This window comes from Euprymna scolopes, chromosome 13 (assembly GCF_053919585.1).
Source record: "Euprymna scolopes isolate OS-2025 chromosome 13, ASM5391958v1, whole genome shotgun sequence".
Lineage (NCBI taxonomy): Eukaryota > Metazoa > Mollusca > Cephalopoda > Sepiida > Sepiolidae > Euprymna > Euprymna scolopes.
This window is the reverse complement of record NC_136494.1, coordinates 145978454-146122632: the sequence shown is the minus strand read 5'-3', so window position 1 is coordinate 146122632 and position 144179 is coordinate 145978454.

The window sequence follows — 144179 nt, the reverse complement described above, 5'->3', positions numbered from 1 at the left end:
ACCATACGTATATATTTTATAAATTACTATATGTATATATATATATATATATATATAACTATTTTATTTATTCACATAAATTTACTATACGAAAGTATAGATTTATGCGTAAACTTTAAGTATTTACTTCAAAAGTGCTCAATACGTAGGTAGAGCTAGTTAGTAATTTATAAAATATATATGGCGATTAAGCTACACTGAATATTCTGCGTTTCATCCAACTATAGGATTCGTCAGGCTTATGCGCAAATTCTGTCGTTGCTTCTTGTTTTTATACATGTTGAGGATTACTAGTTGGCCAATCAGCTTTCTAGTATCCACCGCGCCCCTTCCTACCAGCCAATGGGCATGCATTTTATCAAACAAAGGATCTGTTTTAGAGCTAGGTTAGTGGTTTTAGGTGGCCGTTCTGCTTCTTTTTTTTTTTTTTATATACATATAAATATACCTATGCGTACACAATAATGCACATATATATACATATATATATATATATATATATATATATACATATATGCGTGTGATCGTTTATGTATATTCATGTTTATTTAATTTATTTATTTGTTTGTTTTCTATTGTTATTGTTAGTTTTAAAGCTATTTTGTATCGCTATCCTAGAGTAAGTTTTATTTTGTGAACACAGTTGTTTGCTATTTCCCGCCTACAGTTTAATAGATTTTGAGGTTCTTTAAAGTACAGGATAGAAAATTTTTCATGGAGGCATAATTTACATGGGTCGTCTAAATGTCTGCATGTGGTAGCTTGTCTTATTATTTTCCATTCGACTACCGGCGAATGTCCGCTTTCTTTGAGTTCCCAGTATTTATTCGCTAGTGTTGTTTTTATACTGTGTTTTTTATTTTTGAATGTGCTTTTGTAGTCATAGTATCGGGTTTTGAAATCTAAGGAAGTCATGCCTATGTAATATTTTTTGTTATTCGGGTTTTCTTTTGCAAATATTGTTGCTTGATAGACTACGCTTTTTGTTAGACATTTGTTTTGGACTGGGCAAAGTGTGCGGTGTCTACAATTGCATTTATCTTGTTCGTTATTAGTATTTTTATTTATGGTATGGTTGTACTTGTCCGGGGTTGGTTTGTTATTATTATTATTATTATTATTATTATTATTGTTATTGTTATTATTATTATTATTATTATTATTATTATTATTATTATTATTATTATTATTATTATTTCTGCTAGTGTTGTTTTTATTTCTGTCCTGGTGTCTACTTTTTTTTATTGTTTATTTTGTTGTCGTTTACATTGTTTTCATTTAGTATTTTGTTATTATGTGCCTTAATTATCATCTCTAAATTTTCGCAACAACTGTAAGATAACTTCAAGGTATTTTTATTGAAGATTTTGTGTAAGGGGTTGGTTGCGGGAAAGTGTTTTTCAATAAGATCTAGAAATTTCTTGCCAAGTTTTGTTTTTAACATTTGATTGTATGGGGCCGTATACCAAATTATAGTTCTTTTTCTTCTGTTTTTAATTTTATTATAGTTGTTGGTGTTTTGTTGTTTATATTTGATATCTATATTTTGTATCCACTGTTTTTTAGGGGTGTTTCGTAAATATTGGATGACCTGTTAAATGCATTTTCATCGCTTGAGTTATTACTGAGTCTACTTACGATCGAGTTAGGAATATGTTTTATAATTGATGGTGGGTGGTTGGACTTAGGGTTTACGTAAATACCATAAATAAAAATACTAATAACGAACAAGATAAATGCAATTGTAGACACCGCACACTTTGCCCAGTCCAAAACAAATGTCTAACAAAAAGCGTAGTCTATCAAGCAACAATATTTGCAAAAGAAAACCCGAATAACAAAAAATAGTACATAGGCATGACTTCCTTAGATTTCAAAACCTGATACTATGACCACAAAAGCACATTCAAAAATAAAAAACACAGTATAAAAACAACACTAGCGAATAAATACTGGGAACTCAAAGAAAGCGGACATTCGCCGGTAGTCGAATGGAAAATAATAAGACAAGCTACCACATGCAGACATTTAGACGACCCATGTAAATTATGCCTCCATGAAAAATTTTCTATCCTGTACTTTAAAGAACCTCAAAATCTATTAAACTGTAGGCGGGAAACAGCAAACAACTGTGTTCACAAAATAAAACTTACTCTAGGATAGCGATACAAAATAGCTTTAAAACTAACAATAACAATAGAAAACAAACAAATAAATAAATTAAATAAACATGAATATACATAAACGATCACACGCATATATGTATATATATATATATATATATATATATATATATATATATATATATATATATGTATATATATGTGCATTATTGTGTACACATAGGTATATTTATATGTATATAAAAAAATAAAAAAATAAAAAAAGAAGCAGAACGGCCACCTAAAACCACTAACCTAGCTCTAAAACAGATCCTTTGTTTGATAAAATGCATGCCCATTGGCTGGTAGGAAGGGGCGCGGTGGATACTAGAAAGCTGATTGGCCAACTAGTAATCCTCAACATGTATAAAAACAAGAAGCAACGACAGAATTTGCGCATAAGCCTGACGAATCCTATAGTTGGATGAAACGCAGAATATTCAGTGTAGCTTAATCGCCATATAAATTTTATAAATTACTATATATATATATATATATATATATATATATATATATATATATATGTGTGTGATGGACTCTCCTGTCGATTCCGACATATGTCCTTCAACCACAATAACTAAGTTGCTCAGAAATCCACACAGAAGACTTGTTTATAGTGGTGGAGGCTTTGTGTAGAACCATCCACACTTTTTCGTACTACTGCTAACCTTTGTTGGTGCAGACGACTTTCACGGAACAGAATACACAGTAAACCACAGGTTTTTACATCAGAGTTTCTTTCTCCTAGATGTATGTCTTAACAAAGACTGGGTGTGCATCTCCCCCAGTGAATTAATACGCTCCCTGATACCAACCTGGAAATTTCTACAACTCCGTCCATATATTCATTTAGCTCCTAATAATTCATAACAGACCAAACCTTGTGTTTCTTTTCCTGCAGAACAGCCATGAGAGGGATTAGACCAATGGGGTGGGGGGCGAGTTTGTCCTCCGGATATGGCAGTGGCCAATCCATGTTTAAAGTTCTCAAGCATATTCCTCTCGAGTGTATGCTGAGGTTGGTTATTCCGCAACTCTAATTTTCAATATAATTGAAGGTTGGTTACCAGCCATTTCCAGGATGCAGTCCACTTGTGAGTGTTCATTTTTTTTTAAATTCTAGTTTCACTCCAAACAAGGCACAGTGCCACTTTGATGTAGTGATATACTACCAGGGACATAGTTTGCAAGGATACTATGTAGGGAGTTGAGCAGCGAGATGGCTGTTCACATTACACTTGAACATTTGCATGTCAGTACAGTTGGGAAAGCAGGAACCCGGAAGAGAGTTCTAAAGTCTAGCAGTTCTGAGGAAGAAACTATTAGAGTAGAAGGCTTTCTTACATCTAGGGATCTCAACTGTATAGGGGTGGGATTTTGCTGCTTGTCAGATATATCGGGGGTATTTACGTAGAAGGAGTTCAAGGGCTTGTAGTTCGTCAGAGCATTCACCATTAAAATACTTATACAGGCAGAGGGATGCAACATTTCGTTGATAGGACAGAAGTTGAAGCTTTGATGACAATTCAGGATCTGTCAGGTTGGTGACTCTCTTTTGAACCCTGTCCAGGAGCAAGAGACTAGTAGCAGATGTACCAGTCCAAATGTGACAACACTACTCCATACATGGGCGAATGGTGACCTTGTAGAGATACACGGTCTTTTCAGGCATAAGTAACTTTTTAGCACGGTAGTTACAGCTCATATTCTCTGTGAATGTTAAGCCGAGGAGTTGAAAAGAAGTACTTTCAGGTAATGTATCTTTAGTCATAGCTATTGGTGGTTGAGAAGGTTTGTTTTAATTATTGAAAGAAACAAGCTTAGTCTTGGCAGCATTGAATGTGACCATCCATTTTTGTCTCCATTCTACTACAAATTGAAGGTTTTCCTCTAGTGTTTTTGTAATTTCCTTAGATATGTGTTCATTTGTTGGTCAATTTTTACGACCTGTCCCAGCGTAATATAAACACCCCAACAACCCTATATTAAGAATGGCTTTCGGAATAAATACCTCCTAACCTCCCCATGTTAAGAACGGCTTTTGAGGTTGGGGGTGTCTATTCCGAACGCCGTTCTTAACATGGGGAGGTTGGGGTGTTTATAATATACTTGGGCACGTCATAAAAATTGACCCATTTATTTTCCCCTCGTGCCTGTTATAGAGCATGATTTCATCAGCAAATATACCCATCTCAGAAAACAATTTTATCAGGAGGTCATTTATGAATATTAGGAATAATAAAGGTCCAAGCATAGACCCCTGAGGTACTTCCACATTTATATCATATTGTTTTTTTTTTTTTGTTTTTTTTTACACAGATGTCACCACTTATCAAGGCCCGGAAGCCACTCAGAGATAAGGGTTATTGCAAGTACATTACGTTAGTGTGGAGATTTGATGAAGTGTTTACTTAAGGGAGTGGTTCATTAGGAATTTGTTAACGTTGGATTTGAACACATCCAAGTTGTAGTCAGGTGGGAAGCAGGCAGACGGAACAGAGTTCCACAGGTGCGCAGTTCTAAAAAAGAAGCTTTGTTCATGGAATCCACGTTTTGATTTAGGCACAGATAAAGAGTGGGGGAAATTTTTCACAGTGGATTCGGCTAGATGAGTGTTTTTCGTAAAAGATTGGCGAGGGGGGACCAGAGATTGGAGTTCAGACGAGCACCTACCATGGAAATAGCGATAAAACAAGGATAGGCTCGCAACGTCTCTTCTGTGAAGAAAAGGGCATCCCCCACTAAGCCACGAAGTCTATTTTGTACTCTGTCAAGGCAGGATAGGCTGTTTTTAGCAGCTCCTGCCCATATATGGCAGCAGTATTCCATCCTTGGACGTACTTGGCTTTTATATAGATAGAGAATTGCATCAGTAGTGAGATATCTTCTAGAGCGGTAGAAGGATCCCACCATCTTTCCAGCGACCTTAGCAACAGACTTGATGTACGTGTTCCATTTCTATCAGGAGTAAAGGTCAAACCCAGAAGCTTGTCAAAACACGGGGCCTCTCCCAGACGAGAGCTATCCATCACAATTGATGCCAGATGGGGATCAGAGCGTTGATGATGTACGGATAGGAGTTTGGTTTTAGATGCAGTAAAGGTAACCAGCCACGTCTTCCCACACTGAACCATGCGCCTGAGATCAGAGGAGAGAGAATCAGAGAGAACTTTACAGCCTTTGATGTGTTTGAGAATCAGAGAGTCATTTACAGCCTTTGACGTGTTGTTTAGATGTACGACCGTCATATTGTTTAGATGTACGACCGTCGAGGACAACCTAGATTCTTCTCTTATTTAGAAAGATTTAATTATGTTAAGTATTTGTCCAGTGATACCGTATGATCTTATTTTCCTTAGAAGATCATCGCCCTATTCTGTTAAAAGCCTTAGATATATCTAGGGCTACCACTCTACCCTCACTTGCTTTGTCCAGTGTATGGTATATACGTTCAAAGATTAGAGTTAGGATATCTGCTGTAGAACTGGGCTTGTCTAAATCCATATTGTTGATTGGTCAGAAATTTAGCAGGTTTAAGGTGATGCACTAGAGCTTGATTAATTATAAACTCAAAAATTTTGGCAAAAAGCGGGAGGAGGCTAATGGAGCAATAATTTAATTGTCAGTTCTTTTGCCAGAATTCTTGTAAACTGGTACCACAGAAGCAGTTTTCCAGCAGTCGGAAAAGCAAGATTTGTTAAGGCATTTGTTGTATAGTTTGGAGAGGACTGGAGCAACCTCAGCGTAGCATTTTTTAAAAATAGAACAGCCGGGATGAGGTAGGGTCGACATGCTTTTGAGATGTCCAGGTTTTTTATGATATCATGCACTTGAGAAAGGATGATTTTCAGATTGTCTAGTCTGGCGTCTGTCTGCAAAGGAAATTCAGGGGGGGGGGGGTTGCTCATTCCAATGTGGAGTTTGAGGCAAACTGACTAGCAAGCATTTTAGCCTTCTTGATTGCCGTGCAAACCTCATGATTGTGTAATAGTGGGGAAATTGTTGATTGCCTATTATTTACTTCACTGTTGTAGATTTTCCAGAAATCACAAGTTCTTAATTTCTGTGCTTTGATGCGTTTTCTGGTGGTTTCGGTTTATTCTCTCTTAGCTGTCGCTATTTCTTTCTAACAATTACTTCTAGCTTCTATAAACTTTTATCCGTTTGTACTGGACTTATGTCAGTTAAATCTGCGGTATGCATGCTGCCTTTGAGCAATGGCGGCTGCACAAGTAGAATCATTAGGGAGAGTGGGGTTTGCTATAGAATTTCTGCATGGGAATATGTGCTTCAATTGCCATTTTTAACCATTCAGGCACTCTTCAGCTGGAAGAGAAAAGATGTTTCCCCATGGGGCATCTCTGATGAAATCCCTGATGGCTTCCCATTCAGCCTTTTTATAATACCTTGCCGTTTTGAGCAATAGCTCTTCAGTTTTGGGTCGAGAATTAAGGGAGATTTCTACCATTATCACAGTGTGATCAGTATTCTCGAAGAGGTTATGGGCATTCGTTACACAATCATCAGGAACTGTGGTCAGAAATAGATCTAGAAGGGAGGCACGTTGATCTTGCTGATCTAAGAAACTTGTCGGAAACATAACGGTCTGTGATAGGAAATGACATATAGAGACGCTATGAGTTATGCTACCAGCTGTGTCTGTGTAAGTAGAGAATCCAAGCCAATTACTGTGGTGAACATTGAAGTCACCAAATACATGTATTTGTGCGCTAGTATAGAGGGAGAATGCTGTATCCATGCTATCAGAGACTTGGTTGATTAGGGTACAGTTCTGGGTTGAGGGAGAGCGGTAGAGGAAATATAAGCAGCTAATGTTATTTTGCATGTTAAGTCTAAAGCACATAAAGGTCTGGTCTTCTGATTCTAGTTTTATTTCTCTAGTCAAGGGTAGGATGTTTCGAATATAGACTACATATGTCTGTCCTTACGGCAAAGCAGGAGATAACCAGGCATTTTAAAGTGGTTATATATAATCTGTGATGAAATCAAGCTCGGTAATGGTGATGGCAGCTAAAGTTGGTTTGCTGAATTGTGAAAACATTACCGCACCGGCACTAATCATAGTTTTTAAAGGGTCAAAAATGGGTCAAAAATAAAAAAATCGTTATATATTTTGTACATTCGTCTTTTGAAATCACGACTCTATAATAATATATACAAAATCTGGATAAATTAAAATATCATATTTAAGTGTATTTTATGCCCGGGCAAAGCCGGGCGACCCCTCCCCGCTAGTCTAATATATAAAACTCACTATGTCTGTCTGTCTGTCTATCTCCATATTTTCAAACTCTATCTCTCCAAAACTAAAAATCACAGAGCCATCCTAGGTGCCTCAAATGATTGGATTTTTTATGGACCCTTCTTTTATGGGTCTTTAACTGGTTAAAATAATTCTTAAGAGGTAAAAAATTAGTCAAAATTGAATACGTTGTAATACATTTTGTACATTCACCTTAGTTTATTTTTAATTTTTAATCAGTTCATATGTCTGTCACGTTGGTACGGTGGCATCGTCACCAGCTTTGAATGCTAGTTTTGCTTTCAGTTTCGATTCTAGCTGATGGCACCCAAATACTTTTTTTTTTTTTACTTTTGAAATCACGACTCTATACAGGGTGACCCTCCCCCCCCCAAAAAAAAACGGGCCCCAACTCTAATTAGGCCCCGTTTCTTAGTGTTTTGTCTGAATGAAATGAAACTTTGGTCATAACTAGTTTATTATATTCAAAACATCACATCAAAACACTAGGGGCTTTGGCATTTTTTTCTCCGTTCTACAGCATATCTTCTAGATGGCCTCCATTTAGCTTTTGTTTTTTTGTTTTTTTGGTCACCCTGTATATGAAATCTGGACAAATTAACATATATTTAGGCATATTTTATGACCGACCAAAGCCAATACTAGCGGGGGGGGGTACTCCCTCCCCCCCGCTAGTATATAGTAAATGTTTTGAAAATATATATGGCAAGTAAGCTACACAAAATTAATGGTGTTTCATCCTTGCGAGGATTAGGCAGGCTATTGCATGGAATTGATGTTAGCGCATGTTTTTATATATTCATGCGTTATTTTTCCTCTTTTCCTTCCCATCTTGCCCGTTTGCTTTTACTCTCCTCTTTGTCGTCTGCTCATTCTCTCACTACTCACCTCCTTCTCCTCATTTTCTTTTCCTTCCTCCTCCCTTCCATTTTCTCCTTCTATTCTTTCTTTTTCTTCTCCCTCCTCTTCTGTTATATTCTTATCTTCTTTTCTCCACTTCCTACACCTTCATTAAATGTCCTGACAACCCCTGATTCAATCTCTGTTTATAGGCATCATCAACACGGATAATGCTTAAAGCTGAAAAGGTTAAAAACAACAATAAAATCTCTCTCTCTCTCTCTCTCTCTCTCTCTCACACACACACACACACACACACACACACACACACACACACACACACACACACACACACACACACACACACAAGAACTAGTTTTCGGTGTCTTTAGCAAAAAAGCAAGAATGTTATCTTTCTCGTCTATTTTTCCCAGCCCAGTCCCCTTTCTTACGGACCGCAAAAAAGAACTCAATAAAAATAAAATAATGAAGGTCGTAAAATTGAGGACAATACTGCTGTCTGCTAGCTTCCTTCTTCAAAGAGAGAGAGAGAAAGAGAGAGAAAGAGAGAGAGAGAGAGAGAGAGAGAGAGAGAGAAAAGATGTCACCATTCTATTTTTAGAAACAAGATGTCTAACTGATATACCAGTTTGAGTAGATATGATGGAATCTTGAATGCAATGTTTTGAGGTAAACCGGAAAAGGGAAAGAAATGTAAGGAAAGAAGCAAAACTGGTTCTTTACGGTTTATTTATAGGTGGCCTTCTTTTATCTTCGGTAATTCGTTTTGCTAAGAGTTAAACCCGATTTTCACCATAAAATTCATTTCCTACTTTCCTATATATTAGATTGGTGCAAAAATAATGTCGTCTTCTGACATGAAGTTAAACATCAAAAAACGACATTATTTTTTGCACCAACCTAATATATATATATATATATATATATATATATATATATATATATATATATATATATATATATATACAACTCATCAGAGCGGCTGCATTCAGCCACTCTGATGAGTCGTAGAAGACGTAACATATGTCAGTGGATAATTATATTTTAAACAGTATATATGCTGCTCCCCATTTGGAGGTACATCCAATAACCCCCCCCCACACACACACGTGAGATCATACTTGCCCTCTTCTCTCAACCCCCCTATCCCTACTCACTTCCTTCACCACATTTCGTTCCAAAACTCCTACTGCTCACATTCACAAAGTATATACCCCGCTTTCCCCAAAAACGGAAACCACACCCGAATATCATATAAAGAACGAATGTAATCTTTACTCTCTTTTCAATATCGTTCTTTTTTTTTAGTCTGATGATGTAGTCTCCTAAAATTAGGATTCCACTAAAACATGTATGCACATATGTAACCAATAATGTTTGTTTAATAAACAGACTAAGTTTTTAGATGAGATAACCTATCGGTACCGTCGGTTTCAATCCTGATAATAGAAAACCGTTTTAGGTACCAATATCAAGCTCTTTTCAGCCAATCTATTACATCTATCTATAATCAGAATTCCGATGACATAAATCTACAAATATTACGCTCTTATTTTTTTATTTTTTTTTCTTCCTTATAATAGAACACCGATGGAATTCGTTTTTCCTAAAATATAACTAAATATATATATATATATATATATATATATATATATATATATATATATATATATAATATAAAGCTGAACGTGTGTGTGTGTGTGTGTGTGTGTGTGTGTGTGTGTGTGTGTGTGGTCACTAATAGGCTCCTATGCGGTTGACTATTATAGAAAACTGATCACATATAATGATAGAAGATGTATCGAGACACAGGAATTGGTATGTTTGATCTGGCAGAACGGTGGTTCATTAAAATTGTGGGGTCTGCATTCGCGCCTGGCCTCCAAAGTATGGAAATAAAAAATTTAAAAATAAAAAAAACAACATTTATAAGGGTTTTTGATATAGATGTACATAAGAATCCTTCGATAAGTATGTTTCAACTTAAATAGGGATAATATAATAAAATTGTGGGGTCTGAGTTCGCACCTGGCCTCCATAGAATGGAAATAGGCACAAACTTTAATAAAGACTTTTCATATCTATCTGCGTAAGTATACTTTGATAATTATGTTTCAGTTTGAAGAAATATGGTATAATAAAATTATTGGGTGTTCGTTCGCGCCTGACCTCCATACAATGGAAATATGTTACAAAGTTTAACAAGATTTTTTAATATAGATCCACAGAATATTGTGATAAGTGTTTCAGTGTGAACAGGTATGGTATAATAAATTATGGGGTTTATCTATTTTATTTTTACTTTCATATTATTTTGCTTTGGTTTTGATACCCCCAAATTCGAAGCTATCTCTTTACAACCCTTCCTTTTTCATAACCTATCATACTTTCATAAATCAGAGTCCATTTTCTGTAGGCTGTTTTGAACCCGGTCAACGACGGGTACTTTTGCTAGTGTATATATATATATATATATATATATATATATATATATATATATATATAGAGAGAGAGAGAGAGAGAGAGAGAGAGAGAGAGACATTTGATTCAAAATAGGAAAATGCGTTTATTTTGAGGAAAATAGCAAGCAAACCACAAACCGCAAATTGACAACAACAAATTCCAATAAAAAATTTTAACAGTAATATTATGTAAGAAACAAAATCAAATAAAAAATATAAATTATGAACTGAAATAAATATAATTGATATTAACATTTGCATATAATAAAAAAATATAAATTCACAACTTGTCTTGCGGAGGCTCCATGTTTTGATAAGCTTCTGGATCTGGCCTTTACTCCTGATCTGAAATGGAACACGTACATCTGTCACCAAGGTCGATGGAAAAATGGTGGGATCCTTCTACCGCTTCAGTAGATATCTCACTGCTGATGCAATTGTCTACCTGTATAATAGTCAGGTACGTCCACAAATCAAATACTGTTACCACATCAGAGCCGGAGCTGCTTGAAGCAACTCATCTTGCCTTGACAGAGTTCAAAATAGACTTTGTAACCTAGTGGGGAATACTCTTTTCTCTTTCTTGCAACCTCTTTCCCACAGAAGAGAGGTTGCAAGCCTGTCTCTGCTTTATCATTATTTTCATGGCAAGTGCTCGTCTGTGCTCCAATCTATGGTCCTCCCTTGCCAAACTTCCACAAAAAACACTTGTCTAGCTGAAACCACTATCAATAATTTCCCTCACTCTTTATCTGTGCCTAAACCTAAATGTAGATTCCATGAACAAAGCTTCTTTCTTAGAACTGCACCCCTGTGTAACTCTCTTCTGTTTCCCTGCTTTACAGCTGACTACAATATGGTCGTCTTCAAGTCTAACATAAACAAGTTATTGATGAGCTGTCCCCTTCAGTAATCCAACTTATCAAATTTCCATTACTAACAATTACTACAATATTGTCCCATTGACGACTGTACACTCATTAATCCTTATCCTCGAGTGGCCTCGGAACCTTGATAAATAGTGATTACTTTGTAAAAAATAAAAACATAAAAATAATCCTATAAAGTTGAGTTTTTATTCTGCTATCATTTTTATTAAGTAAAATTATTTAATTGGCTGAAAGTGAAGGAAAAAAAGTTCAAGAAACAAAAAAAATGTTAGTAAGGCCTTCTCAAACTTTCTAGATGGTAGACGGCCTAATGTTTTCCGGCTTCATGAGAGCCAAAAATAGGCAGGTCGATCTCTAAATGGAACTGAATTCTAGCTGGGGGGTGGAGAAGGTAGAGGAAAAAGTAGGATGGTGGATTTGGGGAGTATGTGACGTAACTCCAAGATTGAAGCAATTAGTGGAGGGCCAAGAGCGAAAAGAAAGACTGGGGTGTAGGCATCTTGGAGGTTTCCTATCAGGAGAGCTGGTGAGCATTCACTCGACTAGCTAAGAAACTAAAATAAACTGGGTTCAACAGGACTTGGAACCGTGCGCACCATGCTAAGGCAAGGAACATGTACTCAAACTTGGCACCTTTACGTGCACACAAGCTTGCTACTCTGATCTATCCTTCTGTCAAAGGCCACAGGATGTAACTTTTCCTATCACATCTGATCTTAACCTTCAGTTGGTGTTTGAAGAACATAATCAGACCCTGATCAGCAAAAGATTCAACCACACACTTTTCCTTCTGTTGTGGCGTTTACACCATGATTCTTGCTATGACCAGGATCGCAAGAAACACCATCCATCTCTCCCTGTCCAATAGCGAGCGGCCCAGCATTATGGATGATGTCGGATGCATTAAGCGAAGATTCTCAGGATTGATATGAGCCATCACCTCATTGACATACTTCCAGTATCGCCGGAGTTTGCGGCAATTGAAGAAAGTGTATTCCAATATTTCCCCTGCTGCGGTCCCGCAATGAGAACACTCGAGCAAGTCAACTAGTCCAGCACTGCGTTGTATGGCATTGAGGAGTAATGCATTTTGGGCCAATCGTCAGGTCAAGGAAAACTCAGTGTAGTTGAGACGACTCGAATCTGGTACCTAGCTTCAACTGGAGCAGATCTACTCCTTTGACAACCCTAAACGCTCAATGAGCAGGTCAGTGGCAGCCCCTCACCACACTAATTCCTTATATAGTTCTTTTCTTGAAGCCCATGAAAAGTCACTGGGCCTTGGGAGTTTCCTGAACATGGCTCTACACTCTCTGATGAACTACATGTTGCCCTTTGACCTATGATGAGCCTCGACTAAGTGATTGAGGATGAGGTCGGGAAAAGCACTATCATTCGCGGGATTCCACGCCAACTTTTCTGTCAAGGTTCAACTCAAGAAATTCAGCTTCTCACCATCTCGATGACACCTCAATTTGGGCAGTCCAAAACTCCCCTCACATGGACATGGAACACAGACCTCTCTATAAACCCATGATTGGCGGAGGAGTTTGGTAGAGTCTGCAAAAGTCAACTCTTTCAACTTTGACTTCTTTGCAGCCAAATTTTCACTCAAAAACTGATTAAAAAAAAAGAAGAAGCTTGCTGCGTATCTGAATACTCTTTGTGTAAAATTTCAAATGTTTAGACCCAAAATTGGCTGAATAGTTTGCTAGAGACCGCAAAGGTCAAATAGTTTGAAATTTGACCCCTTGGCATCCAAATTTTCGGCCAAAAATCGATTAAAAAGCTTGCCCTATGTCTGAATACACTTTACGTAAAATTTCAAATGTTTAGACCAAAAACTGGCTGAGTAATTTGGTAGACCACAGAAGTCAAAATTTTTTTAATTTTGACCCCAATTTTGACCCCTTAACATTTATTGTTTAGGCTCAATCAAATTAAAAAGTTTGATCCTTGTCCATGTAACCTACATCTAAAATTTCAAGTGTTCAGACCAAAAATTGGCAGAAGAGTTTGGTAGAGTTTTCAAAGGTAAAATCGTTGAACTTTGACCTCTTGACAGCCAAATTTCTGACCGAAAACCGATTAAAGATTTTCTCAAATTTCAATACCCCGTATGTCAAATCTCGAGTTTGTAGACTGACTGAATATTGTAGTTTGGTAGGGAAATGTACACACACAGACACACACATACAGACACACACATGCACAGACAGACAGACAATTTCACTTTTATAGATTTATATATTTTATTTACGAAATAGATGTATATATTTTATTTATTTAAATGTATAATCAAAGTTGCTGGGTATGTTTTACTCAAATCGCTGTTTCTTTTCAGATATAATCAGTAAAACGGTAATTCCAATTCATTAAAAGTTGTCCCTGAACGACAATGTAATTGGACACATTATCTGGCTACCACAGTTCCAAGATCACAATATTATTAAACATTTAGAAAAAAAAAACGAGGTGTCAATATATCCTCTACCACCATCACCACTACAAGAGCTAGAGACTGGGGTTGTTTAAGCAAAGGTTTTGTAAAAGACTGAAAACAATCTGAGTGAGATCTACATATCTGTTTGTGATATTGCCACACTCATCAAGAATATGGATGTCAGCAAAGCAACTGATCCTGATAATATTCCAGTTATAGTACTCAAAAATTGTAAACGGGACTAGCACTCATTCTTGCAAATCGGCTCAATCGATGTATAAAGGAGAAATACTTCTCAACACCTTGGAAATCTTATTAGTTTGCTCAACATTTAAAATAGTAGAGATCGGCCTTTTACATCTCAGTACAGACCAATTAGTCTTCTGTGTATCATGAGTAAGTTGCTTGAATCCGTGTTAAATAGAAAAATGCCAACCACCTCAGCAAAAAGCAATATACTCATTGACAATCAATATGGTTTCCATCCAGCGAGATCTACAGCTGATGTATTGACTGTAATTTCACATAGGATCAGTGAATCTATAGACAAGGGTTTTCTTTCAAGGGCAATAGTTCTTGACATATCAAAAACATTTGATAGGATTTTACATAAAAATCTATTTCACAAGATATCGAATATCTGGAAATGTCTTCCCAACCATCGAATTTTTTCTTTCTGATAAGTTTATACAAGTAGTCATCGATGGACAAAAGTCTGAAGCTGAAAGTATCAATGCTGGCGTGCTTCAGGGATTCATGCTGGGCCCAACTTTCAGCATTATCTTCATCAATGATCTCCCAAATCACATTCTAAGTTCATTCATCGACATATATGCAGATGATACTATGATCTATGGCAACACTTCAAAGGCCAATAATGACAAAGATCTCCCTGAGTCTCTCTCTTCAGACCTTGAGCATGTGGTGCGATGTGGTAAAAAGAGGCTGGTTAATTTTAATTTTAATCCCAAACCAAACGTTTATCTTTTCACCGTAAACGCTTTGATACCCACTTGACTCCAATTGATATGAATGGCTCTCATCTAAAAGAGGCTCCCTGTTTTGACAAACTTCTGAATCTGACCTTTACTCTTCATCTGGAATGGAATACTTACATCAAATCTGTTGGCAAGGTTTCCAGAAAAATAGTTGCATCATTTTACCACTCCAGAATGTATCTAACTCTCGACACAATCCTTTACCTGCATAAGAATCAGACACGTCGTAAAATGGAGTTCTGTTGCCATATGTCTTGAAAAACTTCAAAACCAGTTTTGAAACCTAGAAGGTGATGCCCTTTTTTCTTCTCTGAAACCTCTTTCTTACAAAAGAAGCGTTGCAAGCCTTTCTCTGCTTATTTTCATGGTAAGTGCTCGCCTGAGCTTCATTGTATGGTCCTCCCTTGCCAAACTTTCACAAAAAAAACACTCGTTTAACTACAACAACTATCAACAGTTTCTTCCTATCTGTGTCTAAATCCAAACACAAATTCGATTAATAAAGCTTCTTTCCTAGAATTGCTCGCCTGTGAAACACTGTTCTGCTGGCCTGCTTTCTAGCTGACTACAATATGGTTGTCTTCAAGTCCAATATAAATAAGTTCTTGTTGAGACGCCCTTCTAGATATTCCATTTCTACCCCGTTTCCAACACTAACTAATTATCTCACTAAATAATTGTCTCAGTGACTATTATGAACTCATTAACCCTTATCCTTGAGTGGCCTTCGAGCCTTGGTAAGTAGTGAATCCCATGTTAAAAAAAAATTATGAATCATTTTTGCCAATGTTTTTATCTTCTTTTTCATTCATGTAAACTTGTTTTTTATTTTTCTATTTTACTCTGTTTCACCCCAAACAAGGCTGTTTGCTACATGGACGGTTGGGCCTTAGATTTGGGACCATATCTAGTGGGGTTAATGTGAGGGGATAAGAGAGATGGTTGTTCACATTACATTTAAACTTCTATATGTCCGTATAGTAAGGGAAGCAGGAAACAGGAAGGGAATTCCAAATTCAAGCCATTCAAGGGAAGAAACTATTAGGCTTAACAGCATGTCGGGACCTCAATAGTGAATGAGTGGAATTTTATTGCTTGTCAAGATAGTCAGGAGTACGTACGTCGAAAGGGCACAAGTGCTATGAGTTGATCAGAGCATATTCCATTAAAATACTTGTAAAACAGGCATTAGGACATGACATTGCAGCGACGAGATAGAGGTTGGAGCTTGACCGACAGTGAAGGACCTGTTAGATTTGAGACTGTTTTTTGGACTTCATCTAAGAGTGAGCGATTAGTTGAAGATGTACCAGTTCAGATGTGGCAACAATACTCCATGCGTGGGCGAATTGTGGCTTTGTAAAGATAAAGGATGCTCTCTGATGGGATGACCTAGCACGGTTAAGGGAGCCCACCTTCTTTGCAGCAGCCTTGGCAATGTCCTCAATGTATGTGTTCCAATACATCTTTCTTCTTCAGTGTGCTTAGTGTCAAGCAGAATTTCCATGAACAGAGTTTTTTCCCAAAAACTTTTCATCTGTGAAACACATACCATGGGATTGCTCCCTTGCAGTCGACAACATACCCACTTTCAACTTCAATTAAAATCCAGATTTTGTCATAAACCTCAGAATTAAATGTTGTTCCTTCCATCAATCATTTTCAATCCTTTCATATTCTTCTTCATCATTAAACCAAACATCCATCTCATTAAACTTTATTCTCGAATGGCTTTTGATAATTGATGGTTCATTAGTAAAATAAATAAAACATTACTTTATCATAAATAATTGCAATTCAGTTAATGAGAAAAATTAATTTTTTAACGTTGAAAAAGATTTATATTCATATCAATTTCATTAAACTATTTTAATAAAATGTTTTTTGTTGTTTTTTGCGTTCTTTATTTTTATTGTGTAATATGGCCTGTTTTTATCTTTTCGAAAACTGAACTTTCTTTAATAAGCTCAATTAACTCTTATTCTGTTTTTATATGGAAGAGATGAATAGAACAAAAGATGATTATCGAAAAATTGGGAGATGCCTATTGACTTTAGTCTTGAAAATACTAAGACTATATGTAGGAGGAAAACAGTCAGCAAAAAGAGAGTTTCACAAACCTGCAGTTATTAGAAAGAAGCTACTGTAATTGGAAGCTGTATTATCACGAGATATAAAAATAGTAGATTGGTGAAGACTACTAGATCAACGAATAAACAAGCTGGAACGAAGGAAGCAGGGAATAGATCAGATAAATCCGAAGAACACCTGTCATGACAGAATTTATAGAAGCAACTGAGATTAGCAACATTACGTCTGTGAAAAAGAGAGTGAAGAGAAGAAGAAAGGGTAGGGCCAATCAAATTGCAGATACATTTTTGAATTTTGTGAAGAATTCTTAAATGGGACAGAGAAACACCAGCTCAAATATGACAACAGTACTTTACTTGTAGAGATAGAAAATAGCTTCAGAAGTGAGAAAGCGTTTGAAGCGATAGAGAGAATGTCTTTTCTTTATGCCTTCATTCAATAAAAATGTATAGCTAAATAATGTTGTGTGGGAAAAAAAGTTAAATTTTGAAAATTAGAATTTACAACATTTATTTTTCGAATAAGGAATCCAAAATAGAGATAACAATTTTTTATTCCATGAAGTTTCAAAGAACGCCTTTGTCCTCAGAAGAAAAACAATAAGCAAAATAATTGTTCATAGATATTATTTTGAAAATGTATAGCTAAACAATGTTGTGTGTATATATATATATATATATATATATATATATATATATATATATATATAATAATGTAACTTAGAAAAATACGGTAATAAAAAATAATATATATATATATATATATATATATATACGTTTTATTTTTTATTACTGTATTTTTCTGTTAAGTTACATTATTATATATATATATATATATATATATATATACACACAACATTGTTTAGCTATACATTTTCAAAGTTACATTATTGTTTTAGCTACCCTGCCGTTTTTTGGCCGTCTGTAGCTTCCTCAGACTTTTACAGAAATTATGATGGGATGAAAGAGTGAATGATGTCAGGGGAGGGGCGCGAGAAGAGCGGGGGGGGGGGAAGAGGAAGGGAACAAGGGGGAATGGTGGGGGTGCTTGGTATGTCGGTAATGTTTTAGTTTTGGAGTTTAAGGACCTTAGGTGGTTGTGGGGGAGGGTCTGGGAAGTTCATTTCTGGTGTGGCTGAGGGCATAGGGATACATGGAGGGGGGAGGGTGATATGTTGGGGTAGGAGGAGGGGGGGTTACTTTAAAATTCGAGTCTTAATGTTTAAGTTTTTAGCGTCTCGTTGGTGAGATGATTTTTTGATAAGTATGTCTTGACCTGTTGGGTGTTTGCTTAGGTTGGAGGCGGGGGGGGAGCTATGATTCGGTTTATTTATTTGGTTTTTATTTGTTGTTAAATGTATTACCGACATACCAAGCACCCCCACCTTTCCCCCTTGTTCCCTTCCTCTCCCCCCCCCAGCTCTTGTCGCGCCCCTCCCCTGACATCATTCACTCTTTCATCCCATCATAACGAACATTTCTGTAAAAGTCTGAGGAAGCTACAGACAGCCAAAAAACGGCCGGGTAGCTGAAACAATAATGTAACTTAACAGAAAAATACGGTAATAAAAAATAAAACGCATATTTGCTCTACAACAGTATTGAGCACTTTCTTCAGGTTTTTATTAATTACCATTTCTACTATATATATATATATATATATATATATATATATATATATATATATATATATATATATATATATATATTAAAAGAGAGATAAAGAGAGATGGGGAGAGATTATCTGCGTACATACAGACTTGTCCACAGACATTTTCATGCACTTACATGGTCTCGTCTTTTTTCTTGATAGGTATCTCCCCATTGCACGTGCCCCCAGTCTTGAATTTCGTGGCTAACATTTTATCTGCCTAAGGTTTTCTTTATCGCACTCCACTTCCTACAGAGTTGAACAATAAATTTGTCGCCCTAAAGAAAACAACACTACAACTTTATTTTAAAACTTTTACTGAAAAAATTAATTCAGGTAACTTGATTATGTAGTAGAGCTGACATCTATTCAATGTAAACGCCTTCAACCTCCATCACCACCTCAATACTGTTCAGAACTGGGAGCATGTCTGTCTATAAGTGCTGGTGGGAGCTCGGCAAATATTTGATGGATGGCAGTGATCAGGCTGAAGGGAGTCATGTTGGTGATGTTCTCAACGTATGACCAAACAAAGTAGTCCAGTGGGTTCAGGTCAGTAGAAGAGGGGCCAATGAGAGAAGGGTACAAAGTCGTAGCACTCCTAAAGCCAAGCCAAGCCTCTTTGGACCGAGTCCTTCTGCCACACCCAGAGTTTGCTAGCGCCCACCTGATTGCACCAGGGGATCACCACACTCTTCAGCACATCCAGGTACACTTTAGTGTTGACTTTCAAGCCGACTTCGAAGATGTGAGGTGGCATGATGTGGCCCTCACTTGAAACCACACCATAACCATGGGTCATTCGATGTGTTGAGCTGTGCCCTCAAACATTGAACCATCTGGATTTGCATTTTGAGAATGCTTTTGGAGGGCGACAATTTTATCGTTCCACCCCGTATTTGTTCTTTTTGAAACGTTCCATTGTTGATGGCATATCTAGCAGACTTGACAATGCATTGTGTTTCATCCGTTGTTTTTTTCATAATGTCAATACTTATCATTTCATCACTGATGCTTAATTTTTCGCCAGAATAAAACGTTTCATCTAAGTGATCAACTACTAGTGCAGTGTCACTCCTAAAAATGATACATTAAAATGAATTCCTTTGAAGATGTTTTGAGTTTGGGAGAAAGGAGATAATTTGATATAGCTAAATCAGAATTATAATGTTGGTGAGGAAACTCTTCTCATCAAAATTCTTAAAGGACATCTTCCACAACCCTCGAAGAATGCAGAATGCACTGGCAAATTATTGTGATGAAATAGGATCCCACCATGAAATTTCCATTTGCATTTGTTACTCAAAGCATCTTTTAGTCTCCTTAAAAGTTTAATTTCTGGTGATAATTTTCACCAGAAATTACTCTTTGTCTGCTTCAATTTTGTTTAATAATTTTAAGGTTAGATCACTTTGAAGATATTGTTGATCAGATCACAACATTTTTTTAACTAATTATGCTAAAAACTTGCTCAATCCCAAATTATGAAATGAAAAATTAAATTTGCTGATCCATAGGAAGTGGCTGTCTGATTGACAGTTATTAAATTTTGAACAGTCTCGATGTTTCATCATTGTTGAGGTTCCTGGTCTTTACAAGCATCGTCTTCAAAGTCGTCTTTTCCTTTTTTGCATCGCTGAATGCACGTGTGGCTTTCAGTCTTTTTTTTCTATAAACATTTTTCAAAGCTTCAATGATCTGTGTTCCTTTCCAATCAAGTTTTTTTACCAGAAATTTGGTATTCGACCTTACCTCAAAATATCTGTTTCCGATGGTCAAAAAATTGACTTCTTTTACATGGTCTGATCGCAGGTAACTAAACACCAACTGGAGTGTTCTGACATTGTTTTAACTTGTTTAAACTTGATAATTTTACTGCTATTAAAAAATTCTGCAATTTTTTTGATCCACTCTCGTATATGAGGGAGTTTGAAACGTGTAACGTTTAGTATATGATAAGCATGGTAACAAGCCAGAAGAAATAAGAATACAAACACATCGTTACAATAGAACTGATATTTCATTCATTTCAAATGACTTTAATCATATGATGTATATACTTAAGGTCGTTAGAGGTTTGCATAAAACTGATTGCAGATAACGAAAACCAAGGTAAGCACCCAGTGTAGTGTCCTGACATTGTCTTAACTTGATACTTTTACTGCTATGCAAAAATTCTTCAAATTTTTATAATCAGTCCTTGTACAAATTAAATTTCTTAGCCAGTTTCAAACTGTAGTCGACCAAACCATTTAATCTTTCGAGTAGAAAATAAGAACAAGCCAAACAACTGTTTTGTATTAAAATAATAATGTAAAAAAATTTACAACTTTCAGAAAAGCATGCAAGGGATATTTCAAGACATTTATACTGAACTGAACAACAATAATCCAACCGGAAAAATTAAAATTGACATACGAGGTGCCTGCAATAAGTATCCAGACTTTTTTCTTGCGGGCACTATTATTGGTAGGACACATGAAATTCTAGTATCCTTTGAGGTAATCTTCTTCAGCTGCGATGCACTTGTTGTATCGTTCTAATAACTTCTGGAAGGCTCCATGGAAGTCCTCTTGTGTGAGCATGTCAATGACATTCGTCACAGCATCTTTCATCTCCTCAATTGTCTCATAACGACAGCCCCTAAAGTGTCCTTTGAGCTTAGGGAATAACCAAAAATCACAGGGAGCCAAGTCTTGACTATAGAGAAGTTGAGGAACTGTCTTGATGCCCATCTTGATCAAATATTCTGTGACAAGGATGGAGTTGTGGACTGCACCCTTGGAACAAACTTTGCGCAAATCTTATGTATCTTCAGTTCCTCGTGAATAATTGTGTGTACAGTTCCCACACTAACATCAAACTGTGCACTTATTGTCTCTATAGACACACAGCGGTCATTATCCATGAAATTCTTTATTTGGCCAATCAACTCTGGTGTTCTGACTTCCCTACTCCTCCCACTCCTCCCATCATCCCTCACAGACTCCCTGCCTTCCTTGAATCTCTTATGCCACTCAAAAACTGATGTTCGATTCATGCAAAGTGGTCCCAAAGCAGTTTGAAGCATTCCATACGTTTCTGTGGCATTTTTTTTTCCAAGTTTAAAACAGAATTTTATTGCTTATCGTTTTTCTAAAATGTCTTCACGTCCAGATTGCATTTTTGAAATTCACCAGCTGTGACAATCAGGCTTTAGTAGGGTGTATTCCAATTCCTGCTGTAGCTGTTTATTTGAACCTGAAATCATAAAAATTGATCAGCCATACATAAGATGTATAGCAATAACATACTGAATTTGCAAGAGTCTATGACAATTTTAAATACTTGTATAAAAAAGTCTGGAAACTTATTGAATATATTTGATGATGTTTTTTTGTCTAATTTTTATATGAATCTGTCTTTGGCTTCCATTCAGGCCTGAAACTGTCAACAAACTTGGATTTAGAGGTCTCTATTCTTTCTGGACATCACATGAACAATGCTGGCCTTTACTAAAACAATGGTCGTCGGTGAGGATGTTGATTGGCTACAGCAACTATGACTGAAAGTCTTTTCATTTCTTCGATTAACATCTTACTCTGAATGGGCTATCTGAAATTTAAAAAAAATAATAGGTAATTTTTTACTTACTTTCCACCTTAACAAACATCTTTAAAATGACGATGTTTATGGGTTTCGGGTGTGTTGAAAACGAATATCTCATTTAAATTTACCGCAAACAAGCAGTTTTTCGGATATTAAGCAATGTAATTCTTTATGTTAACACTGTCAAAAATAATATGCGCACACTTGTGTGTAAAAAGATGGCCACCATATGTTGCTAGATAGGCATTAAGTATTTACAGGAGGAGCAACGTGAAGGTTGCCAACATCTTAAGTGAAAGTATTTGTATGGAACGAACTGGATTCGAAATGACACAGGTTTTCAGTTCGTGTTGTAGCCACTTAAACATTGTCAACTCTCCCCTCCACTTCTGTATGTAGGAACAACTAACTTATCTATAATATATATCTCCCCTGTCTGTTTAAATGTATGTATGTATGTATGTATGTATGTATGTATATATGTATGTATGTCTAAAACTTTTGATAGAGGTGATAGAGTTTCACAAGATCGGTATCGTTTTGAAGCTCAACCCTTCAGATGACAAATATCGAAAAATTGGCAAAAAACATTCATTCCTTCACCCTCAACTGGGCAGTTTTCTACAAGGAGGTTCGGTTATTGTGCGTCACCATTTTTGCAAGTCATTGTATCGGTTGGAATGACTTTACTAATTTCAATGTTCCGAATTTCCAGTAGCGTCATGGAGTAGGGGTAGACGTCAGGTTTTCTTTCACTTTCTTTTCCATCTTCACGTCACGGGTTCGAGCCTGCCTGCCTACTACCACTTTTTTTTGGTTTTTTTTTTTTTGCTGCTCAACACACACCTCCAAACACCCGGGCAACACTGGGAACCCAGGTAGTTTTAGATAAAAGAGATTCTCGAAGAAAAGAAACTACTACAAAGAAAGCTACTTAAAATGGAAGGTGACAAAACAATTGCTACATAATAGCACAGTAAAGTGACTGCTTTAACTAAGATTAGTTTATTTATAAGATATATATTACTACCGCTTTGCTGGAGAGAGTAATGAGCAAGATACCACAGGGAAGTGTCATTGGCCCAATGTTATTCATCATCTACATAAACGACTTACCCAAACTCTGCCAAAATGAAATGAAGCTGTTTGCAGATGACACAAAGTGGTTCACACGTAGTAACATTCCAGGAGCCACAGACAGACTACAGGCTGACCTAGATAACTTGCAGAACTGGTCACAGGACTGGTTGCTCCGTTTTCACCCACAGAAATGCAGCGTCCTGAAACTAGGGAGCAGGAGATCAGAGGCTAAATACACATCGAAAGATAACTCGCTTGGAGTGATAACACTGGAAGAGCATTTTTTTTTTTTTTTACACGGTGGACACCACTTATCAAGGCCCGGAAGCCACTCAGCGATAAAGGTTAAAGCATGATTATGAGAAAGACCTAGGCGTCTACATCGACAACAAACTGAGTTCCAAGGAACATGTAGCTAAATCCATCACAAAAGCAAATAAAGTTGTTGGGATCATTCGCCACACTTTTGACTTCCTCACGAATACAGTCTTTGTGCAACTCTACAAGAGCCTTATGCGTTCTATCTTGGAGTATGGCCACTCTGTCTGGCAGCCACACCATAAGACCTTATGCAGTGATCTGAAAGACGTACAGCACCGAGCAACCAAGCTGCTGGCATCACTGAAGGACAAGCCATATTCTGAAAGATTGAGAACCCTGAGACTGCCAACTCTTGAGCATCGGAGAAATCGTAGTGACATGATCAATCTCTACAAGTACATCCATGGGATCTATGATACAAGAAAACCATCTTTTCAGATCGCCAAAAACAGCACAACCAGGGGGAACAGCCTCAAAATCGTAAAATCCACTGTAGGCTAGATGTTCGCAAAGGGACCTTCTCACAGAGGGTTGTCAACACATGGAATGATCTCCCAGATGCAGTTGTACAAGCAAAAACAGTAAACGCATTCAAAAGCAGACTTGACAGCCATTGGAGATTGCTGCCGAGTTTATATTGTCCATCCTCCTAAATGGAAGTGCAAATTCCTGGGTTTCTGAAAAAAAAAAAAAAAAAAAAAACTACTTGATCAAATTAAGCGATTTTTTTATGAGAATTTTATTCCATAACAGGTACGTACAATATAGTTTGTTTTTTTGTTTTTTTTTCAATATCTTCGTTGTTTTTAATATCTTTGTCTATTTTTTAATGTCTTTGGTAAACTGCACCAACACTGTCGATGCAGGACACAGTTGAAATCCTGAACGTTTTAAAGAATAATATTATCTGTTGCATAAAGTCAACTTAATATTTTCATCAAGGATATTTTCATTCCTAACAACAAATTTACTGATGATAAAATAAATTTTATTAGCAATTTGTGTGTTTTCTGTTCTAAAAAAGGTTTAAAAAAATATAATAACGTCGAATGTTAGTTTAGTTCCCCTGTGATTCCTTTAACCTCCTGACATGTGTGAGAGAACTGACAACTGCTTTGATTATGTTTAGAATAACTTTATTCTTGTACATACACAGCTGTGAAAACTGCAATACAAATAAATAAAAACAATTGACAAAAATGCCATACAAAATGTACAAAATGATACATTTTAAAGAGAAATAAAATGAAAACAAATAAAATACAAAGAAAAGGAGATGGACATGACAGCGACATCAGACACATGCGATACAAAAAGAAAAAAGGTTTATCAAGACCACGTGGAATGAGAAATGTAACTGCCGAACGTATCAGAAATAGTGAATATATTCTTTTTAAAAACAAGGCTACATAAGTAAAGATTTTGGATTCTTACCTCGTTGGCACTTTTAGGGGCTAAAGAAAAAAGTTGAACTGACCGAACGACGGACAGACAGTGAAGCGAAGCGAAACGACCTGCTGATCTCTCTAGGGTCTAATTTCAGAAAGGCCTGGCATCCGATATCATTTCGCCTGGGGCATTGACCGAATTACGACCCGGAAATAGGAATACCTATCTTATTTTACTTTCTAAGCTATATATAATAACACAAATGAATAAGTATTTATTTTATTTAAATATATTTGTACCTACTATGCCTCCCCACGGAACAGAGTTAGACACCAGGGTCGTTTTTTAACGTAGAAAAAGGTACAAAAATAAAAATTGTCTCAGTCGTGAAGGACTGATCCTCCACCGAAAGAGAACAAGAAATGGAAGTGCAGCATCTGAAGAACAGATGGTATTTATTTGCTCCCCCACCGAGCAAATTAGGCACAAGGCCGATTTTTAATGTGAGGAGTGAAGGGAGGGGGAAGGGAAAATGGGGACCAGCTCCCGAGAGGTGGGAAATGGGAGCTGGTTAAAGGTCAGGCATGTGGGGTTGCCCCCACATCTGGTCTTCGCTAGTCATAGCTACTCATAGCTTGCAGCATCTGAAGAACAGATGGTATTTATTTGCTCCCCCACCGAGCAAATTAGGCACAAGGCCGATTTTTAATGTGAGGAGTGAAGGGAGGGGGAAGGTAAAAAGGGGACCAGCTCCCGAGAGGTGGGAAATGGGAGCTGGTTAAAGGTCAGGCATGTGGGGTTGCCCCCCACATCTGGTCTTTGCTAGTCATAGCTTGCAGCATCTGAAGAACAGATACTACACTTTGATCTTGTTTATATATTTTATTGAGAAAGAAAAATTGAACTTAAAAAACGTACAAAAAATTCAATTCAACAAAATTAGGCACAAGGCCCTACAAGAAATTGGGAGGGGGAGGGTACAGGGTCTTTTTGACTATGTAACAGATGAGACTTTGAAGTCTTACTCTTGACTGGCAACATTTACCAAAATACCTCAATCACTCTGTGGATCCTAATCTAACTAATAACCCCAGCGTTCAATGTAAAATTTAACTATGTACAATTTGTATATTCATTTCTGTATGTTGTGTGTGCATTTTTTTTTTTTCTTTGTGTGTGTGTGTGTGTATGTGTGAGAAAATAAAGTTCGATTTCATTAGAAAGAGTTCTTGAATTAATTGGCATAAAATGTTCGTGGAGTGGGAAAAAACTAATGAAAATGTTCCTTTCAAAAATAAGGAAAAAAAACTACTAATGTGTTGTTAGTAAGACCCCCCTGTACTATTCTATGTGGCTAGATCCCCCACTGTTTTCCGGGGAACCGAAAACAAGCAGAGCATCCCTAATGGGGTTTGGGGAAGTCGCCTTAATGGAGGTGGGAGAAAATAAAGCAACGGATGGAGGGGGTAGGAAGGTGACCTCTGAGTAGGGGGATGACCGGGGGCATCAGAAAATAAAGATGAGGAGCAGGGGGGTTGGGCAGACTCAGAGGTTCTCTAATACCAAAAAATAAAATCAGGAACAGGATCTCATTTGTACCACCAGTCAAGAGTTACTTTACTGAACTTATAATGCTAACCTAGGCGGGATGGGTTCCGTAGGACCCAGCACCGCCCATGCCATGCCTAAGGAGGGAACACGTATTGAAACTTGGCTCCTCGACGGATGCACAAACTAGTGCTGTGCACCCACCTCTTGTCAAATTCCACTCTAGGCAACCTCTTCCAATCGCATCTGATCTTTACTTTAAGCAAATGTTTAAAGTAAACGATCAGATCCCGATCAGGAACAGATGTCCCTTCGTGGACCAACTTGAGGCGCGTGATCCAAATGGTCATGCGCGCTACTGCTAGGATCGCCAGGAAAACCAAACTTTCCTCCCTGGGGAACGGCGGCTCCATGTTGTACACAAAAGTTCCTACGTCGAGATCGAACAGACACTCGGCATCGATGCGAGCTGTTACCCCCTCGACGTACCTTAATAGGGGCTGTATCCGGCTGCAACTAAAAAACGCGTGCTCAATTGTTTCGGGCTCGCGTTCGTCACAGCACGGACAGAAGCAGCTGGTATGTTCTTTATACCGGAAAAGTACGTCGAAGAGGGGCAGCGCATTTCGGACCAGTCGCCAAGTCAGGGAGAATTCCGAGTTATTCAGAATCTCCCGTCCCGGCGCCCAACACCATTGAGAACGGACAACCTCCATCGACCATCCCATCCGCCTACAAAGTGGATCCTTCGCGGTCCCCTCCACTAAATCCCGATACAGTTTCTTCCTTGGCTGATCGAGGACATTGGTCCCCGGCAAAGCTCTAAGAGCGGTTCGGCATTCGGAGAAGAACTTGGACTCCCCCTTCGGTCTACGACGACCTTCTACCGAAGGGTTGGGTTTGAGATTGGGAAACGAGTTCTCAACCACAGGGACCCAAGGAGCGTCTCCTTCAAGCGAACGACCCAGGAAAGCCAATCTCTCGGCGTTTCTATGACACAAGAGATTGGGCTGACCCAGGCCTCCCTCGCTCGGATTTTGAACACAGACCTCTCTGCAGACATAATGCTTACCCTCGTTCCACAAAAGTGAATCGAGGTGCCCTTGTAAGCGGGTTAGTCGTTCTGCAGGGAGAGGAAGTACAGACAAACGGTAAAGGATGAGCGGAAAGACGTATGTAGCACACGCCTCCGCCCGACCCTTCAAGGACAATTTCCTTCCAATCCAAGTCTTTACTGACGGTTTGACCTTAGACTGTACTTCCGACCAATTCTTTTCCAGCTGAAGTCCCGGTCCAAACCAGACACCGAGAATGCGGACCGGTCCATCGGTCCAGCTGAAAATACCTGGAAGCGAGTTTACCCCGGTCCAGGCCCCCAACCGCAGGCCAACAGACTTGCTACGGTTGAAGATGGCCCCTGTTACTTCTTCGTATCGAGCGAGCGCCTCGACCACCGCTTGAACGTCCGTGAGGCAAGACACGAACACGGTGACGTCATTGGCGAACGCGGAAACCCTGGCTCGTGTGCCTCCAGGGAGAGCTATTCCGCGCAGGACTGGTGTAGCCGCCTCGTCCCTTAACTTGCGAAGGAGGGGTTCCAACGCCAGGACATACAACAGAGGCGACAGCTGACAACCCTGTCGCACCGACCGAGAGACAGCGAATGACTCCGACAGCTTACCGTTGATCTGCACCGCTACCGTCGGCCTGTCATACAGAACAAAGATCCACTTGCGGAAGTCCGGATTAAATCCGACGGCCTCTAGCACAGATCCTAGGAACCGATGGTCGACCCTATCGAATGCCTTGGACTGATCCAAACTGATCAGCGCGGCTTCGGCGTCGTCTTCTGTCCCCTCTATGATCGAGCGTATCAAGTGCAAATTGTCTTGAATCGATCTCCCCTTCACAGCATAAGTCTGGTCCGGTTCGATCAAGTCAGTGATGACAACCTGCAAGCGATTCGCAAGAATCTTTGCCAAAATCTTTAACTCTGTGTTTAGCAGAGTCAAGGGCCTAAAATCATCAAAGTTTTCCCTCCCACCATGCCGTTGACCTTTCCTCAGCAATGTGATCACACCCTTGGTCACCTGTCCAGGGATGGAACCCTGGGCAAACCAATGGTTGAACATATCCTTCAGAATAGGGACCAACATGGGCGACAGCCTCAAGTAAAACTCGTAGGGTAAACCATCAAGCCCCGGGGATTTGTTATAGCCGACCTGCTTTAACGCAGTAATGACCTCATGTTCAGTAATAAGACCATCACAGCTAGCCGCCTGAGCCGCCGTGAGGCGGGGCGAGTCAGCCAAATAGCTGCCAAACTCATCAACCCTGAGTCCGGGTAGTTGGGTGAAGCGCACCGATAGATGCTCCCGAAACCCCTCGCAGATCTCCCGAGTCGATACTAAGGGGTGTCCTTCCAGGTTATGTACTTTACGAATGTACCCATCCGAACCGCGCCTTAAAGCAGCCTTATGCTCAACAGCGTCAACATTCACAGCCTCGTTAGAAACTTTGTTTAACCTAGCCCTAACTACTTGACCTTCATACCGCTCGCTAGCCAAGCAGTTGAGATCTTGTTTAGCTAGTGCTAACTCTAGGGGGTCCCCCCCCTCCACCGCCCGGGTCAGCTTATCCTCTAAACGCTTCTTTGCCTTAGCTTTATCTATCGCGAGGCGTTGGCTATACTGGACAGAGAAGCGCCTAATTTTGGCCTTGAGACTAACCCACCACTTACTCCCTGTAACCGCCCCCACTAAAGCCCGCTGAATTAGCTCAGTGACCTTCAACCGGTAGTCCTCCAGCTCCAACAAGGTGCTGTTGAACTTCCAGTATCCGGCCAGTTTAGGTCTAGCACTTAAGCTCAAACGGGCCATAACAAGTTTATGGTCCGAGTGTCCTAGCAAGTGGAACGTGGGGCAAGATAGGAAGTCTACATCGCCTCTTCTAACTAACATCCGATCCAAGTAAGTGCTTGGATGGGAAGGCACTACAGGATGCCACGTCCACATCTCCCGCCCCGGATGATCCAGACGAAATCTGTCGACGAGATCGCACGAGGCCATCAGGTCAGACAGACTGCTGTCACACCACGCCGACCCGCTAGTCCCCCCGACCTTATCTATTTTGGGATCAAGGATTGCATTCCAATCCCCCATTAAAACTAACCGTTCCGGATCCACTAAGAAGCCCTCCAACCGTCGAAAAAAGGTTGCCCTCTCTACAGCAGCATTGGGAGCATAAACAGCAACAATCCGAAAAACACTACAATTAACAGCAACATCAACAACAAGCGCCCGCCCGTCCTCGCCTGCGTGAACAACATTCACCGACGCTGACAGGGTGCGACTCACTAGCAAGGAGATTCCACGACTATAGGTATTGCCATATGCTGAGTAGACATCGTAATCGTTTACCAGCACCTGACAATCCCCGTCACAAACAAAGTGGGTCTCCTGGATAGCGGCAATATCTACCTTGAGGGACACCAAGTCTCTCACAACGCGCGAGGCCTTGCTTCGACACCTGATGCCCCTCACATTCAATGTAGCCAAGTTCAAAGACATGATCACTTACCTCAAGCACTGTCACAGACGGGTCTGAAATCCTGGGCAGTGAGGACATGGCAGGCCTGGCCAAGGCTGCCGGTAAGTAAATCCGATGAAGGTGATCCATCCTTGGCCATGCCCCCCACGTCCAGGGGGAAGGTTAGTTTGAGTGCCCTGTATAGCGATGGGTGTACATACATGGGGATTCTACCCTCACATTTAAAGAAAATGTTGGTCAGTGAAGGATGGTCCCTATCCACCAGCTGCTGGCCTGGGATCGCATTCTTCGCTGCCTTAATCATTGCCCACATTCCTCCAGTCCTAGCGTCCTTGTTGACCCTAACGAAAGTGGTCAACAAGGGAGCATCCTTGAATTTAGTGGGGTCTGTTACTAGGTCTCCACCGACCTTTTCAAAGTTTTTAAGTTTATTGTACCGGACCTTCTGTTGTCCTTTAAGGTCCGGAGCCGGTTGGAGAGGGTCCGTTTCACAAATCCTGCTTCCTGGCAGGAAGGGGAGCTTTTTGGTCCGTTCAGTGCGGACTTTGGGAGTGGGGGAGGGGACCTCTTTTGGTTGATGTGGAGGCTGAGCGCTTGGGGAGGGGGTAGCCTGCTCGTTTTCTTCTTTTTGGCTCCTGTCACGGGATGAGGGGCGGGAAGAGTTTCTTGGGGCCTTTATAGGAGAGGGGGAAGGTTGTTCGGGTTGCTGGGGTGTTGGGATCACAGGGGGCTCATCCTGTGTTGTTGTTGCGAGGGAGTCCTTCTCAGTCTCAGTGGGGGTAGGAGGGGTTGCGCGTGTCTTGCGGCTTTTCCTCCTCCTGGCCCTCCTGATCTCTGTTGCGCTCAGGGCCATAGAGACTGTTGTTGTCTCTTCCTCTGCCTCTGACGCGGCCTCCTCCTCAGATTCTGGTAGTTTCCTCTTGTTTGAGGAGGAGGGTGTTTGTGTGTCCATTTTCTCCGTCTCGCTCTTCGGTTGTTCTTGGTCTTGGGTGACTGTCTGAAAGGATGGCTGTTTGTTGATCTTGCCTTTCTTTACGACCGTCACCCAGCCTGTCGGTGCCTCTGGAGGATTTGCGGCCGGCGCGGGAGCAGCGGCTTGATTTGTTGTCACGCTTGTTCCCGCCGCTTTTGTGGGCTTCTTCCCTCCATTCCTCTTTGGACAGTCCTTCGCCATATGCCCTTGTTGTGTGCACAGCCAGCAATGAGGCCTCCTCCCTTCCACTATAAGGGAGAGTGTCCACTCTCCGAACTTGAGTGTGGCTGGGATGGCGTAGAATCCAGCCTTGTCCAGGACCATCTGTACTTTGTAGTCCCCGGTCATGATGTTTCTTAATCCGCGGACCGGGGTGACTTCCTCTACGTCTCCATACTGGCTTAGGATAGCCCCCAGTTGTTTGGCCTCCATATAGCAGGGGACGTTTAGAGCAGAAACATTTGCTCTCCTCTTGTTCATATAGATGGGTTGGAGCTTTATGTTCCTGCTCTGATGGCAGGTCCTGGACAGCCTGACTGCGTCTTCGGAGGTGGGGAGCAGAACATCCCACTGTGCGTAACTCCTTCTACAGATGTAGTTGGCGGGAATGTTCTGCTCCAGCAACACGTTCATCATGGTGTCCTTGTTGACGCCCGTCAGACCCCTTGTCTTGGTGTCTGAAGTTATCAGCGAGAGCACTCTTTTCTCCAGAACTTCCACTTGACCCGGGAGGGGTTGGATGTTGTTCCCCTGGGTATACTCCTTGTAAGTGGAGTCGAAGAGTGCTCTGTAGTCTTCGGGCGTCAACTTCCCTTGCTGCTCTTTGGGGCCCCATGCTGGTCCTCCATCCTGGTGGGTGTCAGCTGGACTCGGGTTGGGGGGGCGTAGCTGGTGTTGTGGGGCTCTCCATTGTAATGGGCATTTTTGGTTTCGGAACGGGGCCGTTACCAGGCAAAGTAGGCCATTGTGTCTTTGGCGTTGTTTTGTCCTGGCTTGGTTTGCTCTCCGGGCCGCTCCCCTTTCTTATTTTCTTCCTTTGCTGGGTGGCTGTCCCCTTGGGGGATGGAGGTGTCTCCCCTTCTGGTGCCGTGTTCCCAGCTGGAGCCTTGGTGGGTACTGTCAAGGGTGTCTCTCCTTCCAACTTGCTTTTGTTACCACTGGCCGGAGAGTCACCCCTTTTCCGTATTTGGTCCTCTTGGGGAGTGTTGGGGGGCCAATCACTGTCTTCCCCGCCGAATAGTGAGCAGATGGAGGCTATTACATCTTCATCCAGCGCCTCGGTTTGGTCCGCGGTGCTGTTTTCCTCCTTTTCTGTTGGGGAGTCGCCCTTTGGGGGAGCGGGGGATGGGTTCCCCGGTCTTCCTCCCTTGGTTCTGCCGTCCTGGGGTGCAGCTGGTTGGCTGGGTTCTGCACTTTCCCCAGCTAGTGACTTAACGGCAGCTTTTTCCGCTGGGTTGCCCTTGTGGGGAGCGGTTGCAGGTGCTTTTCGGGGGGTCGCCGCGGGCTGCGGCCCTACCCTCCCGCTTTCTTCCAAGGTCGCCGCGCGCCGGGGCCCTACCTTGTTTCCTAGCGCCGTCTCGCCGGGAGATGCATCAGCTCCCTCACATAGGGAGTCGTTCGCAGTTGAGATGCTGCGCATTTGGGGTGACGTACCCCTCCTGCCTGGCATCGTAGCGGTTTCACTGGCCGCTGGCGCGGACCAAAGTGTAGTGGGGGAAAAGAAAACCCAGGGGAATGGAGGGGGAGGAGGGGGAGGAGCGGACTTTGAAGAAATTAGAGTTTTTGACGGTGCTAGCGGGTCAGAGTGCCGCGTCGCAATTAAGAGAGAGAGGGGATAGGCATCCCTGCCCACAGAGGAGAGCAGAAACGAAGCACCCGCCCTACCCCACGTCACCCTACCCACTAACTTACCCCAACGGAAGCGAGAAAGAGAACCCTGTCTGCTCGATCCACTAGGAGAGCAGCGAAGATAGACAAAGTTTGGGCCTGGCAGGTCAGAGTGCTGCTCAGGCAATTAAGTGTGGAGAAATTAGACCATCCCCTGTCTCTAGAGGGAAGAGACCGAAACGAAGAAAAAACGCATGCAAAAACCAACAAAAGCAGGTCTCAACTACCAGCTAGTGGTGTTGGTCCCGAGATTCCAGTCTCCCTAAAAAAGGGGATCGGTTTCCGGGTCCAAGCTCCCACAAATGTGGAGTCGGTCCTTTAGGTCCTGACTCCCCAAAGGAGGGGGTCGGTCCTTGCTAACGAAAGTTAGTATGAAAACACCTTAACCTAGCCCGAAAGCCCGGTGGTGGGTCAAGTTTAGTAACTGAGAGAACAGATACTACACTTTGATCTTGTTTATATATTTTATTGAGAAAGAAAAAATTGAACATAAAAAACGTACAAAAAATTCAATTCAACAAAATTAGGCACAAGGCCCTACAAGAAATTGGGAGGGGGAGGGTACAGGGTCTTTTTGACTATGTAACAGATGAGACTTTGAAGTCTTACTCTTGACTGGCAACATTTACCAAAATACCTCAATCACTCTGTGGATCCTAATCTAACTAATAACCCCAGCGTTCAATGTAAAATTTAACTATGTACAATTTGTATATTCATTTCTGTATGTTGTGTGTGCATTTTTTTTTTTTTTTTTTTTTTTTTTTGTGTGTGTGTGTGTATGTGTGAGAAAATAAAGTTCGATTTCATTAGAAAGAGTTCTTGAATCAATTGGCATAAAATGTTCGTGGAGTGGGAAAAAACTAATGAAAATGTTCATTTCAAAAAAAAGGAAAAAACTACTTATGTGTTGTTAGTAAGACCCCCCTGTACTATTCTATGTGGCTAGATCCCCCACTGTTTTCCGGGGAACCGAAAACAAGCAGAGCATCCCTAATGGGGTTTGGGGAAGTCGCCTTAATGGAGGTGGGAGAAAATAAAGCAATGGATGGAGGGGGTAGGAAGGTGACCTCTGAGTAGGGGGATGACCGGGGGCATCAGAAAATAAAGATGAGGAGCAGGGGGGTTGGGCAGACTCAGAGGTTCTCTAATACCAAAAGATAAAATCAGGAACAGGATCTCATTTGTACCACCAGTCAAGAGTTACTTTACTGAACTTATAATGCTAACCTAGGCGGGATGGGGTCCGTAGGACCCAGCACCGCCCATGCCATGCCTAAGGAGGGAACACGTATTGAAACTTGGCTCCTCGACGGATGCACAAACTAGTGCTGTGCACCCACCTCTTGTCAAATTCCACTCTAGGCAACCTCTTCCAATCGCATCTGATCTTTACTTTAAGCAAATGTTTAAAGTAAACGATCAGATCCCGATCAGGAACAGATGTCCCTTCGTGGACCAACTTAAGGCGCGCGATCCAAATGGTCATGCGCGCTACTGCTAGGATCGCCAGGAAAACCAAACTTTCCTCCCTGGGGAACGGCGGCTCCATGTTGTACACAAAAGTTCCTACGTCGAGATCGAGCAGACACTCGGCATCGATGCGAGCTGTTACCCCCTCAACGTACCTTAATAGGGGCTGTATCCGGCTGCAACTAAAAAACGCGTGCTCGATTGTTTCGGGCTCGCGTTCGTCACAGCACGGACAGAAGCGGCTGGTATGTTCTTTATACCGGAAAAGTACGTCGAAGAGGGGCAGCGCATTTCGGACCAGTCGCCAAGTCAGGGAGAATTCCGAGTTATTCAGAATCTCCCGTCCCGGCGCCCAACACCATTGAGAACGGACAACCTCCATCGACCATCCCATCCGCCTACAAAGTGGATCCTTCGCGGTCCCCTCCACTAAATCCCGATACAGTTTCTTCCTTGGCTGATCGAGGACATTGGTCCCCGGCAAAGCTCTAAGAGCGGTTCGGCATTTGGAGAAGAACTTGGACTCCCCCTTCGGTCTACGACGACCTTCTACCGAAGGGTTGGGTTTGAGGTTGGGAAACGAGTTCTCAACCACAGGGACCCAAGGAGCGTCTCCTTCAAGCGAACGACCCAGGAAAGCCAATTTCTCGGCGTTTCTATGACACAAGAGACTGGGCTGACCCAGACCTCCCTCGCTCGGATTTTGAACACAGACCTCTCTGCAGACATAATGCTTACCCTCGTTCCACAAAAGTGAATCGAGGCGCCCTTGTAAGCGGGTTAGTCGTTCTGCAGGGAGAGGAAGTACAGACAAACGGTAAAGGATGAGCGGAAAGACGTATGTAGCACACGCCTCCGCCCGACCCTTCAAGGACAATTTCCTTCCAATGCAAGTCTTTACTGACGATTTGACCTTAGACTGTACTTCCGACCAATTCTTTTCCAGCTGAAGTCCCGGTCCAAACCAGACACCGAGAATGCGGACCGGTCCATCGGTCCAGCTGAAAATACCTGGAAGCGAGTTTACCCCGGTCCAGGCCCCCAACCGCAGGCCAACAGACTTGCTACGGTTGAAGATGGCCCCTGTTACTTCTTCGTATCGAGCGAGCGCCTCGACCACCGCTTGAACGTCCGTGAGGCAAGACACGAACACGGTGACGTCATCGGCGAATGCGGAAACCCTGGCTCGTGTGCCTCCAGGGAGAGCTATTCCACGCAGGACTGGTGTAGCCGCCTCGTCCCTTAACTTGCGAAGGAGGGGTTCCAACGCCAGGACATACAACAGAGGCGACAGCGGACAACCCTGTCGCACCGACCGAGAGACAGCGAATGACTCCGACAGCTTACCGTTGATCTGCACCGCTACCGTCGGCCTGTCATACAGAACAAAGATCCACTTGCGGAAGTCCGGATTAAATCCGGCGGCCTCTAGCACAGATCCTAGGAACCGATGGTCGACCCTATCGAATGCCTTGGACTGATCCAAACTGATCAGCGCGGCTTCGGCGTCGTCTTCTGTCCCCTCTATGATCGAGCGTATCAAGTGCAAATTGTCTTGAATCGATCTCCCCTTCACAGCATAAGTCTGGTCCGGTTCGATCAAGTCAGTGATGACAACCTGCAAGCGATTCGCAAGAATCTTTGCCAAAATCTTTAACTCTGTGTTTAGCAGAGTCAAGGGCCTAAAATCATCAAAGTTTTCCCTCCCACCATGCCGTTGACCTTTCCTCAGCAATGTGATCACACCCTTGGTCACCTGTCCAGGGATGGAACCCTGGGCAAACCAATGGTTGAACATATCCTTCAGAATAGGGACCAACATGGGCGACAGCCTCAAGTAAAACTCGTAGGGTAAACCATCAAGCCCCGGGGATTTGTTATAGCCGACCTGCTTCAACGCAGTAATGACCTCATGTTCAGTAATAAGACTATCACAGCTAGCCGCCCGAGCCGCCGTGAGGCGGGGCGAGTCAGCCAAATAGCTGCCAAACTCATCAACCCTGAGTCCGGGTAGTTGGGTGAAGCGCACCGATAGATGCTCCCGAAACCCCTCGCAGATCTCCCGAGTCGATACTAAGGGGTGTCCTTCCAGGTTATGTACTTTACGAATGTACCCATCCGAACCGCGCCTTAAAGCAGCCTTACGCTCAACAGCGTCAACATTCACAGCCTCGTTAGAAACTTTGTTTAACCTAGCCCTAACTACTTGACCTTCATACCGCTCGCTAGCCAAGCGGTTGAGATCTTGTTTAGCTAGTGCTAACTCTAGGGGGTCCCCCCCCTCCACCGCCCGGGTCAGCTTATCCTCTAAACGCTTCTTTGCCTTAGCTTTATCTATCGCGAGGCGTTGGCTATACTGGACAGAGAAGCGCCTAATTTTGGCCTTGAGACTAACCCACCACTTACTCCCTGTAACCGCCCCCACTAAAGCCCGCTGAATTAGCTCAGTGACCTTCAACCGGTAGTCCTCCAGCTGCAACAAGGTGCTGTTGAACTTCCAGTATCCGGCCAGTTTAGGTCTAGCACTTAAGCTCAAACGGGCCATAACAAGTTTATGGTCCGAGTGTCCTAGCTAGTGGAACGTGGGGCAAGATAGGAAGTCTACATCGCCTCTTCTAACTAACATCCGATCCAAGTAAGTGCTTGGATGGGAAGGCACTACAGGATGCCACGTCCACATCTCCCGCCCCGGATGATCCAGACGAAATCTGTCGACGAGATCGCACGAGGCCATCAGGTCAGACAGACTGCTGTCACACCACGCCGACCCGCTAGTCCCCCCGACCTTATCTATTTTGGGATCAAGGATTGCATTCCAATCCCCCATTAAAACTAACCGTTCCGGATCCACTAAGAAGCCCTCCAACCGTCGAAAAAAGGTTGCCCTCTCTACAGCAGCATTGGGAGCATAAACAGCAACAATCCGAAAAACACTACAATTAACAGCAACATCAACAACAAGCGCCCGCCCGTCCTCGCCTGCGTGAACAACATTCACCGACGCTGACAGGGTGCGACTCACTAGCAAGGAGATTCCACGACTATAGGTATTGACATATGCTGAGTAGACATCGTAATCGTTTACCAACACCTGACAATCCCCGTCACAAACAAAGTGGGTCTCCTGGATAGCGGCAATATCTACCTTGAGGGACACCAAGTCTCTCACAACGCGCGAGGCCTTGCTTCGACACCTGATGCCCCTCACATTCAATGTAGCCAAGTTCAAAGACATGATCACTTACCTCAAGCACTGTCACAGACGGGTCTGAAATCCTGGGCAGTGAGGACATGGCAGGCCTGGCCAAGGCTGCCGGTAAGTAAATCCGATGAAGGTGATCCATCCTTGGCCACGCCCCCCACGTCCAGGGGGAAGGTTAGTTTGAGTGCCCTGTATAGCGATGGGTGTACATACATGGGGATTCTACCCTCACATTTAAAGAAAATGTTGATCAGCGAAGGATGGTCCCTATCCACCAGCTGCTGGCCTGGGATCGCATTCTTCGCTGCCTTAATCATTGCCCACATTCCTCCAGTCCTAGCGTCCTTGTCGACCCTAACGAAAGTGGTCAACAAGGGAGCGTCCTTGAATTTAGTGGGGTCTGTTACTAGGTCTCCACCGACTTTTTCAAAGTTTTTGAGTTTATTGTACCGGACCTTCTGTTGTCCTTTAAGGTCCGGAGCCGGTTGGAGAGGGTCTGTTTCACAAATCCTGCTTCCTGGCAGGAAGGGGAGCTTTTTGGTCCGTTCAGTGCGGACTTTGGGAGTGGGGGAGGGGACCTCTTTTGGTTGATGGGGAGGCTGAGCGCTTGGGGAGGGGGTAGCCTGCTCGTTTTCTTCTTTTTGGCTCCTGTCACGGGATGAGGGGCGGGAAGAGTTTCTTGGGGCCTTTATAGGAGAGGGGGAAGGTTGTTCGGGTTGCTGGGGTGTTGGGATCACAGGGGGCTCATCCTGTGTTGTTGTTGCGAGGGAGTCCTTCTCAGTCTCAGTGGGGGTAGGAGGGTTTGCGCGTGTCTTGCGGCTTTTCCTCCTCCTGGCCCTCCTGATCTCTGTTGCGCTCAGGGCCATAGAGACTGTTGTTGTCTCTTCCTCTGCCTCTGACGCGGCCTCCTCCTCAGATTCTGGTAGTTTCCTCTTGTTTGAGGAGGAGGGTGTCTGTGTGTCCATTTTCTCCGTCTCGCTCTTCGGTTGTTCTTGGTCTTGGGTGACTGTCTGAAAGGATGGCTGTTTGTTGATCTTGCCTTTCTTTACGACCGTCACCCAGCCTGTCGGTGCCTCTGGAGGATTTGCGGCCGGCGCGGGAGCAGCGGCTTGATTTGTTGTCACGCTTGTTCCCGCCGCTTTTGTGAGCTTCTTCCCTCCATTCCTCTTTGGACAGTCCTTCGCCATATGCCCTTGTTGTGTGCACAGCCAGCAATGAGGCCTCCTCCCTTCCACTATAAGGGAGAGTGTCCACTCTCCGAACTTGAGTGTGGCTGGGATGGCGTAGAATCCAGCCTTGTCCAGGACCATCTGTACTTTGTAGTCCCCGGTCATGATGTTTCTTAATCCGCGGACCGGGGTGACTTCCTCTACGTCCCCATACTGGCTTAGGATAGCCCCCAGTTGTTTGGCCTCCATATAGCAGGGGACGTTTAGAGCAGAAACATTTGCTCTCCTCTTGTTCATATAGATGGGTTGGAGCTTTATGTTCCTGCTCTGATGGCAGGTCCTGGACAGCCTGACTGCGTCTTCGGAGGTGGGGAGCAGAACATCCCACTGTGCGTAACTCCTTCTACAGATGTAGTTGGCGGGAATGTTCTGCTCCAGCAACACGTTCATCATGGTGTCCTTGTTGACGCCCGTCAGACCCCTTGTCTTGGTGTCTGAAGTTATCAGCGAGAGCACTCTTTTCTCCAGAACTTCCACTTGACCCGGGAGGGGTTGGATGTTGTTCCCCTGGGTATACTCCTTGTAAGTGGAGTCGAAGAGTGCTCTGTAGTCTTCGGGCGTCAACTTCCCTTGCTGCTCTTTGGGGCCCCATGCCGGTCCTCCATACTGGTGGGTGTCAGCTGGACTCGGGTTGGGGGGCGTAGCTGATGTTGTGGGGCTCTCCCCTGTTATGGGCCTTTTTGGTTTCGGAACTGGCCCGTTACCAGGCAAAGTAGGCCATTGTGTTTTTGGCGTTGTTTTGTCCTGGCTTGGTTTGCTCTCCGGGCCGCTCCCCTTTCTTATTTTCTTCCTTTGCTGGGTGGCTGTCCCCTTGGGGGATGGAGGTGTCTCCCCTTCTGGTGCCGTGTTCCCAGCTGGAGCCTTGGTGGGTACTGTCAAGGGTGTCTCTCCTTCCAGCTTGCTTTTGTTACCACTGGCCGGAGAGTCACCCCTTTTCCGTATTTGGTCCTCTTGGGGAGTGTTGGGGGGCCAATCACTGTCTTCCCCGCCGAATAGTGAGCAGATGGAGGCTATTACGTCTTCATCCAGCGCCTCGGTTTGGTCCGCGGTGCTGTTCTCCTCCTTTTCTGTTGGGGAGTCGCCCTTTGGGGGAGCGGGGGATGGGTTCCCCGGTCTTCCTCCCTTGGTTCTGCCGTCCTGGGGTGCAGCTGGTTGGCTGGGTTCTGCACTTTCCCCAGCTATTGACTTAGCGGCAGCTTTTTCCGCTGGGTTGCCCTCGTGGGGAGCGGTTGCAGGTGCTTTTCGGGGGGTCGCCGCGGGCTGCGGCCCTACCCTCCCGCTTTCTTCCAAGGTCGCCGCGCGCCGGGGCCCTACCTTGTTTCCTGGCGCCGTCTCGCCGGGAGATGCATCAGCTCCCTCACATAGGGAGTCGTTCGCAGTTGAGATGCTGCGCATTTGGGGTGACGTACCCCTCCTGCCTGGCATCGTGGCGGTTGCACTGGCCGCTGGCGCGGACCAAAGTGTAGTGGGGGAAAAGAAAACCCAGGGGAATGGAGGGGGAGGAGGGGGAGGAGCGGACTTTGAAGAAATTAGAGTTTTTGGGTGCTAGCAGGTCAGAGTGCCGCGTCGCAATTAAGAGAGAGAGGGGATAGGCATCCCTGCCCACAGAGGGGAGCAGAAACGAAGCACCCGCCCTACCCCACGTCACCCTACCCACTAACTTACCCCAACGGAAGCGAGAAAGAGAACCCTGTCTGCTCGATCCACTGGGAGAGCAGCGAAGATAGACAAAGTTTGGGCCTGGCAGGTCAGAGTGCTGCTCAGGCAATTAAGTGTGGAGAAATTAGACCATCCCCTGTCTCTAGAGGGAAGAGACCGGAACGAAGAAAAAACGCATGCAAAAAAAAACAACAAAAGCAGGTCTCAACTACCAGCTAGTGGTGCTGGTCCCGAGATTCCAGTCTCCCAAAAAAGGCGATCGGTTTCCGGGTCCAAGCTCCCACAAATGTGGAGTCGGTCCTTTAGGTCCTGACTCCCCAAAGGAGGGGGTCGGTCCTTGCTAACGAAAGTTAGTATGAAAACACCTTAACCTAGCCCGAAAGCCCGGTGGTGGGTCAAGTTTAGTAACTGAGAGAACAGATACTACACTTTGATCTTGTTTATATATTTTATTGAGAAAGAAAAAATTGAACATAAAAAAAAAAAAAAACGTACAAAAAATTCAATTCAACAAAATTAGGCACAAGGCCCTACAAGAAATTGGGAGGGGGGGGTACAGGGTCTTTTTGACTATGTAACAGATGAGACTTTTATGCAACAAAATTAATAGAAATGTCATTTATTAAGAATCTGTTATGCAATGTGTATGCCAGATAATTAAATTCAACGCAATTTGATATTTTTTTATATCTTAAGTTCAAATATATGTAGTTATGGTCGCAATTGGGTTGCAGGTCATATTGAATTACCGTATGAACATTAAGCTGTCTAATGATATATTGTAATTATCTTGAATTCATAATTTATCAACATTTTCTTAACTAATTATTTTTATAATTAGATTTTATCATATTTTATGTTTACTATTTTCATTACCTTTAAAACCTTTGTATCCCAATGTCTTACGTGACGTAATATTAAAATAAGATCCTGACCTGCTATTTCATAAGAAAATAAAATGTTATATCGAGTGAAAATGTATTTTCTCTAATTTTTATCTCGTTACTTTATGAGATAAAAACTATTAAAACATCGACAAGACAATATATGATTTCATTCATCCACTCTTATATTTTAAATCTTTTCCCTTTCGAACTGTTTAATGACAGTCATTTCTTGCCAAATCAGATAAATCAACAGTTCGAAATGAATGTTTCTGAATACTTGACTGTTTTATTTTAAACTTAAATTCAAGCTATTATCACGACGGAAGCAGTAAAGGTCATACATATAAATTCGACAGTAAGTTCTTTGATATGACAGGGGCCCGTTAGAAACAAATATTTCTGTTTAGAGCACAGTTGAACAATCATACTTTACTTGTGTGTGTGTGTGTGTGTGTGTGTGTGTGTGTGTGTGTGTGTGTGTGTGTGTGTGTGTGTGTGTGTACATTTTCCTACCAAACTACTCCGTCAATTTTCAGTCTACAGACTCGAGATTTGATATAAGGGATATTGAGATTTGGGAAAATCTTTTTAATCGGTTTTCAGCCAGAAATTTGGCTGTCAAGAGGTTCAACGATTTGATCTTTAAAACCTCTACTAAACTCCTCCACCAATTTTGGGTTTAAACATTTGAAATTTAGATCTAAGTTACTTGGACATGAATCAAGTTTTTTAATTTGATTTGAACCCAAAACAATAAATGTACAGGGGTTAAGATTGGGGTCAAAGTTTAAAAACATTTGATCTCTGCGGTCTCTACCAAATTACTCATCCAATTTTTGGTCTAAACATTTGAAATTTTACATAAAGTGTATTCAGACATAGGGAAAGCTTTTTAATCGGTTTTTGGCTGAAATTTTGGCTGCCAAAGGGTCAAAGTTCTAAAGATTTGATATTTGTGGTCTCTAGCAAACTATTCAACCAATTTTGGGTTTGAACATTTGAAATTTTACAGAAAGGGTATTAGACATGCAGCAAGCTTTCTCATCAGTTTTTGGGTGAAAATTTGACTGCCAAGAGGTCAAAGTTAAAAGAGTTGCCTTTTGTAGACTCTACCAAACTCCTCCACCAATTTTGGGTCTAAACACTTGAAATTTTGAATAAAGGTTACCTGGACATAAGTCAAATTTTTATTATTATATATATATATATATATATATATATATATATATATATATATATATATATATATATATATATATATAGTAATGTGATTAATAATTTAAAAATCAAATTATAATTAAATTAAAAAATCCGTTTCATAAGAAGGAACAACAACAAAATTAATTATTTGTACGATCGTTTCGGAAAACAGTGTTTTTATTGTGGTAGACATCAAGTTAGGGACAATAATTATTACATATAGTTTTTTAATAAACAAGTTTTCATCGTCAGCAAATATTGTGAAGGGTTTTTATTAAATGTAAAATACACCATAAATAAACCTAGCATTAAAGTAAGGCAGATGTATCTTTTAATTTTTCGCCTTTTGAAATCAGGAACTATGGTTAAAGTATTCATATAGATGTTTGCTAAAGCTTTTCAACTGACTGTGGCATATATACTAAGCCGAGATCTTGAGGTTCCACAGGAGGTCTGTCATAGTTTCTTTTGAGACCCCAGTCAAGCCTTTCTATTTTATATCTGTGGTAACTAATGAATATTTGCTTTGTCAGCTCTTCTACAGCTCCTGAAGGTGATTTAATATCATTTCCCTCCGTTAAGTCTTTGTAAGTAGAGTCAAAGAGTTGTCGATATTGTTGAGGCTCGAGTTATGACTGGGGTCCCCATGTTGCTTTTGGGGATGTCCCGTTGATGGGACTTGTCACTAATGGCATGGCAGAGATTGCTGGCACTGCAAGCATCTTTTGTCCAGGCGGAATAGTTCCAGAATCTGGCACAGATGCGGTAAGCGTTGACCATTCTCCAAGTGCCATATCAGGTGTATTAGGTGGCGATGATACTTTGATAGCGCCCCTGTTGGCGACCCCCTTCTTTTTGATTGGATATCTGGACGTTCTTGTCATTGTTGTAAGTTTCTTGATGGACTCTCGCCGCTTCTACTACTCATGCAGCTGCTCCTGTTGCTGATACTGCTGCTGATACAGAGAAAAATCCGTCGTCCAAATCCATTATTCTCTTGATTGTTGTTTCCTGATTGCAGGGGTCTTCTAGTGATATCTGATCAGGGTCAGTAGCTGCCTGTTTTGGCAAGCCCATAGACCTGGCTGGCCTTACTACTGTTCCCGGGAGCATGTTTCTCCCGTAGCCAGGTGGGTTGACAGTTGAAGCTCATCGGCCAGTCAGTGTACGGATCCACCGACCCTGATCACCCTTCTCAGCTAGAGGTGACACATTGGAGTCGATGATGTCAAATGAATCAGGGGAGTTTTTTTTTTGTTTTTTGTTTTTTTTACACAGTGATCACCACTTATCAAGGCCCGGAAGCCACTCAGGGATAAGGGTTATTGCAATTACATTACGTTAGTGTGGAGATTTGATGAAGTGTTTACTTAAGGGGGCGGTTCATTAAGAATTTGTTAACGTTGGACTTGAAGACATCCAAGTTGTAGTCTGGTGGGAAGCAGGCAGACGGAACAGAGTTCCACAGGCATGCAGTTCTAAGAAAGAAGCTTTGTTCATGGAATCCACGTTTTGATTTAGGCACAGATATAGAGTGGGGGAAATTTTTAACAGTGGATTCAGCTAGACGGGTGTTTTTCATGAAAGATTGGCGAGGGGGGACCAGAGATTGGAGTTCAGACGAGCATCTGCCATGGAAATAACGATAAAACAAGGATAGGCTCGCAACGTTTCTTCTGTGGGAGAGAGGTTGCAGGGTAGAGAAAAGGGCATCCCCACTAAGCCACGAAGTCTATTTTGTACTCTGTCAAGGCAGGATAGGCTGTTTTTAGCAGCTCCTGCCCAGATATGGCAGCAGTATTCCATCCTTGGACGTACTTGGCTTTTATATAGATAGAGAATTGCATCAGTAGTGAGATATCTTCTGGAGCGGTAGAAGGATCCCACCATCTTTCCAGCGACCTTGGCAACAGACTTGATGTACGTGTTCCATTTCAGATCAGGAGTAAAGGTCAAACCCAGAAGCTTGTCAAAACACGGGGCCTCTCCCAGACAAGAGCCATCCATCCCAATTGATGCCAGATGGGGATCAGAGCGTTGATAATGTAAGGATAGGAGTTTGGTTTTAGATGCGTTAAAGGTAACCAGCCACGTCTTCCCCCACTGAACCACGCGCTCGAGATCAGAGGAGAGAGAATCAGAGAGAACTTTGTCATTTACAGCCTTTGATGTGTTGCCGTAGATGGTCGTGTCATCAGCATAGATGTTAACAAATGATTTAAGTATGTGTTTAGGGAGGTCATTGATGTAGATCAGGAAGAGAGTTGGGCCCAGGATTGACCCCTGAGGGACTCCAGCATTTATATTGCAGGCCTCCGATTTTTGTCCATCGACCACTACTCTTATGAGCCTATTGGAGAGAAATGATTTAATGATTGAGAAAACATTTCCAGTTATACCGTAGCTGGAAATCTTGTGAAGTAGACCCTTATGCCATACCTTGTCGAAGGCCTTTGATATGTTAAGAGCAGTTGCCCTAGAAAGGAAGCCTTTGTCAAGAGATTCACTAATCCTGTGAGATATAACCATCAGCACATCGTTAGCCACACAAGGTGACTAGCTGCTGTCTATTTACAGTGCAGGGGACAGCACCCAAAGGACTGGCATCCAGCAGGCTTCACAAGTCGTACCTGCCATGACGTTTCCCTTTCTTTTGGACACTACTATTGGGAGTTGTACCCTGGACCGAACTTGGTGCACAAGCGGGTATAGTGATTCCTAAGGGTGGTGTTTATTGTGGCCTGGTAGACCAACACAAAATCTATGTTAACAAACTTGTTTTCTATAGGTTTTCGGGTGTTCTGAAAACGAATATTGCATTGAAGTTTTCCATAAATAAGTATTTTTCCGGGTGTTAAGCAAAAATATGCGTGCTTGCGCATACAATAATGACCACCACTTATAACATAAAGAATTACATTGCTTAATACTCAGAAAAATACTTATTTGCGGAAATTTAAATGCTATATTCGTTTTCAGCACACCTGAAAACCTCTAGAAAACAAGTTTTTAGGGTAGGTCTTGTGTTGGTTTACCAGGCCACAATTATCAAATAAATACCACCCCTAAAAAAAAGTAACAGACGCCCCTCCCCCCGAAAAAGGCGGCTGTAAAGTGGGTGTTCATTTTACATTGAATTAATATAAAAAAGTGATCCTCAACTTTTGAAATTATTATTTCTTCAAATCTTGGAAACTACTCGTTTCTGGAATTTTAAATGTCATTTTCGTTTTCAGCTTCCTCGAAAACCTATGGTAGTGGTAATTTTAAAGGAATTTTTTTAGGGTGGAAAGATACTGCAATTCAATCAAATTCATTTGTTTTCCTAGTTTTGCATATGAATTACAAAATATTTGATATTTCCCAAAAACCTATGGCCTTGATGGAGGGGGAGACTAAACTTTTCTGCTATGGTTTCAAATTATCTGAAATAACAGCAAGGGGAGACTTGATTCCAAATATTTTTCATATGTTATATCTCCCCTGTTTAGTTTTCATACATAAAGTAAATTTCACCGTGTGTAAGGATTATTTGATACTGGAGATATTCATAATCGTACCCTGTTTCCAGAAGAGGGGAGATATAATATATGAGAAATATTTGGAATCAAGTCTACCCTTGTTATTTTAGATCATATATATATATATATATATATATATATATATATATATATATATATATATATATATTAGAGTCTTAAAGTCGGTCAGTCGTAAGTTGGATAGGTCTTAATTCATAAGCCGACAACGATATGTATATTAAAATAGACCCCTAGCTTCGGTCCTTAATTACACCATGAGTTGCCCTTTAGTATAGAACACCCTGGTTAGGTGGCTCTATTTAAGTGTCTATTTACTTGTCGCTCAGCAAGAACAAAGATATAAGATCGGTTTTTAATGTGGGATTTAATCAGCTTCCCAAAATGTGATGGAACAAGAGATAAAATTGTTCCAGTGGCGAAGGACTCCTCTCACCCAGAAGATACAACTTTCATCCTACCCTGAAAGCCGTGTAGTATGTGTGGAATGAAAACTATAATTGAATAAAAGATTTCATTTTGATTGTCTGGAAAATAAATAAATTCAAATATTTTCGTTTTATACAGCAATCATTACAGCATTTTCGTCAAGTAAGTAAGTCGACCATAGTCAATGACGACCCAAAGATTACTTACTGAGATATAAGGGAGAATGACGCTCCTTTCTCTAGACTAGTCCACTTACCCTTGCTTCTCACATTATAATGCTAAGTATTTAGCTAAGAGAAATCAAGTATAATTTTTTTTAAAACTTTGGTATGACTCAACGAAAGATTGAACCCTGGTCTCCTGACTCATTAGCAAACACTCGAATGATTCTGTTAAGTTTAAAATATAACAGTTGCTGTTTTCAGAAATTGTTTGTTTGTCTTGGTTTATGCGACGAACAATTGTTATAATTTAGTATGCGTAACAATAGAGTAGACAGCTCATAGAATCATAAACGCCATGACTGAAAGAAAGAAGGAATGCATAAATGAAGAAAAAAAGGGGGGAGGGGGAAGGAAGGGGGAAAGAATGGAAGAAGAGAAGCAAGTATAAAACGTGATCATATATTAACAAGAAATAATAGAACTAGAAAAAATGTGACTCATTTGGTCACCCACTGAGCTCGGAAAATAAGCCAGTTGAATATAAAAAATAAATAAAAATGACAGTATTTCAAATTAGTCTTTTTTGCTCACTCGCTCATACCCCCCCTCTCTCTCTCTCTCTCTCTCTCTCTCTCTCTCTCTCTCTCTCTTCATTTCCGATAAGGATTAAATAGTATTAATATTTATGGTGATATTTCCTATTGTTTATAATGGATTATTCCAATCTTCTGTATTATAGTCAATTTTATTATTGTTGACTGTTAATAAACAAAGAGAGGGAAAGGGAGGATAGATACTAAAAGTTAGGGTGGATCAAACATCGTTGATTGAGAGAGGGTAAGTGTAATAGATAGACGCTTAGTAAGAGATAGGAACCTTGGGAATAAATTGAAAATTACGGCTTTTTAAAAACATGCCCACTAAAATAAGGGATATTTTTACAAGTATTTTGTATGATTAAAATATATAGGGGAAAAAAGCCTTGGGGAAAATAAATATTGTCAGTCGACGGCAATACCATTCTATTCAATTAATTTAAGGGGCAGACAATAGCGTACGTCATTCAATCAAACTTCATGAAAACCCGATTAAAAAACAAGAAAAAGAAAAGACATTCACGCAACAGCTTTTAAAAATAAATATAGGCGGACGTTATCGAGAGTGCCCCCCCTCTAAATTCCAGAATTTTCACTTGAAAAGTTAAAAAAAAATTGTTTTTTTTTTTTCAATGTCATTTATTCTTTAACTAAATTATCTTTCCGAAAATGTAAATATTTTCTTACGGTAAATTAATAGAAATAAGAAAGGGGGAGGGGGTGAATGAATAGAACAAAAATGGAAGTAAAAAGACGCCCGGTCAACATCAAGTGGATACATTAGTAACCAATATAATACGCGGTCAAAGTGTAAAATCATGAATGGCTTAATTGAAAAGGAGGAGGGGAGAACGGAAGAAATAAAGAATGGATGGAAAGAAAGGACAAAAGGAAGGAAGGGGTGCGTATAATTTAAATAAACAGTGCATTCACTAGAAAAAAAAAATGCCATGAACATTTTGTTTTCTGCTTGTCCAGGAAGAAGATAAAAAAGATGAAAGAGAATAACGGCAAGTTTGAAGAAGAGGGGAAAGAACGCCGCTCAACGTAGAAACATTCTAAAAATTTTCACTGAAAAACGTGAGCTCCAATTTAAAACAAAAGTTATTACAGTTCATTGAAAGTTTTAAAACTAGCAACGTCATCTCTTCAATAATGTTTTAGATTCTATTCAAAATGTAAGAAAAAACAAAACAAAAAAAAAACATATTTTCATAATTCGTAGCCGATATTTATTTTATAGAATATTAGTAGGGCGCCCGGCACCGGCATTGCCCGGTTGTAAAATACGTTTAAATATGATATTTTGATTAATGCCGATTTCGTATTTATTATTATACTAGCATGGGTGCCTTAAGTGGTGTAAGGAACCGGGGGGGGGGGTGAAATCAAAACAACAGTAGCAGGGCAGCAGGGGTGCCCCTTGCCCGGGTGTGTGTAGGTGGTGAAGTAAGGAATTCCGGACGTGGGTGTAAATAAAAAAAAAAGTGGTAGTAGGGAAAGAGAATCAAAATAACAGTAGGCAGAGGTGTTAAAAAAAGGTGGTAGTAGGCAGGCAGGCTCGAACTCGAAGGAGAAAAAGAAGGTTTAAATAAAAAAACGTGACGTCTTAGCCGATGTCTCCATAGCCCAACCGGAAGATCTGAACGTTGAAATTAAGCGTAGCTAATTCAACCGATACAATTGAAATATTGTTTGTTTGTTTTTTGTTTTTTTTGTTTTGTAAGATTGTTTTTTTTTTTTTTTGTGTGTAAGAGCAGGGCTGGCCTGTAGAGCCATCTTCGTTCCCACAGTAGATAGAAATTGATGCATCTTGATCATATCTCTACATGTGTATATGTATGTGTGTATAAATGTATATAATAAAAAAAAATTAAATAAATAAAAATAATAAAAAATAAACGTATTAAATGATACTTTTTATAATTTTTATTTATTTTAATTTTTTTATCATATATATATATATATATATATATACATACATATATATATATATATATATATATATATATATATATATATATATATACATTTATACACACATGCATATATACATATAGAGATATGATCAAGATGCATCAATTTCTATTTACTGTGGGAACGAAGATGGCTCTACAGACCAGCCCTGCTCTTACACAGTCTGTTGCAGAGGTTACACTTAAGCTGAGATTGAGGGATGCTAACTGTGCTGCTCTACTGTGGACGCTCATATGACGTTTCAGGCCTCCACTCGATTTACAGACCACAGAGCAAACAGAACATCTGTGTCTTGCAGTGTTTTCCCCATCAAAGAAAGACTGATCTCCATGTGATCACTTGTGGCTAGCTAGGCCGGCTCCAGATAAAGTCATTTTACCGGATAAATCACAGACGTGGTTCTGCACGAAAGCCTCCGACAGACCTGATATATCTGACAGATTTTTTTTCCGGATATCGCACTTCATTTTTACATGCTCATATTTTTTCTTCTCAAAGCTATCACAGCCATGATAACCAAGGAGCGCTACTTTTTACGATCATTGGAAGCACTTTCCCAACTGGACACGTCAATTCCAAGAGCTTTAAGATTATCTTTGATGTTGTCCTTAAAGCGATTCCTGGGTTTATGTTGTGGGCGCTTTCCTTGTATAATTTCACCATAGAACAGGCGCTTTGGCAATCTATCGTCATCCATCCTTGTCAGATGTCAAGCCCACCTCATCTGGTTGCATATAATCAACTGCTCGATACATGGTACGTCAGCTTGCATGAGGACATCCATATAAGGTATAAAAGAGTTCCACCTGATGCCCAGAATTGTCTCAGGAATTTCTGGTGCACTCTCTCCATGACTTTTATGTGTCTACCATAAGTTGTCCAGGCCTCAGAAGCATAAAGCAGGGATGGTAAAATACAAGATTGATAGACACTGATCTTTGTACAAAACGTTATACCCCTGTCAGACCATACTCGCTTCTCCAAGCTACTAAAAGCCTTAGTGGCATGCTGTATCCTATAGTTGACCTCAGCATCCAGGGTTCCGTCTTTGGTAAGAGTACTACCTAAATACACAAATGTGTCAACCACGGCAAGTCTCTGGTTGTTGACAAAAATATTTGGTTCCACATACAAACTACCGGGTGGAGGTGTGAACATGACCTTAGTCTTCTTAAGACTAATAGTAAGCCAAAAAGACGCACAGGCCCCCGAAAATAGATCCATGATACCTTGCATATCCCTCTCACCATGGGCCACGAGATCGGCGTCATCCGCATAGAGCAATTCATGAACCAGGTGCTGAAAGGTCCTTGTAGAAGCATGAAAACGACAAAGATCAAAGACTTTACCTGTGGTTCTGAAACGCAAACACCCAGAAAACAGTCCTTAAAAGCATAGGAAAGCATAGTTGCAAAATAAATAGAAAAAGTGTAGGTGCTGGGATATCACTCTGCTTCACACCATTGTCAACTGAGATGGGTTCTGATAGGCATCCATTGAAGTTCAAGCGAGCCTTCATATTAATGTGGAGCTCCCTGAGTAATCGTAGAAATTGAGGTGGGCATCCCAACTTCCCCAGAATTATCCATAGGGCATTTCTGTTCACCGTATTAAATGCCTTGGTCAAATCAACAAAAACCTGATAGAGTGGAACACAGTGTTCAGAGAAGATCATGTCCGTGGTTCCTCCGTTCGGACGAAAGCCACTTTGGCTTTCTGGAATGACAGATGGACAAATATACTTAGAGCTCCAAAACGATACCGATCTCGTCAGGATCCGAGGATCCGTCGCATCTGTCGAAAGTTTTTGGCAGATGTACATACATACATACATACATACATACATACATACATACACACAAACCGATGATTAAAATTTATATTATAGATTATAGATTATTATATTGGACCCAATATATAGTAATGATTTAAAAAGTTAAAAAAAAAAAAAATGATTTGTGTGCCACCACCGAGAATCGAAGCCGAAATGTTTACCTTACGATTTATTTTTTCAATGACTGAGCTATGAAGACATATTTGCTGCAAGGCTAAAAATGAAAACATGAACAATAGCTACTATGTAATACATGCATATTCGTAATGCCATCATTCGACTTTCACCGGCAATTTTTTTCCCCCCACACTTTTGTACTGATTTTCCCGGGTTAAAACCCAAATATAAAGTTTTGCATGGGTTCAAATACTTTATATATGAAGTTTCATGTCTGCAGATCAAAATCGCTAAGAGGAGTTTGGTAGGCAAAATTTTTAAACAAAAATATATACGCATAAATAAATATATATGGAAAGAGTTTTGTGTTTACTATAACCTTTTATGCAAGTATAAATCATGTAGAATATCTGCATTAATATAATTACACATAATAGTTAACTAAGATGATCATCCCATAAGACCAAAAAAAAAAAAAAGAAAACTAATAGAGAATCAATTAAAATGAATGTTTACAAGAATATGCAAATTAGTTAGATCTTTTGCTGGTGAATGCAATTCCACGAACCGTATATAAGAAAGTTGTATTTCTTTTTAAATAAATAGAAAAAAGGGTTTTCGATATGAATATCAATGCACACACACACAAAAAAAAATATAGGAGTATTAGATTAGATAGATTGCTTAACCGTCATGATCATCATCGTCTTCATCATCCTCATGTGTACGTTTGTTTTTACGTGCTAGCATGCGTTAGACGGAATTTAGAAATTGAATTCTAAACTTTTCCTTTTATTTAAAAGCATTTTTATACGAATGAATCACGTTTATCAAGGCTAAAAGCCACTCAAGGGTAAGAGTCAATGAGATTGATAGATTGTAAGTTGAATGATGATTAATATTATGAGAGGATTGAGTTCAGCATTTCAATGCTATTGATGCCGCAGTTCAAGTTATAAGCAATCAATAATTCATATCGTTTGCATTTTTTAAACAACTTTTTCAGGGTTTGAACCATTTTTCTAAATTCTTGAGATAACGAATGCAGCAAACATCCAGAATTTATTATTTTCACGGTTATTTTGTATTCATGTTTGAAAAAAAGTTAATTTCTCCTCTTATACCCTAATGGTGACTTAAGGAGGTCGAAAGGTGTGGACGCTAGGGCCGCTTTTAGTAAAGTTAACTGTAGAGAACTATTACAGCTTTATTTATGCATTAGTATTCTGAATTTAATGGCAGGTGTAATGCTGAGTAATTAGCAAAGAGGAATCAAGTACCATTCTGAATCTTTGGTACGACTCAAAGGATTGAACCCTGGTCTCCTGGCTCATTAATGAACACTCGAACGGTTCTGTTAAGTTTTAAATTTTCTCTCTCTCTCTCTCTCTCTCTCTCTCTCTCTCTCTCTCTCTCTCTCTCTCTCTTCAATCAATCATCATCGGTTTAACATTTGTTTGATTTGATGGCATGTGTTGGATGGTTTTTAACCTACTCTATCTTTGGCCATATTTCTATTAAATTAATCCTTACCATTTCCTCCCATGTTTTCCTTAGCTTTCCCATGTCACCTGACCCTACTGCCTCATTGTTCTACCCCTACTAACCTAGTAACTCGTGTCCATTGAAGTCTCCTGTTTTACACGCATCTCCTTATACGATCTAGATTTTATCTTCCTCTGAGGTCATCATATATAAAAAAAGAAGAAAATTAACCCACCGCCTAACCCTAACCGCCTCAAAAAAAAAAAAAAATAGAAATTGTTTTACTTAATAAAAAGAACAAACGTTTTATTTTGTTCAATTAACCCAATAAAAAAGTAATGGAAAAATTGTTTTAATTAATTTTTGTGCAAAGAATTGTAATCATTAGATTTTAATGTTTTCATTAAGGAGCAATCAATAAATCAAATAAACGTCTTTATATACACATGTGCAAAGTGTTTATATGTGTTGGTCTCATTTTTTTTTTTTTGTTATTTTACCCCAAACATGATGCAGTGCCACTGACGTAAGGGGCTATTATTTGGGCCAAAATTTACAGGGATACTATGTAGGAAGTTGAGCAGCGAGATACCTGTTTACATTACTCTTCAACTTTTGCATATCAGTGCAGTCAGGGAAGCAGGTACTCAGGAGGGAATTCCAAAGTATAACAGTTTGAGGGGAGAAACTATTTGCTTAGAAGACTTTCCTGCATCTAGAGATCTCTACAGTATAGGGGTGGGATTTTGCTGCTTCTCAAGTTAGTTGGGTGCATTTACGTTAGTGCTTTGAGTTCGTCTGCACACATTTCATTAAAATACTCGTAAAATAGGTAGAAGGATACAACATTTGGCGATGTGACAGAGGTTGGAGTTTGGTTAATAGTGTAGAAACAATTTTTTGTTTTTGTTTTATTTTTCACCCCAAACAAGACACAGTGCCATTTTGATGTAGAGGGCTATTATTTGGGACATAAATTGTAGAGATACTATGTAGCGACTTGAGCAGCAAGATGTCTGTTCACATTACACTTGAACTTCTGCATGTCAGTACAGTTGGGGAAGCATGGAACCGAGAGGGAATTCCAAAGTTTAGCAGTTTAGCTGATGCACCAGCACAAATGTGGCAACAATACTCCATACATAAGCAAATGGTGACTTTGTAGAGGTGCAGGATACTCCCAGGCGTAAGTAATTTTCTAGTTCGGTAGAGAGAATCCACCTTCTTTGCAATGGCCTTGGCAATACCCTCAATGTATTTGTTCCAATTCATCTTCCCTGTGAATGTTAAGCTTAAGAGTTTGAACAAAGAGCCTTCAGGTAGGGAATCATTAACCGTGGCTATCAGTAGTTGAGAAGGTTTCTTGTAATTATTAAAAGAAAGAAGCTTAGTCTTGACGTCATTGAATGTTAACATCCATTTATGTCGCCATTCCACTACAGAATGGAGGTCATTCTCTCCATTGACTTAGATATGTGTTCTCTCATTTTTCTGTCATGTTTGTCATAGAGCGTAGAGACATCAACAACTATACCCATCTCAGAGACAATTTTATCAGGGAGGTCATTTATGAATAAAAGGATTAACAAAGATCCACCCTTTCTTTTTTTTCACTCTCTTTCACCCAAAGCAAGGCATATTGCCACTTTAACTTAGGGGCTAATATTTGGGACCATGCCTAAGAAAAGTTAAGATGTTGGTTTATGTTGCATTTTAACTTCCGCATATCAGTACAGTTTGGGAAGCAGGAAGCAGGAAGGGAATTCCAAAGTCCAACCATTCTAGAGAAGAAGCTATTAGAGTAGAAAACTTTCTGACATTTAGGGATCTCAACAATAAAGGGATGTGATTTTGCTGCTAAGCGGGTTTGTTGAGGGTGTTGTGTAGCCGGGGATTTCATATTAAGAAATAAGATGAGAACATTCATATTGATGAGGGGAAAATACATTTATACAATCCTGGAGTGTTTCTTCTTATAGCATATAGCGAGGAGGGAGGGTTGAGATAGGGGAAGCACATTCTTGTGAGAGTTACATAATAACGATGAGGGAGACACTGTTCATATAGATGATTTCACATTACCTTCAATTTGGTAGAAAGACGACACGAAGACGGCAGTTACAAAAATATGAGATGTTCCTTTATTCCATTTGACCGGTCGAAAAGATGATCACATCCAGGAATTCAAAGTTGTTTCTACATGTTTAAAACTTTCCCTTCGTTTCCAAAGGGGCCCTCCTCTAACCATGTCAGCTCTGTCTCCTATCTTTATCTCCAACTCTGTCTAACTCATCTTCGATTCTAGATCCAATATTGAGAATTCTTTTCTGTCATGACGTCATACGTGTGTCCAAAAACGTGATCGACCCACATGGCTTGAACATGCATGGTTCGCACATGTTTCCAAACCATTTCTGCAGACAAAGAATTCTAACTTTTATTTTTTTCCTAACCTATTTTTCAACATATTTAAATTGCATTGTTCATTATTTTCTAGCTGACCTTATTTTAATTCAGTTTTCATAAACAAGAATTGAACCATCAAAATTCCTTTTACAACAACATATCTAAACTATTTTATGTGAAACTGAACCATGCTAAATTCCACATTCCATTTCTGAATCTATTTCTGAACCTTGCTTACAAAGTTCGAATCTCGGTCTATCCAATGTTTTTCTTACTTACAAGAAAAGGCTACCCTTTTCTTATAACAGGGAGAGCACAAGTGCAACGAGTTTATCAGAGCACATTCCATTAAAATATTTGTAAAACAGGCGCAGAGATGCAACATTGTGGCAATGAGACAGGGGTTGAAACCTGATTGACAAAGTGGGACCTATTAGATTGGAGACCATTTTTGGAGAGACTAGTGGTAGATGCTTCAGCCCAGATGTGGCAACAATACTCCATGCTTGGGCGAATGGTGGCCTTATAGAGGTACAGGATACACTCAGGTGTGAGCAGTTTTCTAGCATGATAGAGGAAGTCTACCTTCCTTGGAGCAGGCTTCTCAATGTATTTGTTCCAGTTCATATTTCTTGAAGCTGAGGAGTTTGAAGGAAAAATTCTCAGGTAGGATGTTATTTGTCATGGATATCAGTGATTGGAGAGAATTCTTGTACTTGTCAAAGGTGAGCAGCTTAATTTTACTAGCATTAAATGTTACCTTTTATTCACGTCCCCATTCCACTCTAGTCTGGAGGTCATTTTCTAAGGATTCGGCCATTGTCTTGGATTTGTGTACATCTGTTCTTCCCTCGTGCATATATAGAGCATTGTATCATCAGCAAATATACCCATATTGGACACAAGATTATTGGGGAGGTCTTCGATGAATATTTAGAATAATAGCAGTCCAAGGATCGACCCCATATGTACTCTCACATTAATGTTATGCTGCTTGGATGAACGTCTATCAATGGCAACCTGGATGGTCCTATTGTTTAAGAAGGATCTAATTATATTTAGTATTCGTCCAGTTATACCGTATGATTTAATTTTCATTAGCAGCCCTTCATGCAAGACTTTGTTAAAGGTCTTTGATATATCGAGGGCTACAGCCCTGGCTTCACTTGCCTTATCCAATACATGGTATATGTGTTCAGAGATGATTGTTAAAATATCTGCAGGAGAACGAAATTGCCTAAATCTATACTGTTTGTCAGAAAGAAGATTAGCTTTTGCAAGTTGGTGGACTAGAAGGTACGCCTACACTTATATTATGTTATTTTGATGTATGACCATCAAGGACAACCTGGATTTGATAACATTACGTATTCATCCAGTAATACCATATGATTTAATTTTCATGAGAAGACCCCCATGCCATACCCTGTCAAAAGTCTTAGATATATTTAGAACTAATGTCCTAACCTCCTCTGCCTTATCCAGTGCATGGTATATACGTTTAGAGATTACAGTAAGGATATCTGCAGTAGAACGGGCTTGCCTAAATTTATAATGATGGCCAGAAAAGAACTTTAGTATCTATGAATTATTTAAAATGTACACTAGCTAACTCATTCGCTACTAACATAGGGTCCCTGATATGCAACAATATCTCCAGGGTTTATTATGTGAAAGATAATGGAAATAATTATCACATCATTACATTTTTGTTAATTTTTCTTATTTAAATAATTTATATATATATACAAGTGACCTTGCCTATGTGTGTGGAATGGTCTCTACTAAACTACTCTATCAATTTTTGGTCTACAGACTTGAAACTTGATATAAAAAGGGATTCATACCTGTGGAACAAATTTGATTTGATTTTTAGTCAGCTGCTAAGTGGTCAAAATTTAAAACTTGAAATTCGGCAGCTTTAGGAAAGTTGTTGATCGGAACTAAAGAGGTCTCTCTCTCCCTCGTGTGTTTGGTATCAAGACGTATGAAGTCAGTTGTACATGTATATCATCAAGGTTTTTTCTCCTAGATGGATAGCCTAATGAGATCTGAATCTATCAGCACCAAGAGAGGTAGCCTTGTGCCTGTGTTCAAATACATGTATTTCTATGTTCCAGTATAAATTGCTCCTTTATGCATACACAAATATAAAGTTATGCATTAAAGTCAGTTAATTTTTTAAGTTTTGATATCCATGTGTCGTTAAGTTAGATGGTAGTGAATACAGCCAAATATGAGTTAGTTTTGATTCTAATTGATCTCACTTAAGTCATATTGTTTTGAAATCACTATTATATATATTCGGTACAATATAATATTCAAAAGAGAATTGGCTCTATAATTATAAATACAAAATCTTCATTATTTGAAATATATTTAAGTGTATTTTACGACTGAGTATCGCCAGGCGGCCTGCTAGTCTAACATATTGACAGATTTTTATAGCATTTAAGTTGACTAATAAAATTGACTAGAAAATTGTCATTTGTTATTGTTGTAGTCCAAAAGCAGTTTGGAGCATTCCATACGTTTCTGTGGCATTTTTTTCCAAGTTTAAAACAGAATTTTATTGCATATCGTTCTTCTAAAATGTCCTCATATGCAGATTACATTTTTGAAATTCACTAGCTCTGACAATCAAGCTTTAGTAGGGCGTATTCCTGCTGTAGCTGTTCATTTGAACCTGAAATCATAAAAATGAGTCAGTCATCTAATAAGATGTACAGCAATAACATATTGAATTTTCAAGAGTCTACGACAATTTTAAATGTTTGTACAAAAGAACCTGGAAACTTATTGAAGGCATTTCGTACTTGCAACTTAAGTACATTTTGATCCAATTCTGTTGTGCTTAATGTTTCATTTCATTTTTCTCCAACAACACATTCTAAACCGTTCGATTGTTCACAGGGTAAGAAAATAACGCTTTCTTTCATATCTGCCGCCCGATTCCTTCAAGGTTTATTTTTGATCTCGTTTTGCCAGTTTCTCAATTGTTTTCCAGTAAGCATGAGAAACAAAATCTATTTATCAGAAGAGACCAAACGGAATACAACATTAAAATGTTCTATAGCTTCTCATGTACTCCCCCCCCCTCCCGTTGCCTTGATGCCTAGAACACTAAGCATCAAGACCCCTTCAACACCAAATCACATGCCATTATATTTATTTATTTACCACCTCTGCCAAAAGTTAGACACTAGGTGAAATCAGACTTTTTTAAACAAGCATTCTAGGCGAATACCTATCAGTATTTTCCAGTAGCAGCGCCTCAGAGAGAAGCCTGGAAGAGTGAATACCCTCAAAATGATCAAAATCGTCTAGTATGGTATTACATATATATCTATCTATTATACAACATAACCGCATTGACACACCTGTTCTCGTTAGATCACCAAAGGTAAGCAGTGTTGAGCCTGGTCAGTACCAAATGGGTAACCATTTCAGAATACTAGGCGCTGTATGTAAGAAGACATCGATACTTCCAGCAGTTCCTACATCCTACCTCTTCTCCAGCTGTCTCGACCCTGTTTTGTCAATGAATCAGGCTGTTTGGAACGAGAGAGTGAGGCTGGCTCTGTGCAAACCAGCTTCATTTTAAACAAGCCCCTAGCCTAAGTAATCCATTATTCTTAGGATAATCAGTGATGATTGTTCACTGGTAACCAAAAGTGGTGTTTCCTGGAGTCTGTATGACAAGAAGTCTCCTCAAATTTTCAGTAGTTTTCACTTCTTTCAGTACTCATTGCAAAGAACTTTGCATTTTAACAACAGCCATTTACCATTGATTAAAACCGTTGTCTTCATCTGGAATTTGATAAGCTTCCTCAGGATTTCAGTACTTTCTGTGACCTTCCAGTCGAGATTTGGGTGGTGCTCTTTCTCCTCGGTCATTCCATCCTTCCTAATCTTTCACAATAATTTTCTGCGGCATTAATGTAAACTCATGTGGACCTAAAATTGGGACCACAGAAGAAAATCATGGAATACAGATTAGGTGTAAGAAAGATATATTAACTGGAAAGGATACAAGGATATGATAAAAGCTAAACAGAGTTTACTATCCAGTGGTTTCCATTATGAGTAGTTATACACGCTACGTACTACTATTACTTCTGCTGATTCCATGATATTACGATACTGCTCCCTGAAGGGGTTATCTCACCTCATAATATAATATTGGAAAAATTTATGATGTAGATAGGTTCCGTTCTCACAACATAAACATTGTTTTATTTTTTCCCTGCCAGTTTCAGTTTCCTTGGTTTTCTGTAATGTAGTTCAGTTTATGGGATGTAACGTATAGATTGTTTCATGTATTACAACATAAAAAAGCATGAAATAGAAATTTCATTTAACACAAGACAAACTATGATCATTTAAGGTTTGAATAATTTTTATCATTAACAAAAGACTAGATTGAATGTATGTGTTCAAAAAAGTTCATTTTCATGTGTCATCACCTTTCAAAATAATACAAAGTAAAGTGTTGAAATAGATGGAGGAAAAAAGTGGAAGAATGTTCATAAAGAGTACTTATTCCTTGTTTCTTTTTATTGGTCGAGTAGCGGTCACAGAGAGGAGTGTTTTCCGGCTTTAACAGCAAAAATGACGTAACTTCTTGCTTGATTGCATCTGTGTCCTGTTTCCTTGGTGTTTCATTTCTTTCTCTCTCCTCATTTACAAAATCATGGATTTATATTTCTCCTTGCCGGCTCCCACAGACACATTGATTGTTAAATCTTGTTTTTATTGCGCCCCACTCCCATTGCTTAATAATTATTTAAGCCCGTTTCCTTCAGTAATTACAAGAAATCTTCTCAACCACCAATAGCTATGGCTAAGGATACATTCCCTGGAAGTACTTTCTTAGAACTGCACGCCTGTGGAATTGTCTTCCGTTTTCCTGCTTTCCGGCTGACTACAATATGGTTGTCTTCAAGTCTAACGTAAATAAGTTCTTGATGAGCCGTTCCATATAAGTTATCAAATTTACCAAGTACTTCTTTCAAACTCCTCGGCTTAATGTTCACAAGAAACATTAGTTGGAACAGATACATTGAGAGCATTGCCAGGGCCGCTGCAAGGAAGGTGGGCTCTCTCTACTGTGCTAGAAAGTTACTTACACCTGAAAGTATCCCATACCTCTACAAGGTCACCATTCGCCCATGTATGGAGTATTGTTGTCATGTTTGGGCTGGTGCATCTGCTACTAGTCTCTCACTCCTGGACAGAATTCAGAAGAGAGTCGCCAACCTGATAGGTCCTGAACTGTCATCTAGGCTTCAACCTCTGTCCCATCAACGAAATGTTGCATCCCTCTGCATGTTCTACAAGTATTTTAATGGTGGGTGCTCTGATGAACTACAAGCCTTTGTACCCCCTCGACGTAAATACCCCCGACAAACTCGATAAGCAACAAAATTTCACCCCTACACAGTAGAGATCCTTAGATGTAAGAAAGCCTTCTACTCTAACAGTTTCTTCCATAGAACTGCTAGACTTTGAAATTCCCTTTCGAGTTCCTGCTTTCCTAACTGTGTTGATATGCAGAAGTTCAAGTGTAATATGAACAGGCATCTTGTTGCTCAATTCCCTACATAGTATCTCGGCAACTTATGTCCCTGATAGTAGCCCCCTACATCAAAGTGGTACTGTGCCTTGTTTGGGATGAAGATGGGAAATACAAAATAGAAAATGATAGAATAATTTGAACTTAGCTACAATTATTTCTTTGCCTCAGGCATTATCATAACTCTGTATCAACCAACTCGGGTTTTTACATTTCAGCAAAGGTGACTGCTTTATTTTATAAAAAGATTTTACTTTTAAAATAGAAAAAAATAATGTAGATCTAGCAGGACGGAAACTATATTGCACATCACTAAGAAGGTTTCAAACATTTTAATTTAATTTGAGCCCAAAACAATAAATGTTAAGGGGTCAAAATTGGGGTCAAAGTTTTAAAAAAATTGACCTCTGCGGTCTTTACCAAATTACTCAGCCAATTTTTGGTCTAAACATTTGAAATTTTACATAATGTGTATTCAGACATGGGACAAGCTTTTTAATCGTTTTTGGCAGAAAATTTGGATGCCAAGAGGTCAAAGTTTAAAAGATTTGACCTTTGACCAACTTATTGAAGTAAATATAGTTTGTGAACCTAGAATAAAAAAATGAAAATTTTTTAATGGAATTTAATTCTTTTGTGTATATGATTAATGTTAGGTATATGTATATGTGATACAATTAAACTATTGTGTAGTGATTTTTAATTGGTTGAATTGTAAAAAGAGGGGAAAATAGTTGGAAAATCGTAATTACATTTTTAATTTTATACTTCGATAGCATTTATATAAGGGGGAAATTATCTATAAGTATGAAAAGCTGTTTTTGTTTTTAATTTTTTATATGATATAAAATTTAAACAAAACATTTATACAAAAAAGTTTATAAAATAATTTATAAAATAAATATCTTTGTAAGGCAGTGTTTCCATATTGTTTTTTTTTTAATCGTATAGAGACCTCTCAGTACGCAAAACTTCTTTAATAAGAATATTTTTCAAAACTAAAAGAAATCGTTGGTATTTATAACCATTTTTTATTATTTAATTGCTATGTAAGTAAAGAGGAAGTAAATGCCTTTAAATAGGAGCTTATTCGGTTTATTTTAATTCTAAGGCAAATCATTTCAAATTATAATAAAAAAGAGGCATTTGTTAGTGGATTATTTAAGGAACGAATCTCGCGATTTCTAGTTAAATTTATGATTATTGTCTATTACTATAAGTTTTAGTTACTGATTTTTTTTTTAATGTTTATAATTTTATTAGAGTGGTTCAAAATGGTTAAATTTTGTCCGTCTGTTATGAATGCCTCTGGTTAATATTTCTTCTTTTAGGTTTAAACAATTTGATCGGGTATCTTTGAATTTTAATATGGCGCAAGATTCAAATCTACAGAGAGCTCAAAATTTATCGCCATGTTTATATGTTCTCATAGATCTTAGTGTTTCCCATTTTATATTAAAGGAAAATTTCATATCTTTTATGTACATTTTGTTGTTTCTTCCTATGAAAACTTGATTGATAATTCCATAATTATTAATCCCCACCCTTTTTTATTTATATATAACCCTAGGTTAATTACACCTATAGAACTCATCATAACTGCAATACACAAAGCACAGCACCATTAAATATATTATACTGAGACTTTGCTCATGTCCATCAGACTCTATAATATATATATATATATATATATATATATATATATATATATATATATATATATATATATATATATATATATATATATATATATATATATACTGTATATGGATTTAATCAGTTCTACTGTCGAACTGATGAACAAAGATATCATAGTGGATATTAGTTACATAGATGTTGTCAAAAGCATGGTCCCGACCAATGTCATATTCCTCACTCTTTAAGTCTTGTCTTTTCAGAATAGTTTTTGATCACATACACATGCACACATACACTTTTATAGCTTTTATAGAAGAAGAAGAAGAAGAAGAAGAAGAAGAAGAAGAAGAAGAAGAAGAAGAAATTTCTAAAAACTTTTCAATTGTTGGAAGTCCGATTAAGAATACATTATCATATATTCTAAAGATCTTAAACCATTGGAATTCTTCCTTTGTACTTTCATTTAATAATACCTTTTCTTGTCGGAACAAAATTCCGTTAAAAAATAAGAAACAAATAGTCTACACGAATAAATCGCCAAGCAAATTTGCCCCCTTTTTGCAAATAAATTTAAGACAACAAAAAAAAAAAGTTTTAACACAAGTAAAGAGATGAAAAGTTTTCTTTTTGTTTTTTTATGCTTCACCCCAAACAAGATACAGGGCCATTTATTCGTGACGGGCTACTATTTGGGACTAGATTTGCAGGGATACTATATTTGGAGTTGGGCAGTGAAATGTCTGTTCACATTACATTTGAATTTTTACATGTCAGTACAGTCAGGGAAGCAGAGGCCCGAGAGAGAATTCCAAAGTACAGCAGTTTGAGGGGAAAAAGCTATTCGAGTAGAAGGCTTTATAGTATCTAGGGATCTCTACAGTGTAGGGTGGAATTTTGCTGCTTGCTTGGTTTTTCAAGGATATTGTTGTCGAAGGGATACTAGTGACCATAGTTCATCAGAGCACTTGTCATTGAAATACTTGTAAAACAGGCACAAGGATACCATGTTTTGGCGATGGAACAGAAGTTGGAGTTTAGTTGATAGTTCAGGACCTATTAGGCTGGTGACTCTTTTCTGAACCTTGTCTAGAAGCGAGAGGTTAGTGGCAGATGCACCAGCCCAGATGTGGCAACAATACTCTATGCATGGGTGAACTGTGGCCTTGTAGAGATACAGGATACTCTCAGGTGTGAGTAGTCTTTTAGCACGGTAGAAAGAACCCACCTTCCTCACAGCAGCCTTAGCAATTACCTCAATGTATTTGTTCCAATTTATGTTGTCTATGAATATTAACTCTAGGAGCTTGAGGGAAGTACCTTCAGGCAATGGGTGGCTGAGAAGGTTCCTTGTAATAATTAAAGGAAATAAGCTTAGTCTTGGCAGCATTCAACATAACCAACCAGTTACAGTCTCATTCCACTACAGACTGGAGGTCTTCCTCTGGAGTTTTAGCAATTTTCTTAGATATGTGTTCATTTGTTTTACTCGTTTGTTTGTTATAGAGCATGGTGTAATCAGCAAATATCACCACCTTAGAGATCTAAGAAGGATTTGATTATATTGAGTATACGTCCAGCAATACCGTATAATTTTATTTTCATGCCAAACCCTGTCAAATGCCTTAGATATGTCTGGGATACTGACCTTATCCAGTGCTTGGTATATAGAGATTACAGTTAGGATATCTGCAGTAAAATGGGCTTGTCTAAATCTATATTGTCAGTCGCATAAAAGTTTATTGCCTGTGAGCTGGCAGACTAGTGCTTGATTAAGGACTCAAAGATTTGGGCAAAGAGAGGGAGGAGGTTAATGGGCCGATAATAGAGTGCCAGAATTCTTGTAAGTCGGTACAACAGAAGTAATTTTCTAACAGTCGAGAAAGAAAGATTCGTTAAGGCATTTATAGAGCTTGAAGAGACTGGAACAATCTCAGCAGAGAATTTTTTTAATAGTATAGCAGGGATAAGATCAGGCCCACATACCTTCAATGTGTCTAGATTTATTATGGCATCACGAACAATGGAAGAGGTGATTTTCTGGTCATCGAGTGTGGCTGCTGTCTGCAAAAGGAAATTTGGAAGAGGGTGGCCTGCTGGGTCTAAAGTGGAGTTGAAGGCAAAACGTTGGGAAATTTGCTTTTTTAGTTGCAAATAATCTCAAGGTTGTTGGATAGTGTGGGAATTGTCAATTGTCCATTATTCACTACACTGTTATAAATTTTCGAGAAATCACAAGTTCCTAGTTTCTGTGATTCGATGCGTTTTCTGATGACTTCAGAACACTTTCTCTTGTCTACTTCTATTTCTCTCTTACAATTATTTCTAGCTTCTACAAACTTTTGCCTATTTGTATTAGACTTATGTCAGATAAGTCTGCAGAATGCATGCTGCCTTTGAACAATAGCAATTGCACAATCAGAGGTGAACCATTGTGGAGAATGTGGTTTGATAATGTACTTCCATGTAGGAACATGTGCTTCACTTGCAGTTTTGAACGATTCACTCATTTGCACACTGTTTCACAGGAAAAGAAAGATACTACTCCATGAAGCGTCTTTGATGTGATCCCTGATGGCTTCTCAGTCCTTATAGTACCTTGTCGTTTTGAGTTATGGCTCTTCAGCTTTGGATCGAGAGTTTAGGGTGATTTCTACAATTATCACAACATGATCAACTCTCCCAAGTGGGCCATGGGCATTTGTTACACAATCATCGGGAACTGTGGTCAGAAATAGATCTAGAAGTGAGGCTTGTTGGTCCTACCGATCTGGGAGATGAGTCGGAAACGTAACCGTCTGTAATAGGGATTGAGATATAGAGAAGCAATGTGTTATGCTACCAGCTGCGTCTGTGTAAGTAGAGAAACCAAACCAACTACTGTTGTGGGCATTAAAGTAACCAAATACATGTACTTGCACGCTGGTAACTCGAGAGAGTGCTGAATCTATGCTGTCAGAGACTTATTTGATTAGGGTACAGTCCTGGGTTGAGGGAAAGCAATAGAGAAAATATAAATAGCTAATGCTATGTTGCAGGTTAAGTCATGAAGGCCTGGTCGTTTGATTCTAGTTTTGATTCTAGTCAAGAAGAGGCTGTTTTGAATGTAGACTCAAAGTCTGTGCATATGTCTGTCTGAGTCCTTATGACAAAGTGGGAAATAACCTGGCATGTTAAAGTAGTTAAAGAGGATGGAGGAGTGTAGGTTAGTTTCACTTAGCGTCAAGATATCTGGGGAGTTTACTAGGAGAAATGATTCAACATCATCTACATTAGTTCTAAGCTGGCTAAGGTTATGCAAAAATTAAGTTCTGTTGTAGAATCTGAATTGAAGTGTGCGTGGTTTACCTAATGGTTACATTAGGCTGGAGACTATGGAATTGGCTGAGTTGAAATTCTATCAGATCTGCTTTGTTTAATTACACACAAAAATAATTGGCAAAAGTATGCATTTACGCTTTCTTATATGTGTAAAAATAGCAAATTGCGTTTAGCTAATGTATACAAATGATCGTTTCCAATAGATATTGTGTTTCAGTATTGATAATACCAAAAAAGTTGATGTCATTTGGTATATAAAGTGATATATAGCCGTCAAAATGTGCTTAGAATGTGCTAAGAATAGTAAATGTGTTCAAACGCAATTACATTTCTTCTACTTGTTTTATAGCCCTCATCTATTACATAAGGGGTAGTTGTCTGTATGTATGTGTGTTTGTCCAACCAAAAGTAAGAAAACTACAAAACAAACACCCACAATGTTGTTATATTCTTGACCAGTGTTGTCCTGGATGAATAATATGTAAAAATAATTATTCATTCTCTAAGGTCAACTAGGTCAGGTTTCGTCAGAGAGGATCGATTTTTCAGTTTTTTTATTATGCATGAATTTAGAAAGAAAATTCCAATTCATTCCTCGAGGAATCTGTTTTATAAAGGCGAGTTGTATGTGTGTCCATCTGAAGAGGAATGGGCTGGGTGGGGAAGAAAGAGAGGCCAGGGCAGAGAAAGATAGATAAACACAGAGAGGGAAAGATATATAAAAAAAAAATTTGCTCAGGTAACGCCAGGTAACGCCGGGTAACGCCGGGTAACCCTGTTAGCAGCAAAGGAAACCCAAACTATGATCATTCCTTTCTTCCTTCGTGTGCCTTAAATCACATGGAATCTCCATGAACAGAGTTTCTGTCAAAAAAATTATAATCTTTGGAACACATTATAATGGGGTGGTCCCTTACGGACTATAACATGATCATCTTCAAATCCAATGTCAACAAATATTTCTCAAAAACCATCCTCATAAATAATCAAACGTTGTTTATTCCATTCGTTATTTTCAATCCTCTCATAATATTCTTAATCATTCAACTGACACTCTATCCATCTCCTTGAGCTTTATCCTCGAATCGATTTTAGCCTTGATAAGTTGTGACTTATTAGTAAAAATAATCTAACTTTGTTTTTTATTCTTTTTTTTTAGATAGGAGTCACCATTTACTAAGGCCTGGAGGCCACTTAAGGATAAAGGTTAATGAGTATACAGTAGTCAATGGGACAATATCATAGTAATCGTTAGTAGTGTAAATTTGGTAAATTGGATTACTTAAGGGGAACGGTTCATTAAGAATTTGTTTACGTTGGACTTGAAGACTACCAAATTGTAATCAGCTGGAAAAACAGGGAAACGGAATTCCACCAGCATACAGTTCTTAGAAAGAAGCCTTGTTCATGGAATTTACGTTTAGGTTTAGGCACAGATAAAGAGTGGAGAGAAATTATTGACAGTGGTTTCAACTAGACGAGTGTTCCTTGTGAAAGTTTTGGGAGGGGGAGAAACTATAGATTGGAGCTCAAACGAGCACTTGCCATGAAGATAACCATAAAGCAAAGACAGGCTTGCAACGTCTCTTCTGTGGGACAGAGGTTGCAAGAAAGAGAAAAGGGCATCCCCCACTAAGCTACGAAGTCTATTTTGAACTGTTAATGGAAGAATAAGGTTTTTCTAGCAGCTCCTGCTCAGATTGGGCGTACCTGGCTTTTATATAGATAAAGAATTGCATCAGCAGTGAGAGATCTAATATAGTGGTACAAGGATCCCACTATTTTTCCAGCAACCTTGGCAACATATTTGATGTACATGTTCCATTTTAGATCAGGAGAAAAGGTCAAGCCCAGAAGCTTGTCAAAAAATGGAGCCTCCCTGTAATGTACGTAGGTACACAGGGGACGCTAACAGGGGGAACACCGGCAAACAGGCGGTGCACAAAAGAGACAGCATGTAGATACTTGCGGTCAGCTCTCGGCTGAATAAAGTCTTAAAACAAACTCGGCGTTTGCGTTCTCAGTGAGAAACACCACATGGCGACGAGGATGAGATCATTTCTCATAAAGGGGAAAGTTATTTAAACTTTTTCTCCGAAAAACATTGCGTTTGATAGAAATTAAATAGCGACATATTTCTACCTGCACACACGCATTTTAAAAACATGACGTCTTATGGTAAAATCGACGAATTCTCGCCAAGTGGAGGTGATTGGGACACATACTCAGAAAGATTGGAGTATTATTTCGAGGCTAACGGAATACAAGATCCAGGAAAGAAAAAGGCCGTCCTTCTTTCTGTTTGTGGTGGTGAAACATTTTCTCTGCTGAAGGATCTCGTTACGCCGCACAGCTTAAGAGACAAAAGTTATGAGGAACTCGCGTTCTCGTTAAAAGAGCACTGCAACCCAACACCGTCCGTAATTGTTGAGCGATTCAACTTTTACATATGCCGCCAACAACCAGGTCAGTCCATTTCGGATTTTATTGCTCATTTAAAAAAAATTACAAAGTTTTGTGAGTTTGGAAATACGATAGAAGAGATGTTGAGAGATTTGCTCGTCATTGGATTGGTGGATGACCGAATCCGTCGGCGACTGCTTTCCGAGAGGAAACTAACATTTCCTTATGCCCGACAGATAGCTCTTGCCATGGAAAGTGCAGACAGGAATGTTAGTGACATGGCAGCCTGTTCAACGTCCAATTTTACAATACAGATGAAAGTCAACCAGGTTGAACGGCGTACTCCACTACGGAGACAAAAACAAAGACCATGTTTCCGATGTAACGGAAAACATCACCCCGACTCCTGTCGTTTCAAAGAGGCAACATGTAATTTTTGTCACAAAACCGGTCACATTTCGCCAGCCTGTTTGACCCAGAAGTACAACGACAGAGCTGGAAATCGTAAAACCCACAAGGTCACCAGTGAAGAACCAGTAGACGAAGATACAGACAGCGACTGCGCCTCGGTGCATAGGCTGTTTAACCTGCCAGCAAATAGCAAAACCGAGCCCCTGATGGTGTTGGTGGGCATAAATGGTCGCAATGTCGAGATGGAGATCGACACCGGAGCTGCTGTTTCATTGATCAGCCGCAATGCATTTGAAAAACTATGGTGTGAACCTGATAAGCCGGTACTTAAGCCTATGTCACAGAAACTAGCAACCTACATGGGAGAAAGTATCACGCCGTGTGGTACGTGTCAAGTGTTGGTAGACTATGATGGCTGACAGTTTCGTCTGCCATTAGTGATTGTTCCTGGTTCTGGCCCTGCACTTCTTGGTAGAAACTGGTTACGAGTAGTGCAACTCAGCTGGAAACGCATCCATCAGCTGAAAGCAGTAAATGCTACACCTGCAATTGAAGACATTATTGCAAAATACCCCGATGTTTTCAAGGATGAATTGGGCTTCATCTCCTCAATTGTTTCAGGCTTTAGTAACATGTATTCCAATTCCTTCTGTACCTGTTAATTTGAATCTGAAATCATAAAAATTGGTCAGTCATCTCATAACATATATAGCAATAACATACTGAATTCTCAAGAGTCTATGACAATTTTAAATGTCCGTAAAAAATGGTTGGAAACTTATTAAAGGCACCTCGTAACATTTTATTTAAAACTTTAAACATGGTCGTTTGCGTCAACCCCATAGCTTTCCAGTGAGAAATTGAAAAAACAAAAAATCTTTCTACACATTGTACGGAGTATTTATAAATGCTGGTCTTTCTTTTCATTCTTCATGACTGGCTATGATCCTCTTGTAGTTGTTGATCTTCTGTTGAACTTAAGATGAATAAAACTACTCATGCATGAAAATACAACTGAGACATGCTGAGTTTTCAAAGGTTTTATTTAGCGACAGAGTTTACTCGTGGAAGATAGACCACATTAATTATTTACTTAATTTTTTTTAACTTAATCTTAAGGAAGGAAATCAAGGGAGACAGACAGACAAAATCTCGAGATAACATTTGCTTAGATTATTTTTACATTGTTGAACAAATCTCTTCTGTATAGCACCCAACGACAGACTGTTTCCCTGCCCAAGCACATGACATCTTCTCTATCGTCACATATCATTGGATCTTGCATTTGTAGCACGTTTTATCAAGAATGCTAATCTTTGTCACACCCCGGCTTAATTGCCCCACCTGCAATTGTGTATATTTCCATTTGCTGCCAGGTTTTCCTGACATGTACTAATGTGACCATCACCAAAATTCATGCTAGTTAGTTTATTTTATTTTTTCTTTTATTGCATTTTCACCCCAAACAATGCACAGTGTCACTTTGATGTAGTGGCCACTGTCTGGGACATAATTTGCATGGATACTATGTAGGGAGTTGAGCAACAAGATGTCTGTTTGCATTACACTTGAACTTCTGCATGTCAGCACTGGAACCCGGAAGGGAATTCAAAGTCTATCAGTCCAAGGGAAGAAACTATTAAAGTAAAAGGCTTTCCAAGGTATGAGGTACCTTCAATAAGTTTTCAGGCTTTTTGGTATTTTAGTGTTTGTTGGAGGTATTTACATCGAGGGTGTATGAGCTTGGAGTTCGTCAGAGCACCTACCATTAAAATACTTGTAAAACATGCAGAGGGATGCGACATTTTGTCGATGGGACAGAGGTTGAAGCTTAGCTGACTGTGCAGAACCTATTAGGTTGGCAACTCTCTTTTGAACTTTCTAAGAGTGAAGGACTAGTAGCAGATGCAACACTACATGGCGAATGATGGCCTTGTAGAGGTACAGGATACTCTCAGGTGTAAATAACTTTCTAGCACGGCAGCCTTGACAATTCCCTGGATGTATTTGTTCCACCTCATGTTCCTGTGAATGTTAAGACAGTTTGAACAGTGGAGAAGGTTTTATGTAGTTATTAAAGGAAAGAAGCTTGTCAGCATTGAATGTTCCCATCCTTTTTTGTCCCCATTCCATTGATATGTGTTCATTCGTTTTCTCCCTCATGTCTTTTATAGAGTTTGTTGTCATCAACAAATATACCCATCTCAGTACTGGAGTCCCAACATACAACACGAATAGTTGATTTTCGTAACTAAACCATTCGTGAACTGTTGGTTCAGTGTTTATTATTCATTTCTGAATTTTTGAGGATTGCTTATTCGTATTATTTGGATTTTTTGGACTACTTTTCTCATCTTGAGTGCCATTTTCACAACGTTTCGGTCAATATAACCTCCAACCTTCTTCAGGTGTATATTGCCAAACTCAGGAATGTTTCTGTCAGGAATTTGGATGGAATTTTGAATGGAACTCTTTATTTACTTCACAGGGGTAGCATGCTATGTTCTATCAGCCATAATTGGATAGAGGTCGTAAGTAATTCACAATTCACACTTGTATTTTTGGTCACTCATACTGAGAATTGAACCTTCAACCTTCAGGTGAATATCACTTTTACAATTTATTTTTTCACGTACTCTAACCACTGCGCCATGGGTCCTTGTGGACAGTTCTAGGACAAATTTTGGAAGTTTTAAAGATTGAAAGTTCAATTCTTAGTGTGGGCGATGAAAACTCCTTTACATATGGTTCAAAAGTGTTCCGGAAATTAATGTCCCATCAACGGTCTCTTTTGTTTAAGCACAATTATATTTCTCTGCTCACTATCCTGTCTCTCACATCCATAATTTCATTTTATCTTTTTTGTTTTTTACAAAAGAGTCACCATTTATCAAGGCCTAGAGGCCACTCAAGGATAAGGGATAATGAGGTATAGCAGTCAATGGGGGCAATATTGTAGTAATCGTTAGTAGCGGAAATTTGATAAATTTAAGAAATTTGATAGATTACTTAAGGGGAAACTCATCAAGAACTTGTTCACAGTAAAGTTGAAGACGACTATATTGTAGTCAGTTGGAAAGCAGGAAAACAGTATAGAGTTCCACAGGCGTGCAGTTCTAAAAAAGAAGCTTATTTCATAGAATCTACATTTAGATTCAGGCACAGATAAAAAGTGGGGAAATTATTGGTAGTGGTTTTTACTAGGCGTGAAAGTTTAGCAAGGAGAGACTATAGATTGGAGCTCAGACGAGCACTTACCATGAAAATAACGATAAAGCAGAGACAGACTTGCAATGTCTCTTCTGCAGGGAAGAGGTTGCAGGGAACGGATTTAATGTACGTGTTCCATTTTAGATCAGGAGTAAAGGTCACACCCAGAGGCTTATCAAAACATGGAGCCTCCCCAAGACGAGAGCCATTCATTTTAAAAGTGTTGATGATGTAAAGATAGAAGCTTGGTTTTAGATATATTAAAATTAACCAGCCACCTCTTTCCCAATTGCACTATGTGCTCAAGATCAGAGGAGAGAGAATCAGAGAGAACTTGGTCATTTACGGCTTTTGAAGTGTTGCCATAGTTGGTGGTGTCATGGGTATAAAAATATTTTCCAAATTGGACCATTCTAAATGCTTACCAATAAATTCCAGTAAATCCACCTGATATTCTATTGATGACACGGATTACTCCTTTGAAGCATTCAAATTTTTGACCATGCTGTTCAGTTTACATAACATGTTTTTTTTACTTTTCAGCATTTTATGGACAAAGTAGTATGTGATTTAGATTTTGTATACAATTATATTGACAATAGCTTTGCTCCCTGACTGAGGAACATTTGGTAAATCTTCATTTTCTCTTTGAGCATTTGCAACGATATCATGTCAAGATAAACTGTATTGGTGCTCTAAGTCTTGTCTATTGGATCATGTTATTAGCTCAAAGAGAATTCTTCCAAAAAGAAATAAAGTTCTATAGAATTTGCAGTCACCAACTTCTTTTTACTATTTGCGACATTTTCTGGAGCCATTAAATTATTACAGACGCTTCATCCTGTGGCAATATTCTTCCTCTCTTTAAAACGGGGAAAAGAAGAATGAAGCTTTTGCATTAAAGGTCTATCAGTTGAAAGCTTTTAATGATGCAAACAAGCTTGCAGATGCATCTCATATCTGATACTCAGTTTCCTTTAGTTGCAGATGCATCTAGTTTTGCAGTTAGTGCATTTTTACATCACTAGCAGAAATTTCAGGCATTATCCTATTTTTACCGTCGATCGATGCTTGCATAAATTAGATAGAGTACTGTAGTTGATATGAAATTTTGGCTATTTATTCAGCAATTAAATATTTTCCGCAGAGTCATGAATTTCTGTTTATACAGATCATGGTCTTCTTACGTTCACACCACATGCTAAGCAAGACACATATTCTCCTCAGAAATTTAGACATATGGATTCCATTTTGCATTTTTCCATTGACATACAGGATGAATTCAGTTCATAGAATTCTGTTGCAGATGCATTGTCTCAACTTCCCACAAGTGCTATATGTTCTCCTGAAGACAGCAATCTCAGTCAAATGACTTTGAATAAGTCATCATTGCAGATTTTCAATCTGTTAACTCTAGAATTTGAAACTTGCATATTTCAGTGCATTTCCATCTCTACAATGGACGAGCAAATATTGAGCAGTTCTCTATGAATACACCTCACTGTTTTGTTACTCAAATTTATCACCAAATTTTCTTTTCTTCTTTTCATAGTCTGGCTCATCTCGGACTTTCTGCCACAGTAAAGTTTTGATTTCCATCCATAGCCCTTGAGCCCCTGGAGGGGCACAGCCCATCTACAACTTTGTAGATGCTTTTGTAGCGAGGAGTTCTTTTTACAGGGCGAGAGTGCTGGCCCCACGCCCAAATTTCCCAGAAGGTACATACAGCGCCTTCCCAAATGGTCACCCATCTGGTACTGGCCAAGCTCAACGTTGCTTAACTTTGGTGATCTGGCGAGAACCGGTGTGTCAACGTGATTGTGCCGTACACAGTGAAGTTTATTTTACTTAAATTCTTTGGTTGAATATAAGATGCAAAGTCACTGCTTGGAGCCGTTCCTTTTTATTCTACCAGAAATCTAAAGTTCACAAGTATATATGAGCTCCTCTCGGAACTTTCAGTAGTTCCAGTGCACGATTTGACCATATCCACATTGACCTCCCATGACCAATCAGCTGTGGCTACTTCTACTTTGACCTCCTATGACCAATCAGCTGTGGCTACTTCTACTTTGACCTCCCATGACCAATCAGCTGTGGCTACTTCTACTTTGACCTCCCATGACCAATCAGCTGTGGCTACTTCTACTTTGCCCTCCTATGACCAATCAGCTGTGGCTACTTCTACTTTGACCTCCCATGACCAATCAGCTGTGGCTACTTCTACTTTGACCTCCCATGACCAATCAGCTGTGGCTACTTCTACTTTGACCTCCCATGACCAATCAGCTGTGGCTACTTCTACTTTGACCTCCCATGACCAATCAGCTGTGGCTACTTCTACTTTGACCTCCCATAACCAATCAGCTGTGGCTACTTCTACTTTGACCTCCCATGACCAATCAGCTGTGGCTACTTCTACTTTGACCTCCCATAACCAATCAGCTGTGGCTACTTCTACTTTGACCTCCCATGACCAATCAGCTGTGGCTACTTCTACTTTGACCTCCCATGACCAATCAGCTGTGGCTACTTCTACTTTGACCTCCCATGACCAATCAGCTGTGGCTACTTCTACTTGTTAACTTGCATTCATCGTTTTTCTTATTAGCCTGAAGCCATACCATTGAGTGATATTTCTGCTGAAACTGTGGTCCATGCTCTAAATATGGACTGGCTTTCCAATTATGGTGTCCTTATGGAAAGTGATTCAAATCTCATCTATTTCAAGAATTTACACAAAATGTACAGGGACAACTAGTTAACATTCAGCTTCTAATGTTAAATATCTAGACTATATGCAATGAGAAATCATTTTGACAAAAGTGTGCACCGGGCCAAATTGCAAGAAACAATAAAATAATTATCAAATGTCCGAAAAGGTCATTTGAATAAAAATTATGAACCTGATACAGGTGCCTGTGTGGAAAGAAACAACAAACTTAATCAATTTTCAAAAAGAAGGTAAATTAAAATTATATTTCAAAGGTCATTTTCGGCAAAATGTACATACAGGTGTAATCAAAAGTTGTGTAAAAGTTAGGTCAATTTAGTCAAACGACATTACTTGAATAAAAGGCCCTTGAGGTGTGGCTACAGTGACAATGCTGTCCTATTGACAGGTTACAAATGGTTATATAATAGCAACGGAAAAAGATTTCATTGTTGGTTGACGATTTGGACTCAACAAGAATCAAGTTCCTGTGCATGCATCCCACTCCTCAATCCAAGCATCCATAACCGTCACTGACAATAAAGCTGTATTGTTATATTTTAATATTTTGTGTCAATGTGTTGTCATTCTTTTAAACACAGCAGAAATACAACATTAATGATATAACTGAGCACATTCATCATCAGTTAAAAATTGATTGAAATTGAAAGCAGCTATAAATGAAGTTCCTGATACTCAATGTGTTATATTTTCATCAACGAGAGATCGCATACATTATGTTCTTACCCACGAATGATCCAAAAGCCAAATAAAGTCTTTTTTATATACATATGTATAATGTTTGAGTGTTTACATGCTGGTCTCAGCATCGTCGCTTCTTTCATCGTTGCCACATTTCATAAGTGGTTGTGATCGAATAGGGTGCTCTCGTATTTTAACTTAGGTGAAATAAACTGTCAATTCATGTATGACACAAGGCGACTTTGTTGAGATCTTCAAGTTTTTATTGAAGAGAATTTGACCCGTTGCCTGCCACTTCAAATAAAGTGTTCCATTTGAAATTCTATGCAGATTCCCAAGTTCAACAGAAAAATTTCTGTTATGGAGGGGGGGGGGTCTCTGCTTATATTGCGAGTCAGTGTTAACTTTTACGGCACATCAACCCTTTGGAGGTGTTGATAAAAACGAAGCAGAATGTATCTTTTATATCCTCTTTTGTACTTTTTGGCCATGTCCTCGAATTGCTTGTGTCCCAATGTCCACACACCTGGACCAAAAGCTCTCTCATACATAGCAACAGATGCAAGTCTCATCTATTTGGACAATTGGATCTTTATTCAGTTTCCATAATCAAAATTGAGTCCCTGTTTTTGCATCATCCTTAGAAGGAGGGTGAAAATTTTGCTGTCAGTTAATCTGCCAGCCACCCTAATTTTGTCGCCCTTACGAGAACTTTTTCATCTTCTCGGAATCTCCTGTTCTGACTGCAATTTCTAGACTAACTCTAATAACACATGTGCATCATCTATTTATTTTAAGGTATATGTGTGTGGGTGGTAAATCCCATTAATCTGTTCACACGCAAAATGCGCTGACCTGCCTCATGACCCCTGCTAGCACACAGGTGCAATGTGTCTGTGAACTGAAGTCAACAAGTTTGAAACCTGTCAGTTTTAACCTTTCGACCTCTCTGCACTTAACTTGAACAGAAGCAAGTTGATTCAAGCTAGTACTGCATTAACTGCATTATTGACACACAGTATTCCCAAGTTCAGCGGAAAGATTCCAGAGTTCAACAAGATACACATGAAGAAGTTCAACGGTCACATCGACTGAAACACTGTGTAAATAAGATACAAGATGAAGACAGTAGTCTGAAAAATCCAATTAATACGAATTTGGTTAGTACCCCCTGCCCCCCTCAACATATGAAGAACCTTGTTAGTTTTCCACCAACATAAAAACCATTCTTGTCAGATTATTAGAAAAACATTGTATTTCTGTGGGAGTGCTTCTTGTTTTTGTTTTGTTTTTTTACATTCCAACTCTAATTTACTACAAAGTTATTAAATATTCTTTAGTTAAAACAATAATTTATTTTTTGTACATTTAATTCCCAAAATTTGATATGGGATGAGAACAAATACTTTTTTCAAGTTACAAAAATTCCAAGTTTTTATTTTTTGTATTTTTCACAACTATTGGGATGAGGATTGATAATTTGTATCATTTGGACTATTAATCTCATCTTGGATGTTATTCTCATAGCATTCCGGCCGATATAATCTCCAGCCTTCTTTATGTGTATTCTTTTAGACTCAAAATTCTGCATGAAATTTCGATCTGAACCCATTATTTATTGGAAATGGATTTTTCAAATTCTGTCAACCATGACTGGATGAAAGTATTATGTAAGTGATATTTATTTTAATTTTAGTATCGCCTTCATCTGTTGTGACACATGTTCATGTAAACGTAGTACAATGGTTAAAGGTGTTGTGTAACAATCAGTTCTAAGTAACAGCCTTCTGGGAATTAAAGGTTCAATCCTCACAATAGACGATAGTAAAAATAAAGTAAAAATTACTTACTACAAGGTGGAACAATAAAATTGTCACTATAAAGAAAACAATAGTACAGCTTTATTTTAAGACTTTTATTGAAAAAAATCAATTCAGGTAACTTGATTATGTAGTCGAACTGACATATATTCAATGTAGCTACGTCAGCTTCAATCACTGCCTCGATACGGGTCCGGAACTGAAAAGATGACTTTTCCAATAGTGCCAGCGGGAATGGTAAATATTGGGCAGATTGTGGTGATCAGGCTGGCTTTAGTGTTGTGGGAGGTCATGTTGGTGATGTTCTCGATGTATGACCAAATGAAGTACTCCAGTGGGTTCAGGTTGGGAGACGAGGGGGGTGGCCAGTGAGAGAAGGATACATTGTTGTAGCACTCCTTCTGAAATCAAGTCTAGGTCTCTTTGGACTTGTGGGCTGGTGCCAAATCATGCTGCCACACCCAGGGTCTGTCAGCGGCCACCTGATTGCACCAGAGGATCACCACACTCTTCAGCACATCTAAGTACACTTTGGTATTAACTTTCAAGTTGACTTCGAAGATGTGAGGTGGCATGATGTGGCCCTCACCTGAAAGTGTTAAAACGGATCATAGAAAGCATGAGTTGTATAGTGGTGCATCTCCGGTTTCACTCATCGAACATTGTGTCACTTTCAAACATGATAAAAGGCTTCTATCACTCTTGGAATTTGTGCACAACTGGTCAACTAGTAGATGGTCTGCAAGAAAAAAAAAGAAAACTGTAACTCATGACAATGCACAATGCACTACACCCAAAGGATGATACTGACTGACTATATGTGAAAAGAAAAGAAGGAGAAAGAGGGTTCGTCTATATAGAAGAGTGTGTAAATAACGCAAAAAAAAAGAACTAGAAAAAAACATAATGCAGAACACTGAAAGAATAATTACTGCAGCAAGAGACATGGAAGAAACAAACAAGATAGAAAAAGAGACAAGGAATACGAGGAGGAAAGAAAAATGGGAAGAGAAACAGGTACATGGACGATTCATAAGGATGACAAAAGAAGAGACTAATAAAAACACTTGGAAATGGCTACAAAAAAAAGGAAACCTAAACAAGGAGATTGAATCCCTTATAACAGGTGCACAAGATAACACAATTAGAACCAACCACATCAAAACGAGGATTAACAAGACACGAGAAAACAGCAAATGCAGACTCTGCAGACAAAGAGATGAAACAATAAACCACATAAGTGAATTCAGCAAACTAGCCCAAAAAGAGTATAAAAATAGACACACTCAAGTGGGTAAGGCAGTATATTGGCAATTATGCAAACAATTTTATCTTGAACACACAGACAAATGACACAAACACAAACGAACAGCAGTACAGAAAAATGAAAGTCACAAGATCCTATGGGGCAGGATATACAAACGGATAAACCCATCCAAGCAAGAAGAGTTAACAAGTTATCATAATAGTTAACAAGTTATAATAATAGTTAACAAGTTATAATAATAGTTAACAAGAAGGAAAAGTCCTGCCAGATTGTAGATTTTGCCATTCCAGCAGACCACAGAGTGAAGAACAAAGAAAATGAGAAGCAGAGCAAATACATGAAACTAGCCAGAGAGCTCAAAGGGATCTTGAAAATGAAGAAAGTAAAAATAACACCACTAATAGTAGGAGCACTAGGAACAATACCGAAAAGATTGTAGATTTTCCCATCCAGCAGACCACAGAGTGAAGGTCAAGGAGACTGCAAAGCGGAGCAAATACTCGGAACTGGCCAGAGAGCTGAAAAGGGATATGGAAAATGAAGAAAGTCAAGATAACACCACAAATAGTACGAGCACTAGGAACGATACCAAAAAACTTTGAAAAAAGAATGAGGGAGATTGGAATCAGAGGGATGGCAGGGAAGATACAATGAATCTCAATAATGAAAACTGCATAAATATTAAGGAAAACCCTTGAATGTGGAAACTAACACCACACATAACTGCAAGGTACGCTCCCCTTTTTTTTCTTTTTGTGAATGGGCACTACACCAAATTATGAGAATTAAGGAGAATGGAAAGACCAAGGAGAGAAAGCACTAGCCAGGCCTCTGCTGGTTGAGTGCAAAGATGACTGGGACCTTAAGGAAGCTTATTGCCACCCAAATTTCAGTGAAGAACAACAAGAAATCAATGGTAAGCGGTTGTAAAAAGATTATCGAAAGATATGGAGAGTACTGGAAGTCTGGGAAAACTTGTTGTCACTCAGACTCCAGGAAACACCACAAACCAACAGCAGTACAGAAAAATGAAAGTCACAAGGATGGAATATTGCTGCCATATCTGGGCAGGAGCTGCTAAAAACAGCCTATCCTGCCTTGACAGAGTACAAAATAGACTTCATGGCTTAGTGGGGGATGCCCTTTTCTCTTCCCTGCAACCTCTCTCCCATAGAAGAGACGTTGCGAGCCTATCTTTGTTTTATCGTTATTTCCATGGCAGGTGCTCGTCTGAACTCCAATCTCTAGTCCCCCCTCGCAAATCTTTCACGAAAAACACCCGTCTAGCTGAAACCACTGTCAAAAATTTTCCCCACTCCTTATCTGTGCCTAAATCAAAATGTAGATTCCATGAACAAAGCTTCTTTCTTAGAACTGCACGCCTGTGAAACTCTGTTCCGTCTGCTTGCTTCCCACCTGACTACAACCTGGATGTCTTCAAGTCCAATGTAAACAAATTCCTGATGAACCGCCCCCTTAAGTAGACATTTTTATTAAACCCCCACACTAACGTACTGTACATGCAATAACCCTTATCCCTGAGTGGCTTCCGGGCCTTGATAAGTGCTGCTGCTGATCACCTTATAAAAAAAAAAAAAAAAAGCAAGTTATTCTCAAAGAGCAATCTTTGATGGCTTGTGTGACTATTTCTAGTGAAGAAGAAGAAGAAGAAGAAGAAGAAGAAGAAGAAGAAGAAAACTAAATAAATAAATAAATAAATAAAAAATTTTAAATCGGAATTTCAGTTGAAAAATGAAATCTGCTCCAAAAGAATAATTGCAAAAGATTTTAAATTTTTTAAATCGTTGGATTTGTTTATTAATTTAACATTGAAATGTTGAATGATGCTTTTTTTGTCATTGTTCAAAATCTATTAAAGACGCGAGAATACAGGGAATGCGTTTACCAGTCGACTTAAGCAACCAGAAAAAAAATCTATTTCTGGTTATAATAGCATGTGTGTGTGTGTGTGGCGGAGGTAAGGATAGGTGTTAGTATTAGTGGTAGATTCCCCCACCCCCGCTTAAGTATTTGACCTTAATTTCGTTTTTACTGAACTGACATAGTTTTGGTAGGAATTTGCACGAGCGATCTATATGAATATTCAGACACTGTCAATTCATTTAATAGTATGCGTGAATAAGCATTTTTTTTTTAAATAACTATACTACTATTGATGCATTATGCAAGTGTACAAAAGGGTGCTCCAAATTTCTAGCCTTATTTTGATCCCAGAAAAAAAGTTAGGTCAAGTGGTATTAGCTGACCGGTGTCACATCAAATAGCCTCCTCTTTAAAAAAAGAAGAAAAAAAAACAAACTCTTCTCCACCTCCACCCTCACCCCCTTTATTTTTTTTATTATTTTTTTAGAAACAAAACAATAGTTATTCTTCTGTTTTTTAATTGGTCACTTTTATTGATCTTAAAAGTCGAAGAGAAATAAATTTTAACATTAAAAAAAATGTGTTCCCTACACCTGGCTCATTCTGGTTATATCCAAGTCAATTCAATGCTGACATGTTTATATGACAACTGTCAGCTTGTACCACGTGACCTAACTTTTCCGAGATGAAAACGAGGCTTGAAAATTGGGGACCCCTTTCGTATACTTGCACCCTACTATTATTACTACTAGGCAGTCTGTCTAGAAAAAATATTCACCAACTTCATATTAAAAACAAACTAGCCTACTTAGGGCAATTACATGTTATATTGAAGAGAGTGGTAAAATTTGGTTTGTCTGTTTTACAGCATAATAAACGTCTTTTTGGGTCATTTAATGCAGAAACAAAAGACCATATTGTGAACGATTCATTACATACGAACACTATTTCTCTTTTTTATACATATTAATGAGTAGACTGACCTTTTCTCATTAATTTGTAAAAAAGAAATAGTGACCTCTTCTCCAGGAGCTTATATACATACTTATATGTGGTTTTAAAAAGCAGCACATTAAGGTAAGCACTCTCTGGATTACAAAAGAAAATTGTCTGAGAAATCATGTTGGCATTCCCCGGTAGGAGTGACTCAGGCGATTAGCAATGAATTAACCCCTTTCCCAAAGAGAAGGTAAAGCCTGGGAGGGTGGTCCTCCTAGAACTGAACTGAACCATACAACCAACTCAGTGTTGAACTGATAACTTGACTTGCAGTGCTGCTGTAACAGAGCGCATATGAGCGCATATGAAAATATCAGCAGCAATGAAGAATGGATGGAAAGCGATTGTATTAGCAGCAGGAGCAGCGTTTGAACGCGTATGCAAATTAGGAAGTGTGCACGACCTGGCACGAAAAGAAAAAGAATAAAAAAGACACCACATAGTCCGAGAAACAAAGTTGCCACCGAAGGAGATGAATGTGTAGAGTAAATGCAAGATTGAGCTGGCTTTGGCTAGCATGCGGTTGTGGTCAGAAGAAAGAAAAACGCAGCTAGGTTAGATGGACATGTGGCAGCAAGAAACTTTTAAACTGGTGTTGAGACAGGAGAGTAATGATAATAAATGCTTTTGTTAAAAAAGAAAAAATGCCGACTTGGATTTTGATTTAGTTTTGTTGGTTTGTTCTTTTTCGACAGTGTGTGACGGCATGGGGGTCGAAAGAAATGTGAACAGTAACAAACACGTTCAAGCGTAGCGGTCATGTTACACTGTGCCTAGCTACAGGCAGTGTATTTTGGTGATAGTATGTCTTTGAAAAATGCCAAGAACTCTAAATGTCACCAATCCACTGATATTAATTTCACACCGCATTATTAATTTTAGTTTGAAACGATTTTTATTGGTTGAAAAATATTTTGACTTCACATGTTCCTGTGAAATCGTCTTGCTTTTGGGGATGACGAAGAAAACAAATCACAATGAAGCAAAAGAGAAAAAAGGTAGCAATTAAAGTCATTTGCCTTTTAGTATCCATCTCAACAACAGACTGCTATCAAAAAGGTAGAAAAAAAAGAGGAAAGAGTAAGCCAAATGAGCAAAGAAACGGATAGTTTTTTTATGCTTGTTTATCTTGCACATCAATTTCTAATTTACAATAAATACATTTATTAAATCTCTATCTAATAAATACATAAACACATTTGAACATTAGAGGAAATCTCTCTAGAGCTCTTTCGGCTATCATCTCATCTCATTGGGAGAAAAATCGATAATAATGAAAATAATATTAACTTTGAAAATAGAAAAAAAAAAAAAAACGAAGGGAGGTATTCAAAGTTTCCCAAAGTGATTTCTGCCGGCACACAGAAGGTTTTCGAATCGCGATAGAGACAGATTCCAAAATTTAATATTATTTTAGTAATCATAATAATAATAAAATACTATTAATTTATTATATATATTAGACTGTACCAATTAATCGGCAGGTAATCGGCCTAATTGGCCACTTTTCTGATTAATTGGTAATCAGACAATTTAATGATTAATCAACCAATTAATTACTTTTCTCTTTCCTATTAAATTTAAATCATTTCAGCACTGTCAAGTGACTCATCTAATAGCCTTGACACATTAACATAGTAACTGCTAATTTAACTTAACATTTAATTAAGTGTCTGGCCGCTATTATGGCTTTTTGCCTTTATTAAATAAAATTGCAAAATACAACGTACAATTTCCAATTCTTAAACAAATATAATTAAACAATAAGGTAAGAAAAAAAGAAATTACAAACCAACTACAAAGTACAAATTGTTATTCTTTAAGTGAATAACTGAAGTTCTACCCCTGCTGCTGCTCTACTTCCTCTTCCACCTCTGCTCTCATATTCTCCTCAGTATTTAAAGTTACTTTTAAATTATAATATAGAAACACTAGAGTTTCTCTATTCTCAAGACACAGCCTGTCCCTAATAGATTTATACACATTACCACCTGTACTAAAAAGCCCTTCACTCTCCATGAAGGTGGGGCACAAATATTTTGAAGCCAGTTTACTCAGTGGTGGTAAGGTTTCCAATGTCTTCTTCCACCATTGAAATAGCTCATTACCTTTTGTGAGTAGTGGTAAACCTAGATAATAATCAAATCCTTTTGTGCAGTCAACCATAAGGGATTTAATTTTGAAGCCAGATTACTCAGCAGTGGTAAGGTCTCTTGTGTTTTCTTCCACCACTGAAATGGCTCATTACCTTTTATGAGTAGTCGTAAACCTGCATTAAGATCAAGTTCTTTTGTGCAGTTAACCATAAGGGATTTAATTTTGAGTTTGGATTGTGATTTTTGTATTTCTGTTATAATTGAAGTCCCCAGGTTTAACTCAGCTTCTACATGTTTTAAGTTTTGATTTGTTACTGTAGGCTTATTTGAAGCTAATTCATCAAACAGGAGAGTGATACAGTTTTGCTTTCACTTTGATCTTCTTGACCCTCAACAGAACTTAAGAAGTGTGTCCTGTTGATTCTGTTTCACTATCATCAATAGAAAGTAGATGTTGAATCCAATTCTTAGCGTTTTCCATGTCATTCTTTTGAAATTTTAATTTAAATCTTGGATCTAGGAAAGTAGACACACTAGTTTTTATCATTTATATAGGATAAAAATTTTGTTTCCATTGGTTCATTGAATTGTGCAACAGTGGTAAGGATTCCATTAAAGTTGAATCCACTGTGAAAAATTTCCCCCACTTTATATCTGTGCCTAAATCAAAACGCGTATTTCATGAACAAAGCTTCTTTCTTAGAACTGCACGCCTGTGGAACTCTGTTCCGTCTGCCTGCTTCCCTCCGGACTACAACTTGGATGTCTTCAAGTCTAATGTTAACAAATTCCTAATGAACCGCCCCCTTAAGTAAACACTTCATCAAATCTCCTCACTAACGTAATGTACTTGCAATAACCCTTATCCCTGAGTGGCTTCCGGGCCTTGATAAGTGATGATCACTGTGTAAAAAAAAAAAAAAAAAAAAGTCAGAAATACTAGAATTAGATTGGACAGCTTTTGACAGAAATAACCTCAAAGCTAAAATTGTAGGTATTATCATTGATATGGTTGAAGTTCCGTGACTTCCTTCTTAGATGACTTCTTTAAATGAACTCAGTAACTGGACAATATTTTGAACAAGTCCCTATTGATAAGTTATTAAGGTAAGAATTTTATAGCGTCCCAAATTCTTGTATGAAAAAAAAAAATGAACGAATCTCTCATTAAAAATTTCGGTTTTTTGTGAATCATTCTGCTTCACATATATGCTATGAAAACGTCCTTTCTGTTTACCAGTAAAAAATATTCTGTTATTCCGAAAAACAGCCAAGTTCATTTGCTTATTTTAAAACTGGTAAAACATAAGAGACTTTTACTGAGTATTCCACGTAAATCAGAATGGTCCACACAAACCGGAAATAAATCATGTGTAAACAATCACAGAGTAACTTGAACAAATCCAATACAAAAATAAAATAAAGATGTTTTAACATAAAAAAATAAAGATGTTAAAAAAATAAAGATGTTTTAACATAAAAAAATAAAGATGTTAAAAGAATAAAGAAATAAAGATGTTTTAACATAAAAAATAAAGATGTTTTAACATAAAAAAATAAAGATGTTTTAACATAAAAAATAAAGATGTTTTAACATAAAAAAATAAAGATGTTTTAACATAAAAAAATAAAGATGTTTTAACATAAAATAAAATAAAGATGTTTTAACATAAAAAAAAATAAAGATGTTTTAACATAAAAAAAATAAAGATGTTAAAAGAATTAAAAAAAATAATAGTACTTATGCAGAGAACATTTTGGAAACCGATTCCTTAACATGTGGAGGAGAGGATTTTTTTTTAAACTAATCTGTACTTTCACCTAACAATTTAATAAACAATACAAAACAAGTGATTTGTGCCAAAAGCATTGAAGAAGGACAACTGAAGTTTTTTCTGTGCATGTTTTTGCCTGGGGAAGAAGATGAGGAAATCGCCTCGAATGAAAGAATGTGATCAGTGCCAAGTAAAGAATTCAACAGCACAGCTTGAGTTATAATGTATGATAGTTATTTTAATTCAAATTCCCTGACATTAGCAACAATATTTGTTACTAAATCCTGCAAGACTAAGAAAACATTATTGAAGATTTTATACTCATCCAAAACATTGTGCAAGTCTTCACTTATTATTGCACCTGTGTGTGCACCAAAGAAATGGAACAACTCTAAGCACATCTCTGCACTGTTCAAAGTCATTTGAAAGCCAATGACGTGTCAAACTCAGAAAAGGAGCATTATTTGTTGTAGATTTCCAAATGTCTGTAGTCCATGAAATGCTGCTAATTTCGGCAAGAGACAATTGAACTTTTTGTTTTACTTTTATTTTTATTTTTCAGTGAAGTACTGTTTTGATGTAATTCGAACAAAGTTTTGCAATAAGCCTATTAAATCTAATGTCAGATGTTACAGAACATGGTTGAATATCAACCACAATCATTTCTCTTATCAGATAATGGATCTCATGTGACCTGTGGTTATTAATACCTGAAACTTTTTTTTGGTCAATATTAATTCTATAGTAGTTTGGTGTTTCACTGCAGGCTCGTAGTTGCTGCCACTTGTTCCTGGAATGTCTGTCCCTAACTATTCATAGTGCTTACTTTTTCTTATAGCTATGGCATATTTGTGGGAACATGCCAACCGGATGCTAACGTCTCCAGCATAAGAGACAAAATAAAAAATCGTCGTTTGCACATGGCTCAACGCATCGCTTCCGTTTGGAAAAAGAAAAATAAGAAACCATAAAAGAATTATCAACCAATGGCAGAGCTCCCCGCCGAAAATAAAGGCCTAAAATATCACAGCCACTGGGAGCTGGTTTACGACTATAAAATGAGGGAACCAGAAGGAAAAGAAAAAAGAGATTCGCCCAGCTGCGTCAGTGAACGCACGGACATTCTTCCACCCGACCTAAAGAAATGAAGAAGAAAAGGAAAAGGAAAAAGAGATTCGCCCAGCTGCGTCAGTGAACGCACGGACATTCTCCCACCCGACCTAAGGAGATGAAGAAGAAAAAGAAATAATGCAACAGTGAAGTGAAGCCAACTCTGCTCTCACGTTATGGGCCAAGACGCCTTCAATTCTAACAATGCCTATTTCACACAAACCAAAGAAGAAAAAGAAGGAGAAAAACACAGGAGGCGAAGACGCCGCGCTGCTAGTCATTGATAAAAGTAGTCGCCGCTTTCAAGTTAAAAGCCTGGACACATCACCGAAGTAGCACGACCGGCCACCCACTTACCACCCCGTCGTCTGAAAAGATAAGTACGCTTTGTTTAATTATACTACCCTACAAAAAGTTCATTCCTTATCAATGCATACACACGCTGGACTACCATTCTCATTTTTCCTACAACATTTATTTCTCTTCCCACGCGCGAACAAATAGTGACCCGAACTTGAGATGAAAACACATTTCCTTTTCTTGCTACAACACCAGTCCTGCAACGAACATTGGTTACATACGCGCGGACATATTATAACTAAAACGTTCATTTCTTTCACAGCAAATAAACGACGTTTACCTTCTCCATTAATTGAGTTTTTGTTTCCTTCAATTCCCATTCATTTCATTATTCTTTTGTAACGGGATTGGGGTATTTATATACCCTAGTCCCCTACATATTATCTGAGAACTCATCTTTCAAACTCCTCGGGTTAATATTCACGGGCAACATGAATTGGAACAACTACATGCAAAAGCTGCTGTGCTATAAAATTACTCATACCAGAGAGTACCCTACCTCCTCTGTGATTTGATTTTAACAATTGAAAATTTACCATTTTTTATAATTAAAATATATTCTATTTCTGATTCCAAAATATTGGGGCTTTATACAAAATAAATGTTTATAATGTTTTTGTGATAAATAGTACTTATCATTTCTTTTCAGTCTTTTTTTCTGCGTATTGTGTATAAAAATGACAAATGTTAATTTCATATTGTTCATGCACATTCGAACGTAGATGTTGTTGAAAGAAATCCAGGATTTCTTTTCTTCTTTTGGTATTTGTTGATTTTTCGATTTCCTTTCTTTTAAAGTCCCATGAGTGATGTCTGTAATGGCGAGCTAGGAGGAATCTAGTCGAATGTGTGCGATCGAAAACTAGCAACAAACTACGGTTGGTTTCTTATCACCCTTTTCTCGCTACGCTAAATGCCGCGTTTCGTTTTATTTATTTATTTATTTATTTTGGTCATTTGATTGAAAGATAAGGGACTCTTGTCATTATCTCCTATTTCCGGGTGTCCCTTAGGTCCTGTTTCTTAGGGGTTAGGTACTCCATTAATTAGTCATTAGAAAACTAAGGAAAGAAATTAAGTGTTCTTGCTTAAAAAAAACAACCAAAAAAAAACTTGTTTTATTTATTTTCGTCAAAATCATCACCATCATCAACATCGTCACCATCATCAACATCGTCATTCTTTCTTATTATTAATTTTAGTTTCACTGCATACTTTTACAAAGCCACAATTCACTCAAGCATGGCGTATTGCTGTTCTTATTGTTGCTGCACTTCAATTTTTTGTTCTCTATCAGTGGAGGAGAAATCCTTCACGACTGAGACAATTTTTATTTTTGTTCCTTTTCTCCACGTTAAAAAACGACCCCGGTGTCTAACTCTGTCCCGTGGGGAGGCATTGTAAATAGGTACCACATCTGGGCAAAAGCATCAACCACTCACTCACTAGATACGGGCAAAAATGGGCGCACAATGATAGGGGGAGCTAGTTTCGGAGAATTTAGGAAAACTCGTCCCGGGAAAACTCGTCTCGGGAAAACTCGTCTCCGGAAAACTCGTCTCGGGAAAACTCGTCCCCTTTCGCTAGGTAGGAAAACTGGTCCCTTATTGAATAAATATCGAATTTATGATCGTTATTGAAGGAGATATTGCTTTTTAAAATAGACTATAGCCCCCCCAGCTAATATTTTTTAAAAAATATTTTTATTTGTTTAATGTTTTTTTTTTTTTTTAAATAAAATCGATTGCCCGTTTTCTACCTAACTGGCTAAGTTCTTAGTGGTTTCACTTATTTTAAAGCGTTTATTATGTTCATACAAAGTTAATTACAATTTTTTTGTTTCTTATTTTAACGATGTTTTTTGGAGTTATAAAAACAATAATAAAAAACAAAACAAAAAAATTAAAAACTGGGAGCGTTACTTTTTTGTTTTGGTTTTTTAATTATGATTGTTTTTTGTTGTTATGTTTTTGTTTTCTCTCATACCAAATGCACTCATGCGTTATTTAAAATTATAATTTTATCAATTATCAACATTTATTGTCGTCCTGTAAAATTTTGCAAAAATTAACTAATAAATTAAAAGCGAAATATTTTTTTGGCGCGAGAGATTGCTAACAATCTCTCGTTAACTCATTTTTAATTTTTTTAATTTTACTTCAAAATTCTAAAATCAATCATTCAGAGAAAAAGTAATCACTAAATAAATTTATCAATCAATTTTATTGAAAACTCCGCTATCGTTTATCAAGAATCTTTTTAATTTCATTTTTTGTTGGTTGTTTTTCGGAGGGAGATATAATTTTACCCCCCCCTCTCTCTAAATTATATTTAAAAAAGATTAAAATTTGGGTTTGTATTGCTGTACACATAGATTCGAAAAAGTAGTTAAAAAACAAATATATAACAAATAAATGTTATCAAAGGCAAGATAAGTTACTTTTCTACCAAACTGGATATAATTCTCGTGTTTTTATTCAATTTAACATGTTTATTCAGCTCGAAAAACATGCTGTTAGAAATTCGCTCAATATATATTACCGTGACATATGTTGACATATATTCGGTGTTTTTTTTAATAGTATTTTGTCTAGTTTATTATTTATAACACCTTTTCCCGAACTTACCGCGTTTAAGAGAGAGTCGGCCGCCATTTTGAATTGTCCAATACATCGGTAAACACTGTATGTTTTTCGAGCTGAATAAACATGCTACATTGAATAAAAACACAAAAAATATATCCAGTTTGGTAGGAAAGTATCTTGCCTTTGATAACATTTATTTGTTATATATTTGTTTTTTTGACAACTTTTTCGAATCTATGTGTACAGTAATACAACCCTAAAATTTATTATTTTCTTTTTAAAACCAAATCTCCCTCAGTAATTTCTTTAATTTTCTATTTTTTAGCGATTATCAAGACTCTTAAGATGTGATATACCGGACATTATTTCTCGTTCTCACGTAACACTCGACATGTTTTTTTGTTTGTTTTCTGTGTTTGTTTGTTTTTTCTTTACCGAATAAACGATTCCAAATAAATTAAACAACACACAACATAGTCGGCGAAGTAGAAAACTCGATTTTACCCTTTTATAACAACAGTAAATAAGTAAATTCTTTTTATATTAGTATAAAAAATATGCGGTCTCGTTTATGAACATAATAAACGCTTTAAAATAAGTGAAACCACTAAGAACTTAACCAATTAGGTAGAAAACGGACACTTAGAAAATCGATTTTATTTTAAAAAAAAAAAAAAAACATTAAACAAATAAAAATATTTTTTTTTTAAATATTATGGGGGGGGGCTATAGTCTATTTAAAAAAAAAAAAACAATATCTCCTTCAAGAACGATCATAAAATGTGTTTTCAATCGATATTTATTCAATAAGGGACCAGTTTTCCTACCTAGCGAAAGGGGACGAGTTTTCCCGAGACGAGTTTTCCCGGGACGAGTTTTCCGGGCACCAAAATTTTGTAAACACAGAATATGAATTTAGGAAAACTCGACCCTTTTTTTCGCTAGGTAGGAAAACTGGTCCGTTATTGAATAAATATCGATTGAAAACACATTTTATGACCGTTCTTGAAGATATTGTCTTTAAGAGAATGCACTGACTGCACATCCCATAATATTTTTAAAAAATATTTTTACTTGTTTACTATACTGTTGTTTTAAATAAATTAAATTAATTTTTCTAAGTTTTCGTTTTCTACCTGGCTTTGAAAGTTTTTGGTGTTTAAACTTGTTTTATAGAGTTTATTTAGTTTTTTAAAAAAAATAGCAAGTAATGTCGCACTCACTCGACTTACTTAGTAAATAATTTTGAACAAAAATGTCCGAAAATTAAATATAATACTGATACTGAGGTAGATATAGTTTTAAAATGAGCCCCCCCCCCCTCTCCCCCCCCCAAAAAGAAAATAAATTTGTATATTTTTAGGTTAATGTCCAAGATCACTGCCCCGAAAACAAAATCAAGCTACCAGAAGTGGATACGGTTGATTATGTAACGAAACTGAACGGAAGACACGAAAAACGAAACCATATGTTTATTAAAAAAACAAAAAAACTTCAGTTTTTAACATTTCTTGTGTTATTATGAAACAAACAAAAAGAAAACACTTTTTGTATTATCAAATAATAAAACAAATATTTTATTTAGAAAAATTGGTACTTCACTGGGAACGTGGACCCTACATAAACAGTGTTTTTCTTTAATGATTGCTCCTCCAAAGCGCAAAAGGTTTTCTTTGGTTAATTTAACCACGAAAACTTTTTGAAGGTATTATTTGAGACCAGGGGGGGGGGGCAAAAGCATTATTTGAATATGTATGAAAAAATAATTTAACAAAAAAATAATATTCAGTGGAGAAAGTAATAAAAAAAAATAAAATAAAATGAAATAAAAATAAAATAAAAACAAGCACTAAATAAAAGTATTAACTAAATTCACCCAAAGAAAAAAAAAAAAAATAAAATAAATACACGCGCAATTAAAAATAAAGTCATGAAGAAAGTGAAACAAAAAAAAAGGCTTTGAGGGAGTAATCATTAAATAAAAACACCATATATGCAGGGTTCACGTTTTCCGTGCATTACCGAAAAATTAATTTAGTTTTTGTCAAAAATACTATTATTAACCAATACATTTTTCTCGTATTTAAAACGAAATAAAAAAAAAAAGAGGCTCCCATGAAATTGAAAATTTCCCAAATTATATTTGCATATTATCTGAACTCAAAAACATGCGGCTTTTTTGTATTTTTTTTATTTTTTTTTTTTTATTTATTTTAATGGTATTTTTTGCATTACTAAAGTGAATACATAACCCTAAAGGTATTACTTCTTAACCAGTTTTTTAAACGAGTTAAAAATAACCAGACTTTTTCAATTTGATAAAAGTTCCATTACAGCATATTTATTATGAGGTGGAGCTGGAACGATTTAACATCCCAGCTCGACCTAGATAAAGGCAAAAAGTATCCATGCATTAACATGGGAGGAGGGGGGACTATCTTCAAGTACTATCCTAAGCCGGGAATGGGGCAACGGACTTATAAGTAGATATTAATAAGTCCTTTTCACCTTTTTTTTATTTTATTTTATTTTATTTTATTTTTTTTTCAATGGAGAGTAGATAATGCATGTGGATGTAACTCTCGCTTCTCCTTTTTTGTCCTTCAGTCCCCATTTCCAATGAGTGATTTTTCTGACAAAGGGTGAAGAAAAAGCTGCTTTCCAGGTCGGTAGTACTTTGTAAAGAGTAGCCTAAGAATGCCGGAAAATTTCTGTTTCTATGTCTATCCTTGTGGTCATGTCACTAGTAAGGGTGCTGGAGGTAAACGTTTTGTCTGGGCTGACGTTACCCGCCTGATAGTCAGGGACTTGAACCTTGAATTAACCACTAAGGAGGCTGTCCTATCAGCAGGTGCAAAGTACCGGGGCTGCTGTATTGCCATTTGGTGACTGGATTCTGGACCATACAGTAGTTTCTGGTAGGGCCTCTCGATGCCATACTAGTGGGTAATTGTTACGTCTTTACCTGCTAATGTGCTACAAAAAAAAATTGTTGTCTTTTTCTCTCTTATTTTCCCTCTCTGTCCTGCTCCAACCAAGGCTACCGACCTGCTCCACAAACCCCAAAACCTCAATCATGACAAATCTCCAAAAAAGAAACACGAATAAACCTAGAACCCCATCCACCAACGTAGACCCCTACTACCAGGTCTCCTTCTCCAACATCAGGGGTCTACATTCCAACCTTCCAGAGGTTGAAACCCAATTACAGGAGACGAAACAGGACATATTCTTTCTAAGTGAAACTGGCACAGGGCCAACCACTTTTCTAGACGAATTCATAATTAACATCTAAATCTGACCCCCAAGATCGCCATGGGCATGGAATATGTGCCTACATCAAAGATGGCTTTGCATGTGGTAGGGATATCTCCAGAGAAGACCCTAATTTAACTTATATGTGCTTTCAGGTTGCACTAGCTTACACCACTGCATTTATATGTGCCCTCTATTGCCCCCACAACAGTGGCGTTACTATCTTTAAGAGCATATCTGAGAAAATTGACCACATCCTGTCTGCTCATCCTTCGGCTAACATTCATATTTGCGGTGACTTCAGTGGAATGGCTGACCCACTCAAATAAAACCAATGACGAGGGGAGGTTTTGTCATGATTTTGCCATTGCCTATGACCTCACTCAGATTGTTCACGAACCAACCCATGTGCCCGATACACCCGGTCAATATGCAAACCTTCTAGACTTTTTCCTCACAACCTACCCTGAGCTGTGTTCATGTTCCGTTCTATCTCTTCTGAGATCCTCTGACCACTCTGTTGTAGCAGTTAAGATAAAAATGAAATGTAATAAGTCTTCAGACGTACTTCTCCACCGTAGTGTATATCAATACTCTATGGCTGGCTGAGACCTGACCGAATGGTTAATTGTAGGCATAGACCGATTCATGCCATCCAAAAAATTCCAGCAAAAACCTAACAGCCAGCCATGGTTCACCCCTGAATGTGCTGCTGCCATCGCGCATAGAAATCACTTTTTCCATAGCTACCAACGTAATAGATGTACTGAGACTAAAGTTGCTTTCAGGACTGCCAGTAACCACTGTAAAAGAGTAATAAAACATGCAAGAGAGCTATATGCTCAGTCTGTTAAATCCAAAGTAGCTGAGCAGCGGCTTGGTTCCCACCAGTTCTGGCAAATAGCAAACAGGATCTTGAACAGAAGCGTGCATTCTATTCCAACTATTATCAATGGACCTGAGGTCATCTCGTCAGCATCAGACAAGGCCAGACTATTTGCCAAGAACTTTGCAGCTAATTCTACCCTATGTGACAATGACCATCAACTCCTGTATTTCCTCCTATAACAGACAACACGCTAGGTAACATACAAATATCTGTGCGTGAGGTCGTCAAGCTAATCAAGAACCTAGATTCCAGTAAAGCAACTGGCCCTGATGGCATTCCAGTTATAGTGCTGAAAAAGCTCCAACCAGAACTTGCCCCCATACTTACAAAACTGTTTAAGCGTTGCCTTAAGGAGAAGTGCTTTCCAACATTCTGGAAAACCAGTACAGACCAATAAGTCTGCTGTGTGTCATAAGTAAGTTGTTGGAATCCATATTAAATAAAGAAGTAGTCAACCACCTTAACAGAAACAACCTTCTTAGTGACATGCAATATGGTTTCCGCTCTGCAAGATCTACAGCAGATGTGCTAATGGTTATATCACATAGGATTAGCGAATCTCTTGACAAAGGTTTCCTTTCCAGGGCAATTGCTCCTGACATATGAAAGGCCTTTGATAAGGTATGGCATAAGGGCCTACTTCACAAGATTTCCAGCTACGGTATTACTGAAAATGTTTTCTCAATCATTAAATCATTTCTGTCTGATAGGTTCATAAGAGTAGTGGTTGATGGGCAGAAATCAGAGGCCCACAATATTAATGCTGGAGTTCCCCAGCAGTCCATCCTGGGCCCAACTCTCTTCCTGATCTACATCAATGATCTCCCAAAACACATACTTAAATCATTTGTTGACATCTATGCTGATGACACGACCATCTATGGCAACACATCAAAGGCCGTTAATGACAAAGTTCTCTCTAATTCTCTCTCCTTTGATCTTGAGCGCGTGGTACAATGGGAGAAGAGGTGGCTGGTCACTTTTAATGCATCTAAAACCAAGCTTCTATCTTTATATCATCAACGCTCTGATCTCCATCCGGCATCAATTGAAATGGATGGCTCTCATCTTGGGGAGGCTCCATGTTTTGACAAGCTTCTGGGTTTGACCTTTACTCCTGGTCTGAAATGGAACACGTACATTAAATCTGTTGCCAGGGACGCTGGGAAAATGGTGGGATCCTTCTACCGCTCCAGAAGATATCTCACTACTGATGCAATTCTTTATCTGTATAAAAGCCAATTGCATCCAAGGATGGAGTACTTCTGCCACATCTGGGCAGGAGCTGCTAAAAACAGCCTATCCTGCCTTGACAGAGTACAAAATAGACTTCATGCTTTAGTGGGGGATGTCTTTTTCTCTTCCCTGCAACCTCTCTCCCACAGAAGAGACATTGCGAGCCTGTCTTTGTTTTATCGTTATTTCCATGGCAGGTGCTCGTCTGAGCTCCAATCCCTCATTCCCCCTCGCCAATCTTTCACGAGAAACACCCGTCTGGCTGAAACTACTGTCAATAATTTTCCCCACTCTTTATCTGTGCCTAAATCAAAACGTAGATTCCATGAGCAAAGCTTCTTTCTTAGAACTGCATGCCAGTGGAACTCTCTGCCGCTTGTCTGTTTCCCACCTGACTACAACTTGGACGTCTTCAAGTCCAACATAAACAAACTCCTGACAAACCGCCCTCTTAAGTAAGACACTCTATCAAAAACCCCAATACTAATGATTACTACAATACTATCTCATTGATTACTGTGCACGCAATAAGCCTTATCCCTGAGTGGCCTTCAGGCCTTGATAAGTGGTGACCCCCCCAAAAAAAAAATTGGTTAATTTCCTGAATTTTGGTGATTTTTTTAAGTAAAGGGAGGGGTCAAAATGTTTATCCATTTTAAGCATTGGCATTCATTTTGCCTGCACCTATCCCTCACTCTTAGGCAAAAAAGACTCTTAAATCTAATAGGTCCCACACTACCAGCCAAACTCCAATGACTATCCCATCATTGCAATGTTGTATCCTTGTGAATGTTTTACAAGTATTTTAATGATATGTTCTTATACTAATATGTGGCACTTGTGCTCTCTCGGCAGAACTACTCCCAACTAACCGAACATACAGCAAAATCTCACCCCTTCACTGTAGAGTTTCTTAGATGTTGAAAAACCTTCTACTCTAAAAGTTTCTTCTCTCAAGCAGCTAGACTTTGGAAATCCCTATTTGTTTCCGATTTTCCTGTATTAACCTGCAGATGTTTAAATGTAATATGAACAAACATCTCGCTGCTCAATTCCCCACAGCTACTATTATACACGATCCCAAATAGAAGCCCCTTACATTCAAGTGGCAATATGCCTTGTTTGAGGTGGAATAAAAACTATTGTTGGGATGATTAATCAGAATCGAAAAAATCAGAATTCTTGGTAGTATCGGAATCGCTATCAGAATCAGTATCGGAATCGGGAAAATTTGTGCCTATTTTCCAATACCAAAAACGATTCTTTTCACAGTTTTTATTTGTTTGTTTTGGATAAAACTCAATTTTCCATGGCTCATATTAAGGATGACATGATTAATATTTATTGAGTTTAAACTACGAGTAAAACTAAAATCTATAGATCACCTCCATACATTGTATTTCTACATTTTTGGAAATTATATGTACATTATCCAGTACAGTATACAGTATATAAGACACATGTATATAATCAAATAACATTATTAATAACACCGTAAGGCAGGGAAAATATTGTAACCAGGGTCCAAAAAAACATTGTATTCCATGTCGTAAGCTGAAAAAAACCGTGTCCTAGGGCCACCGTATCCAGGGTTCTACTGTACATGAAAATTAATTAAGTATTTTGAAGGTGTGCAAACTTTTTCTAGTCTCACACAAAAACACGCGTTCACATCTCAAGCTATATTACTTGTCATATACATACGCGCACACAAACATACGCACCCACGTCCACACACGTACATATATTCACGTTCGCGTACATACACTCACATTCACATGTATGTACACAAATGCTAACGTACACACATGTACTCACATACATGCACGCATGGAGGTCACTTCCCCTTTCAAAGGAAATCCACACATGCGCAAAAGACCACCCGAAACACCTATAAAAGAAAGAGCAATAAGCGGCTTCTTTCTTTTCGGACCAGCCTCCTAGCTGGTCGGTCTACGAACCGACAGCGTGCCTTTTCGGCATGCATGCGCACACGCGTACCTCACACTACTTGCTACTAGGTGGGACAAAAAGCCAACAGACAGTACGTGCACTTTATACGCTTTCTATCTCCATAACCTGGATTGACTTTCTCACTTTTTCTCCCCTTTGGCCTTGGTCCATCAATACAGACGTGTGCGCGACTCTCTACTGAGCTTAACCCTTTCTTTTTACAGGCCGGCTTGCCACTTCGCGTTTCTCTATTGCATTCCCCTTTCCTTTCGTGCGCATAGTCGTCAACGGCTGAATGAACACGTGTACACCCAAGACTTTCATTTCTCAACAGAAAATAAACGACATGTTTATTTTATTTCAGCATTTGAGTTCTTTGTTTCCTTCATTCAATTCGTTTCATTATTTTTTCTTGTAGCGAGTTAGGGTATTTATATATCATGGTCCGCAACAAAGGCAAAAATACATTTTTAATGCTACCAAATTATTTACAAAAATCTAAATGGCTGACTTGTTTAATTTCGTAATTAAATTATTTGTAAAAATAGAATTTTAAAAATTTCGTTTTATTTTATGTTTATTGCGTATTTTATTTCAATAAATAATCGATTAATAAAGAAAACGTGTAACTCGTGTGGAGCGAAGAAATGCACACACATAATGATGACAAGCACTTTATTCACATTTAGAAATAATCATGCAATTAAAATTAACACGACTGAAAAATTAAAATTGCTGAAAAAATTAAGATTTTTTTTTTTTTTACACAGTGGTCACCACTTATCAAGGCCCGGAAGCCACTCAGGGATAAGGGTTATTGCAAGTACATTACGTTAGTGTGGAGATTTGATGAAGTGTTTACTTAAGGGGGCGGTTCATTAGGAATTTGTTAACGTTGGACTTGAAGACATCCAAGTTGTAGCCCGGTGGGAAGCAGACAGACGGAACAGAGTTCCACAGGCGTGCAGTTCTAAGAAAGAAGCTTTGTTCATGGAATCCACGTTTTGATTTAGGCACAGATAAAGAGTGGGGAAATTTTTCACAGTGGATTCAGCTAGACGGGTGTCTTTCGTGAAAGATTGGCGAGGGGGGACCAGAGATTGGAGTTCAGACGAGCACCTGCCATGGAAATAACGATAAAACAAGGATAGGCTCGCAACGTCTCTTCTGTGGGAGAGAGGTTGCAGGGTAGAGAAAAGGGCATCCCCCACTAGGCCACAAAGTCTATTTTGTACTCTGTCAAGGCAGGATAGGCTGTTTTTGGCCGCTCCTGCCCAGATATGGCTGCAGTATTCCATCGTTGGACATATTTGGCTTTTATATAGATAGAGAATTGCATCAGTAGTGAGATATCTTCTGGAGTGGAAGAAGGATCCCACCATCTTTCCAGCGACCTTGGCAACAGACTTGATGTACGTGTTCCATCTTCAGTCAAAAAGGATAATATTTTTAAAAAGTTATGAAAAAAAAACTCTTTAAAAATTATAATTAAGATGACAAGAAAAATGTCCTGACTTTGATTTGATTGTAGATTTGAATGCATTGCAGACCCCACGCTTAGAAGTAGGGTACAAAAGTCAATTTAAGTGTAGTGCAATGAAAGCGTTTGCAGTAGGTCAGAAAGTAGTGTGTTAGAAGAACGGGCATAGGAAAGTTGCTGATATAAACCACCCTCTATCTTTATCAGCTTCATTGGGATTTGCTGTCCTCTTCACCTCGAAAAACAGTTTTCACAGGAATGTGTTAACTCAAATTTTTTTTCAACCAATAAAAATAGTTTTAAGTTCACAGGGTAACAATCTGTGCCAAATCAATCAATCTTACAAAAACAGGGACTTGATAACCTGAAATCAGAGTTCTTTTGGCTTGACACCTGCGACATGCATCGACTCTCACCATCAACAAGGTCCATCATAGAAATATCAACTGGAATGTCTCATGCTAAAATTCCTTTAAGCCTGCTGCTGTTTCTCCAGTGAAGTCAGCTACCTGGAAGGTAAACTTACACACACACACACACACACAACGGTACTTCATGATAGTCAGGTATAGTTCTTATTTCAGAACTCAACAAATTTTGGTCTTTCAAAGTATATTTTACATCTCTGCAAAATTGTTGATATTTTAAAAAGATTTTTTACTCACGTTCACCCCAAACAAAGCATATCGCCACTTGAACGTAAGGGGCTACTATTTGGGACTATGCCTAGGAAAGCTTAACAAGATGTTGGTTTACATTACATTTAAATTTCTGTATATCAGTATAGTCAGGGAATCAGGTAGCAGGAAGGGAATTCCAAAGTCTAACTGTTCGAGGGAAGAAACTATTAAAGTAGAAAGCTTTCTAGCAGTTATATATTTGGAATGTATTTGGTTTGTTAACTCATGTTTTATTGTTTTCATCCTCAAATTCTATTGTCCTGTTAAGTTTAGCACTAAGAAATTTTAATAAATTAAGCACATATCATATTTAATTACAATTTTTTTAAATCCAAAATTGAGTGTCCAACATGTGAAACAGTTCAAACGCTTAAAAGTTGGTAACCCTTCATTTTCTTCTCCATTGTTACAGTAACCTTTAATCCTCCATTATATTTTCTATCACACTTTTTAGCCATACTCGAAACTTAATTATTACCTTTACAGAGAGATAACATTTTAAGGACGAAATACATTTCGTTATATTGTAATCCTATAAGGAATTTAACAGAATTTTTCTCCTCCAATACCATAATGAATACCTACAAATTAGTATTCTCTCTAAACTGTCAAAAATTCAACTGTATTTCTTAATTCGTCCTTTCTAAACTAGTTGTTCTCCTCATATGCAAGTGTTATCTATAAAATAAAATTTAAATACGAAAACAAGTTCTTTTTTTTTCACTAAAAGCTGGTAACGCTTCATGTTTACATTTAATCGTCCTTTATATTCTAAACCACACAACTTTTACATGAATCAATAACAATTGATCGCAAATAATTTCATTAATTTCATTTCACTTAAACTTACCAACGTTAAATTATTTTATACGATTTTTTTTTTACCAAAACATCTTTTACCCATCAACAATGAATTTGTAATTTTTTCAACAGATTTTAATCCAATTAAATTTTCTGTATGCATCCTCTTTAGTTTTTTGTTCCGTTTATTTATTTATTTATTTATTATTTCAAATCACAATGTAAACAAAAACCGATGCATATTTGACATAAGAATGAAAACTGAAAGTCACAAAATTGAATTTCATTAAAAACCAATATTATTTATTTAATTTTTATGTCAATTTCAACTAAAAACTAATGTCATCTACTAAATAATTGGCATGCCATATATTACTGCATTATTACATAACACATATACTTTTGTGATTTCACGCTTCATTGATCCGCCATTATTTTTTAAATGTAATTTAAACAAAGGAAGTAATTCATAGTTTGGAATTCGGTTTATTATTTAAGTAAAACTCGCAATTTTGTTTTCGAAAACTATTTTCATAAATAATTTTCTACTTTATCATTTTTCGTATTTGTTTGATATTTTCCTAATTTCGACGTGACAATTAAGTACTATTTGTTTTAATTGAAATTTAAACTTTTTGATTTTCGTTTTCATTTCGAATAAGCGCCCCAAAACCAAAACTACGGTCTGAAGAGTTGCCTCCCCTTAGTTATATTAAAAAACATCATCATCAACAACAACAACAACAACAACAACAACAACAACAACAAAATTTAAGTGTCAATAAATTCGCTTATTCGTATTGTTTGGATTCTTTGGACTACTGCTCTCATCTTGAGTGTCATTTTCACAACGTTTCGGCCGATGTAACCTCCTAACTTCTTCAGATGTATCCTGTCGAGCTCTGGAATGTTTCTGTCGAATTCGGAAATTTGGACAGAAACAATAAACATTCCCGAGTTTGACAAGATACACCTGAAGAAGGTCGGAGGTTACATCGTTGTGAAACGTTGTGAAAATGACTTTCAATATGAGAACAGCAGTCTGAAGAATCCAAACAATACACATAGTACTTCTTTCAAACTCCTCGGCTTAACGTTCACAGGGAACATGAGTTGGACCAAGACTGCTACGAAGAAGGTGGGCTCTCTCTGCCATGCTAGAAATCTACTTACACCTGAAAGTATCCTGTACCTCTATAAGGCCACTATTCACCCATGTATGGAGTATTGTTGTCACATTTGGGCTGGAGCATCTGCTACTAGTCTCTCACTCCTGGATAGGGTTCAAAAGAGTCGCCAACTTGATAGGTCCTACACTAGGTGTGTCAGAAATTTCGGGAAAATAGTGAATAATTCCACCCGCTATCTTTCCAAGCTTATAACTCCTCGAAAAATGTAATTCAAGCCCTAATTTTTTTTTTTCAATTAAAGGAGCAAGGACCAAGGTTTCATAAAAAAAAAAAAAAAAAAAACGTGTTTTTTAAAAAAAAAAAAAGGTTTTAAACTTCGGACTTTACAGGTAAATTTCTAAAAAACAGTACTTTTTTTTGTTTTAAATTTGAATATATTATTTATTGATCTTTTTTCTTCAATTTGTGATATATAAAACTTTGGTACATAAATTAATTATTTACTTTTTAATAGACATTTCAAAATGGGAGGCGTGAATTATTCGACCTCCTGTCTTTCCAAGCTTATAACTCATCGAAAAATATAATTCAGGCCCTAATTTTTTTTCAATTAAAGGAGCAAGAACCAAGGTTCCATTAAACAAAGAAAAAAAGAATAAAAAACAAATAACGTGGTTTAAAAAAAAGTTTTAAACTTCAAACTTTACAGGTAAAATTCTAAAAAACACTACATTTTTTTGGTTTTAAATTTGAATATATTATTTATTGATCTTTGCTCTTCAATTTGTGAGTAAATTATTTATTTTTCGATGAGTAAACTAATTATTTACTTTTTAATAGACACTTGAAAATGGGGGGGGGCGTAAATTTTAAAAAAAACGTTTGTCTAAAATATTATATTCAGTTTATTGGAAAGAGCATAAAATTTCACATTGACCCTGAAAATATCGTAAAAATAGAATCAATAGAAAAATTTTGATAGATTTTTAAAGTTTAAAAATTGAAAAATATTGAGTTCGGAAAATTCATTACTGTTTTAAAAATATATATATAGTTCTATTACTTTTAAAACAACTTTAATAGTTTATTTTGGAAGTATAATCCATAAAGAAAATAAATAACCCACTTTTACAGAGAAATTACGAGATTTTTATATTTTATTTGCAGTTTCGTGTTAGGGGTGTCAAAAATTCCTACAAAAATTCTGATACACCTAGTCCTGCACTGTCATCTAAGCTTCAACTTCTGTCCCATCGACGAAATATTGTATCCCTCTGCCTGTTTTACAAATGTTTTAATGGTAGATGCTCCAACGAACTACTAGCCCAAGTACCCCTTTGACGTAAATATCCCTGACAAACCGACAAGCAACAAAGTCCCGCCCCTACACAGTAGAGATTCCTAGATGTAGAAAAGCCTTCTACTCTAATAGTCCCCCACCCCCAGAACTGCTAAACTTTGGAACTCCCTTCAAGTTTCATGTTTTCCCAACTCTACTTACATGCATAAGTTCAAGTGTAATGTGAACAGACATCTCGCTGCTCAACTCCCTATATAGTATCCCTGCAACTTATGACCCTGATAGTAGTCTTCTACATCAAAGTGTCACTGTGATTTGCTTGGAGGTGAAGATGGAATTTAAAAAAATTTTTTTTTTTTTTTAATTTATAAAAAAAAATCTAAAAAAATTCAGAAACGTCAAATTCGCTTATTGTTTAGCAGAGTTTCAAATCACTTATTTTTACTAGAAAAAAAAAAACAAACGAAAAAAAAACATCATCCATCAAAATGAAATAGTAATGAGTAAGTTATAACAAGTTCCATCAAATACGTGAAAAGTGGACAAAACAAGTCGACCTGTAGAAAACGATGGTGGAATGTGAATGATGTATGTGTGATAAGCGTTGTTAAATGCAAGGGAAATAACTCCGTTTGACTTGCGACGTTGAAAACTTACGTAATTTATTAGCTGACTTTGAACGAATTTGTTTGAACTAGACGTCAATTTTAATAAAGAAAAAAAAATGAATATTTTTTACAATTAATCAATCAATCGATCCATGAAACATTTTTAGATGACAAATCTGACAATGAAAAAACGAATATGTATAACAATTTTACACAATCGATAATTCGGATCATTTTCTCATCTTGAATGTTATTCTCACAATAATATTCTAAATTATAGTCTTCTTGAGGTTGAAGGTTCAATCTTCACTAACTAAAAATAAAATAATAATTAATTGTTCGAGTTCGAGATTATGGCTGCTAGAAAAAAAAACAATGCATATGTTGATAGCTCAAACGGTAAGGAACACGGCTGGAGCACAAAATGTTTTGGTTTTGATTCTAGCTGATGACAACCTCACATCTTTGAAGTCGGCTTGAAAGTCAACACCAAAGTGTACTTGTATGTGCTGAAGAGTGTTGTGATCCCCTGGTGCAATTAGGTGGCCGCTGGCAGACCCTGGGTATGGTAGCAGGACTTGACACTGGCCCACAAGTCCAGAGAGACTCAGGCTTGGCTTCAAAAGCAGTACTATGACTTTGTGCCCTTCTCTCACCTCCCCTGACTTGAACCCACCAGACTACTTCGTTTGGTCATAGGTTGAGAACATCACCTATATGATCTTCCACAACACCAAAGCCAGCCTGATTGTCGCCATCCAGAGAGTATCCGCCAAGCTCTTGTCAGAACTTGTGGAAAAGGCATGCTCCCAGTTCCGAACCTGTATCAAGGCAGTGATTGAGGCTGAAGGTGGCTACATTGAATAGATGTCAGCTCTACTACATAATCAAATTACCTGAATTGATTTTTTTCAATAAAATTTTTTAAAAATTCAATAAAATTTTTTAAAAAATTCAATAAAATTTTTTAAAAATTCAATAAAATTTTTTAAAAATTCAATAAAATTTTTTTAAAAATTCAATAAAATTTTTTAAAAATTCAATAAAATTTTTTAAAAATTCAATAAAATTTTTTAAAAATTCAATAAAAATTTTTAAAAATTCAATAAAATTTTTTAAAAAATTCAATAAAATTTTTTAAAAATTCAATAAAATTTTTTAAAAATTCAATAAAATTTTTTAAAAATTCAATAAAATTTTTTAAAAATTCAATAAAATTTTTTAAAAAAAGTTGTAATGTTTTATCGTTCTACCCTGTATTTTCCAGACTTTGTTGTAAATTCTTGAAAATTCAGTATATTATTGCTATACATATGAGATGACTGACCAATTTTTATGATTTCAGATTCTAATGAACAGCTACAGCAGAAATTGAAATACACGCTACTAAAGTCTGATTGTTACAGCTAGTGAATTTCAAAAATGCAATCTGGACGTGAGGAGGACATTTTAGAAGAACGATATGCAATAAAATTCTGTTTTAGACTTGGAAAAAATGCCACAAAAACGTATGGAATTCTTAAGACTGCTTTTGGGCCATCTTGCATGAATCAAGCATCAATTTTTGAGTGACATAAGAGATTTAATGAAAGCAAGGAGTCTGTGAGGGATGATGAGAGGTGTGAGAGGATTAGGGAAGTCAACACCAAAGATGATTGGCCAAATAAAGAATTTCATAGATAAGGACCGTCGTGTGTCTATAGAGACAATTAGTGCAGATTTTGATGTCAGTGTGGGAACTGTACACACAATTATTCACAAGGAACTGAAGATGCGGAAGATTTGCACAAAGATTGTCCCAATGGTGCAGTCCATCCTTGTCACAGACTTTTTGACCAACCTTTTTCCAGTCCAGACCTCGCTCTCTGATTTTTGGTTATTCCCTGAACTCAAAGAAAACCTTAGAGGTTGTTGTTATGAAACAGCTGAATCGATGGAAGAGGCTGTGACAAGGGTCATTGACACGCTCACACGAGAGGACTTCCATGTGGCCTTCCGGAAGTTGTTGGAACGGTACAACAAGTGCATTGCAGCCAGAGGAGATTACTTTGAAAATTGCCTATATGAAAAAAGTCTGGAAACTTATTGAAGGCACCTCAGAGAACTGATTGCTAACTAACACTTTTAATCATTAGACCATATGGACATAAGAACAAAGGTTGGTAATATTGTACTCTTAGATCCTATGCCAGTTCACGAAAAAGAAAAATGATGCTACTTTTTTAAGCAATTACATATAAACCACCTGAAAAATTTGTTGGTAATAAGTAAATCAAACAAACAAACAAAAAAAAAACGAGCAATTATTTTAGAATTTAGAATATGGGATCAGTTTTACATATAAATTTAATATAAAATGATCACTCACTTTCTGACCTGATACTATTTCTAAGGACAAGTAACCAATTTTTTTATTTAGTTAAATCTGTCCATTTTCTTAATTTCTTGGAAATCACTTGTGGGTATGTGTGTACTTGGAAATTTTTTGTGATTTTAGGGTTAGTGGTGAACAGATTTATGCTATTAGGGCCCCCAAATTAAGTTAGTTTTTTTTCCCCTCTAACTCAGGATGCATAGTCGTCTGTAACTTTTGACCCACTGTCCAATTTAAAATTACATTTAAGCCAATTATGTCCAAAAGTTATCCTCAGTGAATTTCACCTTTTCAAACTATGATAATGTTATCTTCTCTGCAACCTCTTCCCCACAGAAGAGTCTGGCTCTTCTCTACTGTTTTTATGGCAAGTGCTTGTCTGACCTCTAATCTATGCCCCCCCCCCTTGCTAAACTTTCACAAATAACACCCAGCTAGCTAAGCCACTATCAATAATTTTCCTCACTCTCTATCAGTACCCAGATCTAAATGCAGATTTCATGAACAAATCTTCTTTCTTAGAACTGCCCGCCTGTGGAACTCTGTTCTGCTTGTCTGCTTCACAGCTGACTACAATATTATCATCTTTAAGTCCAACAAAAACAAGTTCTTATTGAACTGTCCTCTTAAATAATCAAACTATACAACATTTCTACAGCTAACAATTACTGTACTATTATCCTAATGGCTACCGTACATATTATCCTCGAGTAGCCTCCAGGCCTTGATAAGTAAAAAAAAAAAAAAAAAAGTAACATCATATATGGGTTGGGTTAGATTATATAAAAGATTCTATTGATAGAGCCCTGACAAGAGTTACGATTCTGGACCGGGGAGTAATTGCCATTAAGGGAGAATCACTCCCACTCCTCAAATCTCCCATTTTAGGGCCTCATCACCAGATGCGTTTTTATTGTCAATCTGTTTATTTCACTTGTACCTATGAAAAAGCAAAGATTGTTCATAGAAAATGTTATGACGAGACAAAAAGTTTTTTTAAGTTCTTCTTAGATCCTCTAAAATGTCTTGTTTTTTTTTTTTTTTTTCTGTAATCAGCATAACAAGCAAGTTCATCAGCAAACATCATTGGACATAGTGTCATCGTTATAATTTCATTACCATTGAATCATTTAATTTTAGTCTATAAGTTTGTAGCAATTCTATTAATCATCCCAGTTTTCAATGTCTCTCCAATTCTCCATTACATATCTTTTCAGGAAAATTTGAGTGCATGGTTTGTTTGATGCGTTCCTATGATGCAGTTAATTTAGTAGCAAATAACTTTTGGAAAAAAATCCAGGCGAAATTTAGTTGATAACAAGATAAAATGTTTCGGAAAGAGTTGCTCCCCTTAGACTGGACAATTTCAAAAATGGTTAAGATTTTCTTTCTTTCTATTAAACATTTTTTTTTTACCTACTTTGAGTCAAACTTAACTACATAATATCTATATTCAACACGATTTTTGTTCCCAAGTTTAGAAATTAAAAATTACCAAAAGAGTCACCCGGCGTTGCCCGGTAATAAATAACGATCTTTGTGTACTCTAGTTCTTAGTACCGAACAATAGTTTTTTTTTTTTTTTTTTTTTTGTAATATTCTGTCAATATTAAGTACAAATGAAATAAAATATCAATTCTGTTAAAATCGAGAGAAATATAACCCTCTTTTACTTTAGGATATCAAAGGGAGATAACTTATTTTTTTTATTTTAACATTCCAATAGCCAATGAAATTGCATGATAAATGTTTAAAAAAATACAGAAAATCTTTATTAAAATTAATTGTTAAAAAAAAAAAAATAAGTGGAGATATATTTATCTCTCTTTCTTTTCCCCTCCTAAAGTAAAAAAAGGGAAAAGTTAAGTTTGAAATTTCATCCAAGTTCTGACGTTCAACTAGCAGGTCCCTAAATACAAAGAGGGGAGGGGCACCTGAAGAGGTTACATCGGTTGCAACATCGTGAATATAACAAAAAGAATGTGAATATAAACGGAATAATCAAAAATATAAATTATTCATCCAATTTATATTTTTTGAGATTTACACTTTTTATTTCGATTACTATAAATTAAGCATGCAGAATATATATATATATATATATATATATATATATATATATATATATATATATATATATATATATATATATATATATATATATATATATATATATACGAGCAAACAGTTAATAAAACATGTTAAAAACACTTTGAAATGAGTTAAAAACATATTTAATCTGAAAAGCAAACACTAGATAAGTGGATAGTCCTTAATCTGCAGAGTTTCGAAGAAATACTTTCCTTCTCATCAGAGGGTAGGAATTAGCAAAATGCGGGATCGGATTTTGCATGCAAAAGTATTTGATGAAGCAACAAGTCAAAGATCTTACTTGATAACAAAAAAGTGAAGCAGAGGGAATATGATGAAGAAAAAGGTGATTACACGTGAATGGATAGTCTGGTGGAAGATAAATAATCTAGTGACGGTAAAATCCAAATATATAACTTCAAGAAAGTTAATTGAATTTCCATTTGCACAAGTAAAATCCAAGGAGATCCCGTAATTGGAAGATGGTCCAAAATAATCCAAAGGCAGAAATCCATGGAATAATTCACAAAAATGTGTACAAGGAAAAAAAAGGAAAAAATTCCAATAATATTAATAAAAGAAAAATAAGATATGCTTTTCACTCTACTGCCGAGACATAAATATAAATAAGAATAATTATATATATATATATATATGTATGTATATATATATATATATATATATATAGTCATCCACATGCAGTGCTGTTTCACAGCTCATCAGTGTGGCTAGACAAGCAACTACCTCAAGCCAGGATCGAAACCTGATCGCCCAAACAACAGTCAGAGTTTCTAACCGTTGCACTATACAACTGCTTTTATGTGGGCAGTGAGTTAACAACGTTTTGACATTCAAGTATATATATATGTGTGTGTGTGTGTGTGTGTGTGTGTGTGTGTGTGTGTGTGTGTGTGTGTGTGTGTGTGTGTGTTAATCATTTACTTGAAATGTACTCGGTTTGTATATACCAACTAAAATCTGTCTCATAATAAAAAGAATTTTTTCATTTTATATATATATATATATTTAGATAGATAGATATAAATATATATTGTAAGAGATGTATAGATCTATAGTGATGTAGTAAGATTGTACACCTACAAACAAGAATAAGATTAAGGCTTCCAAAATTCCCACAAAGACCTATCGCATATCGCATAATGGATAAAGTACTCGATAAAATAGAGTTGTTTTTTTTTTTTAAGGTTAAATCTTCACTGTTGGCAACACAAAGAATACAATTACAAATTGCTTAGGACTTGTACCTAATTATGGTGGAAAAAATGAGAGATTGCTACCTGTGTAATCTTTCAAAACAATTTTTCTTTTACGTTCCCAAATCTTTGAGATTAGGATTGATTATTTATATTATTTGATTATTTAACTTCTTTGGATTGCTGTTCTTATCTTGAGTGTTATTTTCACAACGTTTTGGCTGATGTAACCTCTGACCTTCGTCAGATATATCATGTCGACCTCAGAAATCTTTTTGAACTCAAGAATCTGTAAGGAATTTTGAACAAACCCCTTTATTTAATCCACAAGGGTAGTATACTCTCCTCTATCAACCATAACTGGGTAGAAATCCTAAGCAATTCCCAATTGTAAAAGTATGTTCTCTTTTGCTGGTTGAAAGTTAAATCCTCAGTGCATGCAACACTCAAAATACAATTGCAAATTAATAAAGAGTTCAGTTTAAAATTCCATGTAGATTTCCAGGTTTGACAGAAAGATTCCCGAGTTCAACAAGGTACAGCTAAAAAAGGTTGGAAATTACATCATCCAAAACGTTGTGAAAATGACACTCAAGATGAGAACAGTTATTTGAATAATCCAACTAATCCAAATGATCAATTCTCATCTAAAATATTCAGAAACATAAAAGCATCATTAAATAACAGGAAACCATTTTAAAAAAATGGAGCAGGAAATTATTTCACATTTTATTTGTTTAAAATTTCACAACAAAAGTAAAATAACAATGAACCATTGAAGAAAATGGAGCATGAACATTATTTCAGATTTAATTTGGTTGAAATTTCACAACAAAAAATAAAAGAACTGTGAACCATTGAAGAAAATGGAGCAAGACGTTATTTCAGATTTAATTTGGTTGAAATTTCACAACAAAAAACAAAATACTAGGAAACCATTTAAAAGAAATGGAGCAGGGCATTATCTAGCGTTTTATTTGTTTGAAATTTCATAACAAAAAATAAAATAACTGTGAACCATATAAAAAATGGTGCAGGACATTATTTCACGTTAATTTTGATTTAAATATCTAAATAAAAAAAGATTAAATGATAGTAAAACATTTTTTAAAAAAACGAGGCGGAACATTATTTCATGTTTTATTTTTTTTAATTTCTCAGCAAAAAAATAAATTAATAGGGAACCATTAAAAAAATGGAGCATGAACATTATTTCACGTTTTATTTGGTTGAAATTTCTCAAGATAAAATAAAATAGCAGGGAACTATTAAAAAAATGAATCAGGAAATTATGTCAATTTTTATTTTGTTTAAAATTTTCAACAAAAAAATAAATAAAACTGAACCAGTTTAAAAAAAGGAACAGAACATTATTTCACGTTTATCTAGTTGAAATTTCCCAACAAAAAATAAAATAATAGGGAACCATTTAAAAAAAAAAAAAAAGCACATTATTTCATGTTTATTTTGTTTGAAATTTCTCAACCAAAAAATTAAATAAAAGTGAACTATTAAAAAAAAATAGAGCAGGACATTATTTGACGTTTTATTTGGTTGAAATTTCTCAACAAAAAATTAAATAACAGGGAACCATTTAAAAAAAAAATATTCATGACATTATTTTACTTTTTATTTGGTTAAAATTTCTAAACAAAGAAATAAAATAACAAGAAACCATTTAAAAAAATGGAGCAGGAAATTTTGAACGTTTTATTTGTTTGGAATTTCTTAACAAAAAAAAAAATAAATAAATAACAGTGAACCATTTAAATAAATTGAGCAGGACATTATTTTACGTTTTATTTGGTAGAAATTTCTCAACCAAAAAGTAAATTAACAGGAAACCATATAAAAAAATTTAGCAGAACATTATTTTATGTATTATTTTTTTAAATTATTAACAAAAATATTAAATAACAGTAAACCATTTAAATGGAGCAGGAAATTATTTTCCGTTGAATTTGGTTGTAATTTCTAAACAAAAAACTAAAATAACAGGGTACCAATTTAAAAAATTGAGCAGGAAATTATTTCCCGTTCAATTTTGTTGTAATTTCTAATCAAAAAACTTAACAGGGTACTATTTAAAAAAAAAAATGGGGCAAGAAATTATTTCACGTTTTATTTGTTGTAAATCCTCAACAAATAAATTAAATAACAGTAAACTATTTTTTAAAAAAATGGAGCAGGACATTATTTTACTTTTTATTTGTTTGAAATTTCTCAGCAAAAAAAAAAAAAAAAAAAAAAATTAATTGGGAACCATTTAAAAAAATGGAGCATGAACATTATTTCACGTTTTATTTGGTTGAAATTTCTCAACAAAAAATATGGTAAAATATCGTTTTTACTTGGTCTTAAGACAAGGTTCCGATCATAATAATTGTCAGAGTCAAATAAAGTTACAAAAATGTGTGTAATATATTTGGCTACAATAAAATCATAATTCAATTGCCTCAATAAGAACGAATGGAAAAAATGGTGCCACAACAAAACCGTAATATATTTTAACAGTTTTGACTGTTAAATTCTTTAGTCTTGATTAATAATCCTCAGTATCGTTATTGATTTATGTTTTTGTTTATTTTCCTCACCGAAAAAATGATGGGATTATACAAATAATTTTTATTATTTGATTTGTCAATTCTCTGATTATCTTAGTATCTGTTTGACTCACAGCCTTCAATATTTCTGCAACAACACCTGAGAGTTCTCCATTCTTGCCATTCTTCACCTTACTCACAGCTGATCAGATTTCTTTTTCAATTCTCATACTGCTTTTGCAGCATCTAGGTTTTCATGGTTCCATTAAAAAATTCAACAATTTTTCATAATAGCATTTCCAAGAATCCCTCTTGTCCTGTAGTCCTGGATATGACCTTAAACTATATCCGATGGTGAGGCCCCAGCTTGCGGGCTTTGGGGAGTGTGGAGCCATCCTTTAATTGCTATTGCTCCCAGGTCCACTCTGACCTGGGGTGGTAGTACCTGTTAGAGTCCCAACTATGGGTTAAATAGAAACCGACTTGAAAACAACAAATATATTCTATTAAAATTTTTTTCTTCAAAATCACTGGATTCAGCATTAAATAACCTGAAAAGGGTTGATATGCGGTAAACCAAAAACAACCAAAAACAACCAACCTCTTGTCCTGTTTATTTGTTGCTAACCTTTGTCATTTCGAATACACTCATCTCCAACAATATCAATACTTGTCTTTGCCATCTGTTTAACTATCTTGAATACTCCAATTTTTTTTTATATCATTTTTTCATAAAATATTTGGAAACCTTTTTGGCTTTCTTGATTTCTCTTCTTGCTTCTTTCTTTGCCTCCAATTCTACCTCCTCATCCACTAAACGTTTTATCCACCGACTCTTTAGTTCCCGCTTTTCTTCGATACACTTCTTCGTTCCACCACCATGTCATTTTATGGCTTGGGAGCCCTTCGCCCCTTCAGTCAACTTACAAGTTTTAAATCCAATAACATATCCTGCGCCATCGCCCACTGTTCTTCTACACTTGTAACATAGTACACACGTCGACACACACCTTGACATGTACACATTTCAGGACTCACATGTTGTATGCAGTCTACGTCACAAGGAACAGAAGACAAATAATAACTCAACTTACTTTTTCTTTTGGTAACAACACCATTTACTTCCAGGTACTTTCGTGATCGTCTTCTCGAAAGTGATCATGCTCCTTCTCTCTGACCTCTGTCCTCTCAAACGTCATCCACATCTCTAACATGATCTTGAACATGACCTCAGACATGCTCTTGAATGTGTTCCCGAACATGTTCTAAATGTGTTCCTCTGTTTATTGCACACATTTTTTTCATTGTCTTTTTTTTTTATCCTTATGGTGACGTCATTTTGCATATCGCATGCATTTACATACGCATGTCTGCACTCTGTTACGCACTTTCTGCAGTGAATCTAGTAGTCCTTCCATCACTTGGACTCTAAACTTACGTTTCACAAGTTCTTCATTCAATCTCCACATCTTTCTCTGTGCAATACACATTTTTCTTTACCTTACGGATTTTCTTTGAACCTTCAACCTCTAGAAAAGTGTATATTACAACGTAATTTTACAAACTAGTTCATCCATTATGCCACGGGTGCTCAGAAAAAAACGCAATTGTGAATTACTTAAAACTTTTACCCACTCGTGGCTAATAGAATGAGACCATGCTACCCCTGTGAAATAAATAAAGGGTTCCATTCAAAATGTTCTGCAAGAGGACGATATTGTTTTCGCAAATGCGATTTTGTATTTCATTCTACAACATTCGTAAAGAAATAAATGATGCAAGAAAACGAATATGTAGATTTTGTAAAGGAGATTGGTGTTTAATAACAGGGACGTTCAGAAGGAGGGGGGGTACTAAAAGTGCCCAAGTACCCGTCTCTTTTACTCTTGTTTTAAAAGTGGCCTTTTCAGAGGAATATATTATAGGCCTGTGCCCCATCAACATGCCATTTTTTTCACTTGAGCATCTGCCCTGAAAAAGATCTCTGCACGTCACTGTATTATAATGTCTCTAAAGCAAAGTAAGAAATGTTGTTCATCTCAAAGCCAATGACTTTTTTCCATGGTTTCCTACAAAATAATTGTGCATTCTATAGATTGTAAATCCGTATTATTTGGATTATTCAAATTTCTACTGTTCTCATCTCATCGTGTTAGTTTCACAACGTTTCCAGCAATGTAACCTCCAATCAGGTGTGTCTTGTTGAACTCAGGAATTTTGAACAAAACCTTTTATTTCATCTCAAGTAGAAGTATTGTATTTTGAGTATTGCCCGCACTCAGGATTAAACCTTCAAGCTCCACAAGATTGTTACTTACAACTGAATTTACCATGTACTTTATCCGTTATGCCACGAGTCTTTGTGGACAATTCTAATATGTGGGAACTTTAAACCTATTATTGTTTTTAGATGTAAAATTTTACAACTTTATAATTAGACAACTTATAATTATAATTAGACAACTTATAATTTATAATTAGACAACTTATAATCTATAATTAGACAACTTATAATCTATAATTAGACAACTTATAATCTATAATTAGACAACTTATAATTTATAATTAGACAACTTATAATCTATAATTAGACAACTTATAATCTATAATTAGACAACTTATAATCTATAATTAGACAACTTATAATCTATAATTAGACAACTTATAATTTATAATTAGACAACTTATAATCTATAATTAGACAACTTATAATCTATAATTAGACAACTTATAATCTATAATTAGACAACTTATAATCAATAATTAGACAACTTATAATCTATAATTAGACAACTTATAATCTATAATTAGACAACTTATAATCTATAATTAGACAACTTATAATCTATAATTAGACAACTTATAATCTATAATTAGACAACTTATAATCTATAATTAGACAACTTATAATCTATAATTAGACAACTTATAATCTATAATTAGACAACTTATAATCTATAATTAGACAACTTATAATCTATAATTAGACAACTTATAATTTATAATTAGACAACTTATAATCTATAATTAGACAACTTATAACCTATAATTAGACAACTTATAATTTATAATTAGACAACTTATAATCTATAATTAGACAACTTATAATCTATAATTAGACAACTTATAATTTATAATTAGACAACTTATAATCTATAATTAGACAACTTATAATCTATAATTAGACAACTTATAATTAGACAACTTATAATCATAAATCACTACTTATTACTAATATATATATATATATATATATATATATATATATATATATATATATATATATATATATATATATATTTAAATTGGTATATATAAGCAGCATTTTTTCATTCAAGCAAATATTAAATGCAACGGAGACACTTTGCTTTATGATTCTTTTTATTTTTTTATTTTTCGATTTTCTGTATAATCTTTTTTGTATCAAAATCAAAAATATTAATAAAAGTGAAACATTTATTAATATAATATTATTGATTTAGATCCATCGTCCCATAAGTATCACGAATGTTTTCAATTCTACATTGAATCATCATTAGATAAAAAAAGCAAATGAAAAAGAAAATGAAACGAAGCAAACATATTCATAGTACTTAATGAATGCAACTATCAGAGTAAACTTTAAACAATTCTGGATGATCACAAAAGTTTTAAAAATTACAACAATCAAACTCATATATTAACAAAACAAGTTAACAAACTCGTCACTGCTAATAATGTATAAATCGATAATTAACAACTATTATTAAAGATGATTATTTATACAGAACAGTTAAAATACATAAATCTAATTCTCCCTTCCGGTTTATATCAATATATAATATTTCTATTCTTGAAGTAGAAAGCTTTTTCACTAATATACATGTTAAAAAGCAATTGTATAACCATCAATAACATATACGATAACTCGTCTATCCCTTCATTTAAAATCAATCAAAGAACGCTACAAAGTTACTATTAATCTGCATCACATGTTTTTACGACTTCAAAAGAAAACATTTACACTCAAATTGATGGAGTTTCTATGGGTTCGGTTCTCAGACAGACTTTTAGGGAATTCTGTATGAAAACAAAATATTTAACAAAATTATTAAACACTCTATTTATGTACACTATGCTAATGATATTCTTATTCTAGTCGGCAATAGTGAACAAATACACAACTTTGAGGATCTTTTAAAAAATAACTCTTTTTAAAGTCACCGTCGAACTAGATGTAAAAAATAAAATTCCATTCCTTGATATTTTTTATTGACACTTCTAGCAATTAATTTAATACTTCTAATTACAAAAAAAAACATAACCAGCTTACATTCTTGAGATTTCAAGAGCGAATGCCTGCATCAATACAAAATAGCCATTGTTAAAAACTTACTAAACTCTGCAGAACCACTCTCTTCCACCAAAAATATTATTACTCCTTAAACTAAACAATATTTTTAAAATGTCTTTGGTAACAATGGATTCCCCAATTATATCACCGATGAACTAATAAAATTAATGTTTCAAAACTAAAAACATACTACTACAAATAATAACAAAACCCAACATCACATCTCAAATTCTACTACAACAATTAAATGCTACCAAACGTTAAATTAGAAGAAAAAGACATCAAAATGTTGTAAGCAGATGCAATTGACAATAACAATAAAATTAGACTCATTATTCACAAGATATTTAAAACCCAAAACATTATAGTAAAAACAACGTCTTGCCAACCCTAAATTCATTAGAAAGAATCAATGTTATCAATAAGTTTAAATGGCTTTTGAGAGAATGTAATTCCCATAATATTGAAGCTGATAGCTACATTGGCTTTATAACCACTATCCCATTCAGCCGCGTCACTATGCATCTTGTAAATTTTAACTCAATTTATTAACATCTACAAAAACATAACTGCTCTCCCATTGCGATTTAAGACAAGTTTTAATAACACAAAAGTAATGTATTCCAAAACAAATTTTAAAAAGTTGAAAATATTCGAAAGTCTCTACATGAAAAAAGATCTTGACTTAATAATATTGTCTATCAAACCAGTAATAATATTTTAAAATGCTTAGTGTAAACTATGTTTATCTTGTGACCCTGATTCTGACACACAGAATTTATGCTGTTGGCATTTCTCTTTAACCATCTGGCATTTTAACTGTCTACAAAGGCTTGCCTAACAGCTGCTTTTGAGATTCCTTCTTTTTCTGCAGTTTTCCTTTATTTGAGCTTCATTGTTCATTTGCTTTGTCCAACCAATGATGAATCAATGCAGAATCAAAAACACATATGGAACTCATACATATTTTTTTATATTCACACAAAAAAGATCAGGAAAATACAAAAAGGTATAATTGAAAAGAAGCTCTTTGTTATCTTTAATAATGTTTGCCAAAATGAAAAAATGCTGCTTAAATATACATAATATACATATACACATTTTCCCCCTTGTCTTTATTATGTCTTTTTATTTCTTTCTTTTTTTTGTGACTTTATATATTATTTATAATTCATGATTTTCATATTGAATAAATTCTATGGTAGGTCTGCTTAGTAGATGATCGTCGTCGAACACCGGCAGAGCTTTTTTCAGTTGTCTTACGCTCCACCATTCTTCTCTATCTATAATTTTTACTTTGTCTCATAAAAGTAAATCGTTTCCATTTTCCCACTATATATGTTCAAACATACCTCAGTATCTCTACATATAATTTTCTGATTTTCTTTTAACCTTATTTTTAGTGGTCAACAAATCTCACCTTTATATATTTTTCACATTTACATTGAATCTAAGACACAGTTTTTAATTATGATTTTTTCATGGGAGCTTGACTTGCAGCATGCATAAGTGGCTCAAATCTCTGAAAGCATCTTGTGCAAGTCAAGCCCACTATGCAAAAATTATGACAAAGAATTGTATGAAATTGAACACTGGCGACGGGGTCTCTTTCAGGCGTGGTTTGTCTTGAACTGATTCTACTTTTCTCTCCCTTTTTATTATTATGATTATATACTTTCATTAAAAGTCTTGCTGGTGTGACTTCCATAAAAAAAAAAGACAAATGAAATTATTAAATAAAAAAGAAGAATTTATGCCTTAATATAGACATATAAATAATTTACTTTCCTGTTTAAGCTCAGATTAACAAAAAAGGGTATGTTCTCAATCCAAATTATTTTTGTTTTCATGTCCATACAGGATGGAACAATAAAATTGTCGCCATAGAAAAGATGACATGATTCCATTTCCGTATGATGAAAACCAGTTTTTGTTTTTTTTGTTGCTGCAGACCATCTACGAGTTGGTCAGTTCTGTACAAATCCCAAGAGCGATGGGAGCCTTCCATCATGTTTGAAATTAACACAATGTTCAACGAGCGAGATCGGAGATGCATCGCTGTATAGCTCATGCTCTCTAACAATCCAAGTTATGACAACAGGACCATTGCCAGCACCCTGAAAATGCAAATCCGGACGGTTCAATACTTGAGGGTACAGCTCAATGAAGTTTCCGGCCACGGTTATGGTCTTTGATGTGGTTTCAAGGGAGGACCACATCACGCCACCTCACATCTTCGAAGTCGGCTTAAAAGTCAAAACCAAAGTGTACCTGGATGTGCTGGAAAGTGTGGTGATCCTCTGGGACAATCAGGTGACTGCTGGTAGACCCTTAGTGTGGCAGCGGGACCTGGTGTCGGCCCACAAATTCAAAGAGACTCAGGCTTGACTTTAGAAGGAGTGCTACGATTTTATACCCTTCTTTCACTGCCCACCTCTCCTTCTCCTCCTACCTGAACCTGCTCGACTACTTCATTTGGTCATAGATCAAGAACATCACTAACATGACCTCCCACAACACCAAAGCCAGCCTGATCACCGCCATCTACCAAGTATTTGCCGAGTTCCCAACGGCGCTTATGGAAAAGACATGCTTCCCGTTCTGGATCTGTATCAAGTCAGTGATTGAGGCTGAAGGCGACTACCTTGAATAGATGTCAGTTCTACTACATAATCAAGTTACCTGAATTGATTTTTTCAATAAAAGTTTTAAAATAAAGCTGTAGTGTTGTTTTCTTTAGGGCAACAACTTCATCATTCCACCCTGAATTTACACTTAGAATGAAAACATGTGCGGAATGTGCGAAATATTGTTAATTCTTCCGTTACACTGAACAATTAAGGCCACACGTAAGAAACCGATTACATTTTGATGATCAGCATTGCTCCGGAAATTTTGTACTTTTTAGATTTTTCTTTTTCCTTTTCATTATTTTTCATTTCAAGTTTTATCTTTTCTTTCTTTTCTTTTTTTTCTTCTGCTTCTTTTTTGTTTCTTGTGTTACCTTTTCTTTATTTTATTCATTCTGTTATTTTTTCTTTTTTTACTCCCATTTTCTTTCTTTCTTTGTCTTTCATACGGCTTCTTCAGACCGCCTTCTTTTCTTTCTCTTATGTCCAATTGTTTCTTTTTGCAGTTTCTGAAGCTGTTCTATTTATATGGCGGGCCATCTCCGACTTACCTCTCTCTCCTTTCTTCACCACAAATCTTTTGCATCTACTTTATATCCAATTTTCTTGTCTAAAGTAACACACACACACACGCACACACACACACACACACACACACGCACACACACACACGCACACACACACAAGCATATAAATACATACATATATATATATATATATGTATATATACATACATATATATATATATATATATATTTATATATATATATGTATATGTATATATATATATATATATATATATATATATATATATATATATATATATATATATATAGAGAGAGAGAGAGAGAGAGAGAGAGAGAGAGAGAGAAATTAAAAAGGAACAAACCAAGTTATTTTTTAATTTAAAATTTTTTTCATTACATTTTCACTCCAAACAAGATATATTGCCACTTTGGTGTAGAGGGCTACTATCAGGGGCAACAACTACTGGGGTACTATGTAGGGATTTGGGCAGTAAGATGTCGGTTCACGTTACACTTGAACTTCTGCACGTCAGTACAGTTGGGGAAGCAGGAACCTGGAATGGAATTCCAGAGTCTAGCGGTTCTGGGGAAGAAACTACTGGAGTAGAAAGATCTTTTACATCTAGGGATCTCTACTGTGTGGGGGTGGGATTTTGCTGCCTGTTGGTGTTGTGAGGGTGTTTACATCGAGGGGGCACAAGTGCTTGCAGTTCGTCAGAGCATTCACCATTAAAATACTTGTAGAACAGGCAAAAGGATGCAACATTTCGTCGATGGGACAGAGGCTGAAGCTTAGATGACAGTTCAGGGCCTATCAGATTGACAACCCTCTTTTGAACCTTGTTTAGGAGCGAGGGACAAGTAGCAGATGCACTAGCCCAAATATGACAGCAATACTCCATACATGGGCGAATGGTGGCCTTATAGAGGTACAGGATACTTTCGGGTGTTAGTAATTTTCTAGCACGGTAGAGACTACCTTCTTTGCAGCGGCCCTGGCAATGCTTTCAATGCAATTGTTCCAACTCATGTTTCCTGTGAACGTTAGGCCAAGGAGTTTGAAAGATGTACTCTCAGATAAAGAGGCATTGGCCATTGCTATTGGTGGTAGAGAAGGTTTCTTGTAATTATTGAAGGAAACAAGTTTAGTCTTGGCGGCATTGAATGTGACCATGTGACCAAGTTATGTGTTCATCAACGTTTCGTCTTTATTGTGAGACTTCCTCTGGGTGAATGAAATTAAGAAAACAAAGCACCAGTATAAATATTCGAATATATATATATATATATATATATATATATATATATATATATATATATATATATATATAAATTGGTTTTTCTTTTGTGTGTATTGATATTCATATTAAAAACCCTCTTTCTATTTATTTCCCACCAAAGCGAAATGTGACACAAGGTCGTTTTGAATGTGGGGTTAACCCAGCTCCCCGAAAAAAAGGCAAAAGGGCTCTCTGGTTGGGACCAAAAATAAAAAAAATGAGATTTGCCAGGTGAAGGTTGAACGCCGGCATTACGAATTCATAACGTAGTAGCTATTGGTTCATGTTTTAATTTTTAGCCTTGCAGTAAACATGTTTTCATAGCCCAGTCATTGCCGGCAGAGGCAAAATAAATCGTGAGCTGAACGTTTTGGTTTCGATTCTCGGTGGTGGCGCATGAGTCTTTTTTTTTTTTTAATACTTTTTAAATCATTACTATATATTGCATCCAATCTATCTATTTATCTATATATCTATATATCTATAAAAGTGAAAATGTCTGTCTGTCTTTTCTCTATGGTAGTTAAGGAAGACTATTATACAGAAAGGCATTACTTTACATATTCACACTTTTTAATATATACATATGCACATAACCTTATGAACAGTACATAGGGCCCGAGCAAAGCCGGGCGGAACGGCTAGTATATATCTATCCATCCATATTCTTATAAATTCGTTTTTCTTTTGTGTGTATTGACATTAACATTCATATTAAAACCCCTCTTTTCTATGTATTTAAATATAAAATACAATTTTCTTATATATGGGTTGTGAAATTGCATTAACTAGCAAAAGGTCTAGTTAATTTGCATATTCTTTCAAACATTCATTTTAATTAATTCCCTATTAGTTTTTTTTCAGTTTTCTTATGGGATGATCATCTTTAGTTAACTATTACCTGTAATTATATCCATGCAGATATTGTACATGATTTATACTTGCATAATATGTGCGTAAAATGTTTATAGTAAGCACAAAATTGTTTCCATATATATTTATGTATACGTATATATTTTTGTTTAACAAATTTTGCCTACCAAACTCCTCTTAGAGTTTTTGGTCTACAGACATGAAACTTCATATATAAGGTATTTGAATCCATGCAGAACTTTATATTTGGGGTTTAGCCTGGAAAAATCGGTGCAAAAGTGAGAAAATTAAAAAGAAAAAAAATTTGCCAGGTGAAGGTCTAATGTCCGCATTACAAATGCATAACGTAGTAGCTATTGGTTCATGTTTTAATTTTTAGCCTTGCATTACAAATGTCTTCATGGCCCAGTCATTGACAGCAGAGGCAAAAATAAATCGTGAGCTGAACGTTTTGGATCGATTCTTGGTGATGCCGCACAAGTCTTTTTTTTTACACTTTTTAAATCATTATTATATATTGCGTCCAATATCTATATATCTATAAAAAGTGAAAAAGTCTATATGTGTACACTTCCCTATTGTACATAGTCACACTTTTTAATATATATGCACATAAAGTTATGAACAGTACATAGGGCCCGAGCAAAGCCGAGCGGAACTGCTAGTATATCTATAAAAGTGAACGTGTCTGTGTGTCTGTCTGTGTACATTTCCCTACGCAATAACTCTGTCAATTTTCAGCCTACAGACTCGAAATTTGATATACAGGGTACTGAGATTTGGGAAAATCTATGTGATCGGTTGTCGGCCAGAAATTTGGCTGTTAAAGGGGTCGAAGTTCAACGATTTGACCTATGAGAACTCTACCAAACTCCTCTGACAATTTTGGGTCTAAACACTTAAAATTTTAGATATAGGTCCCTTGGACATGGATCTAACTTAATAACTTGATTTGAAAACAATAACTTTTAAGGGGGCATAATAGAGGTCAAAGTTAAAAAAAAATGACCGCTTTTTTTCTTTTTTTTTTTTTGCTCAACATACACCTCCAAATACCCGGGCAACGCCAGGCACCCATGCTAGTATATCTATAAAAGTGAAAGTGTCTCTCTGTTTGTCTGTCTGTCTGTCTGTCTGTCTGTCTGTCTGTGTCTGTGTACATTTCCCTACGCAATAACTCTGTCAATTTTCAGTCTACAGACTTGAAATTGTATATACAGGGTACTGAGATTTGGGAAAATCTTTGTAATCCGTTTTCGGTCAGAAATTTGGCTGTTAAGGGGTCAAAGTTCAACGATTTGACCTTTGAGGACTCTACCAAACTCCTCCGCCAATTTTAGGTATAAACAATTGAAATTTTAGATATAGGTTCCTTGGACATGGATCTAACTTAATAACTTGATTTGAGCCTAAAACAATAAATGTTAAGAGGTCATAATAGGGTCGAAGCAAAAAAAAAAATTTGACCTCTGTGGTCTCTACCAAATTACTCAGACAATTTCTGGTCTAAACATTTGAAATTTTACATAAAGGGTATTCAGAAATAGGGAAAGCTTTTTAATCAATTTGGGTCGAAAATTTGAGCTACAAATATATAAATGTATGCATGTATGTTTGCATGTCTGCCTAAAACTTTCGACAGAGGCGACGGATTTTCACAAGATCAGTATCATTTTGAAGCTCAACCCTTCAGACGACAAATACCGAAACATTTGCTAAAAACATTAATTTCTTCACCCTCAACTGGGCACTTTTCAACAGGAATGGGTCGCTTTTTTCGCCGATATTTTTGAAAGTCATCCTCTCTTTTCGATTGTCTAGCCCTAATTTAAAATAACATCACTTCTGGTTTGGCGGGGGTTGTAACAGCAAAGACGTCACGTTTTTTCTCCGTTCTTTTCCTCCTTCACGGTACGGGTTCGAGCCTGCCTTCCTACTACCACTTTTTATTTTTTTTTGCTCAACACACACTTCCAAACACCCGGGCAATTATGGGTATCCATGATAGTACATATAAAAATAAATATATATATATATATATATATATATATATATATATATATATATATATATATATATTTATATTTATATTTATTTTTATATATACACATGTATACATCCATATAGATACATGTATATACATATCTACATATACATAAAATATATATATATATATATATATATATATATATATCCATACATACACACAGATATATGCATACATATACCAGTTATCATAGGTGCCACAGGACTTATGAAGAAGAACCTGAAGAACTAATATTCCTGGTGAACCAAGTGCAAAAGAGATCCAGACAATTGCACTTAAGGGAACAGCGAGGATACTAAAAAGAGCTCTCGGTTGGTTTCAATAAAAAGCAGGGCAGTGTTGGCAGCTGGTTTGGCTGCCCCATACCCAGCATTACAATCTTCAAAGGAAGAAAAATGAAAAAAAAAAATATGCACGTATTCACATACATATATACATAAACACATGCATAAATGTGTATGCGTATATATGTATGTGAATAGATGTATAAATATATGTAACTCTGTGTGTGTGTGTGTGTGTGTGTGTGTGTGTGTGTGTGTGTGTGTGTGTGTGTGTGTGTGTGTGTGTGTGTGTGTGTGTGTCCTACACTTCAGGTTGTAAAGTAAAAAGCTTTGGGCTAAAACACATGACCCAGACATTCTAAAGACAAAACATCCCCCCCATCATCATCACACACAAAAAAAAAACATTTGATCTCGGCATTGAAGTTCAATCCAACACACAAATTGCAGTAAAACAATTGTTTAACCCTGTGAGATTTTTCCCTCCACTTTTTTTTTATCATTCTTTCCATTGTTTCTTATTTATTTTCGGCTTCCTTCTTGAAAAGGAGTGGTTGCTTGATCCAGATTCGTCTAAGTTGCCTCTTCATAAGTGCACCCATGAGTGAGACACGACATATGAATTTCTTAAGCCTCCTTCCCATTGCTCAGCCTTACATCGGACACATCTAGGAAATAAGAAGAAAATGAAACCAAAATTGCAATTTCAAACATAAAACACCTCACAAATCTATTAAAGCCAAATATGATTCCTTGCAGAACTACTTACACTTTTAAAAAAATTTTCTTATAATTTTGTTCTAGCTGGGGATGGGACATCCTACTGAATGCTAGACAATCACTCACTATTTCATACATTTCAACTGAGAGATCTTTTTAAGATTCTTACTATTCCTCTAAGTGCAATTATTTGTACCTTTTTTGCATTTGTTTCACCGATTATATTTGCCAGAGAGTTTTTAAAATTCTTTTTCATGATTCCAATTGCTCCTAGAAGAAGATCTTCCTAAGATTCCAGTTTCTTTTCATGTCATACATAAGATCTTGGTATTCCATTTTCTTTTCCCTCTTGGTTACGTTTAACCCAGCATCATTGGGACACTGACTTCTACTAAGGTTGCTTCTTTCCCCTTCTTGTCTCATATCACTACGTCAGGTTTAATAGTTCCGTTTTCTAGGTAGTCATAGTGGATGGTGTATGACTTATTTCCAACTGTTCTTGCTGGTAAACATGTTCCTAAGACTTGCTGCTACAAATGGGGTCAAATATATAGAATTGAAATATTTAAACAAATTAAAGAATTAAGATGACATTTTTGGGATCCATCAGATGGAATATTTAACAAAATTTCATCATATTGATATTGTATCAGTGGTATAAATGAGTTGTGCATTTTTAATGGTTGAATAGAGAAAATTATTTCAAAAGGCACATGTCCTACAGTGGAAGGGGAGCATAATAAAGAAAAAACTGAGAAGATGAGACTTGTTGTCACTTAGACTGCTGATTATAAGTAAGCAATTACTGAAAATGGCATGTGTGGATTTTGGTTTGGTTTGTTTTTTTTTGTTTTACAGCATATCAACCCTTTTCAGGTTATTTAATGCCGAATCTAATAATTTGGGAAAAAAGTTTTATGTTTCAAGTTTTTTATATCTCCAAATATTTATTCATTGCGTTTGGTTTGGTTGGTTTGTAAAGAGAGTAGAGAAAAGGGAAAAGGAGAAAAGGTGGGCTGTTGTTTTTGTTTTTGGTTTTGTAGAACATAATTAAGTTTTGCAAAACAAAAAACCATCAATGTTAGGTGCATTTTATCTCAGGAAGCCAATATCTTCAGACAGCCTAGAGGATGACCTCCAATCTGTAGTGGAATGGGGACATAAATGGATGGTCACATTCAATGCTTCCAAGACTAAACTGGTTTCCTTCAATAATTACAAGAAACCTTCTCTGCCACCAATAGCAATGGCCAGTGACTCCCTGTCTGAGAGTACATCTTTCAAACTGCTTGCGTTCACAGGAAACATGAGTTGGAACAATTATATTGAAAACATTGCCAGGGCCGTTGCGAAAAAGGTAGGCTCTCTCTGCCGTGCTAGAAAACTGCTGACACCTGAAAGTATCCTGTACCTCTATAAGGCCACCATTCGCCCATGTATGGAGTATTGCTGTCACATTTGGGCCGGTGCATCTGCTACTAGTCTCTCGCTCCTAGACAAGGTTAAAAAAAGAGTCGCCAATCTGATAGGCCCTGAACTGTCATCTAAGCTTCAGCCTCTGTCCCATCGACGAAACGTTGCATCCCTCTGCCTGTTCTACAAGTATTTTAATGGTGAATGCTCTTACGAACTGCAGACACTTGTGCCCCTACGACGTAGACACCCACGACAAACCCGACAGGCAGCTAAATCCCACCCCCACACGGTAGAGATCCCTAGATGTAAAAGATCTTTCTACTCCAGTAGTTTCTTCCCCAGAACCGCTAGACTTTGGAATTCCATTCCAGCTTCCCCAACTTTACTGACGTGCAGAAGTTCAAGTGCAACGTGAACCGACATCTTGCTGCCCAAATCCCAACATAGTGCCCCAGTAGTTGCTGCCCCTGATAGTAGCCCCTACACCAAAGTGGCAATTTGCCTTGTTTGGGGTGAAAATGTAATTTTAAAAAAAAATTTAAAAAAAAAGCCTGATCTGGTAACACTAGGGCATGTGTTGGAACTCCTACGTAGCAATAACAATAATAAACAAACACTCATTTGTATTATTCACATGACTATCCGCATCTTGGTTGTTACATTCACAATGTTTCGTCTGCTGTAACCTACAACCTTCTTCAAGTCTTTTTTTTTTTTAACTTGGGAATGTTCTAGTTGAATTTGAGAATCTTTATATTGAACTCAGGAATCTGTATGGAATTCTGAACTACATTCTTTATTTAATTTCTGGAGTTGATTATTCTGCCAGCCATGGCCATGTAAAAATTTTAATTTTATCTTATTATTAGTTATTATTGCCTGTTATAAGGATTGAACCTTCAACCTCCAGAAGAATATCATGTAGAATTTATTGTTAAATACAAGTAATACAAATTATCAATCTTCATCTAAAAAATTTAGAAGCATTAATTCTGCGTTAGTTCCATAGGGTGTTTTGTCACACCAATTTTGCTTAAGTACTCATAATTCCTACGTGGTAACTTATTTCCTTTCCTCCGTCCCAGTACTCTCCTGACTCAGTAAGGTAGAGCACACGTGGTATGGCGCAATTGTACTTCAGTTTTCTTTGGATGTGAATCAGATTAAAAAATAACTGTTGAATCGTGTGGGTATTTTTAAAGAAATGTGATCTAAATGTAAGATTTTTGATTTATATATAATTTAATTTTTTTTATTTATAATTCATTTTTTTGTATTATTTTATATTAATATCAACAAGATACAATTGACTCAAACCGTTCAACAGGGACTGTAGATATATCCTAAACCACGTTACTGTAGTTTACAAAATAATCACCACCATCACCACCACCACCACCACCACCACCACCACCACCACCACCACCACCACCACCACCACCATCATCATCATCATCATCATCATCATCATCAGTTCAACATCTGTTTTACATGCTAGCATGTGTTGGATAGCTTTTCGAAAGTGGATTCAGTAACTGAATAGTCATCCATTTGGTCTTCAAACTTGTGATTCATGTGTTTATTCAACCTCCACACCCTAACCCTAACCCTAACATTCTTCTCCTAGAGGTAAACTTTCTTTTTACCTCATAAGCCTTCTTTAACTTGAAGTCACAAATAATTGGTTCCTGCTGTGTCACAATTTCTTCACCAGACATGACTTTCACATCACACAAGACCTTTCTGTCCCTTTTCTTTACCGACAAAAAATCTGCTTGTGCCTCTGTTGCTCCAGATTTTTATCCAACGAGATGGCATCCCCTTTTTCTTAAAAACAATCTTTGCAACCAACATGTCCATGGCAAGACCAAATTCTTTCTGTATTCCTATCAGCACATCCATTTCCTCCATGAACACCCTCAGCACCACCAGACGCCTTTCAACATTATCATTCAAATCAAATTATTCCATTTCAATTAAATAATCAGCGTTTTTTACAGCAGAGTAGTCCATCAATGGAGAGTGTTAGAGGAAAACTAATTTTGAAAAAAATGTCAAGTACCAAATTTATTTCAGTTTGGAAGAAATCAATACATAACATTGGCGTTTTAGTAGTAATAAAAAAAAACTGCTTAGTATCTAATGGTCTGTGACAGAACAGTTATGTAGTTTGTTATTACATATTGTAATTGGTTAGACTCTGTTGTAATATATATCAAAACGAGGCTTTTGCCACTGTTACCACAGTAGTCAGTGCATACCCCTATCATAACAGCTGCTGCTGTTGTTAATATATATAAATAAGTAAAGTTAATTTTCCCCTATTTCATTTACCATAATAGATTTTTAACCAAAATCTTCATCTACTTAGTCTGCTCTGCCAGTCTCTTTCGCCATGTGTGTTTCCAGAAAAGCTGCATTTTTTTTTTGCACCATTTCAAAAATACATTTTATTCAGGTAAGTTACTTCCTCCAACAAAGTCATTTACAAAGACGGTCACAAGCATTTTCATTCCCACTTTAATATCTACTCCCACGGCAACCAGAATCACAGTGAACTGTTCTTCGGAGTGTTATGCTTTCTAAATCATTGCAATTATTTCATATTTTCCTTCAAACCATACTATACTAGATTTTAAATCTAAATACAGATTCCTCCCCTCAAATACCCTTCTCTCTTTCTGGACATATTTTAGGATGATGAAATACAGGAATAGTGATTGCAAATAACAAAAAGAAACCCGCCTTATATGGAATCAACAATCTTCATTGAAGCTAATAAATTAGATGTAGTGCATTTTCTATACATCTAGGTAATATTCTTTCTGAAGGGCACAGTCTCGACAGGGAAATCTCCTTCCATATTGAAAATCTTAGTCTTTTTCATCATTTAAAAAAACGCGTGTGGTTTTAACATGTTATCAAATTGCATACAAAAATCATGGTGTATAAAATATGTGTTTTGACGACTCTCTTGCATGCAAGTGAAACAAGGACACTTTATAAAAACCAACTAAAACTTTTTGAGGATTTCCATCAATGGTGCCTGAGACGGATATTTCGTATCAAATAACAGTTTCATGTCTCTGATACAAAAGTGTTAAGGAAAGCAGGCTTACCAAGCATTCAGTTGATGTTAATGAAAAGTTGTCTCCAATGAGTTAGTCACATTGTGCGTATGGATGATGGTTGTCTGTCAAGGCAATTATCCTATGGTGGAATGTGAGAAGGAAAGAGAAGTGCATCAAAACTGAAGAAAAGATTTAAAGACAATAAAATCTTATCTGAAACAATTGGGACTATATGTGAACCAATGGAAAAAATGGCTTTAAATAGAAATAAAGTGGCAGAAACTGATTTCTGAAAGAGTAGAATCCTTTGAGAATAGTACAATGTTTACAAACGTTTGATTCGCACAAGCGAAAAGGTCCAGCATTGGGTCCACAAAGTCAACATGCTAACTGTAGCATATGTGGAAAATTATGCATGTCTCTTGCTGGCCTCAAAGGCCATTTGCACAAATGTGCAAAACCTGTCTTGCACCCAAATAATGACAGCCAAACAGATTGTGTGTGCCAGTTCTGTAGCAAAATCTGTTGCAGTTTGGCTGGTCTAAAGAGCCATTTACAGAAACATCCAATTTGACGGGGATTAGAGAAGGGGGACCGAACATGAAATAAAGGAGGAGGTCATGCTTGCAACTGAGAGGATAGCAACCATATATATATATATATATATATATATATATATATGGTTGCTTGGAAAAACTTCAAATTAACTACGAAAATTGCCATTTTTACATCTCCAACAAATTTGAAAATAATTTCTGACGAGGACGCTTCACAGAACGTCTGAAATGCGCGTAAAAACGATTTCAATGATTTAAAAACATTATTACAATGATCCAAACATAATTCTCAATGAAAAACCAAGACACGGAATAATAAAATAATGTTAAAAAATACACATTGTTGGTGACTACTCTCTTATTTAAATATATATATATATATATATACATATATATATATATATATATATATATATATATATAATACACATTTTTTATGTATATATTATAAATTTGAATATATTGTATATATGTATAGGGTGGAACAATAAAATTGTCGCCATAGAAAAGACGACATGATTCCATTTCCATTCGATGAAAACTGGTTTTCTTTTTTTGTTGCAGACCATTTACTAGTTGGCCAGATGTGTACAAATCGCAAGAATGATAGGAGCCTTCTATCATGTCATAAAGTGACACAATGTACAACAAGCGAGATTGGAGATGCGCCGCTGTACAACTCATGCTCTCTACTGATCCAAGTTATAACAAGTACCCTCAAAATACATCGCTGGATTGCCACGAAAAACAAGAACATGCCCAGGGTGATGAAAACAAAATTTCCGGCCACAATTGTGCTTTAAAGTGAGAGCCACATCATGCCACCTTACATATCTGAATTCGAAAGTCAACACCAAAATGAATCTGGATGTGCTGAAGAGTGTTGTGATCCCCTGGTGCAATCAGGTGGCCGCTGGCAGATCCTGAGTGTGGCAGCAGGACTCGGCACTGGCCCACAAATCCAATGAGAATTAGGAGTGCTACGACTTTGTACCTTTCTCTCACTGGCTTCCTCCTCCGCCTCCTCCAACCTGAACCTGCTTGACTACTTCGTTTGCTCATAGCCCAAGAATTTCACCAACATGACCTCCCACAAAATAAAAGCCAGCCTAATCACCGCCATCTGCAGAGTATTCGCTGAGCTCTTGCCAGTGCTTATGGAAAAGATATGTTCCCAGTTCTTGACCCATGTAAGATTTTGGGAGGGAGGGATTTTGTCTGTTGTGTGTATATCTCATTATATGTGTCTCTTTGTATGTAAATGTAATACGTCTAGTGTCTCTATATAGCCATGTTTATAATGTCTCATATGTGTGTATAACCAAACGTTGACATACCTTTTTTTCTGCCTCTTGGCTTCATCGATCTTTGCTGCAAAGGGAACTGCATGCATAAAATAACAAGTCGGATGCTTCTTTTAATTAATGCTTCATTTATTTATTTCTCGGTCCTGGTGGTTCAACATTCTTTCTTATTGGTCATTCTTAACTTTTTTATTGCGCCAATCTTGACGCGCCTGTTCCGTCCAAAATAAGAATGACCTATTTTAGGGGCTATCATCGATTCTAGCTACAGAGTTTGACATACGTCAACAACTTAACCCTTGAACTCGTCTTGCACTAACAAACTCTCACAGCAAAATCATAATTTTCAACATGCTGGCATAATCTGGGATCACCCATATAAAGGCAGTGATTGAGGTTGAAGGCGGCTACATTGAATATATGTCAGCTCTACTACATAATCATGTTACCTGAATTGAACTTTTCAATAAAAATTTTTAAAATAAAGCTGTAGTGTTGTTTTCTTTAGGACAACAACTGTATTGTTCCACCCTGTACACCCACTCATTTCATAATTTACATAGATTTAGACATGTTGTCTCCTCTCTTGCTTACATATCACTGAAGTAATTGACCCTCTTGCTATAGATCATCTTTAGTTGTTTCCCTCTTGAAAAAGCTCACGGACAAACGTTCAGCATTTAGGTCTTCTTCCTTTTTCACCTTGTATTGTCGTAGTTTACCACTTAACCACTCCCATGTTTGTAAGCTGAAACTCAACATTTCCGGAAATATGCATCGACCATGTGTGCTAAAAATAGCAACAACTGTTTTCAAACAACTAAGAGAAAATTCAAAAACTTCATCTTTCATAATCTAAACAGAAACAAAGGACCATTATTTTGAACCTAAATTAAAATAAATACAGTTAATAAACACTGAATACACATTTAACTGTAAGTAATATGTTTTGAAATTAAGCAACATCATCACTGGTCAATGAATGTGTATGACCAACGGTTCTCCATAAAACTAGCGGCTTTTACAGCAAATCTTCAGTTCAGAGGGATTTTTATCCCAAGCCCCCCAAATCCAGAGATTAGACCATTCTTGTAATGATCCGATCCCTGTTGATTTTGCATTGGGAGTTTAGTTCTGTGCAGTCCTAGAAGGTCCACCCTCCCAAACCTAGCCTTCTCTCTTTAAGAAAGGGTTAGTTTATTGTTAATCACCTGAGGCACCCTTAATGGGGAATTCCGACAGAACTATCCAGGCACTTTTCGTAGGTTAGAGTACCCCTCCTTTGGGCCGCTGACTTCTCACTTCCACTTTCTGATTCCGGTGTCAAAATTCTTGCAGTGGGAGATAACTAAACAACATTAGGAGAACTTCCAAGCTCAACTTGACAAGAGTCAAATCAGCGTTGTCACCATGCGGACCAGGAGTGGCAGAACACAATGCATCCTCCACTCTCTACTGCTGCCTGCCTCCTGAAACTTTCTTATACAGCTTGCCACACCAGATCCTACTACTCCAGCAATCCAAGCTGTATGTGTTTCACTTCATTTCAGATCAGGAGTGAAAGTAAATCTCAGAAGCTGGTAAACACACGATGCTTCCCTAAAACGAGAGCTATTCATTTCAATTGGGGCGTGATGGGGGTCAGAGAGATTGATTATAATAAAAGGAATGGATATATATATATATATATATATATATATATATATATATATATATATATATATATATATATATATATATTATTTGAGGTTACTATTTTTCAAAGGTAAGGTAACCAGTGAAATATAACGAGGTTAATACAAGATTGCTCAATACCGGTGTAGATCAAGTTACACTTTCAATTTGTCTTTACATAAGCAGTAATATGTTGCTACACAGTAATGAGCATGGTTCGGGCTTCTAGTATTTGTAACTAGAGACTTCTTCAGCCAACAATGCTTATATTCAAAAGCGGAATTCTTAAACCTTAAATTCCGAAACATGCTCATGACTGTGTAGCAACACATTACTGTTTATGTAAAGACAAATTGAAAGAATATATATATATATATATATATATATATATAAAACAATCATAAATATTCAAAAGAAACTATTACAACAAACCACTGCAGTTCACAATTAGCTTCACAGTAGCTTATAATATTTAAGATTTCACAATTTATATATTAGAGCTAATATGTTCAATTATTTTGTTTCCATAAATATTTAGATAGTTGTTGTTATTTCTGTATTTTTCAATCCTGTGTAAATGACTACATATGGCGTCTATGCCTTATTGCTAATCGTAGCGAGCAATTTCACTTACTACAGTACTCAACCCATGAAGAGATGGCAGTGCATATGCTCACGACCGTCATAAATAGAATTATTTCTATTTACTTTACTTACCGACCGATATGGTTCAAAGTTTACTATTTTATTATTAATTCATTCTATTTTCAGATTGTCAACAATTAAAGTTATGAATTACCAAATGATTATGATTCTTTAAAATGTTGGAATTAAAGAGAATGTTTTTGATCATTGTCCAAAAGCGATCCATCGTAAAGTCTACATGACTGGAAAACTACTAAATCTTTAAACAAATCATTATGATCTAATAAGAGCCTAATATATATATATATATATATATATATATATATATATATATATATATATATATATATATATATATATATATATGTGTGTGTGTGTGTGGCTGTTACATTTTAATCATGCCATTACATTTTAACCACTCAGATCCACACGTCTGGTACTGTCTCAGGAACAACCAAACAAGGAAGGACATAAAAAATATAATTCAGCATTTTTTTTTAAGTGAATACAAAAAGCATTTATTCCAGTAATTTCCAACAACACACTTCACTGTGTTTCAAAATATCACTCACACATAGAACATGCCTGTCAAAACGCTCTTTCATGCATGTGTCTCTGTCACTGCTTGTCTCTCCAGTTTTTTCTAATCCCGCAGTGCATTTTATTTTATCACCACACATGAGTTAAAACATGTCCGGTCGCTTCGTTTGCTTGACGAAATGCTGTCCTTATTTCTGCCTTGTCTTTTCCCACATTAACATTATCGCACATGTGTCCGCTCGCTTCAACATGTGTCAAACACCTCTTTTCTCTCCACTTTCATACCCACAAGGTCTATTTTTCTTTTTCTTTTCTCTCTTCCTTCCCGTGACGTCAGCATGTGCACACTTGCCAATTTGCATACATGCTATAAATGAGGCTGCTGCTGCTTTTATCGTTTGTTGACGTTCTGTTATAATAAGAGTGCACTACTTTGCTACACACACACACACATATATATATATATATATATATATACATATATACATGTATATATATATACATATATACATGTATATATATATACATATATACATGTATATATATACATATATATACACATATGTGTGTGTGTGCATATATATATCTATACTCCTATAAATTCGTTTTTCTTTTATGTGCATTGATATTCATATTAAAAACCCTCTTTTCTATTTAAAAAGAAAATACAATTTTCTTATATATGGATCGTGCAATTGCATTCATCTGCAAAAGATCTAGATAATTGGCATATTCTTTTAAACATTCATTTTAATTAATTCCCTATTAGTTTTTCGGTTTTCTTATGGGATGATCATCTTTAGTTAACTGTTACGTGTAATTATATTCATGCAGATATTCTACATGATTTATACTTGTATAATATTTGAGTAAAACGTTTATAGTAAACACAAAATTGTTTTCATATATATTTATGTATACGCATATATTTTTGTTCTATCTATCTATATATCTATCTATCTATCTTCTATTATATCTATAAAAGTGAACGTGTCTGTGTGTCTGTGTACATTTCTCTACGCAATAACTCTGTCAATTTTTAGTCTACAGATTCGAAATTTGATATACAGGGTACTCAGATTTGGGAAAATGGATGTGATCGGGTTTTGGCCAGAAATTTCACTGTAAAGGGTCAAAGTTTAACGTTTTTACCTTTGCGAACTCTACCAAACTCCTCCGACAATTTTGGGTCTAAACACTTGACATTTTAGATATTGGTTCCTTGGACATGGATCTAATTTAATAATTTGATTTGAGTCCAAGACAATAAATGTTAAGGGGTCATAATAGGGGTCAAAGTTAAAAAAATTGGCCGTTTTTTCTTTTTTTGCTCAGCATGCACCTCCAAACACCCTGGCAACCATGCTAGTATATATATATATATATATATATATATATATATATATATATATATATATAGAGAGAGAGAGAGAGAGAGAGAGAGAGAGAAGTATAAAAAGGCAGGTAACTGGGTGTGACATATGGACAAACAAAAGGTCTTGTAGAGTATTTGTTTTTCTTTTATCTTCTAGACTTAAACATAAAATCTTAGCAATCCTCAACCATGAACAACCCCACATCAAACCTAACATCCCTAGATCCCAACGTCTCACCCTAAGAAACCTCAAAAACAAAAACCTTGTATACTTTCCCTCTGACAAAGGTTAAGAATTCTGTATCATATCCCAGGATTCATATAAAACCTCACCCTCGAATACGTTAACAACACTACCCTATACACACCAGCCCACAACATCTCAACCACACACACAAATACAAGACTCTATCAACAGTGCATGGTCCCAAATTTGTGTCAAAAGGAACCTTCCCAAACAACACAGACTTAACTTCATCATTAAGAACAGTAAATTACCAACATTCTACCACCTCATTAAAATACACAAAGCTGCTGCCCATACACAAATGACACGATCGTTTCCAGTATAAATGTGCCTTTATATAAAACTAGCAGGGAGGTACCCGGCGTTGCCGGAGTGTTTGGAGGCGTGTGTGGTCGGGCGGGATTAGGGGGTGTTAATGAAAACCTAAGAATAAGAGAAGTAAAAAAAGGAAACAGAAAAACGAACGTTAAAACTTAAGCTGGGGAGGGGGGGTACCCGGGCGGTGTGTGTGTGTGTGGGGGGGTAATCAAAACATCGAAAAAAAACCACAAAAAAACTAACGTAAGGTAAACAAACGATGTTAAATGTAAAAATCGAAAAACAAAAAAGAAAACAGAAAAACGGACGTTAAAACTACCCCCCCCCCAAAAAAAAACACGTGAAAAATGGCTTAAATAAGCCTGTTTCGATATTAAAATTTTAAAAATCGGTGGGTACCCGGGTGTTTTTTTGGGTGTGTGTGGTCGATCGGGGGTGTTAATGAAAACTTAAGAATAAGCGATTAACAAAAAAAAAAAAAACAGAAAAACGAACGTTACGTGAAAAATGGCTTAAATAACACTGCTTCAATATTAAAATTTAAAAAATCAAAAAGAAAAAAAATCTCACACCACGATTCGAACACAAAACGTTTAGATAATGAACCAAGGCTAACTGAGCTAACACGACGTACATGAAATTGTGTCAGTTCTTCAAATATTTAAACTAAATCAGGTCATGACGTCGTCTGGCGCATGCGTAGAACTGATCTCGTCATGAGAGGACGGTTTTTGTTCCCCCCCCCTGTAGAAAAGTGTTGATTTCAGGATGAAAAAATCAACGTTTTTGGCCAATTTTTCAATATTTTTCGGGCGAAAGATAGGGCTTTCATATGAGACCAAATTTGTGAATTTTTGTTCTGTCTGTCGAAAGTTTTTAGCAGACACACAAACATACACACATGCATACATACACATACATACATACATTTTCGCTTTTATATATATAGATTGTTTGGTTCCTCACCTTCTTGCTTAAATCTCTACCCTCCACATTCCCTGAACATGTTAGCAGCCCGGACCAGGTACTAAATAGATTATACAGATTGCAACCCCAACAATTATGCCTAAACAATTATATCTTCAGCCTAAATGTTGTTTTTTTTCTACACCTGAATACCTGCACACTTTGTGATTGACCTTATCTCCGATCTCGTATCATTTGATAATCTGTACTATTTTGGGATAACCCCTACTGACTTACACCAACTTCTCTGCATTAACGTTAAAACACCTATTTCGCCTCTCTACAGCTCTTCTTCCTCTGACCGAGAAGCTGTATGAACAAATCTAAATGAAACTCTTAATAACCCGAAGAATTTAACTCTTATTTGCACAAAGTGTATCCTGAAATATCTTATGAAATGCTCGTTTATAAGGAAACGATTTCTGAGTTATTGCTTTGATTTGAAAACACAGTTATTTACAGTTTTGTTGCAACACCACAACCAGCCATTCATCAAAGCACCGATGAGAAGAACTTAAACCACGGCATCTGACGATGAATAACCAGCCAGCATGTTAAAGGTATTGTCACATGTGCACTGTTTTTCATGTCACCTTGTTTAAACTTGTTTTTCTTGTTTTATTTATGTATTTATTTGTATCTACTTCCTTATTCGTCACCCTCCCCCATGCTACATATTATTTTTTTCTATTACAGTAGATAAAGTTAGGACTTTATTTAAGTAATACTTAATATATACTATTACTGCAAGCTTGCCTATATTGAAAATGCTTGCTTCCTGGCTAGTCAATCAAACCATCTAATATAGTTAGTCTTATTTTCTATTATATTCGAAATATAATACAGTGACATTAGCAAACTCGAGATAGATAACGACAAACTTCCATCCATTAATATGGGAGGGGAGATTATCATCAAAAGTGTCCTGAATTGATAACTTAGCACCGGACTTACTACTTAGATATAAATAAGTCACTTGTACCCATCCCCTTCTCCCCATTTTTTTTTTTAAATGGAGAGTAGATAATACAGTGGATGTGTTATCGGCAGCTCCAGTAACTCTTGCTTCTCCTTTTTTGTCCCTCAGTCCTCATTCAATGAGTGATTTTTCTGACAAAGGGTGAAGAAAAAGCTGCTTAAAGGTCGGTAGTACTTGGTGAACAGTAGTCTGAGATGTCGGAAATTTTTCTGTCTCTATGTCTGTCCTTGTGGCCATGTCACTAGTAAGAGTGCTGGAGGTAAACGTTTTGTCTGAGCTGACGTTATCCGCCTGATAGTCAGGGACCCGAACCTTAACCACTAAGGAGGCTGTCCTATCAGCAGGCGCAAAGTACTGGGACTGCTGTATTTACCATTTGGTGAGTGGATCTGGACCATGTAGTACTCTCTGGTAGGGCCTCTCGATGCCATACTAGTGGGTAATTGTTACGGCTTTACCTTTTCGTGTGCTACAAAAAAAAAATTTCCTGTCTTTTTCTCTCTTCCTTTCCTTCTCTGTACTGCTCTAACCAAATATGCCGACCTGTTCCACAAATCCCAAAACCTCAACATGAAATATCTCCAGAAAAAAAACTTGAATAAGCCTAGAACCCCATCTTCCAACGTAGACCCCTACTACCAGGTCTCCTTCTCCAACATCAGGGATCTATGTTCCAACCTTCCAGAGGTTGAAACCCAATTACAGAAGACGAAACCGAACATATTATTTCTAAGCGAAACTGGAATAGGGCCGACTACTTCCCTAGATGAGTTCATAATTAACAGATACTCTAATTTAACAGCTAAATCGGACCCCCAAGATCGCCATGGCATGGAATATGTGCCTACATTAAAGATGGCTTCCCGTGTGTCAGAGATATCTCTAGAGAAGATCCTAACTTACCCTATATGTGCTTCCGGGTTGCACTTGCTAACACCACTGCATTTATATTTGCCCTCTATCAGCTCCACAACAGCGGAGTTACTATCTTTAAGAGCATATCTGAGAAAATAGACCACATCCTGTCTGCACATCCCTCGGCTAACATCCACATCTGTGGTGACTTCAACGTCCATAACGTGGAATGGCTGACCCATTCAAATAAGACAGACGATGACGGGAGGTTTTGTCATGATTTTGCCATTGCTTATGACCTCACTCAAATTGTTCGCGAACCCACCCGTGTGCCCGATACACCCGGTTAATATGCAAGCCTCCTAGACCTTTTTCTCTCAACTTCCCCTGAGCTATGTTCATGTTCCGTTCATTCTCCTCTAGGATCCTCCAACCACTCCGTTGTATCAGTTAAGATAAAAATAAAATGTAATAAGTCCCCAAACGTACCCCTCTACAGATACTCTATGACTGACTGGGATAGCTTCCGTACATTCATATCTGATTTACATCTGCACTCCATGTTTAAAAAGGAAGTGTCCTCTATAGTATCAGATCTGACCGAATGGTTAATTGTAGGCATAGACCAATTCATACCATCTAAAAAATTCCAACAAAAACCTAACAGCCAGCCATGGTTCTCCCCAGAATGTGCTGCTGCTATCGTGCACAGAAATCACTTTTTCCATAGCTACCAACGTAATAGATGCACTGAGACTAAAGCTGCTTTCAGGACTGCCAGCAACCACTGTAAAAGAGTAATAAAAAATGCAAGAGAGCTATATGCCTAGTCTGTTAAATCCAAGGTAGCTGATCAGTGGCTTGGTTCCCACCAGTTTTGGCAAATAACAAATAGGATCCTAAACAGAAGTGTGCGTTCTATCCCAACCATTATCAATGGACCAGAGGTCATCACGTCAGCATCAGACAAAGCCAAACTATTTGCAAAGAACTTTGCAGCTAATTCTACCCTCTGCGACGAAGGCCATCAACTCCCCATATTTCCTCCTATAACACAGAACACGCTAGCTAACATACAAATATCCGTGCATGAGGTCGCCAAGCTAATCAAGAACCTAGATTCCAGTAAAGCAACTGGCCCTGACGGCATCCCAATTATAGTGTTAAAAAAGCTTCAACCAGAACTTGCTCCCATACTTACGAAACTATTTAAGCGCTGCCTTAAGGAGAAGTGCTTTCCAACTCCCTGGAAGACCTCCTCAGTTTGCCCTGTATTTAAGAATTCAGGTGATAAGTCATCTCCCTCTCAGTACAAACCAATAAGTCTCCTGTGTGTTATGAGTAAGTTGCTGGAATCCATATTAAATAGGGAAATAGTCAACCACCTCAGCAGAAACACCGCTCTGCAAGATCTACCGCAGATGTGCTGACGGTTATATCTCACAGGATTAGTGAATCTCTTGACAAAGACTTCCTTTCTAGGGCAATTGCTCTTGACATATCAAAAGCCTTCGACAAGGTATGGCATAAGGGTCTACTTCACAAGATTTCCAGCTACGGTATAACTGGAAATGTTTTCTCAATCATTAAATCATTTCTCTCCGATAGGCTCATAAGAGTAGTGGTCGATGGACAAAAATCAGAGGCCTGCAGTATTAATGCTGGAGTCCCTCAGGGGTCAATCCTGGGCCCAACTCTCTTCCTGATCTACATCAATGACCTCCCTAAACACATACTTAAATCATTCGTTGACATCTATGCTGATGACACGACCATCTACAGCAACACATCAAAGGCTGTAAATGACAAAGTTCTCTCTGATTCTCTCTCCTCTGATCTCGAGCGCGTGGTTCAGTGGGGGAAGACGTGGCTGGTTACCTTTAATGCATCTAAAACCAAACTCCTATCCTTACATCACCAACGCTCTGATCCCCATCTGGCATCAATTGGGATGGATGGCTCTCGTCTGAGGCCCCGTGTTTTGACAAGCTTCTGGGTTTGACCTTTACTCCTGATCTGAAATGGAACATGTATTTCAAGTCTGTTGCCAAGGTCGCTGGAAAGATGGTGGGATCCTTCTACCGCTCCAGAAGATATCTCACTACTGATGCAATTCTCTATCTATAAAAAAGCCAAGTACATCCAACGATGGAATACTGCTGCCATATATCTGGGTAGGAGCTGCTAAAAACAGCCTATACTGCCTTGACAGAGTACAAAATAGACTTTGTGGCTTAGTGGGGGATGCCCTTTTCTCTACCCTGCAACCTCTCTCCCACAGAAGAGATGTTGCGAGCCTATCTTTGTTTTATCGCTATTTCCATGGCAGGTGCTCATCTGAACTCCAATCTCTGGTCCCCCCTCGCCAATCTTTCATGAAAAACACCCGTCTAGCCGAATCCACTGTGAAAAATTTCCCCCACTCTTTATCTGTGCCTAAATCAAAACGTGGATTCCATGAACAAAGCTTCTTTCTTAGAACTGCACGCCTGTGGAACTCTGTTCCATCTGCCTGCTTCCCACCTGACTACAACTTGGATGTGTTCAAGTGCAACGTTAACAAATTCCTAATGAACCGCCCCCTTAAGTAAACACTTCATCAAATCTCCACACTAACGTAATGTACGTACTTGCAATAACCCTTATCCCTGAGTGGCTTCCTGGCCTTGATAAGTGGTGACCACTGTGTAAAAAAAAAAAAAAAAGCATTAGAGCGATAGTTCCAGTGGCAAGTAAGTGTCTGATTACATTTTGAAGGGTCCGTCGCTAAACGAAGAAAAAAGTGTTGCCACGGGGACTTAGGATCAGTCACTGCATATAGGAACTGGATACAGCCTTGTTACACCAATTCATCCCGTGAAGCAGAATTGAGCAAACAGACCATTTAGCCAGGGTACGTGTCCGTGTGTTTATGAGCCAATGCAGGAATATATATATATATATATATATATATATATTATATAATATATATATATAATATATATATGTATATATATATATATATATATTATATAATATATATATATATAATATATATATGTATATATTATATATATATATTATATAATATATATATAATATATATATATATATATATTATATAATATATATATATATAATATATATATATGTATATATATATTATATATATTATATAATATATATATAATATATATATAATATATATATATAATATATATATATATAATATATATATATTACATAATAAATATTTAGATAGTTGTTGTTATTTCTGTATTTTTCAATATATATATATATATATATATATATATATATATATAGTAATTTATAAAATATATACGGCGATTAAGCTACCCTGAATATTCGGCGTTTCACCCACTCTAGGATTCGTCAGGCTTATGCGCGAATTCTGTGGTTGTTTATCGTTTTTATATTGTCCTCTTCTGTTGAGGATTTTAGTTAGGATGAAACGCCGAATATTCAGTGTAGCTTAATCGCCATATATATTTTATAAATAACTAACTAGCTCTACCTACGTATTGAGCACTTTTGAAGTAAATACTTAAAGTTTACGCATAAATCTATACTTTGGTATATTAATTTTATGTGAGTAAATGAAGTAGTTATATATATATATATATATATATATATATATATATATATATATATATATAGTCGTCCACATACAGTACTGTTTCGCTGTTTCACAGCTCATCAGTGCGGCTAGACAGGCAACTACCTCAAGCCAGGATTGGAACCCGACCGTTTGTACGGCAGTCTGTCAGTCTTGACGATGACTAGTTGGGGCCTCAGTGCTTTATCCCTTGGTGTTGGTGTAGTCTAACTCCATCATCACAGGATTTTCCAGCTTGGCTCCAAACTTGCTTGCGCAGTTTAGGTGCAGTATCTATTGCGCATCAGATAGTTACCCTCTGAACCTCTAATGCTCATGTCCAGTGGAGCTAACCCGAAATGACTGGCAGCAGAGGAGGCCGCAGCTTCTGGCCAAAAGTAATCTCAGTGAGGTAAACAGTCGCCCTATCGTGTCCGCTAATATGCCTTTGCTTTCTATTATATATATTGTCTTGAAAATTTTCCAACCTTAAAACAAACTTTTCACTTCATTATTAACTTCCTTTTTTAGATTTGAATGATTGCTATGACGATTTGGGTCATTATTATTTGTAGTTATATTTTTGTCCTTTTATTGATGTCATATTAGTCACTTAAGTACAGCAACTATAGTTATTTTTATTGACAATTTTGTGCAATGGATTGTTTATGAGAAAGTGTTTTTCGAAAAACACTTTCTCATAAATCTCTTGCAACTTTTTAGAGATTATAATAAAAACACATAAAATACTAAATGAGAACAAAAGAAAAAAAATAATAGCAAAATGCATAAGAAAGTGAACAATATAACAATAATAAAAATAACACTAAAAATAAGAATAGAAAAGTTAATAATAAAGAGAAGATTTGTAATTTAGAACTTGTGCACTTTCTCCACTACAAAATAAATGCCTAACTACAAAATAAAAGCATTGTTTACCAAACCAACATATTTGCCAAAGAAATCCCGAATAAAAAGAAGTATTATTCTCCTCCCTAACTTTTACAACCAGATGTTATGACTACAAAAGCAAATTTAATCACAAAGAATGGTGAATGAAAGCAACGCTGTTAGCGACCTATTGCTGGAGGCAAAAAGAAAGCTAGCAGTGGAAAGAAAAACTTGCCAGTATATGCAGAAATTTAGACGACTTGTGTAGATTATGTCTAAATGAGAAATTTGTAATTCCAAACTTTAAGGACCTCCAAATCTACAAAACTGTAGAAAAATAGCAAACAGTTGTATACATGAAATAAACTTTGCTTTAGGATAACAATATTTAAGAAAAGTAAGATAAAATCATTATTTAAAAAAATGTACTCCAAGTACGCATATTTTTAGATAAGCTCAACTCTTAATTCAACATATTCACAAAAAAGGGCACATCAACTTATACAATATAGAACGATAGAATAGAAAGTAGAAGTCAGACGAACCTTTATCTGAGTAAAGACGGCCTTTGCCTAATGAAAACTTCAACTTACAGGTGGGAATGAAACTGAATTTGATTGAGTAGCTACTTAACACCATGATAAAATATAAAAACACCAGGTAACACAGATTCCAAGCATTTTAGCCTGACGATTCCTTACACGGATGAAACGTAGAAGATTCTGTGTAGTTAAATCGCCATATATTTTCATAATTTAATATCCAGATCTACTCATAATTGCAATAAATACTGAAAATCAATACTTAAAATATCATATCTCCTCATAACATATTATGTGGACGCATGAAATACAGTGTGAAACGATAAAATTGTCGCCATAGATAAGACGACATGATTCCATTTCCATTTGATGAAAATCGGTTTTCTTTTTTTGTTACAGACCATCTACTAGTTGACCAGTTGTGTACAAATCCCAAGAGTAATAGGAGTCTTCCATCATGTCTGAAAGTGACGCAATGTACAACGAGTGAGATCAGAGATGCGCTACTGGACAACTCATGCTCTCTACTGATCCAAGTTATGACAACAGGACCATTGCCAGCACCCTCAAAATGCAAATCCGGATAACAGGAACATGCCTAGGGTGATGAAAACAAAGTTTCTGGTGTTTGGTGTGGTTTCAAGTGAAAGCTACATCATACTACCTCACATCTTCGAAGTCGGCTTGAAATTACATACCAAAGTGTACCTAGTTATGTTGAAGAATGTGGTGATCCTCTGGTGCAAACAGGTGGCCGCTGGCAGAGTCTGAGTGTGGCAGCAGGACTTAGTGCCAGCCCACAACTTTGTACCCTTCTCTCACTGCCCCCACCTCCCTTCACCGACCTGAACCCACTGGATTACTACATCACCAATATGACCTCCCACAACACCAAAACCAGCCTGATCATGACATCTGCCGAGTATTTGCCGAGCTCCCATCGACGTTTGTGGAAAAGGCAAGCTCCCAGTTCCGGATATGAATTGAGATGGTGATTAAGGTTGAAGGCGGCTATATTGAATAGATGTCAACTCTACTATTAGGTTGGTGCAAAAATAATACCATTTTTTGACGTTCAACAAGTCAAAAAACGACATTGATTTTGCACCAACCTAATACATAATCGTTACCTGAATTGATTTTTTCAATAAAAGTTTTAAAATAAAACCCCTAAAGTCTGTATTAACAAAATCAATATAACTTGAAGAAAAATTAATTTCTCAAACTACCAATATTATCATTGAATTAAGCATTCTTTATTTAATATTTTCACACACAAAAAAAAAATGTAATTGCAAAAAATATTTCCTGTTTTTTTTTTTTGATTACATTTTAGCGTAATGTTTTTAGATTACATTTTTAGCGTAATTTTTATATACAGGGTGTCCACAAAGTTTGGCTACATTATGTAGCCAGACTTTGTGGAAGCATCCTGTAGATTCTGTAGCCAGACTTTGTGGGCACCCTGTATATATATATATATATATATATATATATATATATATATATATATATATATATATATATATATATATATATATAGGGTGCCCACAAAGTCTGGCTACATAATCTACAGGATGCTTCCACAAAGTCTGGCTACAGTAGCCAAACTTTGTGGACACCCTGTATAAGATATTTTCCTTGCATGAATGAACGTGTAATCTTCAGCGTACCATAATTTTTATATAATCTTGAAAAATAAAAATAAATTTTTTTT